At 44.9% G+C, this 121896-nt stretch overlaps 3 protein-coding genes and 1 long non-coding RNA gene across 5 annotated transcripts; 2 read left to right on the forward strand and 2 right to left on the reverse strand.

Annotated features, from left to right (window-relative positions):
• Positions 1 to 9576: 9576 nt before the first annotated feature.
• Positions 9577 to 17265, reverse strand: ENTHD1 (ENTH domain containing 1). The gene is made up of 3 exons (XM_073336664.1): positions 16917 to 17265; positions 11074 to 11283; positions 9577 to 9695 (listed from the first exon to the last, which is right to left on the reverse strand). The coding sequence occupies exons 1-3, from the start codon at positions 17263 to 17265 to the stop codon at positions 9577 to 9579; spliced, it is 678 nt and encodes a 225-aa protein (XP_073192765.1).
• A 1893-nt stretch (positions 17266 to 19158) lies between these two features.
• Positions 19159 to 63633, forward strand: GRAP2 (GRB2 related adaptor protein 2). Its single transcript, XM_073327016.1, has 9 exons — positions 19159 to 19227; positions 24200 to 24272; positions 46134 to 46236; positions 49203 to 49294; positions 56548 to 56667; positions 57905 to 58073; positions 60072 to 60203; positions 61755 to 61874; positions 62305 to 63633. Exons 3-9 carry the CDS (start codon positions 46159 to 46161, stop codon positions 62482 to 62484), a joined length of 891 nt encoding a protein of 296 aa, XP_073183117.1. The 5' UTR covers positions 19159 to 19227; positions 24200 to 24272; positions 46134 to 46158; the 3' UTR covers positions 62485 to 63633.
• Positions 63634 to 79799: 16166 nt separating this feature from the next.
• LOC140904508 (uncharacterized) lies at positions 79800 to 88086 on the reverse strand. Its single transcript, XR_012156542.1, has 3 exons — positions 87789 to 88086; positions 85661 to 85902; positions 79800 to 79947 (listed from the first exon to the last, which is right to left on the reverse strand). It is a non-coding gene; the product is annotated as an uncharacterized lncRNA (long non-coding RNA).
• Positions 87632 to 110414, forward strand: FAM83F (family with sequence similarity 83 member F). 2 transcript variants are annotated; one of them, XR_012156540.1, is made up of 6 exons: positions 87632 to 88094; positions 92892 to 93059; positions 97446 to 97567; positions 98211 to 98950; positions 103326 to 103879; positions 110245 to 110414. XR_012156540.1 is itself a non-coding variant. In XM_073326875.1 (5 exons), the coding sequence occupies exons 1-5, from the start codon at positions 87651 to 87653 to the stop codon at positions 103388 to 103390; spliced, it is 1539 nt and encodes a 512-aa protein (XP_073182976.1). In that variant the 5' UTR covers positions 87632 to 87650; the 3' UTR covers positions 103391 to 107416. The 2 variants fall into 2 exon arrangements, 1 of the variants encoding a protein (XP_073182976.1); XM_073326875.1 differs by lacking the exon at positions 110245 to 110414 and having other exon boundaries at positions 103326 to 107416.
• The last annotated feature ends 11482 nt before the right edge of the window (positions 110415 to 121896 follow it).

Consider the following 121896-nt stretch of genomic DNA (forward strand, 5'->3'; position numbering starts at 1 on the left):
CATCTTTTAGGAACTGCCAGTTCCCTTCGATTCAATAGTTTATGTCAAGCGCACACACACTGACAGAAAGAATAGGTACTAAAATAAATTAAGCCCTTTTAATTAGGGCTGTCAATTAATCACAGTTAACTCAAAAAATTAATCTTGATTAAAAAAATTAATCATGATTCATTACAGCTTTAATCGCACCGTTAAACAATAGAATACCAATTGAAATTTATTAAATATTTTTGGATGTTTTTCTACATTTTCAAATATATTGATTTCAATTACAACACAGACTACAAAGTATACAGTGCTCACTTTATATTATTTTTTATTATGAATGTTTGCACTGTAAAAACGATAAAAGAAATAGTATTTTTCAATTCACCTCATTCAAGTACAGTAGTATATTCTTTTTATTATGAAAGTGAAACTTACAAATGTAGATTTTTTTTGTTACATAACTGCACTCAAAAACAAAACAATGTAAAACTGTAGCACCTACAAGTTCACTAAGTCCTACTTCTTGTTCAGCCAATTGCTAAGACAAACAAGTTTGTTTACATTTACGGGAGATCACACTGCCCGCTTCTTATTTACAATGTCACCTGAAAGTGAGAACAAGTGTTCGCATGGCACTTTTGTAGCCAGCATTGCAAGATATTTATGTGCCAGATATGCTAAACATTTGTATGCCTCTTCATGCTTCGACCACCATTCCAGCAAGCATGAAGCATGCTTCCATGCTGACGATGCTCATTTAAAAAAAAATGTGTTAATTAAATTTGAGACTGAACTCCTTGGGGGAGAATTGTATGTCTCCTGCTCTGTTTTACCTGCATTTTGCCATATATTTCATGTTATTGCAGTCTTGGATGATGACCCAGCACATGTTTGTTTTAAGAATGCTTTCACTGCAGACTTGACAAAACACAAAGAAGGTATCAATGTGAGATTTCTAAAGATAGATACAGCACTCGACCCAAGGTTTAAGAATCTGAAGTGGTGTCCAAAATCTGAGAGGGACGAGGTGTGAAGCATGCTCTCAGAAGTCTAAAAAGACCAACACTCTGATGTAGAAACTGCAGAACCTGAACTACCAAAAAAGAAAATCCACCATCTTCTGGTGGCGTCTGACTCAGATGATGAAAATGAACATGCATTGGTCCGTATTGCTTTGGATCGTTATCAAGCAGAACCTGTATCATCAGCATGGATGCATGTCCTCTGGAATGGTGGTTGAAGCATGAAGGGACCTACGAATCTTTAGCACATCTGGCACGTAAATATCTTGTGACACCTGTTCTCATTTTCAGGTGACATTGTAAACAAGAAGCGGGCAGCATTATCTCCCGCAAATAGGAATACACTTGTTTGTCTGAGCGATTGGCTGAACAAGAAGTAGGACTGAGTGGACTTGTAGGCTCTAAAGTTTTACATTGTTTTGTTTTTGAATGCAGTTATTCTGTACATAATTCTACATTTGTAAGTTCAACTTTCATGATAAAGAGATTGCACTATGGTACTTGTAATGGGGGAATTGAAAAATACAATTTCTTTTGTTTTTTACAATGCACATATTTGTAATAAAAATAAATATAAAGTGAGTACTGTATACTTTGTATTCTGTGTTGTATTTGAAATAAATATATTTGAAGATGTAGAAAACATCCAAAAATGTTAAATAAAAGGTATTCTATTATTAACAGCGTGATTAGTCATGTGATTAAACGTGAATAATTTTTTTAATCTCTTGACAGCCCTACTTTTAATATATCTCTTTGACCTCTGCTCTCAATCATTCTCACAAGCTAATTAGGACCAGGAGCAGTCTGTTCTTAAACTGAAAACTTCCAAGTAAATTTTTACAGCTACAGAAGTGGTGGTGATGATGATTCAGAATGTAATGTGCTTCTCTTTGAGTCAGTACTGCACCAACACCCCTAGGAGGTGCTGACCTTGCAGTCTTTTGCATGAGACATAAAACCAAGGTCCTGAACACTTGAAGGGGTTAATTATCCCAAGGAATATTTGCAAAGCTTCTCTCTGCTATTATCATTGAATATATGGTATTTCTTCTTCACTTCCAGTACTAGGTGCTCAAATACTATGATGGAGGGACAATGGCCCGAGTCTGTAATGGGATTTAGGTCCCTAAACACCAGATTTAGAGGTCTGAGTCTCAAATTTAGGCACGATTGGGATCCACAAAACCCCCACTCAGCTGCCACCTAACACTGTAAGTCCCTAAATTCACTCAGTGCCTAAATTTTTGGTGTAAAAGTTCCCTCGGTGCCTACGTTTCTGCCTTTGGGAATATGTACATCTCATTCTAGAAAAAGAAAAGGAGTACTTGTGGCACCTTAGAGACTAACAAATTTATTTGAGCATAAGCTTTCGTGAGCTACAGCTCACTTCATCGGATGCATAAGTGAGCTGTAGCTCACGAAAGCTTATGCTCAAATAAATTTGTTAATCTCTAAGCTGCCACAAGTACTCCTTTTCTTTTTGCGGATACAGACTAACATGGCTGCTACTCTGAAACATCTCATTCTAGGTGACCAAATGCCAATCTCACTCCTACATCCCAGCAGGATCCTCAAACCAGGTGAAGATAGGTATTCCCCTGCCTATGTCACCTGCAAGGCCCAATCCAGCAGATGTGCTCAAATCACACCTTCCCAATCTAGGTCCATTCAAGAGGAGGAGATGATGGTGACAATGCCCTTATAAATTTTAGATCAGTGGTTAAAGCACTCCTCCAGGATGTGAGAGATCCAGGTTAAATTCCACCCTCTGTCTGATGAGGAGAAAGAAGTTGAACAGGAGTCTCCCACTTCCCAGAATAGCACCCTTATGTGTCTCCCTCAGTCTCTCCTGTTGAAGCTGTTGCAGTTCGGATACATAAACTCCCCAGTAGGGCTCCCCACTGCACAGAACATGTCACCTCGACATGGCACACCTACAGTATACATTGCAAGCCAGAGGCAGTCACAGGTAACTGAACTCATTAGGTCTAATTCTCATTTACACTAAGGCTGCTTTACCCCATTTTGACAGTTTAAAGAGGTCTTAAAGTGGATGTAAAAGCAGTTCACACCCACTGGAAGGTGCCTTTACTTTGCCAGAGTGATGTAAAAGGACGTCAGTGTAAATGAGAATCAGGCCCAAAATTAGCACTATGCCAGAAAACTATTAAGAAAGTTTGAAAGCCAGATATGGGATATGGTATCTTGGGGTATACATGAAATTAGATGCTTAGCTATCATTCTTCTTGTTCACATGCACAGAATTTAAATGACCATTAGATGTGGGAGTCAGGAAGGAATTCTTCACCTCCATCCCTGGGCATACTGGTAAGAATCTCCCGAAAGAAGTCATCTTCCCCTGGAGCACTGAGCTGGGATCATCCATTAGGGTTAGGTAGCTAAATCCTGAGCTATCAATTTCCTGTGATTGGAGGAAGGTGAGTGGCACTGTGAGTTATACACACTGTATACATCTATGCTGCAACTAATTTAATTTTAAGATTATTTTTTAAATCAATGTTGTTTCCCTCCAGCTAACTGGGGAGGGGGGAGAGACAGAGGGCTTGTCTACACTTGAAATGCCACAGTGGCACAGCTGCACCCACCATAGAGCTTCAGCTTAGACACTACTTATTGTGAAGGAAGGTGTTCTCCCATTGGCGTAGGTAATCCACCTCCCTGAGATTTGGTAGCTACATCGATGCAAGAATTCTTCTACTGCCTACACCCGGGCTAAATTGGCTTAACTATGTCACGCAGGGGTATGGACTTTTCACATCCTTGAGTGACATAACTGGGTCAACCTAACTTTTTTGTGTAGACCAAGCATTAATCATAACAAAGATTTTGGGACAATATCTACACATGTCTATTTGGAGACAATATTACAATGTTAGGAAGAGCAAACCAGTGTTGGTGTAATAACGGATGGCTTGTAAAGCCTGAATTTGTTAGACTGGATAATGATACTATTGTCTTTTATATCATCCTGACTGCCTTTTTAATTTATTTTGGCTATAATAAATTACCTGTTAAATCTGATTTAACCAGATTAAGAACACTCAGTTCTCAGGTGTCGTTCACTTGAGAACTGCTCAGTGTCCTAAGGATTTGAGAGGTGTATCAGCAGGACATGTGTGTCTGGAGCATTAGAAGTGTTTCTGAAAGGGGAATAGTTTGTATCTTCTGTCTGATGAGAGGAAAAAGGAGAGGTCAGCAGGTATGGGGTGGGAAACATGAGGATATACTCATCTTCAGTTCCCCAATACAATTTACTAAGAAACTAGTCTGAATGTTAAAACCCTATCAGCCAAGAAATAAATTGAACTGAAACTCCAGCCTCTACACACTTACGGTGTTTAGATATTACAGCACATATGGTCTATAAATATCAAGCCCTATCTGAAGATGTTACAGTGCCTCAGAGCAGTATGTCTGCCAACAGGTGACCATACATTAGAGCAGCGGTTTTCAACCTCTGGTCTGTGGACCCCTGGAGATCTTCAGACTATGTCTAGGGGTATGTCTACACTGGCAGAGTTACAGCACCGGCAGTTACAGCACTGCTTAGAGAGCACTGAAGGGAAACTGCTGTTGTTTGTTCACACTGTCAGCTGCCTGTGCAATAGCGTGTTCACACTTGCGGCACTTGCAGCGGTATTCGGAGCAGTGCACTCTGGGCAGCTATCCCACAGAGCATCTCTTCCTCTTCTGCCGCTAAGAGCTATGGGAAGGCGGAGGGGGTTGTGGGGCATCCGGGGTCCTGTCCCAATGACCCATGATGCACTGCTTCGCATCCCAGCAATCCCTGTGCTTCCGTCCACGTTTGGCACCATCTTTCAGCGGTAAGGGTACTGCGCGCCCTGCCTCTTCAGTCTGCAGGAATAGATCCTGAACTGTTGACCAGCCTGCTGCTCAGACTGACTAACACATCGCGAGTGGCAGTGGAGTTATTCCTTAAACTACAAAGGCAAGAGGAGTGTGACATTGATCTCGCCACGCATAATAGCTACAACACGAGATTGCTTGTGGCATTCATGGAGGTGCTGAACGCAGTGGAACGCCACTTTTGGGCTGGGAAAAGAAGCACTGAGTGGTGGGATCACATTGTCATGCGTGTCTGGGATGACAAGCAGTGATTGCAGAACCTTTGGATGAGGAAAGCCACATTCGTGGGACACTGTGATGAGTTTGCCCCAGCCCTGTGGCACAAGGACATGAGAATAAGAGCTGCCCTGCCATTGGAGAAGCACGTGGCAATTGCACTGTGGAAGCTGGCTTCTCCAGACTGCTACCGATCGTTCGCTAACCAGTTCGGAGTGGGAAAGTCAACCGTTGGACTCAGGTTGATGGAAGTGTGCAGGGCCTTTAATTGCATCCTGGTCTGAAAGACTGTGACTCTTGGCAACGTGCATGACATTGTGGATGGCTTTGAACAAATAAACTTCCCTATCTGCGGAGGGGCAATAGATGGCACGCATATTCCAATTCTGGCACCCGACCACCTAACCACCATGTTCATTAATCAGAAGGGATATTTCTCAATGGCTCTCCAGGCTCTTGTGGATCACCATGGACATTTCATTGACATTAATGCAGGCTGGTCCCGAGAGGTGCATGACGCATGCATCTTTCGGAACACTGGTCTGTTCAGGAAGCTACAAGCAGGGACTTTCCTTCTGGACCAGAAGATCACCATAAGGGAAGTCAAAATACCCATTTCAGAGTAACAGCCGTGTTAGTCTGTATTCGCAAAAAGAAAAGGAGGACTTGTGGCACCTTAGAGACTAACCAATTTATTAGAGCATAAGCTTTCGTGAGCTACAGCTCACTTCTTCAGATGCATATCTGAAGTTTCCACGATATGCATCTGAAGAAGTGAGCTGTAGCTCACGAAAGCTTATGCTCTAATAAATTGGTTAGTCTCTAAGGTGCCACAAGTCCTCCTTTTCTTTTTGAAAATACCCATTGTGATCCTGGGAGACCCGCCTACCCCTTAATGCCGTGGCTTATGAAGCCATACACGGGGCACCTTGACAGCAGCAAGAAGTGGTTCAACAACAGGCTGAACAAGTGCAGAATGGCTGTTGAGTGTGCTTTTGGCCGTTTAAAGGTCCGCTGGTGCTGTCTGTATGGGAAGCTGGACCTCGCTGATGGCAATATTCCTATGCTTAGAGCTGCATGCTGTATGCTCCATAATATTTGTAAAGGGAAGGGTGAAAACTTCACTCAGGGCTGAATCGCTGAGGCTCAGCGCCTAGAGGCTAAATTTGAACAGCCAGAGACCAGGGCTATTAGAGGGGCGTTGCACGGGGCCATGAGAATCAGGGATGCCTTGAGGCAGCAATTTGAAGCTGAAAGCCACTAATATTTGTTACTATGTTCAGGAGTGCAGTGCTTGTAATGCTAGGAGGTGATCGTGATTGGTGCAGACAATGCACTATGAAGGTGTAAGAAAATTGCCTGTTGCTTTACAGTGCTCTGTTTGCTTTCAATTAATGGAATAAAGATCGCTTTCAAACCAGAACAATTCTTTTATTAAAAAACAACAACTGGAGGACAGAGACAAACAAAAAAACACTTCAGCACTGAGAGGGATGAGGGAAGGGAAGGTCCCAGGAGGAGGTGGGGTCCCGGGATGGTTAAAGATTTGTGTATGTCCAGGTATCATATCCAACCTTCTCCTTTGGAGTACAGTGCAGCGGGTACTGTGCTTCGGCAGGGCCAAACTGCAGAGGGATGGGTGATGAGTACAGTGGGTACTGGGAGTCCACAGGACTGGACTGTGATGGGGCAGGAGTGGAATGCAGCGGGTACAGACTGAAGCCAGGAGGTTGATAAGCGTGTGTTGGCGGGGTCTGGGGGGCGCATGGGAAAGAGTTTTGCAAGAGCAGCTGCAGGGGAGGGCAGGCGCAGAGCTGCTCAGTTTGCAGTGCTAGTAGCGCCTGGAGCATGTCCGCTTGGCGCTCCAGAATGTTTAAGAGCTGCTCCGTGGCTTTGTTCTGGCGCACCGCATTCGCCTTTTGGTCCCTCTTCTCGCAGTCCCACCATTTCTTCAATTCTTGTTTTTCGGCCGCAGAGTGCATCATGACCGCACGCAGAAAGTCCTCTTTAGTTCTTCATGGCCACTGATAACTGATAAAGCGGGAGGCTGGGCTCCCAGGGTCATATCTGTGAAGCCAAAATGCAACATTTTACAGAAGCAGAATTGTTTGCAACACAGAGACCACTGATTTAAAATACAGCCACTATTCACATACCTGTCACTAACTGGCTGACCCCAATCAAGCACACATGAGCCACAAGACACCCAGAGTGGTGAGTAACTGCAGGGGCAGGGGAAATCAGTGTTCCAGGACCAGGGCCATCCTTACCCAAATGCAAAGTACGCAGCTGCATAAGCCACCAGGAAATTTGCAGCACCAAATTTCCTGGTACCCTGTACAGCTGCATGATGCTCCAGCCCCTGCTCCGGCTCGCTCCGCCCCAGGCCTTCCCAGCCCCGCCTCTTCCTGCCCCTGCTCTGCCCCAGCCCACCCCACACTCCCCTGAGGAGTGCAGCAGGGCTGGGCCTGCACTCACTGGTGGCGAGAAGTGCAGCGACCCGGCCCCAGCCACGCCGCTAGCTAGCCCCCCCCCCCTCATGGAGTCCTGGGGCCAACTCTCCCACCCGCCCCCTGTCCCCCGATGGAGGCCTTCCCCCTCCAGGGAGGTCTGGGGCCAGTCCCCTTGTTCCCACCCCCCACAGAGGCCTGGGGCCCCACACCCCCATGGCGGGGCTGCATAGGGCCCCAGAATTGCTAGGGATGGCCCTGTCCAGGACCATACTGTACACTGGGCACATGGCTCTTGGTGAGAGCCAGCACTGTAGGGGGGCCTTATAATCATTCCTGTCCCCACATTTTCCACAGGCTATGTTCATTATGGAACATATCTCGCTGCTGAGGGTGAGCAGGGAATCAAGGGAGGGTCTTCTCCAGGATTGCAGCTTTTGCCCTGGCCCTTATGTGGCTCACCTGTGTGCAGCAATGGTCCCTTCCCCATCCCCTCCCCCCATGATGGCAGACTGGCATGGGAAAGTTACCCTTAATGGGGCAAGAAACAAAGCAGCTCTGCCAAAGAACCTGCTGCAGCGGATTGTCCAGGATCTCCATAAGAGTTTCCTGGAGATCTCTGAGGCAGATTTCTGTGAAATGAGGAAGTCAAACAACATCCTGTTCTGACACTCAGACTAGGCATGTGGTGGTATGCACATCATACACACACAAGCCTGCTTTCTGCAACCCTCCTGCCCCCAACAATTCACTTCAGCAATTCCCAAAATCAGGGCCACTTACCAGGGGCCTCCTGTCCTGTTTGCGCTTTGTCAAGATCCGCCAGCTGTGACTGGCTAGTCTCCTCTGACCTCCAAGTCGTCCCCTGCCTCTGGGTCCCCGTCCCCCTCCACATCCTCGTCCAAGATTTCCTCCTCCTGGCTCAGTCCAATCTCAACTGGCACATGAGCCACCGAAGTATCGACAGTGGCCTTTGCAGTGGAGGTGGGGTCGCCACCGAGTATCGCAGCTAATTCTTTGTAGAACCAGCAGCTCATGGGTGCAGCACCGGAGTGGCAGTTTGCCTCCCACGCCTTGTGGTAGGCATTCCGCAGCTCCTTCACTTTGATCCTGCACTGAAGTGTGTCATGGTCCTGGCCCCTTTCTGTCATGCATCTTGAAATCTGTCCGTAAGTATCATCATTCCTATGGCCGGAGTGTAGCTGGGACTGGACAGCCGCCTCTCCCCAAATGCTGATGGGGTCCAGCAGCTCGGCATTGCTCCAAGCAGGGGATTGCCTGGTGCATAGAGCAGGCGTGGCCACCTGGAAAGATGTGCTGAGACCACTGCACACATCACTGAGCAAACAGGAAGGGAACTTTCAAAATTCCCAAGGAATTTAAGGGGTGGGGATAACGGTTGGTCACCTGAGGGCAGGGCAGTAGAGTTCAAACCAATGACCAGGGAGGCGAGAACAGGCATTGTGGGACACCTCCCAGAGGCCAATTGCAGCGCTGTGATCACCACAGTGTCTACACTGGCACCGCAGTGATGTAGCCCTGGCACAGAAAGCTGTACGCCTCTCGGCGTGGGGGTTTTTACAGTACTGCAGCTGTGCAGTTTCTGCACACTAAGTGGCTTGACAGTGTGTACACCTTGGGAGTTACAACACAGAAAGCTGCTTTACTGCACAGAAAGTTGCCAGTGTAGACAAGGCCTAAGATTTCCAAAGGGATTCGAACCTCCATGTAAAATTTTTAATGAAATGAAAAAAGGTTGAGAACCACTGCATTAGCCCAAATGTAAGAGTGGCATCTCCCCTTGATAATCAGCAGCTGGACTTGCTGTGCACGTAAGTCTTTAATGTTACAGCGGAGCAATGGTTCTCATTGGGACCCTTGTTAAGGTCCCCAGGCAATAGTTGCATCAGGTCCCCAGGCAATAGTTGCATCAGGTGGACCAATCTGAAACTCCCATGCCCAGTATAATCTGCTGTCTGTTGGAAGTCAATCTTTGCATAGACACCACATTACACTTTGTTCATTCCCACAGTGACCAAGAATTGCAGCACTTCTGGTCTTCTGTTGGTGTATCTGGACAGCATGAGATCTTGTATATTATATAGACTGCATGTAAAACGCTGGAAAACTTAGGATGACAAGAAGAGTGAAAGGTGAAGCAGCAGACTGAATACTGTATATCTCTTGGCTTTGGTTGGTTTGTATTGTGTCAGCTTGACCATTCATGTCTTGTAACTTTGCATTCAACAAGCAAAAATATCTTGGATTGTTTTTCCATGACATCAAACATTGTACTCTGTCTTTCAAGTGCCAGTTCTGTTCGAATGAAACTTGCAGCATTTAGGAGGATTGTCTGAGCAGGAGTAACTCCTGGCAATATTAATTAAACACAAGTCCTCCCTTACTTTCATTTTATAATTTAACAAAATTTTATGTGGACTTATTTACTCATGGATGGATAGCCTTGATGCTTTTTAGATTCTCACGTATAATATGGATAAAGGCAGGACTCAAACCTCTGAAAATAAATGTACCTGTAACAGGCCATCTTTCTCCGTTTGTTGACATAGAGCCACATTGGTTTAGTTCACACCAGGATACAGTCACTTTATTCACACGTTATTTCACTGTGGATACCATCTGACAATTCAGTCTGAAAGGAATGATCAGCCTGAACATTGGGGATTTTTTTTTAAAAACACAGCCCAATTTAAAGAATCAACTTCTTCCTTTTTCCTATATATGTTGTACAGTTTGGATGAATTTCAGTAGTCTCAAAACTGAAGACTGTCAGTACTGTCTGGAGTCAAGCATAATGCCACACTGGTGTGCTATTACTCCCTCTCCCTCACCTCTACCAGTGTGTTTCAATACTGATCTCTACAGGATTCCTGTTATTCCAGTTTTGCCATCTTGACCTTGGTTCTGCTAATGTACCTAATTCTTACTCACTGCACCCTTTCCTATTTAAGTCCCTATATCCTTGCACTGCTCTGCTTGTTCCATAACACTGACAGGCAGTATTTCTTGCTATTCCAGTACTAGTACCCTCCATACATCTCTGCCAATGCACCTCAGTGCTGACCTACAGCACCTCTTTGCTATTCCAAATCTGGGTCCCCTATGGACTTTTATCAAATTACCACCATTATCCCCTGATATTTCAGTCCTGAGTAAAGATTATTAATCATACCACGCCATGCAAAATGGGGTGGAGATTGTCTGAGAAGACGACATGTTCACTAGTAAATACGTTAGAATACCACAAAACCCCAAAGTCCATTTCATTTGAGATTGACAAATGAAAAGGTAGTGCAGAAAGACCCATCATTTTGCTCCTGCAAACTTCGCCTCCTCTCTTGACTCTTAAGCCCTTCATCGCTACATTCTGCAGTGTAATCTTTTTAGATTGTTTACTGAAATGCAAAGCCCACCCGCAAAGCCCACCCACCCGTGGCTAAAGTATTGGCACATGTAAATTTGCAGTTTAAGCCTGAGGTGCTTACCTTGAAGTTTGAGTGAATCAGGAAGCTCTGGTATGGGCTCAGAGGCAGACATTGTTGGTAAACAGTCCTTGGTAGTGGTCTTCTTAGGCAATAGCATTGCATAGGAGGTCCGCTGCCTAGTTCTACGTGCTATCTCACGTTCATTATGTAGCAGTTGGTCATCTGTTAACAAGGCACTGACTTGCTTAGACTTTTCTCTGATGTGATAACCTGTTGAAGTAATTAGGTTTAATTTAAAGAAAAGAAATACTTGGTAAATATGTTAGAAAACCACCATCCCATTCTGTAATGAGGACCAACTGGATATATCATGGGCCCCAGCAACTACAGACAAGTGCAAATTGCTAAGGATGCTGAGCTGTTTATAACCATAGAACAATGAGCCAAAAAAACAAGATCTCAGTAAGCAGTTGTCTTTAGTAGACTTACTTTGTAAGCGTCTGACAAGAGTTTAAGACACTGCATGTGTGGTTCATAAACTGAAGTATGTTTTTAGGTTAAGGTCTTTGAGGTTTTTCCTCCCTTTATTTCTTCCAAGGACCAGCTTTGTAGCAGCCCATTATTCTGGCTAAATGCTATTAGCAGGATGCTATTCCTTTGGTCAGAAAAGTGTTCAAACAGAATTCCTCCTTGCCTCTTTGGTGCATTAGTGTATTGTCTCTGTCGGGCCTTGCCAGTCCATAAGCTCTGAGCCTTCTGTATGGCAGTGCAAAACACTGCCACCAGTAGGCTGGCACAAGTATGTAGGGTTTTTCTAATAAATTTGGCTATGGTTGTGTGTAGTGACAAGGGAGTATTAGTGTCAATGTGAGTTATAGGGAACAAAGAAAGACGCTGAAGTGCTTTTCATCTTCAATCTCTGGAAAAGATTGTCAAGCCCAAAAATGCTAGGGTCCAAGGAAGATGTGAAGGATTAAAGATCTCTTTCAGAAGAGACGACATTATCCTATCAAAATGAATTTGTCTAGAGAGGGAAAAAGACACACTTTTTTTGTATTCTTCTAAAAAATCGACTGTGTTTAGCATGTGTTTAAACCATAGGTGCCGACTTCTTCTGGCGCCGATGGGTGCTCGACCCCCCTCTGCCCCCGGCCTCGCCCTGACTCCACCCCGCCCTTCTCCCTCCTGCCCCCATTCCAACCCCTTCCCCAAATCCCCGCTCCGCCTCCTCCCTGAGTGCGCCACGTTCCCGCTCCTCCCTCCTAGAGCTTGCTACAGCTGTTTGGTGGCGGCAAGCACTGGGAGGTAGGTGGAGGAGCGGGGACATGGTGCGCTCAGGGGAGGAGGCAGAGGTGAGATGAGGTGGGGCGGGGAGCTTGGCTGCTGGTGGGTGCAGAGCACCCACTAATTTTTCCCCGTGGGTGCTCCAGCCCTGGAGCATCCACGGAGTCGGCGCCTATCTGTGAAACAACATCCCCAAACTACCAGCTGTAATGGAGTCAGTTAAATAAAGCTGTTGATTCTGCTTAGGAGATTCACAGGTCTGAATTCATTGAGGGGCTGGTACAACAATGAAACAGAAAGGTGCATCAAATTCACTGGTTGCAATAGTTATCAGGGAAACAAACATAGAAACGACTGTATGTCATGATGATCCTTCTTATACTGGCAGAACCCTGGGAGGTGGAAGGGACGAGGGAATGTTGCTCCTCTTTCTGGTGTTTTGAGTGGGGAACCTTAACACGTGACTGAATCCCTCTGTTGGCAGGTATCAGGCATTGGTACTCCGTATCTTCTGTGTTTCTAGATCTATCTTACTGAGGTACACATAATTATAAGAATCCAGTATTAAGATGTTCTACTAATGTATATTACTCTCTCTCCCCCCATAACTGCTTCAAACATTGAATTTGATAGCTCCTCTAATCTCAAAGTCGGATGACCCACCAAGTGAATTCTGTCCTGGCATTCTCCTAAGTAGAGTGACCAGCTTTATTTAATTTATTGTATTTGAAGCTGATAGTTTCAGGATGTTGTTTCTGTTAACTGGGATGTCCAGGCACTGCAAACTGACATTACATAACTCAGTCAGTGGATTTCCACTGGGTTTGTTCTGCGATTTGACCTGCATACCACCACAGATTTAAACAGTGGTGAGATGGAGACACTTTCTCCTTTGTTGAGACAGCTGTGAGAGCACCACTGAAATGCTGATTGTCATGCGACAGTTCTAGTTTTCATAAATCTGAGTCCCATGACCCTCAGATTCTTGTAGTATGATTAAATGGTCTTGAATTTATTTAATCTCATTCTCATAGCAATATGAAATGAAGCAACATCATTATGCACTGCTGCAACATCATTACATGAAAACTGAGCTATAGCAGTGTCATGATTTAGCATCATGGTGTGATCATTTTGTCCTGCAGGACAGATACAAATAGTTGGCATTTCAAAGCTAGTAGGAGCAGTATTAAGCTTTTATCAGCTGGAATTCACTTTTACATACATCACATGGGAACATGAATTGCCCAGTGTGATAAGCCCATCACTGCCAATAATTCATCTAATTTACTATGGTAAGGTGGATGCATGGTTGGATCTCAGAGCCAACAGGCCAGTAGCTTCATCTACCAGCTCATGCTGCTCCCAGCAGTGCTGCATTCTTATTAATAATTTAATCTTGTCTTTGAAGTTCAGCTCCTAGCAGTTTGCCTCCTTTTTTCTCATTTTCTTTCACTTCTGTTTAAAATTATAATGGTCCATTTCAACAAAATTAACTGTAATTTCATGGATCAGCACATCAGGAATAAGTTTTATACATAATACTATAATCCATGTAGTTGTTTCCCCAAAAGCAAATTGACTTGATGAGCAATTCTGTCTCCTGTGTAAATAACCCTGGTTCTAATTAAGACCTATGTTATTTCAGGGGTTTTTTTGGTTTTAGTATTTTCTGGCAATTCATGGGTATGGCAGTTTTTTTAAAGGAAATGTTTACCAAATATAACATGAGGGTAATAATATAACCTAGTTTTTACATAGTACTTTTCATCAGTATATCTCAAAGTACTTTACAAAGGAGGGTAAATATCATTATCTCCTTTTCACAGATGGGGAAACTGAGGTTCAGGAGGTGAAGTGACTTGCCCAAGGTCACCCAGGAGGACAGTGGCTGAATCAGGTTTTCTGGGTTCCAGTCCAGTGTGTTATCTACTAGGTCATACTGCCTCCCATCGTTAATTTTATTTACTTTTAACTAACCCCTCCCCCAGGCTTTTATCCATGTTTCATTCTTCATTACAGTATACTTAAACTGGCTTTTTTTTTTTAAATTAATTTAGTCCTCATGGAAGTTTCCAGACTGATAAAACCTAACACAGGTAAGTCTTCTATTTATATGTACAACAGGTGCATCATGGGCAGTGACAGGACAAGATTCCTACACCACCCTATCAATATGTCATCAGTAATACCCTGGAAAAATCACTTCTAGGGCTAGATGATGGGAAGTTTGTTTATTGTGGCCTCTATTCAGTTTCACCGTCTCCCTGTTGAGATTGCCAGCCAGTGGATTAATTAGTATGAAACTGGGTGGTTCTTTTTGTAATATGTACACTTTTCTGCTATGAATTGGACTGCAGCTTCCAATTTATTTCACAAAGGTCACTAAACATATATTGGATGGTAAGAACTTTCAGTTGTTACCAACCTGTCCCAGACTGCATAGGCGCCAACTTCCCCTCTTTCCCGTGGGTGCTCGATCCCCGCCCCCACTCCACTCCTTCCATGAGGCCCCGTGGAGTCGGCGCCTACGCCAGACTGGAACCGGAGACCTAGAGATTATGGTGATAATAAAGATAAAAGGCCACATATCCCAGTTCCCTATGCCATCAAATTCTCAAACTGACTTTACTTTCATTATTCCTGAGGTGGGCCAGTGTACTCAAGTTCTGATGGCAAACATGCCCAAAGGCAAACATCAAGTGTTTACTTTTAAATATGATAAATTTCACTGGCATACTGACCTGAAATCTATTAGTCTAGCATGATCCAACCCTGCACTAATGACAAATTTAATTATATTATTGTAACCATTATTTAGTGGCTCAGTAACCCTTAAGAACATAAGAATAGCCATACTGGGTCAGACCAATGTTCCATCTAGCCCAGTATCCTGTCTTCTGACAATGGTCAATGCCAGGTGCTTCAGAGGGAATAAACAGAACAGGTAATCATCAAGTGATCCATCCCGTGTTGCCCTTCCCAGCTTCTGGCAAACCGAGGCTAGGGTCACTTCAGAGCATGATTTTGCATCCCTGCCCATCCTGGCTAATAGCCATTGATGGGTCTATCCTCCATGAACTTCTTAACCAAGGCCTTTGATATGCCATATCAGGGCTAAATACTACATGCTGTAGTTCCTTCAGCATTTGCCTCTGAGTCACGGTACACATGGCATACTACTGAGGGTATATCTATGCAGCAGCTGGAATTGTGCTTCCTAGAACAGGTAGACAGCCATGCGTTAGCTCTGGTCAAGCTTGTACGCTAAAAATAGCTGTGGGCTAGCTGCCCAAGTACAATCCTGAATGACCCCGTGGGTACATGCTCAGATGGCTAGCCTGAGTTCCCACAGCCACACTGCTGTTTTTAGCACAATAGTGTGACAAAGTCAGGCCCCACGGCTGCAAGAGGGTCCTGAAAGGCCGATATATTAGCCCAGAAGGTTACAGGCCCTTTTTCCTACAAGCTGAGAAGGGATTACCTCAGGTCAATTAGGGACACCTGAATCCAATTAAGGGCTGCCTGGGGCCTTTAAAAACCCCTCCTCTGGGGAGAGAGAGACAAGCTACTGCCAGGCTACTGTCAGCAGGGAAACAAGCTCTTCCAGGCTGAGAGGCTGTGCTCCTTCCCATAGGGGAACAGCCAAACCCAAGTGCCTGCTGGGGGAAGGACTGACACCCCAGGGCAAGCAACAGGATGATACCCTGCCCCAGGGAGGAGGCAGGGAAGGTATCCCATTTTGTTTTTGTGTTTACGAGACTGTTTCCTTTTTGTTTGGTGAAGGATCACCCCTTAGGCCAACCCTGGGGCCTACCCTGAAAACACAGCCAAAGGAGCACAGAAAGTGGAAGGCAAAGTGTGGCTGATTTACCCCAGGCCTGCCATCGCCAGAGGGAGAAGTGCTAAGTCTGACGAGACGAAGGAGGTGCCTTGCCACAATAGCTTGAGCAGAACTAGCATGTGTCTGTCCACCAACACTGGGAAGCCCCCTCTCAACTGCTATGTAGACATACCCTTCATCCCTTAAGAGGCACTGCACTGAGCAACCATATCAGTTACACCACTGTCTTATTAATGTTCTTATATTCTGAGGTTTGTAGCTAAATCGTTGCTACCTCACAGTCTTCTCCCCTTAGGTTTCCGTATACTGTCAAGAGAATTTCTATGTGAAGTACTACACCCTCATATCTACAGTCTAACATATTTCAATATATATTTTATAGTCAGGTATTATGGTATACTCTTGCGTATTCTCATCTCACCATTTTTCAGAAATGGCATGCTAATCTTCTCCCAGTTCCAAGCATTCCACCTCACCCATATTTGCATTTAAACGTCTTTCAACAGTGCATAGGCACACGGGTTGAAATTCTGGCCTCTTTGACCTCAATAGTGCTGGGATTTTACCCTTTCTTTTTATATGTGAGAGATGGGAGCATTTTTATGTATCCTTTTTTTCGCTACCATGGTAAATTGCTCCTCCATATCCCCTTCCTGTGCATTTTCCTTCAGTGCAGCCATAATTACTTGCTATATTTTCCCCAGCAATTAGTTTAAATAATCCCCCCAAAAACCTTCTTAATTTTAATTGACAGGCCTTGTCAAGCTACATTTACCTTGATCCTTTCCAGCCTCATCTATATAATGAAAGTCCTTTAATGTCTGAATGTTAAAGAGCCCCTCTTGACAATGCTGTATGACTTTCTTTGATCCATTCTTGATGAGATAATCCAAGAGCATGAGGGATTTATACACATGCCTCCAGTTCTTTCCCTGGTCGTTCATCCTGTGCCATATCATGTTCATAATCTCCAAAAGAGAAACTGTATTGTATGTCAGGTCACTGATCTCTAACATTAGTGAACTAGAGGGACCCCATGGGTCATTAGAGGTTGCTTCCCTGACTTTAACCTCAGAATCAGAATAATTTTTCACAAAGTTCTTCATGTGCCTCCTGAGTGCCATGGAGATGACAGGTTGCTCAGCTGATAAAGTAGGTAAGAGACGCCTGTGCTGCTGTCCCTGTCTCCACCTCAGCAAACCACAATGATTCTGCAAACAGAACAATACAAGGAACACGTGTAACTTGTTATCCACTCAACATTTTGGAGGAAGAGGGGAAGGCTGATATAATGATCAGTTTCTTAACAATAGGGGCCAGCGAACATTGGGAGCACTATGATTGCAATCATAGAGCATTACCTTCTGGTCCTACCTAGCCCAAAAAGGAGACCCATCCTACTTGTCCCTAACCAGAAGTATGGCAACTATGATTAATGGCCGCAAGGGTGAGAATACAGTGAAGGGGATACTTAGGTTCTCCTTAGGAAAGACTGCAGTAGGGCAACAAACTGGAAGGAAGATGACCTGTGTTCTACTTAACGGCCTTGTTATTAATTTGCTGACCTTGGGCAAGACACTTAATCTCTCTGTACTTCAGTTTACTCATCTGTATAAGTGTTAAATATAGTTATTAGTGATCATTATTTATTATTAGGTGTTTGTCAAGAATAGTAAAGTCACTGAAGGTGGAAGAAGGGATAGAACATTTAATTATCTAGCAAACTTAACTAAAACTAGACCATACCTTCCATTGTTAAACCAGAGCTCCAGGTCGCTTGTATGGTGCCCCTGTAGTTAGTACTTTGCTCACACATACAAGAGACCAGAGTTCAAATACCAGATTCAGACTTGGGCCTGCAGAAGTTAAATTATACTGCCAGGGCAGTTTATGCATGCAGGGAGGAAATGGTCTCATGTCACTCTGCAGTGACCCTTCTCTCTTCTGCTCCTCTAAATTGGAGAGGGAGGGTAGAGGAAGGAAAAACAGGGTTCCATTTAGCTGAGGACTGCTCTGCTAAACTGAATAGAGATTCTCTACTGATCATCTTGGATTTGTCAGCTTTCACAGCTGGCATACGCAACAGGGGGGTGTATTTTAGTTGAGGCAGTGATAGCATAAAAAGGGAACACAGCCTCCAAACAATTTAAACAAAGCCTGCGAATTGTCAATTCACAGCTTTATGAGATGAACCCATTCCCCTTCCTTCTTTTCATTAGTTATCATGAGGGTGGGTAGGTCTCTGTGCAGTTCCCAACTGAGTCACCAGCAAAGGCTGTCATGATCATGTATCAAATTGATTTCAAGCCCTGACAAGTGCCCAGCCACAATGAGGGAGACAATGTGTAATCAGATTTTATGCACACAAAAGGCAAAATATTAAAATTCATAACAAATGTGTTTGTTTTCCACCTTGCTTCCCCACATCCACCAACACCTTTGTCCACTCCGACTTCTATTATTTTGATTGATTCATTCAATGTTGGATTTTTAACACAATGGCAGGGATAGGCATGAATCTGAAGCAAAACACCAAATGTTACCTTTTCAATTTTTAAAATAAAGGAGATAATTAACCTTTTTATCAAAGTATACACAACTTCAAGTAAGTTGGATGGAAAATATATTGGTTTAATTAAGATATTGTAGAGGGCGATAACTGCAAGTGCTGGGAACCTGGAGAGCAAAAAGAATCTGTCTGAGGAGGGTACTGCATAGTTTACAACTCCCTGCTTCTCTCTCTTGTTTGCACTTCAAATGGAGTCAATTTTTATCTGTCTCACTCCTGCAGAGAAAAAAATGATGTTATAGTATGTTTCAATGAAGCTATTAAAAATTTCAATCACAGCAGGTGTCATAACCATACTGCTAAGGGTAGCCTAGAATTCCTCCTTACCTGTAAGGGGTTAAGAAGTTCAAATAACCTGGTTGGCACCTGACCAAAAGGACCAATGGGGAAAGAAGATACTTTCAAATCTTGTGGGGGAGGCTTTGTTTTGGTGTGTTCTCTTGGGAAGCAGAGAAGCATCAGGTCAGAAAACTCCTTCTCCTATAAACCATCCTAAAAGTCTCTCAGATTACAAATTGTAAGTAAAAGCCCGGCAAGGCATGTTACATTATCTTTTGTTCTGCTTGTAAATTTTTCCTTTGCTGGAGGGAGGTTTACTCCTGGTTTTTGTAACTTTAAAACTAAGCCTAGAGGAAATTCTGCTGTGTTTTTGAATCTTTTGTTACCCTGTAAAGTTATTTTCCATCCTGATTTTACAGAGGTGATTTTTACCTTTTTTTAAAATAAAATCCTTCTTTTAAAAACCTGACTGATTTCTCTATTGTCCTAAGACCCAGGGGTTTGGGTCTGCGATTACTTTGTAACCAATTGGTTAGGATATGATTCTCAAGCCTCCCCAGGAAAGGGGGTGTAGGGGCTTGGGGGAATAGGAACTCCAAGTGGTCCTTTCCCTAATTCTTTGTTAAATCACTTGGTGGTGGCAGCATACCGCCCAAGGGCAAAGAATTTGTGCCTTGGGGAAGTTTTAACCTAAGCTGGTAAAAATAAGCTTAGGGGTTCTTTCATGTGGGTCCCCACATCTGTACCCTAGAGTTCAGAGTGGCGAGGGAACCCTGACAGCAGGATTTCTCTCCTGCCTTTGTGTCTTTCTTTGTTTTGGTGCACTGATGCACTGTGACAGTGGTTATGTAGCAGCACATATTGATCTGTTTTTTACAAGTTGATTAGATAACTATTAGAATCATAACCTGCTGGAGTTGAACACTTAGCACCAGTGCCTTTGTCCTCCTGGTGTGGGTCTCCCCACTCATCTTGATTTCTGTGGGGCTGGACTTACTTTTGACATGGTGTTCTATGACTTCCAAGCTAGGCATGTAAGTTTGTTTGTTTGTTTGTTAAGGTGAATTTACTGATAGTGAAAGGTTCAAGAGTAACAGCTTGAAGTTTTCTATTTGCAGAACAGGAACAGCATGGGCAACATCAGTACAAACCTGCAGCTCACATTAGATGTCAAGAAATATATTGGGGATACAAAAATCAATGCAATGCTGGGTCACGGCATCACAGTACAACATTTGGGGGCAACATTACATAGGACTCCTAGGTCTACATAATAAATATTATGCTTTTTAAAAATACCTAGAATTACTTATTTACTCAACACCCTGGATCATATCTTAAAGAACAGTGTACCTGATTAAAACTATGTAACAATTATTTATTCATAATTAAACCCAGATCATTAAACTAAAATATATTCCTGCTAAAAATAGAAAACTTGATATGCACAATTTAATTTAAATAACATTAAAGCTAAACTGTACAGCCAGGAAATGAATAGTTAAGGACCACAAACTGGATGTAGCTGTGATTTTTTTTCTGTTTTTTGTTGTTGTTTGTCAGTTCATATCATAAACATAATGTCATGTAAATGAAACTGTGCCTCATAGTTAGTCTTTTGTGCTACTAATCAAAAAATCAATATTTGGTTCTCGCATCCTGTCGCTCATTACCTGAGCCAGCCATCTCTGGGATTAGTGTGTCTGTGCTACCACATGAAAGACACAGACTGATTTTGTCCAGATCTGCCGGATTGCTCCCAAACTCAGCAATGGCCGGGAGACCTAAGAGAACCTCACTTTAACCCTTGTTGGCATCTGGGAGGTTAGGCTGAGTGTAGCTCTGCAATAACTTATTTGGCCAAGCTATGAGCAGTGCTGATGAACCCTCAAAAGGGATTCCCATTTAGAAACTAGACCTAAAGCACAAGTGTAACAGTGAGTGCATGAAATCCAGAAATCTGGGGATCCCACTTCAGGAACTTTTATGATTTTATTTCAGTTTCACCAAATGATGATTTTTTGGCTCACGGTCTACAAAAAAATGTGTACGTTTTAAATCCTGTTTTCAAACCATCAAGCCAACATCTCACTAGCAGGGAGAAACTTCTCCTTATGTCAGGTTATTCCATTAGTGCCTGCTGCAGGGTTTCTTTCACCTCCTCTGGCACTGAAACAGCTGGTACTAGCTGCTGCCAGAGACAAGGTACTAGGCTAGGTGGACCATGGGTCTGATGATTCAATATGGCAGAAAGAGATCTTGGAATCGTTGTGGCTAGTTCTCTGAAAACCCACTCAATGTGCAGCAGCTGTCAAAAAAGCGAACAGAATGTTGGGAATCATTAAGAAAGGGATAGATAATAAGACCGAAAATATCATATTGCCCCTATATAAATCCATGGTACGCCCACATCTTGAATACTGTGTGCATATCTGGTCACCCCATCTCAAAAAGGATATATTGGAATTGGAAAAGGTTCAGAAAATGGCAACAAAAATTATTAGGGGCACAGAACAGCTTCTGTATGAGGAGCAATTAATAAGACTGGGACTTTTCAGCTTGGAAAGGAGCCAACTAAGGGGGAATATGATAGAGGTCTATAAAATCATGGCTGGTGTGGAGAAAGTAAACAACACGAGAACTAGGGGTCACCAAATGAAATTAATAGGAGGCAGGTTTAAAACAAAAGGAAGTATTTTTTCACACACAGTCAACCTGTGGAACTCCTTGCCAGAGGATGTTGTGAAGGCCAAGACTATAACAGGAATCAAAAAAGAACTAGATAAGTTCATGGAGAGTAGGTCCATCAATGGCTATTAGCCAGAATGGGCAGGTATGGTGTCCTTAGCCTCTGTTTGCCAGAAGCTGAGAATAGGAGACAGGGATGGATCACCTGATAATTACCTGTTCTGTTCATTCCCTCTGGAGCACCTGGCATTGACCATTGTGGGAAGACAGGATACTGGCCTAGATGGACCTTTGGTCTGACCCAGTATGGCCGTTTCTACATTCTTATCTAGGTTCCATACCTGCCTGTAATAATGATGGTTTCCAGACACATCAGCAGGTGTCTTGCATGGAAGTTCAGCGAGAGCTGGCTTTGGATCCATTAAACCTGCCATTTAAGGGAGCCCATGGTTGACAGAACAACCCCCACTTGCAGGCAGATGGGTGTTACTACAGATGACCACTCAGCTGGAGCTGTGCCAGGCCTTGTGCAGTAGGAGAGTTGTGGAACCAGAAGGGAGGGATTGAGGTGCGCTCCCCACTCCAGAAACAACCCCTGGGGTGGGGGGCAGCTCCTCACAATCCTAAATCCAGCCCCACTCCCAGGGGAGCGTAAGGCTAGACCTGCCAGTTCTCTGCCGTCAGTGGCTGCTCCCAGCAATGTGGCTCACTGAGAGGATGGCTGTGAAGGCAGGCGACATCTAGGAGAGGGCAGCCACGGGGGGCTCCTGAACAGGGGATGCCCCCGCCTCCCCCAGACACACACGACTGCAGGTAAAAACAGGACACAGCACATGACTCTCTCTAGCCCTGGAGATGCCCCAGCAGGGGCAAGACAAGCTTTAAACAGGGAGAGACCCCGCCCCGCTCTCATTAACGAGTGGGGTTAAGTGGCTGAGGGCACCGGGGTTCATGTGCACATACAGGCCCAGGCAAAGGCTTCACATTGCTGGGCTTGCACCCCACCCTCATTACCTGAGGAAAACTTAGCAGTAGCGACCGGTAGGCATCGTTTTCCCACTTAAAATTCAAACTGCCATCAATCAGCTGCAAAGGCCCGCCTCTCCCTGTCCTCTTCCAATCAGAATGCTCGTACCCACTGTTCTTCCCTCATCTTGCATTCAAAGCGGCTGTCAATCACCTTCCAAGCCCCACCCCTTCATCACATCCAATCAGAATTCTAGCTATTCCTCTGCCTTACCAGCCCTGGGAAACCTGCTGAAAGGAGCAAGGACTGCTCTGCCACATTTTGTAATGGTGGGGTGGGGAGGTGAGCATTTGACTGACACACCTTCAACTTCTGCTAGGCTCCGCGCCTTAATTTCAGCAATCAATAGATTTTCAGGCCTCCCTAATACAACAGGAAAGCTCTCCCCTGCCTTTTTTATGGTTTTATTTTTATACTTTTTTTTTAATCCATAAACATTTCACAGTCTAAACAAAGGTGAAATTCAAAGTTGCGGGGAGGCCGTAGCACCAACCTTGGATAGTCACTAGTGCTGCCTCCTCCAGATCTCAATCCCCTCATCCAGATCGTAGAATCATAGAATATCAGGGCTGGAAGGGACCTCAGGAGGTCATCTAGTTAATGCAATAACCTCTCCAAGTTAACGCAATAACCCCTCCCCCGAGTGTCTGAACTGATGTATTGATAAATGAATTAACACGTTTTCCCAACTAGACCGCCACTTACGGGAAATGAGAGCTTTGCACCCCCTTGCATGCAGCCAAAACACACATCCCAAGTCACACTCATTTCACAGGTTGCTAAAATCTCTTGGTCTATAGTGCTGCTTCTTTTCCACCCACCCACCCCTCTCACTGTGGTGTGCTCCCCCACCTCAGCGCTACCTATGAGTTCTCTCACTCTCTCTTAACGGAGACATATGCACATTCACACATACATGCACATGATGGACGATATCAACTTGAAGGGGGAGTTTTGGTGGTAGACATACCCACACATTAGAATGCTAGTGACACTGTGGCTATCCCATTTGCCATGTTGTTGACTTGAATGAGAGGCGATCAGGCTAAATTTTAATAGCCCCACCTGGTTCAAAAAGGAGACTTGGGACCTGTCAGTCCTAAATTCAAACCCAAAGCAATAAATAGATCTTGGGGTGCACAGGAGAATGCATCAAATGCAACCAAAGCACAGAACTGCAGTAGCATTCACTAAAACTCCTATGATATAGGTTTAACCCAGGCAGTGAAAAAACAAAACCCATACTAAACTAACTAAGCTCCACGCCCCGGGCTGTGAGCTGTCATGTCTGCAAGTTCCTGCGTGGTTTGTGGTTTGCAGATGACTGCCTGATTGGCTGAACTTCATGGTGAAGAGAGGAGGGTGCACAGGGTGAAAGGTTTGAATGGCTCCAGAAGCATCTACCTTTGGGTAAGCGCTTAATCTGAAGACAAGAACCAGCTGGCTGTGTTGTTATGAAATGCAGGCTGTTCAATATCATTTTATTTCATCTTAGATTCTGCAAGTGTGGAATTATAACAACCAGAAGCAAAGCAAAGACTCTTTCTCAGCCTTCCCTACTCTGAAAGGTATGTGACTATTGCAACATTTGCTTTCAGTTCTTTAACAACAGACGGTGCCAGTTCAGGTGAGTCTGGGGCCCTTTGCAACATTATACAACTGACACCCCAGCGGCAAGGCCCAAGATTGTTTGTTTGTGCGTCTGCCACGCTTGCATCAAACTTCTAACCCTGCCAGTTTGGGGAGGGATGTGAACGTGTCCAGAACTGGTGTGTGTATTTGTTGAGAGTGTTGGAAGAATAGGGGCAGGAGATTTCCTTTAAATCAGAAGGGGAAAAAAACCTGCACTGTCTTTCAGTCAGGGCTGTGATAAAAGGGAAAACATCCAGATTCCCCAGGGGCTTAAAGTTATCTTGATAGAGCTCTCAATCAGCACAAAGCAACTATTCTCTACAAAACACCACACTGGAGCATCCCGGCTGGGATAGGGCCCCCATGAGCTAGATGCCCCCTGCAGCCAGAGTTTTGGCACTATTGTCTGAACTGCCCCCACAAATAGAACATCCATGCTTTGTAGTATCCTATGTGACATGAGCTGGGAGACCCCAAACCGTACATCACAGAACCGCCATCATCATTGACAGTAAGGGCCACCTCAGCAAAGAAGCCAAGGCGTGAATGAGCCATTAAAATTCACCCCAAATTCTCACTCCTGATTCATTAGTTAATATTTGTAAAGCATTTTGGAGATTCAAAGTGCTGTAATTGCTACATACTGTATTTATTAAGAGACACTGTCCCTTCAGGACAGGGTTGAGGCACATGGTGATGGTAGTGTATGAGGAGAAAGTTCACGCTGCCTTGCCCATGTGGCTTGCCTATTCTGGGAACAGCTGGAGGACTTCAGCCTCCAAACTTTAATCCAGCATCTGTCATCAGAAGAAAAATTAATTTTAAAAAATTCCAACTGTCTTTTAGCACCAACAGTGGGAACAATTTTGTTATTTACATTTGTCTGGAAAAGAACGTTTCCCTATTGGCCAGGTTGCTGATAAATGAATGGTGTGGGGTACAGATGAAACGGATCAGGGTCTAGGTGTGGGGAAAGCACGTTCCTTATTATTAGAATGTAGGTCCAGGGAAGCAAAGCTCATCCCTGGCCCTCTAACACAGACCTGAGGTTTTCATTTACACTGACTTTAATTTGCGTTTCTAAAATCCAGCCTCAGCAATCACACCAGGTAAGGGAATTTAGGTAGGTTTGTGGGTACAGAACAGAGCTCTTGTGTCATAGTGCTAGCCACTGTGTGTTACTAGAGAGACAAGGTGGGTAAGGTAATACCTTTAATTGGACCAACTTCTCTTGTTCTTCTTCAGGTCTGTGTAAGCTTGAAAGTTTGTCTCTCACCAACAGAAGTTGGTCCAATAAAAGATATTACCTCACCCACCTTGTCTCCCTAATACCCTGGCACCAACACAGCTACAACAAGCCTCCTTACAACTATGTGTTACTATCATTTGTGTAAGTAGCAGAACAGGAAAGATTTGGACGGGAAGGCTAGGTGGACTATAACCCCTCTAAATCTAATAGTATTTTATCTAGATGCTCTCTACTCCTTAAAATGATTCCGTTTGAGGGAAGTTCCTATGCAAGATAAAAATTGTCCCTCACTCTGCCAATTCAAAGTTTTGAATATCTCCCAGTATCCAGTGCCTCAGCTGCTCATCTCAGTTGTATGTCTTGCTGTTTTATTGCTTCTCTCTAGTTTTGTTACACTTTTAGCTGGAGGCTGTATCTTCTGACTCAGTTGTTATTTCTGGGCAGAATGAAAATAATTCTCCATCCCTTCTTCCCATTTCTTTCCTGGATAATGCCCCTATCCTTGAATTTTTCTGCCGGTTTAGATGTGTGTGATTCACATCCAAACATTGATTTCCCCTATCTACCCTCACATTCCATCTCTGATGTACATAATCACTGGAAGTTAGCCACAGTAACCCAAACAGTGCCAAATGTGTTGCCATTCACATAGTCGTATTAGCTACTCTTGATCCTTCCAGATATTTGGGATTTTTTTTAACTGTGTTAAGACTACTGTCCTCCTCTCCCATTTTTCCTTCTCTCCAGGCCTTGGTTTAAAAGAAACCTAACTTGGCAGCCCACTTTCAGCTGATTAAAATGGTATGTAGCGTATAATCATCATCATTTGCCTGACAGGAGGACCGTGCATGGCCGCAGACACAGTCCAAGCAATTTATATGCAGTCCCACAAATCCCATGATTTATTTCAGAATCTTTAATTTTGCAGCACACTTGACAGCTACAGAAAGGAGACTTTGCTCATCCAACTTAATTTTTCATCAGTTCTAGTAAATGTGCGTTTCCATTACCGTTACCCCTGAGTCCCAATGGAGGCTATATTATAATAACACTTTGTACTCACTGTGTATGCTTTTTATCCTAAAATCTCCAAATGCTTTACAAAGGTGGGTAAATATTAATACCCCCCTTTGACAGATGAGGAAACTGAGGCACATAGCAGTGAAGTGGCTTGTCTAAGGACACACAGCAAATCAGTAGCCAGGCTGGGAACAGAATGCAGTGCCTGGACTCCTGATCTTGTTCTTTAACCACTAGACAATACTGCCTTATTTTACGTTTTATATTAGTACTTTCATTTCAAATATTTTTTTAAAAATGTATTAGACATACATACAAATACAGATAGAATCTGCAGTGACGGTAGCTAGGCTAAAAATCACAAGGGCTGTTCCCCTCATAATTCAGGGCATAAACTGATCCCCTATGATATAGCTAGAGGAACATTCCAGTGTTTGATGCCTTATTCAAATATTTCTGACTTTGGTCACTGTTGGAGATGGGTTACTGAGCTAGATGGACCGATATCTGTTCTGGTACAGCTATTGCTTGTGTTCTCATTACTGCAGATGGGTAGCTGGGAGGGGGATGCATGTTTTTGCCATGGCTCTAGCCCAGCTCCTTGTCTCTGAAGCAGAGTCACTGTAAACACTGTTTCTAGAAGGATGTTAAAAATAAATGAGAGAGATAGAGAGAATGATTTTGAAAGAGTCTGATTTTTTTGGGAGGGGGTAAACTTTTTTAAAATTATTCTGCAGAGTAGAGGCCCATGCTGTGCACCATTTAACTACTGTCTAACTAGAGGCAGTTAACTTCTGAGGAACAGGTTTGTTAAGAATGGCCAAATTATGAGGGCATTGACCTGTGAAGGTTAAGTCTAAGAAATGTTATCTGATGAGAGGAAATTATCATAATGCCTAAACTCCAAACTGAAAACCTGGTTTCATTCTCTTATGGCTGTATAGATGTGTCTCCCCCGCACCTTGTGCCACAGTGTCTTGGGCCTCTCGGCCGCACAATGAGCCCCTTGCAGCCCTGCTATCAGCACTGCCCTAACCCCAACCTCTACCTCGCACAACCATAAAAATAAAAATAGACAAAAATGGGGAGGGGGGATATTTAAATTGTCAAAATTACAATAAAAATCAAATTCTGCCAAGCCTAATAATAATGACTAGGGAAGCCATTTTGAACTGGAGGATTCCCTGTGTCTCCACACTCTGGTGAAGAGCTTTTATAGTTTTATGCACTTTCCGAAGACTTATGGGGACATTTGGCGAGGTACCATGGTGGTAACCAAAGTTTTAGCTCTTTTAGGCACATTGTGAATTCATTAGGTAGGATCTGGTCAGTCCTTGAATGAGGAAACATCCAAGGAAACCCTAGAACTTCAGGAAATGGTGTTAATGACTTTGTGTAACTGGCACATTTTCCTCCAAGTCACTACTGGACTGATTCCCCAAACATCTTTCTTTCAAATGAGGGATAGAACTGAAGGTCACCTATGATTATCAAATATCCCTTAGCCCTGTACATAAGAATTAAAGTGTTAATCGATTTTCATGGCCAGATTTCAATTTAAATAATTACATTCTGGGTATCTAACATTTTAGTTTGATAGAGGCATTTGTTACTTCTGCTCTTATACTGCTGTGTGCTGCCAAAGAGCTGCTGTGTTCCACCCCAGGTAGAACGATATGAGCACAGATGGGAAAAGAGGTTCCAATGCAGGGTGCAACTAATTCTCTGTCAGTCACTTGCAGCCTCAGAGAGGGTGTTTTGAGGTGGAGGTAGTGGTCAGGGGACATAGCCAACATGTTGTAGCATGTATGCTGTCTGTCTCAGCTGCCCTACATCTTGGTCAGATTACTTTTAGCAGGAATAATCTTGCATAAGAGGTATCAGGAGGGTACTAGTCCATGTAGGGCTATGACAGGAAAAATGTCCACACAAATGCTGCCTAAGTTTGCAGCCCATCGGTGCCACAAAAATATGTAGGGCCTGAATTTAATCCATCATTTGTAAAAATGCTTTGGGGTCTGTCAGGATGAAAGGTGATTTTTCTAATATTATTATTATTATTTTATTCATTATTGTTATAATCAACCCACTCAAATGCCTCTGCATTTTTATTTTAAATTGTTTCTTTAGCTTTGGGACACAAGGGGATTTTTACAAGGATGTTTTCTGACTCAGTATAAACAACAGCTGAGCCCACATTTTCAAAATTGACCACTAATTTGGGGTATCTCACATTTTGGTGACCAGCCTTAAACACCTTGGGCTGATTTTCAGAAGGGCTGAGTACCTGCAGCTCCCACTGACCATCTGGAAGGGTGGCGCTCAACACTTGAGCAAAGTCCAAGTTGTCTCAGGTGGAACAACTCAGAAATATGGTACCCAAAGTCAGTGACTGCTTTTGGAGCTTTTGGCTTTGATATATGCTGCACAGATTGTTACCTTTGTTTATAAAAACTAATTTGAAATAGCTTCAGATTTTAAAAAAATGCCTGCGAGATAATCACTTACAGCATGTAATACATGCTATTGAAATTGACCATTGCACCTTTCCATATCTTGTGGCAGATAGATTAGGAGAGTGTGGAAGAAATGGCATTAGAAAAGAGGAGAATTGAGACCAGTGTACAGTAAGAGTAGGTCTGGGTTTTTTTCCTTCTAGAATGCAGAAGTGCAATACTGTAGATGTTTTTAGATGTATTGCCTTTGGATGAAATTCAATCCGGTGTCAGGAACCAACATAAGTTCTATTTGCCACTGAGTACCACTAAACCCTATTTTGTCACTGAAATGTCACTTAAATGGCCCATGGCCCTTGTGCTCGTTCACTGTAGAAGAGTGAATTTCACCCAGGCAGCATTTCTAAGACTCACTGCTAGTCTGTTCAGAGAGCCACTTGTTTGCGGTGTTGCTGTAGCTGTGTTGGTCCCACGATATTAGCGAGACAAGGTAGGTGAGGTAATATCTTTTATTGGACCAACTTCTGTTGGTGAAAGAGACAAACTTTTGAGCTTACACAGAGCTCTTCTTCAGAGAGTCCCTGGCAGCTATCCTGCTGCAGAGACCTTACCATATTTGCGATGCATCTTGAAAGGTACAGGCTGCTCTGCTTCTAAAGTTTGCAGCTCCCGAGGCTCCTTCCTGCAGACTTTGTAAAGTAAATGAGACAGGGCCACCTGGTGGTGTCTAGTCAAATAGTTTCCCATGCTGGATTTTCCTTTTTCTTTCAAAAACCCGTAAGAAATTCATATATATGAAAAGAGTGTTAAGCATTCAAACGTCAGGAAATAGTAACCAAAACTTTAGCCTCTTGTTCATATGCTGTATAATAGCATGTAATTGTGTCACTGAAGGCTAGTTCTCAAATAATACAATATAACTTCATACAGTGTTTTACAGCCTTGTAAAGTGTATCTCATAAGGTGCACACTGAAAAGAACACTTGCCGCATTTATTGCACATCTTGTATATAAATGACTTTCAGGGAATTTTTTTGTTTTAAATTTATTATTTTTATTACAGCAGTGCCTATGGACTGATCAAGAATGGAGTCCCATTGTGCTCGGCACTGAGCAAGCACGGGGGCAAATCCTCAGTTGTTGTAAATTATCATAGCTCCGTTGAACTAGCCCCATAGAGTAGTGGACAATCCCTGTCCCAAAGAGCTTGCAGTCTAAATAGACAAGATAAAAACCGGAAGGGGATAGGGATAGACCACAAAAGTAGAATTAACAGTGTGGTGGACTGCAAATGTCCTGTTAGTTTCATGATTTGCTTTGTTTTAATGTTTTTGTTTGGGAGGGTTGTTCAGAGGGGACTCTGTCAAACACAGAGCACTACAGAGTAGCAGAAGATGCAATGCATAAGTGATAGAAAAAATGTATGATATTTTATTGTATTATTTGAGAACTAGTGTATGATCACCTAACTATATTGCAATTCATATGCACAAGGCACTAGAATTAAGGTCACACATACCCATTGGTGAACATGTGGACAAAGACTGAGTAAATGGGTTTTGCTCGTATAACTGAGGGAGCAGGGCGGGGGGCAGAAACCTTACCCCATAAAGGAAATAACGCTCAGGGCATGCATACAGCTGGGTCACATCAGGCTATTGCTGACTATGTGGTAAAGTAGCAGACGCGGTTCTTTGTCCTTGTGGATTTATTCTATGGGTGGCTCCATTGGTCATTTTCCCCCCAACATACCCATTTTTGCCCCCTAAGTGTTGCCTGTGCGTTCTCATGCAAGGTGCACGTGGCTGTGTGGTGTTCCCCTCTGGGGAGACTCCACTGGTTTAATCGCCAGCATGATAGAAATGCAGAGTTCCCACTGCTTTAAGGCCTTTATGTGCCTGTTGGACTTATTAATATGGCTGTGTGTTTCTCTAATTGTGATAACCTACTGGAATTGGATTTACATCTTATTCCACTTTATCTGTGGTACAAAGCCAATACAAGCATAGTCTTGTTTGCTGGTCTGCATTAACAATGAATTAATGTTTCTTGCTGCCACCCAAATAAATAAAAGAATATAGTTTTTAGACTTCCTGAACCTGAACTTCATGTGCCCTTTTACCAGTTTTATTTAATAGGATGCAGTCATCTTAAATTAAGCCCAATGTTTAGATGTGGGGAAAGTGGAGGTTATGAAACTTAATATCAGAAGGAATGGCATGAATGTATATTTTAATTTCAATTAAAACCATTTTATTTTTGGATTTAAATACCCCCCTGCAGCGCTGTGAACCCAAACAGCAGCATTGAGCAAAAATGATTATACCCAGAGTAGAAACGACCAGGCTGAGTTCACTGAGCTAGCTTAATGAAATGCAGATTAAATAAACTGCAGGATTGGTGAAAAAAACACTAAGACTTTTAACGATATTTAAGTCTTAACAACGTGAAATGATATTAGTTACCAGGAGATTTTTAAAATAACAATAATGTCTATCTTGACAGTGTCCTTTGCCCACAGAGCAAGTTTCAAGTCTATTGCGGTGTCCCTGCAACTGTTGCTGCAGGCACAAACACATTCTAAGCCCTGTGCAAAAATTGATGTGGCTGTTTCTAGCCTGAGGCAGGATGCCAGTGCTCTGCCCAATCCTCACCATCCCTGCCCTGCCCGATCTGTTTGTGATCTAATCTCTTGGAGAACGAGTCCATGGACTTCCACTGATGAGTTATTCTTCCCAATAATATTTTCCTTCTCTTCTTGTGACATATCCTTGATTAGACTCAAATAAGTATCTTTTCCACTCACCTCCTCCACCCTTTGAAATTATTTCCTATGCAGTATTTCAACAAAGTCTTCATCTCCACTTTATTGATTACTTTTTTAAATTGGTACTCATTCAATTTTTTGGCCAGAATTTCAAACCTGGGGGCCTAAAGTTAGGTTCCTAAACCCATATTTAGGCACCTGATTAAAAGTGACTTGATTTTCAAAGGTGCTGAATGCCCACGGCTCCAGTGGACATCAGTGTGAGCTGCAGGGGATCAGCACCTCAGGAACTCAAGCCACTTTGTTTTAGGAATCTAAATATGAATTTAGGAGCCTAAATTTAGGTCAGATTTGAAAATATTGGCCTTTATCCTTTCCTCAGCTGTCTTTAAATAGATTCCCATTGAATGTTCAGTTGGCTCCAGATTTCAATGGGAGTTAGATGCCTAAACACCTTTGAGGATCAGGCCATAATGCCTGTATTCCTGTTCATGGTAATACATACACACACACATCCACTGTCCTCCATGTCACAGGCCAATTCATATGCAAACTCTCAGACCTGTGCTTACACGGGCAACACACAGCACACCTCACACTAATGCACACTCGGAGCACCCCTACTCTCCTATTCATGTACGCAGCACTTTGGCTCATAATTACGTGTGAAGTTCATTTATAAGCAAATTCACAGATGCACACTCATGCTCAGACATACATGCATAACAGAACAGTTGCTCACACACCCAGAGGCAACATCAAAGTCACGCACTGGTACTCTCACACAAACAGATGCCCTTGCAAGCTCCCATTCTCATACATGCATCAAGTCATGCCTTAGTTGGTATCTCCTATGTGTCTTGCATACATATTCTGTAACAGATAATGTCAATCTTTTTCTTCCCGTTCTGTTTAACGTGCAAATGTGGTAGCACATCAAGATTAGAAATAAATGTAGCGGAATGACTTCAGTCAACCTGAAATGTCAAATGACTCATTCACACCCTTTAAGCAGAGTTCCCTCTTTTGCCACATGCATTCTATTAAATAGGGCTGGAGACCTTGTGGTTCCCTGGTACAGAGCAGCAAATGATCATTTTCTCACAGATAGGGTAAATTAGCAATTATATCTGTATATTATGCAGGGGTTGCAGACAAGGCTTCAGCTAAACTGGCTGCTGTGATGGTTGCAACATCACTGCTCATGCTGTGGAAATGAGAATCATGGAATCTCCAAGGCCTGTCTCTATTCAGAAGTTGACCTGGCTTAAGGATTTATCCATACATGGAATGATTCCAGAATAGCTGTTCAAAACTAACTCCACATGTGAACACTCTTATTGATCTTTAAATTCACACCCTCCCTTAATCCAAATTAAATTTCAAGTGTAGACAAGCCCTAAATCATTGCCATGCTTTTAGTTAAATTGATGTAATTTCTGTGTGTGGACAAATCACAAGAATAGTAACAAGACAGTATCCACGTTTACCTTCTGGTCGAAAATAAACTTAATTCCTTCTTGGAGCTGCACCTTTAATTTTAAAAAATCCATTATTGTACTTAATTACTTTAAAAACCCTGCACAAGCATTCGCACATGCAAAAGCACTCTCACAGGGCTTGATTCTAATTTCAACGTACGGCCCTGTTACACCACTCTGGCATTCTAACGGAGCCTATTCTTAAATGAGAATCAAGCCGTCAGCGTATATTAAAGACAAAAAGCAGTGTAAATGTAACACTGAGGTTGAGAGTGTAAATACAAAAGTCAGAACGTTCAGAACGTTCAGAAGGTTCCGACAGAAACATTAATTCTTGGCACACATCTATAGTAGCAATTTTAGTTGCTGTTTTTGCAGTTCAATGTGCTTCTTTGTATACAGAGTGGATCAAATTCAGGTCTCAGAACAAATGTCACTGAGAGCAGAAATTGGCCTCGTATGTACAATGTTGCCAAGTTAACATTGCTATTATGAACCTTAATTATGGGATTTCCTATACTTGTGCTAAATTCTCATACTTAACTTTGTATTGACTTAGGTTGTGGTATTTAATCTTATTTTAACTGTTATGTTAAAGATTAAAGAAGAAAGGATGAACTATAAGGAAAAAAGGTGAAAGAAAAAGAGAGAGCTATGCAATAATAAACCACAGCTTGTACAGTCAGAGGCAATTTAGTGCAGAAATAGACCTACAGTTAAAAGGATAAAGAAATGCTACACTTCCTTATTGTGTTAACTGTGCTTCCACTTTTGTGCAAAATTATATCTGCTGCCACAGACTGTAATTTTAGTTGCAGAGTTACAGATTTTTCACAGTTGTCTGTGTTGCCAAACTGAATCTTATGCAAAAGTAAGGAAAATAGCAGTTACCTTACTGATATCATTCTGCTTCCCATTATACACAAAATTGTGTCTGCTGGCATGGCAAAGCACATGCAGTAACTGACTTGAAATGCAGTTACATGTGCCTGTCTATATTAGCAAACTTTCATGCCATATTGTTCAGACATGTCATAGTCATGCATTCCTATATATCATGCTGCAGTAGAAATACAGAATACAAAATTTGTCTTACCAGATCAGACAATTGGTTTATAATGCCCAGCATTGTATTTTGTACCCAGTCAGTTGTAGATGGTGACGAGAATTATTTCCTGACCCTCATGGAGATCAACTTATGCTCTGAAAACATAAAATATGATTATCCTTATTTTAGCATACCTAATTACAGATATTATTATTGGTTATAAAATAGAGACACAGACACAGTAAGGATACCATCCATGCACACATACAGTGCATATGCAGGTACAGACATATAGGCCAGAATTTTCAAAATTAGCAGTTCTCAGTTAGCACCAGAATAAGTGGCTATATTTTCAGAAGAGTATAGCATGCTGGGTGCTGAGCTCTTTATCTATCCACAGGTGTCACAATGGCAACTACTGGGTATTGAACACTTTTGAAAATTTGTTCCATATTTAAGTGCCTAAATAGGAGCTGAGCTCTTTTTAAAATCTGGACCCAATTATAGGTGCTTGAAATCTTTTGAAAATCTGGCCCATATGGTCAGATCCTGAGTCCTACTCTGGCTGCTTTGCACCATGCCAGCAGCACAAAGAAGCTCTAACGCTAGTGCTTCTGGCCCCTGAAGGATTTTCTCTGGGTTGGGGAATCCTTGTGAGGTGTAGCATCACCTTTGACACCCTCTATCCCAGCCTCTGATATAAGGAGCATAGGAAGAATGCTTCTATGTTCACCTGGTCACTGCTTGCCTGAATGGTCATTTGGAGCAGCTGTGTTTTAGAGCAGCCCTGGGGCTGGTCTAAATGTACATTGGGCTCACATGTACACTGGAGACTGGATTTGTGCTAATTAGCCCCAGGATCTACAGCAGTGGTGGGCAACCAGCTGCCAGCCGCACATGACCTGTCAGGGTAATCCACTGGCAGGCCTCCAGACAGTTTGTTTACATTTACACGGCTGCCCACAGCCCCTAGTGGCTCCCAGCTCTCGCCCACAGCTCCCCAGGGACGTACTGGCCGCTGCTTCCCACAGCTTCCACTGGCCAGGAACGGCAAACAATGGCCACTAGGAGCTGCAGGCGGCCGTGTAAATGTAATCAAACTGTCTGGCGGCCTGCCAGCGGATTGGCCTGACAGGCTGTGTGTGGCCCGTGGGCCGCAGGTTGCCCATCACTCATCTACAGAGTGCAAAGATGACACCTTTCATCCCCTGGATTTCAGTCTTGTGCCACTGATCAGTCAGAGCAGAGGCTGTGGCCCTTAGAGTATATACACATGTATGCAAATCCACATATGCATGACATGTATACATACAAAAGCAAACTCAGACATGCATTCATGCACTTACACAGTATTTCCTTACACATATCCATATGTACTCAGACATATATGCAGTTATTTCCACACTCGTGGCCTAACTGCAAACTGTATAAGTGCAAACACCATACATACAAAAGCAGATTTACATGTGTGCAGAGCACAAGTACAAATGCGTGCACATTCACGCACCAAAGCACGTGATTAATATTCAGCTAACACTGACTTGCATTAAAATACATACCAGTCCATACTAAAACTTACAAAGAGCCATGAGAAGAATTGAGAGGCAGTTAACTAGATAAGTTACGATGAGATCAAAAAACCTTTAGAGACAATGAAGTGGCTACATTTTTCATACTTTATGTATTTATGTGGGGGGTTAGTGGGGGAAGCTTGTCAATTTTCCAGAAAGAGATCAGTCAGAATATATTCATATCACACAGCATTCCTCAAGTGCCTGCTCTTCAGGAGCAGTCAGGGAAAATTCATTCTGTACGAAGTTGTTAATGGGGGCTGCATTAGCAGCCCCTTATTGCTCTGTCTGATAGAGAGACAGCATGTTCGCCGTTGCAATTCCAGAGCCCTGATCACGGCAGATTAGGGGTGCATTGTCTGGCTACTTAATCAAGCGAGTTAAAATATATTTATCATGATTAAAGGGGAGAAGCAGGGTGGGGGGAGCAGAAAAGGAGGGAGACCTCACCCTTCCCTTGCTTCAGCTGGAGGCTCAACAAAGTCTAATGAATCAGGGATCATCAGGGATCATTTCAACCCTGGAATGGAATGTGTGCTTGCGTGCGCTGGGCTTGGGTTCAGAGCACCAAAGAAGACTGTCTCTCACTCTGTCTCTCTCCAGCAACAGCTAGGGAGGAAAATCAGCCGCCCGTGCAGCACATTTTGATTTTGGCCTGGTGGCCAGGCCGCCCCCGCTTAGCTTATCTGCAGTTCAAATGGATATCTGGGAATACGGCAGTGACAGGATCAACTATCATCATCATTGCTTGGATATGTGAGTCTGTCATTGGTACGAGTGTCATGTTTATCTTTCATTGCAAGCACGGGGCACCTTTTGCACCAGGCTCTGGGACTTTAGAAGAGGCGGGGGGGGCTTCCTTCCTTGTCAGCAGCATCACCTCCCTCTCCCCTTCCACCCATCTGCTGCAGATATTTTTCACATTTTGAGCAGTAAATGAAAGAGTATTTTAAAACCACAGGGCCAGATCTTCAGCTGGTATAACTCAGCATAGCCCATAGACTTCAACAGAGCTATACCAGCTAAAGATGAGGGTTTGTTTTTTAATCAGTCTTGCTTGAATGTAGAGTATGAACCTGTGAAAAATCATCAGGATTTCTGAGCAGAACTCATACTCCAGAAGCCACAGATCCCAGTGCTGCGCCAAGCTGACCTGTCTGGCATTGATGTTGCATTGTAGTCAGCTAAATATTAGGACAGAGCTGGAAGATTTGGTGGCATGGTGGGTGTATTTCACTCATCATTTATGTAGAGAATTACCTGGCACAGCAGGCCTGGTTTGCCTGGGTGTGTTCAAAGCATTAGGCAGCTGGTGCAACACGCTGGCTTGTGTCTGGACTATTAGGCAGCACTGAAGCAGTTCAGTGAAGCTAAGAGAAATATAGAAGGATGGTTGGGACCTAAAGGATTAGGCAGAAAAGGGCCCAAACATCCCATTCTCCATTGTAGTCAGTTGCTGCCTCCTCCTCAGCTGATCCCCACTCAGTTTTGCCACAGTTCAGTTTTTGTGATCTCACAATTGCTTCCAAGGTGCTAAGCTGTGATGTCACGAGCATGGTTCAGTGTAATCACCTTACGGATGCAGGAGGAGGACATAACTGATGAGCATGGATAACGCTGCTAGTGAAACACTCATAACTCAGTCATCTGCTGTGAGGGGAAGGGAAACGTAGAAGAGGAACTTGGCAGGATCAGCGGGATGGAGAGAAAATATTTCATCTTGTGATGTTTGTCAATGGTTTGAAATATGTTCCTCTACTTGCATTTAAAAATGAAAGTAGAGGAACATAGCAACATTTTATTGTAAAACAAAAATCCCTCCAACATACCAACATGCTCTTCAATTGGAATGGCAGATGATATATTTTGAGGTGGATTAACAGAGGAGTGGGGAGGGGCCACACAACTGGGATAGCAAATTGCTCTGCAGTTCAGGATTAAGGCCTTGTCTACATACAAAAGTTGTACCATAGTTATACTGGTATAGTTACCGTTCTAGAACCCCCACCCCAGCACCCTCCCCCCACTGTGGATGCAGTTATACTGATATAAAGGTGCTTATACAGTTATAGCTTGTTCCTGTATGGGGAGGGATGCCACGCCCCTAAATAGCATAGTTTATACCAGCAACAAAGTTTTGCATAGACAAGGCCTTTGTCATATCAGCCAAACTGAATGTGGGTTATGAGTGTGATGGTGACAGGTCAGGACTAGAATAGCAGGGGATGTTTGTACTTAAGGATCATGGTGCATTGACTGAGCTGTTTGAGAATCCTAGGACTTGACCAGGCAGGAGTGCTTGCAGGTGAAGAATGAGGGGCAGGGTTTTCAGGGCAGAAAGAACCTAAATAGCAGGAGGTGCCACAGATCTGGGCTGAAGTGTATTGGTGGAGCTCTTCAGAGAAGTTTGAATAACATCACCTGCTCTGTGCACTTGCTCCCCGACTGCAAAAATAACTGTCCGTTAATGACTTGTCACTGCAGACAGCCTAGCCAGCCATCCTTGGAAAGGGAATTTGCGAGAGAGGATGAACTGCCATGTATGGAACACATCTGATCATGGGACAGGAATAGATGGGAGATCAGGAGAAGCTGGACAGCTCCCATTCATATCTTTCAGCTGTATGTGGATTTGCAACTTGATGTTCCAGCATCCACTGCTGATGAATTATTATTCACTACAGTACATGACAGCTGAGAATTCTCCTCATTTCCAAGCTTCCATCCACTTACCCTCCTCCTCTATTTCTTGACAATGTTGCTTCCTTGAGGCTAGCTAATTAAGGATGGGGGTGACCCAGTTTATTTTAAAAGCACACAAAACCGGAACCGAACCAAATCAATTAACCTTTCCCAGAACATCAGATAAAACCATTTGGCATTTGGAAAAGGTCTTAATTTCTTTGACAGTAAAAAAAAAAATCTTTCATTTTTGTGATTGCTCCTGTGCTTCCTGGCTAGAAAGTGCAACTGCTGAAATGCCATGAAAAAGCTTCTTCACCTGACATTGCAGTCCCATCCAGAAGCAAGAGATGATGAAAATGTAGTGATAAAGCCTGTTTTTATGAGATTGCCAACCCCCTTTTGCATACTCAGTTAGTTTGGATCATTCAGATAAGCACCCAAATAGATGCAAGTGTATCAGAATCATAGTTTTTCAACATAGGATTTTCCAGAATGGCTCACACCCATAATCCATCTATCTTGTCTGTGACAGTGGCCAGCACCAGACGTTTCAGAGGAAGATGTAAGAACCCCACAGTAGGCAGATGTGGGATAATCTGTCCCGCACAATAGGTCTCATCCTGGTGTTCATTATTATTATTTATTTATTATTTATTTGCATTGTGGTAGTGCCTGGGATCCCTAGTCATGGACCTCTATTGTGCAAGGCACTGTACAAATTAGCTAAGCCCCGGAAGAATGCAGCTTAATATCCCTTCCAAAAAAGGTTGTTACCCTTAATTATAACTCTGGAGAGTTTCATGACCTTTAAATGTTCATCTCTCTCTAGAATTAAGACCAGGGAGTGTAATCCACAGGGGGAAAGGTTTAACATCTAAGGACAAGGGTGGCAAACCCTAGAAGGGAGCCCTACAGTGAAGGAATCTCTAGGCAATCAGGGAGGAGAGCCGCTTCCTGTTTCTCTCCTTGTTGGGAGTTTGCCACCACCAGCTCATTTTCATTTTTATTTATGGCGTAGAAAGCCATTTTGTTTTATGGCTAGACAGTAAAGACATTTGAAAGCAGGACATTTCCATGGAGTGTTTTGGCTGGCTAACAGAAAGCCAGACAATTTTTTTTACATTGCCAGACAGCCGGGGTGAGTGACTGCTCACAGCGGGTCTCTCAATGGGGCACCGATTAGGTCCCACAGCAGTAAACAAACAGCTCACTCAATTTTGTAACATATTCTCTCAATCTCTCAGGCCATTCACAGGGCAGGAAAATTAATGTAGCGTAGAACAGAGAATATGGTGAGAGCAGATATGGAACCAGCCCAAAAGGGGGCTTGAGCAATTGGTGATGCATAGAAATGGCCATTGGTGAAATCTTCCACAGTATGAGATGGACAGACTGGTGTGTACAGTGTGAATTCGTGCACTCACCACTGCCCCCTACTTACCACATATTTCTCATACATACCACATTTCTCAGCGACCTGACCTAGAGGAGCTGCTCCTTTAGGTATGGAAGGCACTTGTATTGCCTCCACCCCCACTGGACGGAAAACACTGGGCTTTCCGATACATATCAGATTCCTCTGCCAGATGATCTAGGGAAGCCATTCCTTAAATTATGAGGGGAAACGGCTGGTGAACATATATATGACCACTGTCCGCTGCTGTATTTAATACGTTTGTGTGTTTATCCATTTGTAATGAACATGCCTTGTAGTGGCTGGAGGTACTAGTACTTCTGACAGTTAATGGAGCTGTTCTATTAAAGCACTGGTGAGAGGCTTGCATTTTTGGAACAGAATATTTCCCAATGCCTCTTGGATGTGGTTTATCTGGTGACAACAATGACTGTGTATATCATCGCTCATTCTGGATAATTGCCCCCTACTCAAGTGCTTTAGATACAATGTCATCTCTCATTCCTGTACAGATGTTGAATGTTGGACTCCATCCCTACTCACTATCAAACCTACATGTAAGCAGGGTGGGGCAGGGTTCTGAGGTGTCACCACGCATCCTCCCTCTCAGTTGCTTGGCTGGCTGGTTCTTGCTCACATGCTCAAGGTTTAACTGATTGCCATCTGTGGGACCGGGAAGGAATTTCCCCCCAGGTCAGATTGGCAGTGAATTTAGGGGATTTTCACCTTCCACTGCAGCATATGGGTGCAGGTCATTTGCCAGGATTATCAAGGTATATCTCACTTAATCATTTCCCTGCTTTGAATGTTGGTGCACCTCAGACTTTTTGTCTTTGCCTGTCGTATATAATAGACTAGTGTCCCATGGGTTGTAATATTTTGCTCTCTTTTTAGCTATTGGGTTTAGTGTGTGGGTGGTGTTGGTGGCCTGTGATATACAGGACTAGATCAGTGATACTCAGACCTTAGTGGTTCAGCAGCCAAATTAGCAATCAACATTACCCAAAAGAGCCACAATAGTGTGAATTCATTGATTCATTTACTATATAAAATTTATATTTAAATGGTATGGTGGGAAATATTTAGTGTATATGTATATACGGAAATTTTCATGGAAATGTCCTGCTTTGAGATGTCTTTATTGTCAAGCCATAAAACAAAATGGCTTTCTACGCCAGAAATAAAAATGAAAATGAGCCGGTGGTGGCAAACCCCCAACCTGGAAAGAGGCAGGAAGCAGCTCGCCTCTCTGATAGCCTAGAAATTCCTTCACTGTAGGGCTTCCTTCTAGGGTTTGCCACCCTTGTCCTGAGATGTTAACCCTTTCCCCCTGTGGATTACACTCCCATCACAGCTGTCTTAGTCTTAATTCTAGAGAAAGATGAACATTATATATAATTATTCTCACAGCCAATAAGTTAATAACTTAGTGCAAGTTGATAACTTAATTGGTTAATAACATAGTAAAGCACCTTGACTGGTTAGTAATTGTAACATCGTGTGCTGCAAAGAGCCACGGGAGACACATTAAAGAGCCACTTGCGGCTCATGAGCCTCAGTCTGAGTATCACTGGACTAGATGATCTAATGGCCCCTCTGACTTTAAACTCTGACACCTGCAGTACCCAAAAAGGCATAGCAGAACGTGCCACTTCACATCTATTGAGGAAAGCTCACTGGTTGAAGCTGTGGGTCTGATTTATGTAAGATACAGGCTTGAAAATCAAGCTCTTGTTAAGGTCGTTGAATATGCACCCTGCTTGCAGCCATGCTCCCTTGCTGTGATCTTATTACACTAAGCAAAACAAAGTTGAGCTTGGACAATAAATGAATGAAAGGCTGCCATAGAAAACCCCAGTGATGCAGACAGTGGTGTTGGTGACTTAGTAGGTGGTGTTCTTCCTCTTGAGTCATTACTACAAAGCCAACGCCCCAGCAAGGGGTTAGGAGGGATGTTCTGTTATTGGAGTGCTGTATTTCAGATGAGATGAGATTTATCACCTGATCACTTGTGGTCATTAAATAGCCCTTGTCACTTTTCATAAATGTGGAGGTGTTAACCTCAGTGTCCTGGCTGAATTCCAACTCACGGAATTAAGTATTCTACTGACCTAAAATATGTCCTGTGTAGTTTCAAATGGTGAAGTTACTTTTCATTTCCCCTCCTTTGACTCTGGTGTAGCATTGATAGCACAGACTGGCACTTGCATTCTAGCCTAGATGCGTCAGCAGTTCAGTGACAAAAGGTGTGATCGCTAAAAGTAAAATTCATTTCTGTGCAGCAAGACAGCACTAGTTAATTCACATTCATGCCTGAAATAGGGGTTAACCAAACATAAGAATGGCCACACTGGGTCAGACCAATGGTTCATCTAGACCAGTATCCTGTCTTCTGACAGCAGCCAATGTCAGATGCTTCAAAGGGAATGAACAGAACAGGGCAATCATCAAGTGATCCATCCCCTGTCATCCTGTCCCAGCTTCTAGCAGTCAGAGGCCTTAGTGGGACTAAAGTGATGCATAGACCTTGAGCTTGCCCTCTGTACTGGGGTGATTTTCACCCAATACAGTATATACAGGACTAAATTCTACCTTCAGTTACACTGTAGCTAATGGAGTTGTGCTGTGTAACTGAAGGCAGAATTTGGCTCACAGTCCATAAAGTGCTCTGATATCCTTAGGAGAAACGATGCCTGAGAAATGTAAGTGATGACAAAAAATCAAACATCTCTCTGTCACACAAGTGCTGATGGAAGTCATACACATGTAGAGAGAGGAAGAATGAGCACCTAGTGGGAAAGCTTTCATAAAAAGCCCAGCACTGACCTGAACAGTATAAGGAAATTGGAGATACAAGAGAAGGGAGGAATAGGATCAGAGATGCAGGGCTGGTTTGAAGTTCAGGTGCTGAAAAATGCTAGGCTGGGGTTCAAAGACAGGATTATTGACCAGTGGTGCTTTAGTAGTTGGTGGGGAAGGTGTTTAAGGCGTATTACTGCAGTACTGATTTATCAACCTAGCCGACACTGTGTATGGTATTTGACAGGTTTCAGAGTAGCAGCCGTGTTCGTCTGTATTCACAAAAAGAAAAGGAGGACTTGTGGCACCTTAAATTTGTTAAAGGAAAAGGAGTACTTGTGGCACCTTAGAGACTAACCAATTTATTTGAGCATAAGCTTTCGTGAGCTACAGCTCACTTCATCGGTTGCATACTGTGGAAAATTGGTTAGTCTCTAAGGTGCCACAAGTACTCCTTTTCTTTTTATGGTATTTGAGTCACTCCTAAATCCAGCCTCTGGCAAGGAAAAATACATTTAATCCATTTGTTAGATTGTTTGAAGAGGTGTCTGTGTCTCGGTCACTGCCCAAGGTTGGAATTGAAAATAAGTGAGAGATGAGCCTTTAACTGTTTCCCCAACACTGCTCCTTTTGAGGGGGAGGGTGTCAAATATCACATGTAACTGCCTGGATGTTGAAAAATTAAATGAACGCACTCCCTCCCAAAGAAAGAATCACTGAGCTCTCTAATTCCACCAAAGGGCAAAAATCAAAGCAAGACTTCGTATTCAAAGAGGTTGTTGTTTTTAACTGGTTGTCTCAAACTGAGATTATTGCTCTGCACTTGGGAGTTTGAGGATGTATTCAACCAGCCCTCTGTGATCTTTATAGAGCAGCCCAGTGCCTCAAGGTAAAACACTGAGAAACATGCCATACTTTAAAGTAACTCTGCTTTGGTTGCTGGCATTTTCTTTAGTTCTCTCCCCATCATTCTAAATAATCATTATTAATAAGGGATGTTTACATGAAAACAAAATCTTTGTTTTTATAGTTCACACAATGGTAACCTGCTCCCCCATTTGAAATCCTAATCCTCCCCTTGTGACATAACAATCATCGTCACTACATGCAGCTGTGTGACATTACAGGCTGAAGATAAGGAACTCCAGTGGCTAAAATAGCAAGGGATGCTGCAGGTCAAGGCTGAGTTGCATCAGCAGAGCTATACTGGGGACCCAAGAATAGCATGGGACAATTGTAGCTCAGCACTGAGGTGCTCAGCATTGAGGTGCAATGGCAGATCCGTGTGAGGACCTGGGACTGGGATACCAGAAGGTGTCAGAATTAAGGTGCATCAACAAATCAGGGGGAGGGCAGGAAGGAGAGAGAAGGAGGTGAACAGGATTGAAATGGTGGGAGAATTTGCAGGCCAAAATTGAGGCACACTGGCAGACCATTAAAATGGTGCAGTTCACTACTGAAGTCCATTGGCAACACTCTGAGGGGCAAGGGAAATACTGCAGGTCAGGACTGAACTACATTTGTGTATCTGTGTGGGAGTTCCCAGGACTTAAATAACACAGATGTCTGTAAGACAGGATCCCATTGAACTTGCAGAGTTGCGTGTGGACAGTCACTCCTCTATTCTGCCTGCCTCATGTTCGGTCACATGAATTCAATTTCACCTCAAATAAGCAGCAAAAAAGAAAATGCTGAAAGAAACCTTGGAGAAAAGCATGTGAAGATCCTTTTATATTTGGGAATGAGAGAAGATAATTCTCAGAATCAATCTCTAGTGGCCCATCAATTTTAAACATGACATTTTTCTCGCATAATTCTGGGTCTTGTTCGGAGCTAACACTTTTTGGTCTTTCTCAATTCTGCTATGAAAGGCAGCTCAATAAACCAAAGTTTCTCTAGAGAGGCTGTTGGTGAAGTTTCTTTCTGTGGTCCTCTGGATAAAAGCTTTTCAGGTAAGGCAAGTTGGAGAGTCTTCCCTGCTTGTACAGACTGGATGCCTTGGGGGAGTGAAGAGGGGCTATGGAGCCTTTAACTTCCAGGTCACTGATTGCAGTCCAATCTGGGTTAGAAGTGCTGAAAGTTATTCCCATATGAGAGCTGTTTAGTGGCCTTTGTGAATGTACTTCCAGGAGCATCTCCCACTGGTTCCTGGAACGACATGTACCTACATCACAAAAAACACCAATGCAATTGACACTAATTGAGCCACTTCCGACTCTGCCATTGGCAGCCTCAGCAGAAAAGTCAGAGATTCAGTGAGCCATGGGAACTGAGCACTCCTTTTGATCCTAAAAATGGTCCTTCCAGCACACATCTCAGTTATGTTAGCAAGAAGTGTTGATTGAGTGAAGCTTGCACCGCTACTTCCCATGCTACAAAAAGGAAGACTTTGGTTTGCAGGGCTGTTGGTGATGGTTTGGTACCTTTCACTGCCACTAAACACATGTAAGATGTGAATTCAGGCTCCAGAAATCTGGACTCTTTGGACACGTATGTCATACTCATGTGGCTTAAGCAGTAAGTACTACAATTTGGTTTTCTGCCACCTCCCATACAGGGAGTACAACCTTTATGCACACAAGTTTTTCCCCTCACTGGAAATCAAGGCTATCCATGCCAAAAAGCCTTTGTAGAGGAAGGTCTTTCTTTCATTCTTCAACATGGTGCTCACAGTCTAAACAATAATTTTTTTATTGTAAGATCCTCCTTTTGCCCATAGTGTGTATCTCTCATAAGGATAATAAGTAGGCCATTGTGGAGGACGAGTGCCTTCTGCTGGATGAGGGGGTCACTTACATCACAGGGAATAGCTAATAGAACAATGCTGTTATCACGTACACTGAGGTCATCCCTATTATCAGCCTGCTTGGGCATGGGGGGCACATTTTCATCATAAGATTATTGGGTGGAGACAATGGCCTGTGGGAAACAGCTTCTGCATTGGTATGTTTTGAGCCCTCTTGATGAAAAGTGAACCACTAATTTGAGTCTCCTTCCGATGCTCATCAGCCACGCCGGTTAATGGGATCGTTCCTAGCTGGTAACTTCATTCAATCCAATAATGGTTTGTGGGCCTGAACAAAAGATCACAACACTGGATACAGGCCAACTGCCCCTAGCAAGGGACTATTACAGATTAACCCAACAGGCTGGTCTTAATGCCCCTGGTACCCTGAGTAAGAAGAGATCACAGCACCAATGTACAGTTCACAGTGTTCTGAGGAAGAGGAGATAACAAGCCCTTCTATGAGCTAGACTCAGAGGTCCCAGCTCCTCCCAGACATTGACATATTTGTATCTCTTCCAGCTTTGCCCTGTCACCAAGGCACAGTATGGAAGCCATTGCCAAATTTGATTTCAATGCTTCTGGAGAGGATGAACTCAGTTTCCGGGCCGGGGACGTTCTGAAGGTAAGTGCAGCCCGAGGCGCCACCAAAGGAGGACTGTTTAACCATGTGACTCCTGCCAGACCCCACTGCACCAGTGCCTCCCGCCATAACATAGGCCAGCCCAGATGTTCACAGATTGTGGTCCAGATGCCACTAGTGTTCCATGGAGGGCGTGCTGGAGGTTCATGGAGAACTGGGTGCTTGCCATCCTCCTTATTTCCAGCTGTTAGATTGCCATAAAAGATGGCTAAAGCAATTCTACTCAAAGTGGTGGTCCGCGGACCAGTGCCAGTCCGTGAGCCATTGGCTGCCAGTCTGCGTGCACATTGGGGAAAAAAATTGCCAGTCCCCCACATCAGATAGCTTGAGAAGCACTGGGCTAAAGTACACTCAGTGAATTTCCTGATATTACTTTTCCCTGTAAGGAATTACTGTAGTTGCCACAGGGATATTATATAATTGCTAATGGGAGGGGAAGTATCCACAAGACTTTTTCGTACAGAAATTATATGAAAAATGTTGAGAACCCCTGAGCTAGTATCGTCACAACACCCCCTTCAGAAATGAAGAAGCAGAGGAATGCTAGAGCGGGAGTGGGAAGAAATGTCAGACATATAGTATGTAAAACGCATTCTATTTAATCTTTGTTCTGGTAGAATTGTTCTTGTTATTAGCAATGAGGATGAATCCACCCAACCCCACATAATATTTTTTACCCAGTCCTCAATCTACAACACCGTGCATCCTAGTCACTCTGCTACAGCTGAAGCTGCCTGAACATGACTCACATTGGCTCTCACTGACTATACCCCTTAATTGGCCAAAAGGAGCATTTTTGAGTAGTGTGGGCCAGGGCACCTCTGTCTTGGCCTGCAGCACCCCCTGCTATTCCAATTAATTATAATCTATGAATTCTCCCCTCTTAGCTTTCCTTAGGTCCAGACCCCCATTTCTCACTTTACCCTCCCTCCCATCTGTTCTTGGGACTTAGGGCAAATGTGGCTCCATCCAAAACCCACCAAGGTCAAAGAGGGGGATCTTTCCAGAGTGACATGAGAGGTGCTATGGACAAATTCCCCCTTCTCCCCTTTAGGATGGTTAAGCACTTGCCCTACACAGCTCTCCTGATGCTTCCTCAGCTCAAACTCCATCCCCATGCCCCTACCTCTGCACTGTGTTGATTGTATCTCTCTATTCGTTTATTTCCACTGGGCATTCACAACTAGAAAGCCAGAGATTGTCCTCTCATTATCTCTCTTTCTCTTTGTGGCGGCGCAACTCCCTAGCAGCCAAGAGTCAAAGATATGACAAATCGAAGTGTGTAACATCACACAAACGCATGCATGCAGGCAGATACCCCCAGCTGTCCTCCCAACCCTGCCTGTGCAACCTGCTGGGGTTTATCTTAACTGATTGGCAAAGGAGATAAGGTAAACAGTATTGATGTGGAGATTAGATGAACAGGAAGTGTGAGGCCCTGAACCAGCAGCGACAGGAGGAAATCCACCTCCCCACCACCTCTGCTGTGAGAGACTGACACAGAGGGGCCTGCCCTCTGTGCACCAAGAGCTTGCAGGTGGATTGCGCCGGAAATCTAGCTGCTAGCAGAGAGTCTCCAGGCAGGAGGGGAGAAGGGGTTGCTGATATGCAGTTATACCCTGTGTAGGTGTTGAGCCATAGAGGAGAAAAGAGTTTTATCCCATTTGGTTTGCTTGGAGCAGCACAAAGAGACCTTAAATCAGGCTCACTGTATGGGGGAATCAACTGGCAATAAGCCAGGGAATCCTCAGCTACCCATTCAGAAATCCTCAGCTGCCCATTCCCTCCGTGTGCACGGGTGTAAGGACTACACAAGGGAGTGGAGAATGAGTCCCAGAGGGCTCAGTATTGTCAACCCCGAATGTTTAAAAACATGGCTTAATCATTTTTTTAATTACATATTTTGGGAACTTTTTTTTTTTTTTTGCTTTCTGTTTCCTGAGCCCCTGGGGGTCATACTTCAAGCTTTTTTCTACAACCATAAGGGCTAGAAACTTCTTTTAAAAAAAAAATGAAAGCTGAGATTCTCATGTATTCACTTGCCTCCAGGAGCTGGAATTTTAAGAAAAACACCATATACCACAAAGCTTGCAATAAAATCATAGCCGCTGGCAACACAGGTAGCTATATGCCACCTGTTCCCTCACCTCCGTCTTCGGGCCATGTCGGGGCACAATGGGGTGGAGGTAGAGAATAATGCAGTCCAGCAATCCTTGATCAGTGGAATGACCTTACTAGCGATATTAGGCATAACCCTGAGGCTGCTCCAATTTGCATTACACAGACTGGCCCCCTGCAACACCCAAAATCTAAAACGGCAGAAAACTGTCTTTGAACCACCTTTGCCTCCTCCCTTCAACTGCTCTGGTGTGAGCTCTGCACAGCTGAAGCTTCAGCCCCCTAATTCTAACACGTGCAATGATACCCAATAACACACACTCAATCACAATCACACATATTCCGATGTAGCAGAATTTTTCAGAGCTTTTTCATCTCTTGTCAAATTGGGACACTCCAGGGCAAACCATTAAAAACAACACAAAGAACTCCTTAAACCCCCACTAAGTCCTTCAGAGCAAACTCCTCCATCATGAAGGCATTAGAGCTGTGCAGTGTACATCTCCCATCCTCCTGGACATTTATCCAGAAATACAGATAAAACTAACAAGCAGTCCCTCTAATTTCTCCATATCTTCCTCATTACTTTATTTGCACTGAACTGGCCTTCATCTACCAGTCCTGCTGCAGTGTGTGTATGTGGGAGGGAAGAAAACGGGGGTGCCATGGGATTCCAGGGCTCTCAGTGCCAGCAAACCCAATCTAGTCTACTTTTATCCTTCCAAATAATTCCAAACTCTTTCTTTCTTTTTCCAGTAACTTCTCCTTCTGGTTACCTTGCCTCTCCCAAAGAGGTTCGTTCATTCATTCATTCTGTCTCTCTGCTGCAGATTTTAAGCTCCCAGGAAGAGTGGTACAGGGCTGAGCTGAGAAGTCACGAAGGATTTGTCCCCAAGAACTTCATAGATATTCACATTCCCATGTAAGTACAACAGGGATCAGGTGCATTTCCCTTGAAAATTTCAGGGAGTTTTGTCGTGTGTGTACGTCTACACTTACGATAGCATGTACATGGGGAAGGTTTAGATTGGATATTAGGAAAAACTTTTTCACTAAGAGGGTGGTGAAACACTGGAATGCGTTACCTAGGGAGGTGGTAGAATCTCCTTCCTTAGAGGTTTTTAAGGTCAGGCTTGACAAAGCCCTGGCTGGGATGATTTAACTGGGAATTGGTCCTGCTTTGAGCAGGGGGTTGGACTAGATGACCTTCTGGGGTCCCTTCCAACCCTGATATTCTATGATTCTATGATTCTACAGACACTGCACACCCAGCTAGCACAGGGATAAAGAGCAGTGCAGAAGGTGAGGCATGACTTTGGTGAGGAGAGGAGAGTGCTCTACACGCCTGAACCTCCAGGGTGTATACCCTACATGGGCTCTCTACATAGGGTTGCCATATTTCAAGTCCCCAGATAGCAGATACTGCCAGGATCCAACGTGGGGTACAGCAGCCACTGCTCTCCAGCCACCCTGCTCTGAAGGCAGCATCATCACCAGCAGCAGCACAGAAGTAAGGGTGGCAATACCATGCCATGCCACCCTCATATCTGCACTGCTGCTGGCAGCGGCACTGCCTTCAGAGCTGGGCACCCATCCAGCAGCTGCTGCTCTCTGGCTGGCTAGCTCAAAATCATGGACATTTGTTCGGATTTCAAAAATCTGCCCGGGCAGAGATCGGAGGAGCAAAAAAGAGGGTCCTATCTGGGAAAACCTGGATGTATGGTAACCCCATCTCTACACGCCCAAGCAGTGCCTCCCATATCTACACTGCTGGTTTTTAGCAGTGTAGTGTCCTGTTGCCTCCCCCCTGCTGGAGCCTTTCCCATAGGACGTAAGAACAGTCATATTGGGTCAGACCAATGATCCATTTAGCCCACGGTCCTATCTTCCAACAGTGGCCAATGCCAGGTGCTTCAGAGGGAATGAACAGAACAGGCAATCATCGAGTGATTCATGCCCTGTTGTCCACTCCCAGCTTCTGGCAAACAGAAGCTAGGGACACTCAGAGAATGGTGTTGCATCCTTGCCCATCCTGCCTAAAGCCATTGATGGACCTATCCTCCATGAACTTATCCAGTTCTTTTTTGAACCCTGCTATAGTCTTGGCCTTCACAACATCCCATGACAAAGAGTTCCACAGACTGACTGTGCGTTCTGTGAAGAAGTACTTCCTTTTGGTTTTTTTAAACCTGGTGCCTATTAATTTCAATGGATAACCCCTAATTTTTGTATTATGTGAAGGAGTAAACAACATTTCCTCATTCACTTTCTCCTCACCAGTCAAGATTTCATAGATCTCTGTCATATCCCCCCTTAGCAGTCTCTTTTCCAAGCTGAAAAGTCATGTCTTTTTAATCTCTCCTTACATGGAAACTGTTCTATACCCTTAATTATTTGTGTTGCCCTTCTCTGTACCTTTTCCAATTCCAATATATCTTTTTTGAGATGGAGCAACCAGAAATGCATGCAGTAGTAAAGGTGAGGGTGTACCATGGATTTATATAGAGGCAATATGATATTTTCTGTCTTGTTACCTATCCTTTTCCTAATGGTTCCTAACATTCTGGTTGCCTTTTTGTCTGCCGCTGCACATTGAGCGGATGTTTTCAGAGAACTAGCCACAATGACTCCAAGATCTTTTTTTTTTTGAGTGGTAACAGCTAATTTACATCCATCATTTTGTATGGATAGTTGGAATTATGTTTTCCAACGTGCATTACTTTGCATTTATCAACATTGAATTTCATCTGCCGTTTTGTTGCCCAGTCACCCAGTCCCTGTTGCCTTCTCCCTTGCTGGAGCCTTTTACTGCAGCGTGCACCTACACACTGCAGTGACAAGCGTGGTGCAGATTGCTTTTCATGTGGCATGCAGCTACGCATGTAGTGCCTGTATGCTCCATGCTGCCATAAGTATTGAGATAGCCTGTGTGTGTGTTTGGTCACCACTTCCTCTCTCATGCTTTCTTAGAGCATGGTACAGTTTAAGGCAGACAAGGGCTGTGGCAAAACTCCACACGCCAGCCTGTCAATGCACCTTAGTCCTGCCCTGCAGCACCCCCTGCTATTTTAGTCCTGACAGCCCCAAAACTCTTGTCACTCTCAAGTGATTCCCTTGTTATTGTTGCTAGGATGTGGTAGGAGCTACATCTTGCTGTCCTTGGACAGAAGGAGAGGAGTTAATGTTAGAGGGTCTTGACAGTGAAAAGGCCAAGTAGGAGAGGAAGACATGGGGGGGGCTTTCTCTCTCTAAACAGGGTATAGAAAGGTAAAAGCCCTCCCTCTAAGCCCTATCATTAACACCCAGCCCCCCATCACCCTCCGTACATGTGAGTTTCATTCTATCCACTAGAGGCCAGTCTGATGCTACATGAGAAGCAATGTCTATTGTAAAAAGAAAAGGAGTACTTGTGGCACCTTAGAGACGAACCAATTTATTTGAGCATGAGCTTTCGTGAGCTACAGCTCACTTCATCGGATGCATACCGTGGAAACTGCAGCAGACTTTATATACACACAGAGAATATGAAACAATACCTCCTCCCACCCCACTGTCCTGCTGGTAATAGCTTATCTAAAGTGATCATCAGGTTGGGCCATTTCCAGCACAAATCCAGGTTTTCTCACCCTCCACCCCCCACACAAATTCACTCTCCTGCTGGTGATAGCCCATCCAAAGTGACAACTCTTTACACAATGTGCATGATAATCAAGTTGGGCCATTTCCTGCACAAATCCAGGTTCTCTCACCCCCTCACCCCCCTCCCAAAAACCACACACACAAACTCACTCTCCTGCTGGTAATAGCTCATCCAAACTGACCACTCTCCAAGTTTAAAACCAAGTTAAACCAGAACATCTGGGGGGGGGGGTAGGAAAAAACAAGGGGAAATAGGCTACCTTGCATAATGACTTAGCCACTCCCAGTCTCTATTTAAGCCTAAATTAATAGTATCCAATTTGCAAATGAATTCCAATTCAGCAGTTTCTCGCTGGAGTCTGGATTTGAAGTTTTTTTGTTTTAAGATAGCGACCTTCATGTCTGTGATTGCATGACCAGAGAGATTGAAGTGTTCTCCGACTGGTTTATGAATGTTATAATTCTTGACATCTGATTTGTGTCCATTTATTCTTTTACGTAGAGACTGTCCAGTTTGACCAATGTACATGGCAGAGGGGCATTGCTGGCACATGATGGCATATATCACATTGGTGGATGTGCAGGTGAACGAGCCTCTGATAGTGTGGCTGATGTTATTAGGCCCTGTGATGGTGTCCCCTGAATAGATATGTGGGCACAATTGGCAACGGGCTTTGTTGCAAGGATAAGTTCCTGGGTTAGTGGTTCTGTTGTGTGCTATGTGGTTGTTGGTGAGTATTTGCTTCAGGTTGCGGGGCTGTCTGTAGGCAAGGACTGGCCTGTCTCCCAAGATTTGTGAGAGTGTTGGGTCATCCTTTAGGATAGGTTGTAGATCCTTAATAATGCATTGGAGGGGTTTTAGTTGGGGGCTGAAGGTGACGGCTAGTGGCGTTCTGTTATTTTCTTTGTTAGGCCTATCCTGTAGTAGGTAACTTCTGGGAACTCTTCTGGCTCTATCAATCTGTTTCTTTACTTCTGCAGGTGGGTATTGTAGTTGTAAGAAAGCTTGACAGAGATCTTGTAGGTGTTTATCTCTGTCTGAGGGGTTGGAGCAAATGCGGTTGTATCGCAGAGCTTGGCTGTAGACGATGGATCGTGTGGTGTGGTCACGGTGAAAGCTGGAGGCATGCAGGTAGGAATAGATCTCTGTCAAGCTTTCTTACAACTACAGTACCCACCTGCGGAAGTAAAGAAACAGATTGATAGAGCCAGAAGAGTTCCCAGAAGTTACCTACTACAGGACAGGCCTAACAAAGAAAATAACAGAACGCCACTAGCCGTCACCTTCAGCCCCCAACTAAAACCCCTCCAACGCATTATTAAGGATCTACAACCTATCCTAAAGGATGACCCAACACTCTCACAAATCTTGGGAGACAGGCCAGTCCTTGCCTACAGACAGCCCCGCAACCTGAAGCAAATACTCACCAACAACCACATAGCACACAACAGAACCACTAACCCAGGAACTTATCCTTGCAACAAAGCCCGTTGCCAATTGTGCCCACATATCTATTCAGGGGACACCATCACAGGGCCTAATAACATCAGCCACACTATCAGAGGCTCGTTCACCTGCACATCCACCAATGTGATATATGCCATCATGTGCCAGCAATGCCCCTCTGCCATGTACATTGGTCAAACTGGACAGTCTCTACGTAAAAGAATAAATGGACACAAATCAGATGTCAAGAATTATAACATTCATAAACCAGTCGGAGAACACTTCAATCTCTCTGGTCACGCAATCACAGACATGAAGGTCGCTATCTTAAAACAAAAAAACTTCAAATCCAGACTCCAGCGAGAAACTGCTGAATTGGAATTCATTTGCAAATTGGATACTATTAATTTAGGCTTAAATAGAGACTGGGAGTGGCTAAGTCATTATGCAAGGTAGCCTATTTCCCCTTGTTTTTTCCTACCCCCCCCCCCAGATGTTCTGGTTTAACTTGGTTTTAAACTTGGAGAGTGGTCAGTTTGGATGAGCTATTACCAGCAGGAGAGTGAGTTTGTGTGTGTGGTTTTTGGGACGGGGGTGAGGGGGTGAGAGAACCTGGATTTGTGCAGGAAATGGCCCAACTTGATTATCATGCACATTGTGTAAAGAGTTGTCACTTTGGATGGGCTATCACCAGCAGGAGAGTGAATTTGTGTGGGGGGGGTGGAGGGTGAGAAAACCTGGATTTGTGCTGGAAATGGCCCAACCTGATGATCACTTTAGATAAGCTATTACCAGCAGGACAGTGGGGTGGGAGGAGGTATTGTTTCATATTCTCTGTGTGTATATAAAGTCTGCTGCAGTTTCCACGGTATGCATCCGATGAAGTGAGCTGTAGCTCACGAAAGCTCATGCTCAAATAAATTGGTTCGTCTCTAAGGTGCCACAAGTACTCCTTTTCTTTTTGCGAATACAGACTAACACGGCTGTTACTCTGAAATGTCTATTGTCTAACCTTGACTGTCAGTGATGATAGACCAGGCACATGTCATCCCCGCCTTGTCAATTCTTCCTGCTCCTTTGAAGTCCCCTGCTTGCACAGCAGACCCCAGGCTCTAAAGCACTAAGAGAGAGGTCTTTCCCACATTGCTCTCCACTGTAATGCTGCAGCAAGTTCAAGAGGAGCAGGATGGAGAGGACTGCAGTTTGAGGAAGGATTTCCGTGAATCTAATGCATAGCAAAATGCACATGCTAAATATTACTGTGCAACGGATTTACAATCCTTCTCTTTAGATTCACAGAAATCCTCCCTGAAGCTACAGGCCCCTCCTTCTTCCAAAGTGCTGCAGCAGCAGTGCAGGAGAGAGGATGGTGGGGGCTTTTCCCCACACTGCCAAGGATATTGCCAACTAAGATTTTTTATTAATTATTATTATTATTATTTTTATATTATTACCCTGGGGCAGATGTTGGAAGAGCTGCTCCTGTAGGCAGGGCCGGCTCCAGGCACCAGCTTTGCAAGCTGGTGCTTGGGGCGGCATTCAGAATGGGGCGGCAGTCCATGTCCCGCAGCGGCAATTCGGCAGCAGCTCCACCGCTCTTCCCGCCGCGGTGGCTTTTGGACGGCAGCTCCGCTGCTCTTCCAGGCACGGTGGCAGTTCGGCGGCAGCGATTCAGCGGCGACTGCTTGGGGCAGCAAAATTGGTTGAGCCGCCCCTGCCTGTAGGTACTGGAGGGATTGTTCTCCCTGGGAATGCCTGTCCGCCACTGCCCCCTGTTGGATGGAATTTAGAAGACCTGCAGTATTGCCAGTCTCAAGCGAAAAATCACAAGTCAGATCCCCCTGCCCATCCCCAAGGTGTGTGTGACAATTAATGTTGCCCATGCTCCCAAATGGATTAGATAAGGTGATTTTGGCCCCTGCTGCAGGCGCTCTCACTTCCATATCTGCCCATCCACTGCCCAGCAATTCTGCCCCCACCAGTTTATCTTCCATGCCCATCAATTCAGATCCCCTCTGTTCAGCCCCTCCAGACCCACACCCTGTCAGTTCAGCCCCCCAGCCTCACTTCTTCTCCTCCTGGTGTTCTTCACCCCCTTCTCCCAGGTCTGGGGTCTGCTGCGGGGTTGTTGCGCCCCTCTGCCCTTTCCCATTGTTACCAGGCTGGCTATAGCAGGGGAGATGGGGGAGGAGCAGAAGCGCTATCCTGTGCCAGTTGCTTATAGGAGGGCTGAGAAGAGGAAGGATCGGCACCATCTGGAACTGCTGGGGGCTTCTGCTCCCTCTTCTCCCCTCCTCTCCTGTGAGAATGGCTTCATATTGCTATGGGGGATGAGGTGGCTCTTCCTGTGGTAGCTTTGATTGCTTGCTCAGTACCTGGAGGCAGGCAAGTGGGGCAAGCAGCCAGTTGGAGGGCTTAAATTCACGCAAAGTCATTGCTAGACTAGCTCCTCCAGCCCCAGACAAAATTATGTCACTGGTGGAAAAAATCCCCAAAGTTGGTGATACTGCATATGTGTCATTCTATGTGAATTCCACCTACTGGCTGAGCTGGGGGACTTGCTCTGTTAGCTCAACAAGCGAACCCAGGCCTGTATTTTTGGCGCCAATGTTCTCTCCTTCCTACAGGGTTTACTGAGGTGCCTGTGCCACCGAGAGTTACACTAGCAGCTTTTCCCTGGCACACTTGGAGCAGTGGAATCAGCCTGTTCATTATGCCTCTCACAGAGGAATTACATCTTCACTAACCTTTCCCTCTCACCCACACAGAGTATACAATGGCTGGGCTGAAACATTTCCACTTTGGGCCTTTTCTGAGCAGCAGCAGCTCCACATTTTGAAAGCTGTTCAGGCTGGACACTGGAAAGGGGATGGGGGAAGGAAAGTGGTCTTCATAAAGGGCCATTTCCTCCATCTCTGTTTCTATACCCCATACTTTGAGAACATGGACTGTTAGCAGGAGACAATCCTACCGAACCCTCTAGTGCCTTTCCCACCTCTGCTGATTCCCAACCCTCCTCTCACCTCTTCCCTTCTTTTTCCCTAACCCATTTCCTTATTCACTTGTATGTGATTTATTCCCCATGACAGCTGGTTTAATGAAGGGATATCCCGCCATGAGGCAGAGAACTTACTCATGAGCAAGGAAGTTGGCTCTTTCATCATCCGAGCCAGCCAGAACTCCCCTGGTGACTTCTCCATCTCCGTCAGGTACCTGCTACTTACAGTATCTTCCTGCTGTTTCTGGTTAATGCTGCTGTCCCTAGCCTCCCCTTGACAGGATGACAGTGTCTTGGGAAGCTTGCGTGGTGCCAATCAATGGGAACAAGTGAGGCATCTGCTTCTCAAATGTTTCTTTTTCCATTAAAGTGACACAGCAAATACCCCATCCCAAAATCACAACCTCAGCTGTCCTGCTCCTTTGGAAGCAGAACAGAGCACATTCCGTGGGCCATCTCCCACCATGCGAAACGTGTGCCTTTCAGGTATGTTTTTTTGCATGATGGCTTTAGTTACTGGCCAAGAATTCTGTTTAAAATCCATTAGGGAGGTGACTTACACCATTAATTTATTTCACATAGGCCACTGAGCAGCCACCAGACGGGAATGACTTTCAATCACATGTGACCAAATTGCACAGGAACCAGCAGCTTAACAATTATGATAATAAACATCCTTAGCATTTATGTAGCACGTTGAATTCTGAAATGCTGTATGAACATTGACTAATAAATCAAAAAGACTCCATGTCCCAGCCCCCTGGGCCTCTTACTCCCTATGCTTGTTTCCCTTTTCAGCCACATATTCTTGTCCAGCCATTCTCAGCCTTTGTTTCAAACCCAACACTGCCCCCTCCTGCGTGAACCCAGCATGGCCCTGCATGGCACTGGGACTGCAGACAGTTCTTCAGCGGGAATCCATTGTTCCACTGGGTGCTGGTGGACGTTATGCAACAAGTATGAAGGAGTAAATCTCAGTCCTTCGCCCCATCTTGTCTAGGGATTAACCTGAGGAAAAATACCTCAGGTAAGGCTATAATCTGGTGGCGCTCTTTGCTTAGAGTCAATGCAGGTCCACTTGTTAATGGGCACCGGGCTGCTGCCTTACCCTCTTTTAAATAAGATGCAGAATGAAGCTTCTAACCATTTGTGGTCATAAAAGATCCCATGACCCTTATTTTGAAAGTAAAGGTCTGAGCCCCAGTGCCCTGTACTGAGTCTACCATTTGGCCATGCATCCTCAAGGCAGCTGCATTTTTCTGGTTGGTGAGTGATTCCTTTTCATACAGGGTTACTTTGAGATCCAGTGTATCCAGGTGCAATGCCATTGACTTCACTTTCCACAAGTCCGAATTTGATCCAGAGTCTGCAAAGGGCTTTTGGATTAAAGGTATTAGAGGAAAGTAAAATTGTTATCATCTGATGTTCATTTCTCCCCTTGATCACAGGCATGAGGATGATGTCCAGCACTTCAGGGTGATGAGGGATACAAAGGGCAACTACTACTTGTGGACAGAGAAATTCCAGTCACTAAACAAATTGGTGGAGTACTATAAGACCTCCTCTATCTCCAGGCAGAAGCTGATCTTCCTGAGAGATGGGAGCCAAGAAGAGAAGGTATACCCAGGGTTCTCAAACCATCCCTGAAAACCCCAAGAGGAGAAAGCCACCCCATGGCATCCCATTTAGTGCTAGAATGTTGCCTCTGGAGACCTTCAGTGGAATCCCAGTCAGGTCTCTAGACTGAAGGGCCTCCCAGCCTTTATTTTTGATTGATTGCATCATAAGTTCATTACGTAACTTAGTGTGATTCACTGTCTCCATTTACGACAAGCTGAAGACTGCAGCAGGGAATGCTGCAAATCAGGACTGAGAGGCTTTGCCAGAGCAGCGTAGGGGCCCAAGGACTGGAACTGCAGGACATGCTGCAGGTCAGGATTGAGGTGCATCGGCATGGAGAAGGGGAGCCAGGTCTAACTTTAGGAAGGGGTGGTACAGAATAGCTGCAGGAACACTGATGGGTTTAGGGGCTCTGGGATAGAACAGGAAGGGGATCACAGGGCAGACTGAGTTTATTGGCAGAATTGAGAGAAAACACTGAATTTGGTTTCTTTCCCTCCTTGAATGAACTCTGGGTGCTGCCACTGTTATAGCTGAAAGTTTGGCTGCATTGAGGAATTGCTTATCTCTTATTAGTTACAGAACATAGCAGGCTATTGTGGAGGAACTGGGGACAGGATGTAGAAGGGGTGGGAAAAAAGGGGCATAAAGTTGTCTCAGAACTCCAGAGATGTGAGCACAGTTTGTGAGTTCAAGGAAGAAGCAGCAAAAGATGTTTGTAGAAGTAGGGAAATCCCTGTCCATCAACTGCCCATTTGGTTCTATGCCAGGAAAATGGGGGAATGATGCAGCACAGGCTGCCAGCCATTGCACACACAATGCTGAGAGAGAGAGAGAGAAAGCACATGGTAACTACAGTAACTGAAGCACTGCTTAACCAGGAAACGGACTCTGGTATTAAATTACCAGGATGTGTGGTTAGAGACAAGCCAGAAAATACATGACGTGTTCATTGTGGCAATAAAGTTTTATCAGCTGCATGTGGGACATTCTTTTCAGCTCCAAAAGGGCGACAGGGTTCATTTTTCAATCTGATAAAGGGTTCTGTGTTGTTGACTTCTTTTAGACCACTTATCCGGCTTTTTTAAAACGCTTTACCTAGCTGTAAGGGAGGCCACATATAGGAGAGAGAGCTGACAGCAGAGGATAGTCTGCACAAGGCAGGAAATATTGTATTTGTACAACAACCTTTTGAAGGTGGCTCAGAGCAGGGAGAGGGAGGAAGCGGGACGATATTTCTGCCAAGATGTAGACAGGTAAACGAAAGAATAGGGGAGGGGAGGTTGCAGCCAATGCTCCACTCCTTTGCTGTGGTGATGAGGGTTTGGACAGCGCCTATCACCATGGGGTCTTGGGCCACAACTAGGGCTCATAGGCACTACAGCAATGATGATAATAATTAATAAGTAGAGCCAGGTGTAGAGATAAATTAAGTCTGAGGCCAGAGTTTTCAAAAGAGCTCAGCCCTTCAGGTGCATGTTGGATGCTGAGCTCTACCGAAAATCTGGCTTCATTGTGGGTGCTGAGCCCTCGAAAGTCTGGGTCTGGGCAGTTAACCAAACACAAGGCCTCATAACCACACTTATTTACAGTGGGTAAATAGGCCCCAGACATGCTCTTCTCTTTCTGTGGGGCCACAGCTACATATGATTGTTTACTGGAGGGAACATTGGGGCCCAACTCACCTTGTATATGTAGTGAGGGGACAAATGCAGGCTCCAAACCCATTCATGGATTTGGGCTCAGAGCCCCAAATCCCCACTTGCACTTCTGAGGGGGAGTGGCTGTGGTGAAGAGACAAAATCCAGGGTCCCAGATTTGTCAATTTGTACAGAGGAACAGGAGTCCTCCTTTGCATAGGCTCTATGGTTAGGGAGAGCAGTGGGAAGACAGAGATCTGGGGAGGGAAAGGGACGGGTTACTGATTGCCAGAATACCAGGAAGGGCATTGTGGGAAGCAGACCTGGCCCAACGTTTATCACTCTCCTCCCCCAGGAGAGGCGTGGTGGGAGCCTGGAAAGGGGGACGCAGGAAGGACTCCGCCTGAGTGGAGCAGCTGGAGAAATCCGAGCATTAATGTCCAAGAGATATGCAGATCCCTCACCACCCCTGCAGCAGCAGCAACAGGTATCACTGGGAAAGAGGGGTTAGCTGGGATGAGCCTGGGCTGCAGAACATGCTGGTCTCTGCTCACTAGGAGCTGGGCTGTTTACCTAATTGTTTAAGTGCATTGCCATGACTGCTTCATGACTGTTTCTTCACATTGCGATGTAGCATCAATGTACGGTGTCAGCATGGTGACATCTGGTGGACAGAAATAAATATGTGAACTTCTATTTTGTCCTCTAAATATCAGGGTTTATGGGATGGACCTGCAAAAATCCTAACTCAACAGGCAAGTGACACTCTAACTGGAGAGCTGGGAACAGCAAACCCAGTCGTGCAAGAATGGCCAAGTATGGCAAAATGTTCAGCTTGGGACAAAACTGAAAGTCATATTGGGAGCACAGACCAACACTTGCCCACACACCTATCTAGGAATGCCTCTGAAGTCTGTAGGACAAGCCCAGCTGTGCAGCCCATTTCTTTTGCTGTGTTGTGGTGTTAAGATTCGGCACTATGATGCACGTTGGGAACGGGAAATCAGTTGATTACCATTGGGAGAGTTTGGTTTCTTTGAGCATGTTCCAGACGTGAGTCCTGGGTTCTCTCTTTCTCTGCTGGGAACTCCTGGTGTGTGATCCTTCAGTCCTGGGGCTTGGCAGAGATGGTGATGGTGCATGCAAAAAATGCTCATATCGTGAGGATGGGAGGAAAGAACAGTGCATGGTGCTGCCTCTACAATTGTTCCATATTGATTTGGGTGGGAAATGGCTATTATGGGGAGAAGGGACTGGCTCCTGTCTGTAGCAGGAGATGCTGCAACAGTATTGGCCTCGTCTGAGGAGAAGACTGGTCCAGCTAAGGGAAGAGCTCCAAAACCAAGCCTTGTAGGGCAAGAGAGTCCTAATAGGGGAGGGCCAAGGACACTCTGGAAATGGCCAGTTCTATATCCCATCGTTCAGGAGCAACGTTATACAGGAAGGTGACTGTTGGTAGACTAATACAGCTTGTCACAAGATTGGAGCCTGGGCCCTTTGTGACAAATCTGTCATTGAGTCATATTTGATACAGAGCAGAAATACTTGTAAAAGAAAAGTATACCCCCCCTCCCAAAAAAAAAAAAAAGAGAGAGAGAGAGAGAGAGAGAGAGAATCCTGTGTCTCTAAAGCCAGATTGAGTTTGACTCACTCTGACACTTCCAGTCAGGGACAATTGACATGCAAAGTGGGATACAGTTACACTGACCTTTTAGGCTGACTAAGGTGCAGGCATGACCAAAGGGCCATTTGAAATGCTAGGTACTGAGAAAGGAAATTGGGAAGCTATACCCAACTACCCAGCTTGAGATTCTTGATCCAAAGGGCACAGACTAAGGAGTCCTTTCCTGTTAGGTGTGTTGCTTGCAGCCCAATGAACACCTGGGAAACAAAGACCTAATAAATGGAGACAAGAAATTACTTGGAGGCATTCGGTGACATATGCACTGCCTGGATCCTGAAACCCTGGTACCCTCCCCCCATTCCAGTTGCACATCTGAGTATAATAATGGCTCTTCTCTTGCACCTCACTTTCTAGGACAGAGGTGGTGGGAGCCTGGACAGGAAGGATGGGCTTCATCGCCTCAGAGACCATGGAGAAGGGAGTGCAGCATCCATGTACCGGAGACAAACAGAATCATCATTTCAACAATCACAGGTAGATGGTTTGCACTATATGCCCCTGTCCTCTACCTGATCCCTTCTCTCAAGGAAACAACCATAGAGACTAGGAGGTTTACTGTTCTCTGGGAGAGGTCAGGAGGAGGAACCATGTATTATACCTGATGTGATGTTGCACATCCCTGTCACTTTAGGAGGTGTTTCCGTGGCATGTGCTCCATTCCTTTATGCCCCAGCCACTTGAGTTCTACTTTGGGGAGTGAATATATTGAGAGGGATACTCGGGGTTCCTGATAACTTGAACCAACCCTCAGGTATCTCTCGGGGTCCTGATGGCTCTTCCATTGAATTCCATACTGGTATCATGGTTTCATATCCCAGTGTTGCATTTCTTGCTCTTTTTGGTTCGTGTTGTGGGGGAGAGTCATAAGAATTGTGTCTGACTACTCCTGTCTCCTCCTCCTCAGCAAACACTATGGGTCCAAGCCCTGTATGACTTTGAGGCATTGGAGTGTGATGAGCTAGGATTCCGCAGTGGAGACCTCGTAGAAGTCCTGGACAACTCTAACCCCTGTTGGTGGAAAGGGCGCCTGCGTGGCAAATTGGGTCTCTTCCCTTCCAACTATGTTACACCAGTGACCCGGTGATTCTGCAGCATTCCAAGATGGGTTGGGATGGAGCTGCTCTGGCGTGTCGGGGGCAGAGAGAGCATCTTCCATGCAGCCACAACATACAGTGTTTTTATTACAATAATAATTTATTGGCAGTTGATCCACTGATTAGTTAATATTAAAGGGACCACTGAAGTTTTTCTCTCCTTTTACACGCCAGTGTTAGAGGGAGCAAGAATCCTGGATTGTCCATGAGGTCTTGTTGGATCCTGCCGGTACGGCCATCATTTTGGCAAAATGTTGCTAACTCAGACTTCGCTAAATTAGATACGTCACATGGGAACCCACCTCAAGCAAAGCAAGTTTCAGCTTGTAGGCAGCTGCACCTCCTCCAACATCTGAGCACCACCTTTTGGACCTTGCAACATGCCATCTAGCAGAGGAAAGGATGTGGTCCTGTAAACTGTTGTATAGAGCAATCCAATGTGGAACCAATATGTGGAGAGGGAGAGAAACCAAGTTCTTTGCAGCTTCTGATAGACCTGCCCTCATGCACTCCTACCCATACCACATGTACTCGTGTCCACTGTCCAAGCTGCCTTCCAAGATATCCTGCAATTTCCATTAAACATTCCTGTAAGGGGGCCTGGCTTTTCAGCCAAACCAATAGTCACCAGCTGGAAATATGGTGGATGTCACCAACAGTTTTGTTAAATTGGAATTTTTTTTGTGGTATGTTGCTGCCTAAAAGTCCTCCTTCTATATTTTTGGGAATCTGGAATCCCTGTTTTTATAACCTTGAGTTGCTGGTAACATGTATCATCCACCTCTGTGTCTATGTGAACACACACACACTAATATACATACACACACTCTCCTGCAAAGGTATTTGATCATTGCGAGGTGGGCAGAAGACAACCATAGATGATTGTGTAGCACTGTGCTGCCTTTAGAAATTGTCCCAATTTTACATCCTTGATTTCTCACCCACCCCTCTCATGGCCTCCAGCTTCCCCATGCCAAGCTTCTTTTTCACCTCTCCTGAGTATCCATCTCTGGTCTCTTGTTATGAATATTACTATAGTGCCAGAAGCAATCTCTAGCTATCACTATTTTGATGCCAGATTCCAGGCAGGGCTACTACTCTACTTGTAGGAATACAGTAAATAAAGTTGCAACCAAGAACAGTCTCCTCTCTATACCTGTTTCCTTTGAACTAAATAAGGTAAATGCCCAACACATTGGAAACAAGTCTGAGATTTTAAAAAAGGAGAGAGGTGTACAAATCACCAATTGTGATATAAATTAATTGTAAATACACATTTAAAATGATCAAAATCTTGAGTGAGAGCACTGGGTAATTGCTACTCATGCAAGTTGAAATTTAGCAAGCTGCCTGACTAAAATAGTTCCCTACAATGTTTAAGACCTCAGGATTCAGCAAGGAAGTGCTGATTTCAGTTTATTTGGCAAGAAAGAAAACACAAATGAGACTCATCAGTAAAAATGGACTTGATAAAGGATAAAACCAATGGGGAAAAAAGAAAAGGGGAGCCAGGCTGAATGCCATCCAATGACAGGGCATAAATACCATTTTCACAAGATGTGTGACATTTGCTGATCTTGAGCAGTAAAAGGAGCTTTTCTGGAATTCTTGAGGGAACTGGAACAAGACCTGACTGGCAACAAATGAAGTACAGTTTAAAAAATCTAAATAGAAAGAAGAACCTTGCTTACAGAGGCAGGAATAAGTATTGAGAGCTTAACAGAAATTTGGCCAGGGGCATCATTAGGTTGGGTGGGGAGATGGAGGAGGGAGAGTTGAAATGTGTGAGCAGTTACCTTGTGAACAACTCAGACACCAGATCCAGAGACCGGCTGTGCTCTCTGAAACCTTTGGTGTTTGGAGCCCCGTGGGCAGCCTGCAGCCTTCACTCCCCAACCTACGCAGCCCAGCCGCAGGGACCCACCTGTCTGACTGCAGCTCTGCTCCAACCTCATCCACTGTCACACTCCATTGTCACTGACGGGCCCCAGAACTTGGGGCCAGAAGCTGTGACTGGCAAATTTGTGGCCAGAAGTATTAGTTGCTAGGGGATCAAAAAGCAGACATGAGACAGAAGATCCATGTCAGATCATGTGACAAGGGGAAAGTGCTCAGTTTAATGGATGTAGGCAGGACTCCTCTGTTGTGGGCGTGGTGAGAGGGCTGGCTCAGAGTACAGTGGCTGAGAGGAGCCCAGTCACCTCCAGAAACAAAGCCAACATTTCCCCCACACCTTGCAGATTATAGGGCACGACTGGTCCCAGCCCCCCTGTGTTGCACTGCAGTGCTCCAGCCCAGTAGTGGATTGGGGGCTGATGTCTTCTGCTTCTGTGTCAGCTTTTCCAGGAAAAGGACAATGAGGTCTCTCCCCTCTGTGAAGAGAACAGTCTAATTATGGATTTTTACATTTTATCAAGAGCTTCAAAGGAACTAAGCAGTCCCTTGACCCCTCACTTAAAGTTGCCCCCTCCCCTACTGAAATGATGCCCCTGAATTTGGTTACCCAGATTTAGAACCATGAGTTCTAGGAAACAGCGGGACAAGGTGGGTCAGGTAATATCTTTTATTGGACCAACTTTTGTTGATTAGAGAGACAAGCTTTAATCCAGTAAAAGATACTACGTCACCCACCTTGTGTCTCTAATATCCTGGGACAGATACGGCTACAACAACACTGCAGGAAACAGAAGGACATGCTAAATCCTGTTGAGTGAAATTCAGCTGTGGTACAAATGGTTGCATTTCCGTTTTCCTCAATGACCTTGTGCTATATCTGGGCTGGCTTTGGCCCCGGTGGTTCTATATGGGCTAGATTCTGACACCCCTATGCAGAGTACTCCTTTCTCTTTGAGCAGTCCCCTTGAAAATCAATGGGACTGCTCATGGAGCGAGGTATCCTGTTCAATGGAAGGGTGTCAGACGCTAACCCTAAGTGACTCCACAGCTTCCCAAGGTTCTTTTTAAGACAAGGAGGAGATTTGGAAGAGGGAAGGTTTAAGATCAAGAAAGAGAGAAGAACAAGGCAGAGGAAGATGAAAGAAAAAAAATGAAAGACCAACAAAAGTAGAGAAGCAATTTCAGATTTGGAACTGCCTGAAGAGGATGAAATGGTTCTTTCAGATTTATCCCCACCGTGTTGTATTATTTTTCAATTAATTGTTGTGTTTACATTTCTTTTTAAAATTTAAACTGAAGATTTTTTTTCCCCATTGCTCAGCCTCCTAAAGACTGTGTAGGTAATGAAGACGTGGTTGCAAACAAATTAGGTTGAGGCTCATGTGCTTAGCACTCAAATAGCGCTTTACATAGTTAAAGCCCCTTTACAAAGATTAACTAATTAATTAATACTCGGCGGTACATTGGAAGCACTCCAGTGCCAAATGATGATTTCTTGAGTTAGAGGTAGCTCTCCACATGTTTTTTAAAATTGATGTTTGAAGAAATAATATGCAAGGCAGTGAAATCAAAGGGATTATGCACATGCATGTCTTAGAATCTCATATTCCTGGTGTTTGTCAATATTTTATAAACCAATAATCCAGGAATACAGTCTGGATGATATCCTACTGTGAAACTGAAAGAGGGGGAAAAATCCAGTTAAGTATTTGGTTTAGTATTTTTCACAGGCAAAAATGACAGCATAGGAGAAAACAGATTATAAACAAGAACAGAAGCAGTGAGAGTGCGTGGAAAAGCAAGACCACTTTTTAAGCAAATGATATTGAAGAAACTGGACTGCATTTGGAGGGATAACAGAAGTGCAAGTTATTAAGCATAGCTCAGCTGGGTTCACTTTGATTGCTGAGCTAACTTTTTGTCCTCAGTATGGTGAAAATCCATATTTTATTTACAATGTCTCAGTGGTTAATAAGAAGGAGTAAACACAATACATGAAAAGCTTTAACACAAAAACCAGAATACAGTGTTCTGTGTTACAGAGACTGTGTGCGTGCGTGTGTCTGTACACACACATAGCAGATGCACTCACAATATCATGCATTAGAAACAACAGACTATAGAGGGTTACATTCTGGCAGCTGCTAGAGAAAGGGCAGACAGGGAGATTGTGCTTGCCATTGCCCCTAGGGACACCTGTGCAGAATGCCAGGACCAACTCTTCCTAAGACTAGCCTCTGACAGGTGTACCCTGGGCTTAAGTGACCAGATCTCCCGTTTTTCCCCCCAATATCCAGTGGTGGTGTAGCCGTGTTGGTCCCAAGGTATTAGAGAGACAAGGTGGGGTGAGGTAATATCTTTTATTGGACCAACTTCTGGTGGGGAGAGAGACAAGCTTTTGAGCTTGCACAGAGCTCTTCTTCAGGTCTGGGAAATGTACTCGGAGGGTATGGGGCTGTTTAATTGCAGCATAGAAGTTCAGGCTCAGACAGGGTCTGAGACGCTACTCCTGCGTGGATTGTGAAGGGGGTTAATTTGCATGAAGCATGAAAGAAGTCACTTGCAGAAGGAGAACTGGCAGGAGGAAAAGGTTGTGGACTTGGTTATCAGCTATGGGCCTGAAGAGAAACAGACAAATGGGTAAAAAATGTGCCCTGACCTCTGTGCAGAAGAGCGATTCAAAGCTTTCATTGTGCAAACAAAAGCCACTCAGCTGACGTAGCGTGTGCTCGTATGAAAATGGAAAATTTCACAAATGGCAGAAGGCTAAGGACATTGGCTGGAAATGCAAACGGAAGAACAGCCCAAGTAATAAAGGGGATGTCCCAGAAAAGGAGAAACCAAAAAAAAAAGTATGCAAAAAACAAATAAAGTAACTTAAAAGCAAAAATAAAAGATATCAAAATATCTAACAATTAGAGACTACAGTCAAACTCATCACTGGCATAAGCAGGTGCAACTCCACCACAGTCTATGAAGACGTGGCCACTGTGAATTTGACCCTGCAAATGAAAGTGAGGACAGCTCTGTGAAGAAAGTAGTTCAGAACACATGAGTTAGCTGTACATTTGAAACATGTCAAATAGTAAGAACATCCTGAACTCATAACTGAAGTACAAAGCCCTATTTAAGAAGCACTTCTAAGAAGATTTTCAGTGAACAAGCCAAAGACAAATACGACTACAAAAAAATAGACACATGCCTGATTGCTCTAAAGGTCGTCCAGCTGGTATATATCTTCCATGTCTATACTGTAGTGAATGTTGTCTGAGTCAGGCAAGCTCTTTGGAGTAGGGATCATGCCACCCTCTCTGCTTGTAAAGTGCCTACACTGTCATTGCTCCAATATTTACAAGTAATTATAAATGGTGAGAACTAGTCCATGGTAATGGAATGGGAAATGAACCTTAGCATGAGCTAATGTTTTTAGACATTGCAGTACTGATTAGGCTATGCAATGTTGAATTAGAAGCAGAACATAATTCAACAATTTTGTACGTGAAAACTACATAAAAACACAAATAAAATAACTTTGGCATAGGCTCCTGAGGCCAAATTCTCCATTGCTGTGTAAACCGTGTGCAGTCATTTTCATTAGTGTAAAGTGGCTATCAAGTGCTGCTGCTGGTTGCTTCTTACACCCACTTTGCACTTGTTTATATCAGTATACCATAGGGTGCCATTTTGGTGCCAGCTGTTTTCCTGTCATTGATGAACAAAGGCGACTAGTGCAACACGATGTCAATGACGTAACAATGACTAGGACAAATGAAGAACACGACCAGAATTTGAGGGATGGCTCAAAACATTTGGATGCTTAAGGAATAATTTGAGAAGTCCAAGGATTTTGCTTAATAAAAGTCTTCACTGACCATATTGAATTTGTTGTGAATGCTGAAACAAAGGATCCACCCAACATCTCGGCAGTGGAAGCTGTGGTGAGAACTTGTCCAGTAAAACACAAATATGAAAGAGCTACAGTCATTTCTTGTACTGTAATTTACTCCAGGGAAAAGAACTATTCCTAGCATGTTCACACTGGTAAATCTCCTGAAGAAGCTATTATCAAAGAATGTTACCTAGGAGGTAAATTCAACATGCCCAAAAGTTTTCAGAAGAATTAATTAATAGCCAGAGATTTCTTGATGTCCTGTGACCCAGCTAAATTAGTAACTCTTGCTGTTGATGTGGCTCCTTTTGAGCTGGGCGCAGCTATCATTTGTGTCAATGAGGTCTGGGAGCCCACCAGTGCTAACCCATTAAAATCTTTAACATCAGCTGACCAAAATTACAGCTAGAGCCTCTCATTTGAACATGCACAATTTTCAGAGGGTGAAGTCGTTTCAGAAATACTTATAAAGCAGAAGATGGACACTCGCGCGGACCACACCCCTCTCTCTGAGTTTCGGACAGAATAAAAAAAGATTCCAGTTACAGCACCATCAAGACCCAGCCATGGGCTGTCCAAGTTGAAGCTACACGAGCAATAAGGCACACTTTTTTTTTTTTTTTTATCAGCGAGGGAAAATAACCATTGGAACAACTTACCAAGAAATGTGGTGGATTCTGCACTGCTAGGATTATTAAAGCCAGGCTGGATGCCTTTCTGGAAGGTGTGCTCTAGTTCAACCACACCGGGTGAAGTTCAACTACAGCCTTTGTTCTGCGAGAGGGCAGCTGAGATGTGCATAATAGTCCCTGCTGACCTTAAAAACTTTTGAAACTATCTGCAAATTGCAGCCCTATTAGTGCGATATTAAATATCCCTCATCAACACAAAATACTCATGCTGGCGTTTGCCCTTAGAGGAATGCATTGAAAGGTAAGTGGCCTAGTTTTCTGAAGTGCTGAGCTCCCACAGCTCTAGATGAAGCTATCTCAAACCAGGCCCCCTTTTAAGTAGGTGCCTAACTGTGAATTTACCTGCCCAGCTATAGGCACAACCAGGTTTGAAACATGTGGGCATTGTTCCTGAAGGGACGTTGAGCCAGATCTTCAGCTGGTGTAAATGGGTGTCGCTCCAGTTAAGTCCGTGGCACTATGCTGATTTACACCATCTGAGAATCTGGCCTATTGTTCCATAAAGGCGTCATCTAGTTTGATCAGATCTTCAGGTAAAGAGGCCAAGGGGATGTGTAGTGCTTTACTCCTCTTATTTGAAATGACAATGACACACTTTATTTAAAGAGCCTTATGCATGTGTGTTGAAAAGGGCCATATCCTGAGTGTTTTACTCTGTCATTACTCAGGCAAAACTATCCAGGCCACCAAAACTCTCATCTAGGCCCTCATCATCTCGTGCCTGGACTATTGTTCCCGCCTCCTCAGTAGCCTTGACGTCTGCATCTTTGCTCCCTCAAGATCAATCTTTTTCCACCATGGCTGCACTAGAAAAATGCAGCATATTAGAAAACGTTAACTCACGTATTTTAAATAATACGATGGTCAACACACCTTAGCACCTAGTGTAGACAGGGATCAGCCATGTTTAAAAATGTTAACCATGATTAATTAACTATGGCACATTTTTAACATAACTGACTTTGTCCACAGTAAGGGCAAAACTGTATTGAACACCATGTTAGTTAAAACGTGTGTGTGAACATATTTTCCAGTATGATGCGTTTTCCTGGCGTAGACAAGGCCTCGCTGGATCATCACTGTGACCACATCAGCCCCCTCTCTGAGTCCCTCCCCTGGCTCCCCCTTCACCACTGTATGAAACAAAAGGGCTTTAAGGCCCTTCACAACATAGCCTGACCTACCTCATACCTCTAGTAACTTAGCACAATGTTGACTTTCATCTGCAACTACCTAGGCGTGACCACCAACCGGTTAGCTTCTCCCTCAAACACCTTTGTGCTTTCTTTTACAATTATCATTTATTATTTGTATTATCGTAGCGCCTAGGAGCCCTTGTCATAGAATCATAGAAATGTAGTCCTGGAAGGGACCTTGTGATGGGGTGTATTAAGCCCAGAGGCCCCCTGCTGGAGGCCTCCCAGTCCTACAACACCTGGTCCCAGAAAGGGCAGTAGAGGACAGTCCTGCCCCAAAAAACTTACAAGCAAAGTATAAGACAAGAAACGACAGCTGGGGGAGCACAAGGAAATGATGAGACAATATTGGTCAGCGTGACAAGCAGCAGTACCTGTGCACCAGCAGCCTAACTGTTGCCAAGTTTAAACTCCTTCCCCCTCCCCACTCAAAAAAATATATAAACCCACTACCCTGTCCTCCTTCACAACCAAAATACCCTTGCTGCGAAATCTGTAAAGCCCTTTCAGATGACCCTGGCTGGGCGTGACTATCCCTCTTTCTTTCCCTGCTCTCTTACTCTACCTCCTCTTGCCTCCCCTCTTTCTCCCTAATTAATCACAGATGAAACTAACAAATCTGTGCCAATCAGCTCCATGTTCACTGATGGTTCTGTTATATCCCTGGGCCCAACTCTTTATCTCAGGGGTGGACAAACTTTTTGGCCTGAGGGCCACATCTAGGAATACAAATTGTATGGCGGGTGATGAATGCTCAGAAAATTAGGATTGGGGTGAGGGCTCTGGTTGGGGGTGTGGGCTCTGGAGTGGTGCCAGAAATTAAGAGTTCAAGGTGTGAGAGGGGGATCAGGGCTGGGGTAGGGGGATGGGGTGCAGGAAGGGATGCAGGCTCTGGCTAGGGGGTGTGGGCTCTGGGGTGGGGCTGAGGGGTTTGGGGTGCAGGAGGGTGCTCCGGGCTGGGATCGAGGAGTTCGGAGGGCAGGAGGGGGATCAGAGCTGGGACAGGGGAGAGGCTCAGGGGTGCAGGCTCCAGACAGCGCTTACCTCAAGCAGCTTCTGGAAGCAGCAGCATGTCCCTTCTCCAGCTCCTACCTGGAGGCGCAGCCAAGCAGCTCTTCATGCTGCCCTGTCTGCAGGCACCACCCCTGCAGCTCCCATTGGTGCACCGGAGCGGGGCCATGCCGCAGCTGCCAGGAGCCGGGTGGAGCAGCCCCCGACCCTGCTCCCCAGCTGGAGCACCAGAGCGGGGCAAGCCCCAGACCCCACTCCCTAACAGGAGCTTGAGGGCCAGCTTAAAATGGCTGACAGGCTGGATCTGTCCCGTGGGCTGTAGTTTGCCCACCCCTGCTTTATCTGTTTTTGTGTTTGTTAGATTGTGGGGTAGAGATTGTCCTTTCATTTGCATTTGTACACCACCTTGACTGGAACCTTTGGGTACCACCAAAATAGAAATGATTAATAATAATTAATGTCTGTGGTGGGATGACCTGGAGACCCTAAGGCTGCAGGTTTGGCAGAATTCTCTAACATGGCCCTGACATCAATCTATACTTTGTATGAAAAAAATAAAGCATACTGAACTTGGAGAGCTGATACCGCGCAGCAGCATCCCCCACTCCCGGAAACCCCCAAGAACTCCAGACAGTAATAATACAATGCTGACCTAGTTAGCATTATGCTACCCACCCTGAGAGAAGAAGTGGTTTGTTCAGGGACAGTAGCTGGGGTGGGGTGGAGCCCATGAGAGGATGACTCATTTGAGAACTTTGTTGCCTCGGTGACTTAGGAAGGCCAGGAAGCTTTGTGGCTGCACAAAGCCTCTGTGGGTCTCCTGAAAAATCTGCACAGATCTCAGGAGATTCTCGGATTTAGGGGGCTGATTTACATATTCTGAGGTGGAAACTGTGGGGGAAGAATGGAGCTTACTGTCTCCTATGTGGGTGTTTTCTGCGTAAGGGATTATCTCACCCAAAGTATATAGGCACAAGTGCATAACTACCTAAGGATCCGGACCTTACATCCTAGACCAAGTTAATTATCCATGTCTTCATTTTACATTGTTTTCAACACAGGTTGGTATGTGTGTATGTGTTCATGTAGGTCGGGGGAGGTGTACTGGAGATAGAGTTCTTGTTTAGATTTGTAGGCGTGTATTTGTCAGGAGTGACATAACTTCTGTGTATGAGTTCCCCATCTGTAGACTGGGGATAATAATACTTAATTTCCTACCTTGCAAGGATATTGTGAGGACAAATTAATAAACATTTGCAAGGGGGTTTGAAGAAGAAATGCACTACGTTAGGGCTGTCATTATTTAATATCAGAGAGACAAGGTAACTATTTAATATTGTTGAGGGGGAGGTTGTATTTGTTTTGATTTTAGGGTTTGACGTGCAGTATGGGGGTGGCTGTGTTTCTGCAGTTGTGTGTGTGTGTATAGCATGGCGGGCAGGGAGAGGGATTGAGTTTGTAGTGGGAGAGGAAAGAAGGTGAACATTGAATTTTTAACCTTTCCATCTTCTGACTTTCAAATATTCCTAGCTGAAGAGAAAGGAAAGAGAGTGAAAACGAGAAAAGAATCCTAGGGTAATGGAATGAAAAGAATATAGGATAAGGATTACTAGTTTTAAAAGAACAAACATAAAAACTACAATGGAAAAGGACAAAGGGGGGGGGGGAGAAGAAAAGAAACAAAACTTGAGACTCCAGCTGGTAGGGATAGAAGCAGCCAAAGCCGGAGCCTCTAGACATTCAGGGAACTTTCTACAGTTTTGACTGGACTTTCTCTTCTTTGTGCTTAGCTATTTGCTCCAACCCTCCCACTCCAACACAGTCTCTTCACCTCAGTGTCACTCCTCTTATCTTCTCTCCTCAGAGCCCCTCTCCCTCCTTGCCCCTAGCAGGCCAATCTGGGGGGGCACTTCACTCAGCATGCCGTCCCTAGGCGTCCCCTGACTAGTCTGTGAAACATTCTAAGCATACTATTCTTTGTTCTGAATTGTTTTGTAAGGTGCTTGCTCATTCACATCGGGGTAGTTCTTTGGGGCAGAGAGCTGTTCTTTATCTGGCACAGCTATTGTATAGCTTTGCATGCGCCTAAAGTAATAAAGGAAGATTAAAATTCTAAAGGTCCTCTCAGGTGCACCATTTACTTACCTTTGAAGCAGAAGTAAATGGAGATGAATAGGGAAGGGCAGATCAGGTATCACCTGAGGTGAGGTGAGAGCGGCAGGGAATCAGCTGTGTCCAACTTATTCACCAGGGTAATGTCTACGAACATTTATCTGGAGCTGGGCAAATAAACAAACCCACACAAAGGAGCCCTATTCCAGTCAGTTGAATCAAACCCCAGCACTGCTACACTGGAGTAGCCTGGTGACATTGTCACCATCTTTTATTGGACCAACATCTGTTGGTGGGAGAGACAAGCTTTCAGTTCTCACCAACAGAAGTTGGTCCAATAAAAGCTATTACCTCACCCACCTTGTCTCTCTCTTATCCTGGAACCAACAGGGCTACGACTACATTATATCCACTGTGTCACCATATCAGTCCAGAAACGGTTCTGTGCTCTGAGAGCCCGTTGCTAGAGCCCATCCATTTCCTGTCCTGATTTGTTGTTTAGTGTTGATGTACAGTATTTAAAAAGCTGGTGCCTTCCATTCTAGAGGTACTTGCATTGCATTACTGGGTGAAAGGATCCCTGTGTATGCCTTAGCAGGGCTACTGTGCGATTAACATTCATGAAATGCTGTGAGTTCCTTTGAGGTAAGGTGCTACTGAAGTGTAAAGTGTTAGGTCACTAGTTCTGATCCTTCCCAGACCCCACTGATGGCTTGTTCAGTTGTTTGTGCTAAATGAGTTGTGAAGACTGAGTGCAATTGCTAAAGAGACAGGAGCCCACGTCATAAAAACCACCATATCATTCTGCACTAACTGGCCCTCTTGTTGGCAGCCTCAACAGAGTGGCCATCAAGCCATGAAGACTGAATTCTCTCCTCACCCCATAAATGACCCTGAATGGTCAGAGAAAAGGTATTACGGAGGAGTGGTGGGGCCTGTCATAGGGTAAGCTAGCCCTTTAAGAGTGTTGGGTGCTCAGCCTCACCAGGTGTAGCTACCTCCCCAGGAGAAGGAAATGAGGGGGAGTAACATGACAAGGAGTAGCATGCTGTCATAAATATAAGGGGAAGGGTAAACCCCTTTAAAATCCCTCCTGGCCAGAGGAAAAATCCTCTCACCTGTAAAGGGTTAAGAAGCTAAAGGTAACCTTGCTGGCACCTGACCAAAATGACCAATGAGGAGACAAGATACTTTCAAAAGCTGGGAGGAGGGAGAGAAACAAAGGGTCTGTATGTCTGTCTATATGCTGCTTTGCTGGGGATAGAACAGGAATGGAGTTTTAGAACTTTTAGTAAGTAATCTAGCTAGGTATGCGTTAGATTATGATTTCTTTAAATGGCTGAGAAAAGAATTGTGCTGAATAGAATGACTATTTCTGTTTGTGTGTCTTTTTTGTAACCTTAAGGTTTTGCCTAGAGGGATTCTCTATGTTTTGAATCTAATTACCCTGTAAGGTACCTACCATCCTGATTTTACAGGGGTGATTCCTTTACTTCTATTTCTATTAAAAGTCTTCTTGTAAGAAAACTGAATGCTTTTTCATTGTTCTCAGATCCAAGGGTTTGGGTCTGTGGTCACCTATGCAAATTGGTGAGGATTTTTACCAAACCTTTCCCAGGAAGTGGGGTGCAAGGGTTGGGAGGATTTTGGGGGGAAAGACATGTCCAATCCCAGTAAACCCAGTTAGAGTTTGGTAGTGGCAGTGGTTATTCCAAGGACAAAAGATAAAATTAATTTGTACCTTGGAGAAATTTTAACCTAAGCTGGTAAAAGTAAGCTTAGGAGGTTTCCATGCAGGTCCCCACATCTGTACCCTAGAGTTCAGAGGAGGGGAGGAACCTTGACACATGCGATTAAACCAGGCCTAGCGGGGAGATAAAAGGAAAGGTGGTGGACATTCTGGAGAAAGATATTAGGAAGGGTAGGAGAATTGATAGAAAGGAGTAAGTGAGGTGATCAAGCTGTATACATAAGAAGAGGCCCTGAGAAGGGAAGACCAGGCAAATTGGGTTATAGGGCAGATAGCCCAATTGTTGAGAATCCCAGGGTTAGGAACACACAGAAGGTGGTGGGTTCCCTCATGCTATTACCTTGTGAGGTGGTGCAGCCATCCCTGTCAATAGGGGAAAGATAATGCTGATTGGAGCCCAGGATGGTTGGAAGCTGAACCCAGGAGAAGGGCTACAGACTCTTGTGGGACAAGACAAGCCCTGAGAGGAAGGGGCTATACCTGCCAAGAGTCTAGGGTAGGACAGTTGTTTTTTGTGATTAAGACTTTGATTAACTCCTGGAGAAGTGGACTCTCGAGCCTTTGGTAGAGGGCTAAGTCACCTCTGCAACTCAGTAATACTACAAGTAGCTGATGGTTCCCCAGGTCAGAGGGGAAACTGAGGCAATGGATGGCCTGAAGTCTGACTGGGTAAGTTCCTGCTACAGATCCTGAGTATGTGTTTAATGGCTACTGTACCTGTTCTGTGTGGATGGGCAGTCTCCACAAGCTATCAGTTTGGTATCTGTCACCAGCCCCAAAAATGAAAATCATGAGAAATAAGCTGTCTGAAGGATTAAACCATGAACAAGAAACTCTCCCTGGGAAAAATTCTTCTTGTTGGACCAGTTTGTCAGTGTTAATGGTCACAGCTAAGATGCTCAGATACCATTGAGTTTGGCACAATTTGATTCAATCCCTTAATTTGATGCACATTTTAACTCCACCAGCTGAAAGGCTTGGTCACTTTTTAAGACATATCACTTTCTTTAAAAAGACAAGCACCAAATCGGTATTAGTTCACATGCAAAGAAAATTTCTGCACAAACAATCACTGGATGAACAGGATACTCCCAAAGTCTCTCGAGTCTATCAGCCCAAAAGTCCAAAGGGATTTTGGTTTTCAAAGAGTTCACAACCAGATCTTCCTACCAGTGCTAATCTGGGCATAAACTGTCATAAGCCATAACCCACCTTAGGGTTTTATGGTCTTATGAGATCTTGGATGCTAAGCAGGGTTGGGTTGGGTTAGGTCAGAGTTTTGCTTTGTGTGTATGAAACCATACCATGGGCATAAGATGTTCTGGCCACTGAGATCCCACTGTGCTAGCCATGATGTCTTCTCCAAATTCTAATGACGTTTTATTTACTTAACTTTCCCCAGTAGAAACTGCAAGGGAATTTTATCCTGTAACCTATCTACTGTTGCTGTGTACTGTTAAACAGCTGCTGTATTTCTATGCACATATGGCTGCCTTAAGTGATAGCCGAGTGAACTTGATCCTAGAGCATTGTATTCCTGTGATGCAGCTTGACTCTCATAAAAGGCACAACCATCTAAATTAATAAACAGTATTAGTGGTATCCCTTAAGGCCCTATCCCATGGTTGTGGAGTTTCTGAAATAGGCTTACAGAAAGACTTTAAAACTGTTGCTGCCTTTTCTGTCTGTTTATTACTCAGGCGTGACCTGCACCAACTCCATTCAGTCTTAGCACAGGAAAGCCATGCAAGTGTGAGCAGTGCTTTAGATATGGTGATTGTCCTCATACAAGTTGGCCAGCTGATTTCTGGTCTTTCAGAATTCCTCTTTGGCATTTTCACTTTCAAACTAAACAACATGTATATCATGGGCAAAGTCTCTTGACGCTGGCCCATTGAACCTGATATGCCTCACAAAGCTAAAATACAGCCTCCCTGCCTCATAAAGATAACAGATAAACAGGTTTTACGCTGATGACTCACAAATCTACCTCTCCATCCACTTGGTCTCTAGCCAAGCCTGTATTTCAGCCTCCCTCCAATATCGCCTCTTGAATGGGTCTTTTTTTCTTTCCTTAGAAAACATCCCTACATCTGTTCTTGATATCAACACCCTCCAGTCTGTTGTATAGGGTTGTAATCTAAAGCTCACTTTTGACTCCTTCTCCCCACACATCCAGGCCATGTCATATTCTTATTTCTTCCTCCAACATTTTGAGGCTCTGACATTTCCCCTCTATCCTGAAAACCAACTTCCACATGTGCCCTGATGATCTCCTGTCTTGATTTCTGAAGCCTTGTCCACTCTGGCATCCCTGTTGCTCCCCCTTCAGTCCATTCATTATACGTGGTTGCTAAAATGATCTCCCTCACTTATCAGTCTGATGTCTCTCTTAGAATACCTCCACTAGACTACCACCCCTTATCTATCACATAAACATTGGACTTCTGGTCCTTGCCTTGGGGGTCCTACATAACTCCACCCAGGCTTATACCTTCAACTTACTCTTAGTGAATCAGCGCAGCCCCTTCTATTCCATGATTGGTGCCCCATTCATCCCCTCTTCCCACTCCCATCTCCGCCTCATGCCACGTCCTAGGCATGGAATGCCTCCACAACTCCTATTGCCCAAGAGTCTATCCTCTCTACAATCAAATATCTCCTAAAGATTGAGTTTCTTCAACAGTCAATCACTCTATACATATCCCATCAAATAACATGTATACAAGTAATTACATAACAGTCCTCTCTTCCCCTACCCACCCACTGGTTTTGGCTTTCTCTTGTCTCCATTTAGACCCACCCACTTCAGGGAGGGATTGTCCTTAATTTGTAGAGAACCTAGTGCACTTTGTTACATTTAAAATATTTTTTACAATTAAGGCTCTCATTCAGAAGTTTGACTCCCTATTCTCTACTATTATTTTCAGGGGATATATAAAGCCCTGGAGAAAAGTATTAGCAATAGGACCCCACTTCTATATTCTCTTTCCCTGCATGGAAGCTAAGGGAAAGAGTGCAGACCTTGGTTTGCTCTGTCTTAGTTCCTGCAAAGGACTTGTGATCCACCTGCTTCTCTGTCTCAATATCCCAATCCCTGTAGTGTCTGAGCATCTTCCAAATGTTTTTACATTCATCCTCTCATCAGCGAGTGAAGCAGGAAAACATTCTGATTTTACAGGTGGGGAACTGAGGTACAAAGAGGTTGGGGCCCAGATTTTCAGTGCAGCAATGTCTAATGGATCTAGGAGCCTAAATATCCATTTAAAAATGATTATCCCATAAACTGTCAATGAGATTTTGGCTTCTAGAAAAGCTTTAGACTCATAAATTAGTTAGTTTCAACACTGAGCACAGCAATGCCTAAATATCTATCTTTTAAAAAATCTGGGCCTAAGTGGCTTGCCCAAGGTCACCCAGGATGTCAGTGGCAGAGCTGGGAATTGACGACAACTCCTAAATCCTTATCCAATGCCTCAGGACAGATCCATTCTTCTACTGCAGACATGGGAGCAGCCAAACAAATGAGCAGGAGACCCTGCTTCAGCCTTGTTCTCTCCTGGGGACTCTTGCAACTATTTGCTCTCTAATTGTGTTCCTGTTTAACCACAGGATGAGCAACAGCATTTCAGCCTCAATTCTAAATGATGCACTTACCTTCCCACTATCTCAGCTAAGGTTCTCCTCTCTATCCCTACTGAGAGCTCAGGAGGACGGAGAGAGAAACCTCATTTTTTAATTGGGCTAAAAAGACTGCAAATCCAAGCAGAGCTAAAGAACTGCCCCCTGAATTCTTCTTGGGAGAACTGAGTGGTTTGCTACTTAGCTACATGTGCATGAAGCAACTCATGGTAGGCAGGGCCTATTTACTATTGCCCTACATTTGGGAAGCTCCTCCCAGACAAGCAAGGGTTTAGCTCTAGTTTATATTCCTGGTCTGGTTCCAAAATGTTTTTTTCCCCAGGTCAATAAGCTAACCTTACAAGACACATTGCCTCTAAATGAAATCCTCCCCCAATTCCCATTATATTGCTTTAAATCTCCTTCAAACACCTCCCACATATAGTCTTGTTAGTCAGCCTTAATTGCTTCACTTTTCTGCAGTGTAATGCAGGTTATGTATTCAATAAAGATATGACACCTTATATTTAGTATTAATTGTAACTGTATTTGCCTATAGCACACATCTCCCTTGCCAGTCCCTCCTGTGTAATTTCAGTCCCTAAATAGCCTATGTCATGATATATTCTTAGATACATTTCCCAGTGGTTTTTCCTTGTAGCAATTTATGTCACAAGGTCTTGTTATAAAACTTTGGGTGGCTGGCTCTAGCTATATAATTCTCAGTTGCTGCCTTCTCTTTTTTTCTAAATATTTAGTTTCTTTCCTGCCAAAGCAACGATGATCTGTGTCCAAGCTGAAACTTTGGGGAGAGATTAAGTAAATTTTTAGAAGAAAACTGAATGACTCAAGGGATTAGGGATGCAGCATGGAAATTTTCTCTCTAGGTAGCCCAGCTCTTCAAGTTATTACCATCTGTCAGCAGCACCCTAGGCTGAGTTTGGGGAATGGAGAGATTGTCAGGTCAGTTCCCAGTAAGTGAGCAGGTGCCTACATCACCATAGTTATTAAAGGTTTCAGAGTAGCAGCCATGTTAGTCTGTATTCGCAAAAAGAAAAGGAGGACTTGTGGCACCTTAGAGACTAACAAATTTATTTCAGCATAAGCTTTCGTGAGCTACAGCTCACTTCATCGGATGCATTCCTTGTTGGTAGTCTGAGATCCCAGAGGCTGAATGGACAATAGAGGCGGCTCTTCCTTTTCACTGTGCTCTCCAGGGCAGGGCTGGGATCCAAAGATTAGATCAAGAGAAGCTTACATATGCGACTGACAACACCATACTTGTCCTAAGAATAAGGATTTCAATTGGCAAGGGCTTCTCTACAGTGCTACTTCAAAATGTTAAGTGATTTCATGCTAGCAAAAGGTACCAACTTCCAGCCTGGAATAATAAAATCCTCTATTTACGCACAGCACAGGCAGGAGCAGAGCAGGCAGCCCCTCCCCAACCTGGGATTCTCAAGCTATCTCAGCTCAGTCATAATGGACCATTTCTGGGGGATGGGAGAGGGAGTTCAGCTTCCCTGCCCCAGTCATGCAGATGCTGAACTTCATGCATATAAGCAATCCCATGGCCTTTAATGGGACTAATCAGATGTGTTAACTGTCTGCATAAGGAGCCCATGATTGTTTCACTGTTACCTTGTCCTCACCCTCATTTGTTTGTCCATCTCCACCTGTTTCCCATCTGGGTTGTCAGGTCGCTGGAGAAAGAGACTCTTTAGTGTATGTGTGTCCAGTGTATAGCACAATACACACAATCCAGTCCTTACTATCTCTTCTGCTACTGCTGGTAAAATGCACAATGCAGATGGTGGTTGTTCAAACTTTATTTAATGGGAGGCAGTGTAGCCTAGGGGACAGAGCACTGAGCAGGGTCTCAGGAGAGCTGGGAATAGAACCCAGGTTTCCTGCCACCAGCACACTGAGTGACCTCGAGCATGTCACTGTCCCTTGCTATGCCTCCATTTCGCCATCTTCAAACTGGGGGCAATAAGACCCACTTCCTTTAGAAAGCATTTTGAGATCTACTGATGAAAAGTGCTATTATAAGAGCTAGGTATTAATTTAAATAAAGCTAACAAGTGAATGCACAATTTAGCTAAAAATACACACATCCCACTTTAGTAGTAGTAGTAATAAGCATTTAATAAATGACAGAGCTATAGATAAATTGTATTTATTAGCAGCTTTGACTGCCTCAGCTGAACTCTGCCCCAATCCATGAGAACTTTAATATTCAACTTCTCTGAGCAGCTTTCAAAGAGCCATTATATTTTTGAAGAAAAAAATTAATGTAACCCTTCTGCCCGTCAGAGCCCTGACATCTGGTGGTGAGGTGTGGCAAGTTGTGGAAAAGAACTTCAGGGGCCGATCTCATTTGCATAGGCACACCCACCACGCCTAGAATGAGATCATAGCTGCCCAAATGGTCACTTTGGCTGCTGTGGGATCCCCAGTGTCTCTGTTATTGGGGCAGGAAGAATAAATTATTACCCTGATTATGGGAACTGTGCTTGGAACTGTACGTGGCCTTGTAGTGAGTGCTTCTATTTTATCAGGATCAGTACTCACACCCTCTTGGGACACAATGTGACCCACATACTTCACTGAGGTTCTGCAGAACTGGCATTTGTCAATTGAAAGCTTCAGACCATAATCCTCCAACCTATCAAGCACTTTAAGAAGTCTTTCTTCATGCTCCTCTAAGGTTCTTCCAAACACAATCAGGTCATCCAAATAAACTAACGCAGTAAATTCATGTCTCCCACAACTTTCTCCATGAGACGTTGAAAGGTGGCAGGTGCTCCAGAAATCCCTTGGGGCATGCGTTCGAACTGATAAAACCCTAATGGGCAGATGAAGGCTGTCTTCTCCTTATCTTCTTCTCCCAGAGGGATCTGGTAGTATCCACTTCGAAGATCCAACACAGAGAACCACTGGCTTCCCAGCAAACAGTCTAAGGCATCTCGCACTCGAGGCATAGTGTACTGGTCGACCACAGTACGGCTGTTTAGGGTGCAGTAGTCAATACACATCCGGATTTTCCCATTCTTTTTACGGACTACCACAATGGGTGAGGCGTATGGGCTGCGGGACTCTGTAATGATGCCATTTGCAGCCAGCTCCTGAAGATGATGTCGCACATCTTCCATCTCAGAGAGAGCAATCTTCCTAGATCTCTCCCTGAAAGGTCGAGAGTCATGTAGTCCGATATTGTGCTCTACTCCTTTTGCACATCCCACTCATGCAGTGAGAACACCTTGGATCTTTCACAAAGTTTCTTCCTCAGGCGATCTTTCCAGTCCTCGGACACTGGTGAATCTCCAAAGTCAAACTTTGCTGGGTCTATTGTCGAAACTTGAGTTTCACACTGGGGTTTTACAATCGACTCAGGCTCAAAGAGGTCTGCTATCTTTTGTCCTTGCTTCACAACATCATCACGACTCGTTTCATTAGCAATCAGTATAGTCACCCTTTCCTAGGCTTCAGCAGGTAGGGTTATGACTCCACTGGGGACCAGCACTCCTTCAGGGAGCTCTCCTCCCATCGGCTGCTCTATCATTGCTAATGTCCGTTTACTGCCTTTCAGACAGGTACTCATGACAAGCACTTCTTGCTCCATCCTTGCAGGCACTACTAAGGGGGTTGTGCCCGTGTACGTCAGTGCCCCAAGCGGTAGCTCAGATGTGTCCCTTTTAGCGCTCTCAATTTTCCTATAGGCTTCAGCACAAAGTGTATGGATCATCAGGGTATTCAGGTATTGGTCCCCAACCCGCCTTCTGCAGTAATCCGCGAGTACCTTGAAGAGACTGGAGTTGGTCCCTATCAGCACAGACACATCAGAAGTCCCTTTAGGGTCAGGGCATATTAAGGCAGCTGTGTCTACCTCTTCTCTTACCCCAGCAACCTCCTCTGGGAATTCCAGGTGCACTATGACATACCCTTGGTAGGGGTATTCATCCATGCTGAGGCCACACAGGCCAAGGCCAGTCAGTGGCTGTATAGGCAGGTGCCTAAGCATCTGTTGGTAGAATGACTGAAATATAATAGTCACTTGAGATCCAGTGTCAAGCACTGCTTTACACTCCACCCCTTCGATCCTCACCATGACCTCTGCTCGAGGCCCTATCAGTCCTGCAGGGATCCCAGCTGGACAGTCTTTTCTGGGGGAATCTTCAAATCCTGCAGACCTGGGGGGTCCCCGTCCCCAGACTCTCTGGCAGCTACCGGATCTCTCCCAACTGATCCTCAGCTTTCCATACACTAAGGAGGGGTTTTCTTCATTACGGCACTTGGCAGCACTGTGTCCATCCTGACCACATCGGTAGCAGAAGAATTGACCTTTCCCCCTTCGCCTGGGGGGGATGGTGGCTCTAAGTGCGGGCTTCTCAATCGCCACAGTTTGAGGCTTCTTATTCCTGGAAGTCTTAACTCGGTCAACGGTACTTTGCAGCTCAGCTATCCGTTCCATCAGGACCTGCATTTGTTGGGCAAGTTCCTCTCTGGTGCTCACCATCAGTACACTGGCCGTTTGCAGTGGTGTTGTGCTGGCTGGCTCCGATGTTTGGGCTTCCCAAAACTCACTGGCAGCCTGCCTTTCTTCCTCCTCTCTGACCTCTTTTATCAGCTGGGAGTAACTTGGGGGATGTTCCCGTCGTTCTCTTAGCTGGAGATGAAGTAGAATCGGGTTCTGATACTGAGTTCCTCTTACAATTTGAGCCAGTCTGGTCTGATCCATCTGCTCAGCAGTCACTGCTCCCCTCATGACAGCTCTCTGAAGCAGTCTCTCCAGCCTCTGTATGTAGGCTGAAGCCTTCTCGCCCTTTTGTTGTCGGGAATTAAGGAACTTACAGTAGCTGTCTTCAGGGCCCTCTACGCTCCCAAAGTTGTGTTCAAGGGCCTCTAGGCAGTCCTTCACACTGACCCCAGGGTCAATGAGCTTCAGGGTGCGAATCACATCTAATGCTGGGCCGCCAAGGCTCTCTATAAGGCATCTTCGCTTTTCTGCATCTGGTACGGCCCACTCTTGCAGCATTTCAGTGGTATGCTCTAACCAGGGTTCAAAGTCCTCCTCCCCAGCAAATAATCTTAACTTACAACAAGAGTCTGACTCAGCATGGGGCAGCACAACCTTTTCCAATGTTTGCCCCAGAGCTTTTGTCCAATCATCAGCCGAGGCTGCAGCCTCTGAGCTAGAAGCTGCTGAACCAGGGCCCAACAAACCTGACATATTAGCCATTATACAAACAGTAATTTCCTCAAAATATAAGCACAAACAAAAAAAATATAAATTGTTTCCCAATGTAGTGGATCACTCAACAGGTGCTTGCGAGGGGTACTGACCCATGCGATCCCGGACGAGCCCCCAAAAATGTAACCCTTCTGCCCATCAGAGTTGGCAGCAACAAGGGCCGGGTTCAATATCTAGGGGATCCATTCCAATAACACAATGCAAACTGGCTCAAGCCCCCACCCAGTGACCTGGGACAAATATATACCACCCCCACTGGGCGCCTCCAAGAGGCAATACTTCCCCTCTCGCAAGCACATAGTCTGAGTGTAGCAAAAGCCTTTTAATAACAGAGAGAAACAATGTGGCATTATGTTGGGGAAACACCACCAACAGGATTCATAACACAACCCATGAGCAAAAAAAAAACCCACCCCAAGCAAATTGGGGCATGCCCTTTTCCCTTTGGTTCTTGAGTCCAGCAACCCCAAATCACCCAAAGTCCCAAAAGTCCAATGACCCAAACGTCTCTGTCCCTGGTCAGGGCAGCCCCAGAGTTCGAAACTTTATCTGCGGAGCTTTACCTCCCAACCTGGGTGGAGATGGGACGGGGGTAAGAGGCACCTTACATGATCTGAAGCTGGCTGCCCCACAGCTCCATAGCTGCGCTCTGCTCCGCCAGCCGCCCCACGAACTCCTTCGCTCAGCTGCGCTCTGCTCCGCCAGCCGCCCCACGAACTCCTTCGCTCAGCTGCGCTCTGCTCCGCCAGCCGCCCCACGAACTCCTTCGCTCAGCTGCGCTCTGCTCCGCCAGCCGCCCCACGAACTCCTTCACTCAGCTCCGCAGCCCACAAGCAGCTCCTGCCATCCACAAACTGCTCCACGTCAAACTGCTTCACCAGCCTGTCCACAAGGCGCTCCAGCCGTCCCGCAAACTGCTCCACAATATATCTTCAGGCTCCCCCACTACTTAACACAACACTCAGTGATTTCAGCTCTTAGGTGAATTCAGCTTGTAGCAGGGGAGCCCCAGTGCTGGTGCACTGTTAGCCGAAAGTAAGCTCAGCAGCCTATAACCAGACTTCTAATGAAATCAAAATTAGCTCTGATATTCCCCAGTGGAGAGAGGAGGAAGTGCAATTAGCATATAAGGCCCTAACCAAGGGGCCCCTGCCACCAAGTATTAATACTTGTCCCCAGCCTCTCTCCATTCACAGAGTTTTGGAACCCATGACCCTTGCCTAGCGAGTGCTACTTAGTTGATGGTGAATCCCTCCATCATAACAAAAGGCCATGTACAGTTCCAAGCACAGTTCCCATAATCAGGGTAATAACAATTTATTCTTCCTGCCCCAATAACAGAGACACTGGGGATCCCACAGCAGCCAAAGTGACCATTTGGGCAGCTATGGTCTCATTCTAGGCGGGGTGGGTGTGCCTATGCAAATGAGATCGGCCCCTGAAGTTCTTTTCCACAACTTGCCACACCTCACCACCAGATGTCAGGGTGGAGCTCATCCTGACACTGCTTACACCAATAAAACCTGCCAGATAAATATTTACTGTCTTTCTCAAGGGTGGAATTTCTCTGCCAAAATTAAACTGGTCTATGGCCCAGGATGGGCAATATTCAGTCCAAGATTAACTTCAGTAGCAGGAAAATTGGTTGAAATTATAGTAAGGAACAGAGTTATTAGACACTTAGATGAACACAAAATGTTGGGGAAGAGTCAACACAGTTTTTGTAAAGGGAAATCATGCCTTACCAATTTATCAGAATTCTTTGAGGTGGTCAACCACTATGTTAAAAAGGGTGATCCAGTGGATATAGTGTCAAAGGCTTTCTGAAAGTCCAAGTCCAAGGTCCCACACTCAAGGCTCTTAAGCAAAGTAAGGAGCCCTGGGATAAGACAGAAGGTTCTCTCATGGATCAGAAACTGGTTGGTATAACGGGGTCTCCCAGGCATCTGTACTGGGACCAGTGTTGTTCAACATATTCATTTATGATCTGGAAAAAGGGGTAAATAGTGAGGTAGCAAAGTCTGCAGATGATACACAATTACTCAACCTAGATAAGTCCAAAGCAGCCTGCAAAGAGTTATAAAGGGATATCATAAAACTGAATGACTAGGCAACAAACTGGCAGGCGAAATTCAACATTGATAAATGCAAAGTAGGGCATGTTTGGAAAACACAATCCAACTATACGTACAAAATGATGGGGTCTACGTAGCTGTTACCACTCAAGAAAGAGATCGTGAAGTCATTGTGCATAGTTTTCTGAAAACATTTGCTCAGTGTGAAGCTGCAGTCAAAAAAGCCAACAATGTTAGCAACCATTAGGAAAAGAATAAATAAAAAGACAGAAAATATCATGCAACTATATAAATCCATGACATGCCCACACCTTGAATATTGTGTGCAGTTCCGGTCACCTCATCTCAAAAGATATATTGGAATTGGAAAAGGTAAAGAGAAGGGCAACAAAAATGATTAGAGCTATGGAACAGCTTTCATATGAGGAGAGATTAAAAAACAGACTAGTCATCTTGGAAAAGAGACTGCTATGGGGGGACATGATAGAGCTGGGAATGGGCGACAGGGGATGGATCACTTGATGATGATTACCTGTTCTGTTCATTCCCTTGGGCACCTGGTATTGGCCACTGTCAGAAGACCGGATGCTGGCTTAGATGGACCTTTGGTCTGACCCAGTATGACTGTTCTTATGTTAGGTCTATAAAGTCATGAATGGTGCAGAGAAAGTGAATACTTTACTCCTTCACATAATACAAGAACCAGGGGGTCACACAATGAAATTAATAGGCAACCGTTGGGTTTTTTTAAAAAAGGAAGTGCTACTTCACACAAGGTAGAGTCAGCCTCTGGAACTTGTTGCCATGGGATGTTGTGAAAGCCAAAAGTATAAATGAAATAAAAAAGTTTATGAAGGACAGGTCCATCAGTGGCTATTAGCCAAGACCGTCAGGGATGCAACTCCATGCGCTGGGTGGCCCTAGGCATCTGCCTGAGAGATGCTGGGACTGAACCACAGGGAATGGATTTCTTGATGATTGCCCTATTCATTCTCTTTGAAGCACCTGGCATTGGCCATTGTCGGAAGACAGGATACTAGGCTAGATGGACCTTTGGTATTGCTATTCTTATGTTCTTAGGCCCACTGCCAGGTATAAGGTCTGACATCTTGCTACCCATCAGAGCTCAATAGCAGAAAACCGGGAATGCTTCCAACCCAGCTGTAGAGGAGAATCACTTCCAGGCCTGCAGCCCTCGCCTTCCCAGCAGTGGCTGGAGGCAGAGGGAATGGCACATAGCCATGGAGCACAGAGTTGCTGGGGAGCCCCAGTGGCGGGTGCCCGACGGCTGAGGCGCCTCTGGACAGCCAGTGACTGGAGCCCAGGGGTGGCCAGTGAGTCCATGCCCCTAACTAAAGACGTGTGGCTTCCAGGGGGGCTGTGCGGGCCCGTCACAAAGCATTGCCCTGTCCCCATCTCCGCGGGCGCTGATCCCGCCCCCGGCGCCCCTGCCTGCAGGCTGGGTGGTGCCCCGGGCTTTGGCCCCGAAGGGCAGGGGCTGCAGCAGAGCTCGGTAGGCGCCGGGGGAGAGGCGCCGGACCAAGCCCGCCCCCAGCCGCGGCTCCACCAGCGGGGCGGGCGCCGGCCGCGGCCAGGTGAGGCGGCCCCGCCCCGCCCCGCCCCGTCTCCCGGCCCCGGCGGCAGCGGGTGAGCGGCGAGCATGGCGGACTCCCAGCTGATCTGCCTGGACGACACGCACGTGAACGAGAAGGTGACCGAGGCCCAGGCCAGGTTCTACTACAGCGAGGAGCAGCGCCGGGCGCTGGAGGTGCTGGTCGCCCAGGGCGAGCCGGCCTACCGGGAGCGGCTGCAGCAGGGGCAGCTGCGGGACTTCCTCTCCAGCCGCGAGCTGCGAGCCCTGCCGGCCGGCTGGCGCGGCTACGATGCGCACCTGGAGGGCGGCGGGGCCGGCGGCGAGGGCGTCTCGCTGGCCTACTGGCCGGAGTGCTCCGACACCGAGGTGCCGCCGCTGGACTTGGGCTGGACGGACAAGAACTTCTACCGGGGCATCAGCCGGGTGAGTCTCTTCACCCACCCCTGGAAGGAGGAGAGCGCGCCGCACCTCAAGCAGATCATTCGGGAGATGATCCAGCAGGCACAGAGGGTAGGTGTGTCCCCTCCCCGGTTCACTTCATCACCCCGGAGCACCGCGAGGGGGCCCTTCCCCCTGCGGGCTGCGGCACTCACACGCCCCCACCGCCCCCTGGTGCTCAGTCCGCTGGGGAAGCGGATCTGCTCGGTGGCTTGTTTCCACTGAGCTCCTCCTTTCAGAGGGCCGCAGCGCTTAACTTTGTCATCCGCTGAGCCACTTTTCTTGCACGTCCTGTGAAGAGCGTGATTGCTGCAGGGACAGGCGCTGTCCTATAGAGCTTCACTGTAAAGGATTCTGGGAGGCCTCTGGGAAGGAGCTGGCATACAGTGCTTGAACTTGAGGGTCATCATGGATGGAAAAAGTAGAGGAGAAAACACCCCAACAATAAATCGATTTTCTTTCCTTGCTGTGTCAAATAGGAGACAGTTAGTTATGGGCCCCCAAGATCTATAACCCACTAATGTCCTATCCAGCATCTCATTGTATTCAGTCACTTTACTGTTAATCAAAAAATAAGTTTTGCCAAAGTGACTCCATCAAGAATCTATATCCAGGACTGGATACCCCATTGTTAATGGGGTTTTATATCAGCTGCCCATTTTGTACTGTCAGTTTGAGTCAGTGGCTCAGACAATCACATATTTAGAGTCTCTTTCAATTCTCTCTCTCTCTCATATGTAGGTAAAACTATTTAAACTCTGTAAATTTAGATAGATTCGTTTCTTGATGGATTTCTAAATCTATAGTTTAGTGGTTGAATGCTCTCTTAATCCAGTCTTGATTGCTAAACAGTTGGATTTGAGACAACATATAGCTGTATTTATCTTTTGGGGGCAGAGAACTGTTGTTAATGTTCTCTGCCAAGAAGACAAACCAATAGGAAGATTCCAAAAGTTTGCATGGAACATGGATGTATCAAGAGTATTTCTCTTGTCAGCTGAGCTGAGGCTTCCAGGAAAGAGATCCCACTTAAAATGGCTTCTCTTCTTGCACAGGTTTCCTTTGGTGTTGGCACTTTCAAACATGTCAAATCGGGAGGCTACTTGATCCCTCCCCTTCCCTGCTGCTTTTCTGTGGGTAATGGGTGCCGTTTGGGTCTCCCCATATACACATATCTCTCGCAAAGATTTTCACAATGAATCTGCTATGTGAGACAGGATATGAAGCAGTTTTCTGAAAAGATTCCCTCTTCAAACTACATATTCCCCTTCTTCCCCCACTCTGAATAATGAAGGCCTGATTAATTGTTCACCTGCACCTTGTGTAGTCACATATCAATGCAAAGTGGCTGTGAAATGTTTGTATTCTGAGTTAGTAGCATTTTACATCTATTTTGCACTTTGCACTGGTGTAAATGTCTAGACAAGGGGCAGGGTGGTGAGGAATTGGGCTGTTTCAGCCTCTGTACCTGAAGGCCAAAAGTGGCTAAAAGTTGTTGGGGGTTTTTTTTGTTTTGCTGACTTGGACAAACTGAAAACCCTGTGCTCCTCCCAATGCAAAGGTGATTGCATGGACATTTAATGGCCCTGTCTAGATAAACCTGCCTGTCATGCTCATGTGAACTGACCTAGAGAATATTGTTGTAGCCATGTTGGTCCAGGATCTTAGAGACAGAGTGGGTGAAGTAATATTTTTTTTATTGGACCACTTTCTGTTGGTTACAGAGAAAAGCTTTCGAGCTACACGGAGCTCTTCTTCAGGTCTGGGAAAGGTCAGGTCAGCTAAATACATGGTGGAACAGCTTGCTTAGATACCCCAAGAGAACCTGCTTCAATACGGGGGGGGGGGGGACATCTGTCACCCCTATTTGTCACCCTCCACCCCACCCTAGAACCCATATAGGGTATCACTAAACTATTACAATCCATACTCAATGGGGACCACATCCTGAAAGAAATGTTTCCTAACCCCTCCCCCATCGCCTCCCCCTTCTAGCCTTCTAACAACTCACCAAGCTTCTCAGACACAAGCTCATCACAGACCAGGAACCATGAGCTCAAAGCACCTTGCCAGAACATCTGCAGGTTTTGCATCTGTTATATCTACACCGCTACAATGACCATTACCCCCCCCCCATCACACCTTTCAAGATCCGTGGGTCCTACATGTGTCTATCGTAACATGTGGTGTACCTCAAGCAGTGCACTAAATGCCCCCCAAACAGCTATGTGGATAAAACCAGATAATCACTATGCTCTCAAATGAACTCGCACAGAAAAATGATAAAAGATTAACATATCAATTACCAATGGGCGAACACTTTTCACAAAACGAGCGCTCCATATCTGACCCCCTCAGTCCTTGTCCTCAAAGGAAACCTGCACAAGGCCTTCAAAAGAGGGGCCTGGGAGCTTAAATTTGTAACTTTGCTAGACACTAAAAATCATGGTCTTAGGGGCAGCTTCTTTCTCCCCTTGCAGAGGGGGGCTGAGCAGGTGTTGATAACACATGGCACATTTCTAAGGCTTATCAGTGTTTTACAAAGATTAATAAATGAAGCCTCCTCGCCACTGTGAGGTAGCCTAGTATTGTCTTGCCAACCCTCTACATGTCCGCGAAGAGTCAGGCACACCTGTGGAACTACAGAAATAACTAGCCCCATGTTATAGATAAAGATGGTGGGAAACTGTGGTGGGGGGTAGCCCCGCATACTCTGAATTGCTCTTTGTCACTTTTCCAGGTAATCTAGGGAGATCATCACCAGGTAACCCTGTCTGCATCTTCCCTATGGCACAGTCATTGCCAATTTGTAAACCGTGATACGCTATTTGTGCCAGCATTACAAACATCCTGGAGCAAGTGCCACATGGTGAGCATTTGTCACCTATTTTCAGAAAATTTCAGGGCCGTCATTTGTTTTCATGAGTATATCCCATTCCTACAGTTTGCAGGGGAACCAGGGCCCAGCATTTATTTGAGAAACCAAGGCATCATTTTTGTGACATTATTTTGTTTACCAAGGCAAATGTAAACAGGTGACAGTCCCCACCTAGGCTTGATGTAGCCCAGCCAGAAAAGGGACTGCTCATCACAAGAAGAGGGGTGGAATGTAATAAAGACTTCTGCCCAGAGTGCTGGAGGAAGAGATGATCTGCAGGAGGTGCAGAATGTTTCTCTCTCGCTGTTTGTTCTTGGTCTTGGGGCAATTACTGTGGAGCTGGGAGTATTTTGCCCTCCCCCTGCCACTGTTTTAGTCTAGCTTCACCTTTGCACCAGGAACTCAAGCCCAGATCCTATCTGATGACAGGGCAGTGTTCTGCCACTTGCTGGCCATATTTGGCCCTATGTCACAGAGGTGGTTGTGTGTGTGTGTAGCTTATTCACTCTCTGATCACCTGTGGCAAATACGTGAAGCTAAGTATGCTGGAAGCTGTCTGTCGTTTAAGAACAGAACGGGTCTGGTGGAGCAATGGTCTTTGGCAGTGGTAAGTCCCTGTCTGTATGGTGAGAGTCTGCTGTGGCATGGTTTGGAGCATACAAGGGCAATCTCTTTCCCAGATTCAATTTGCCTCTCTAGTGAGGATTATTCACCCCGCTGTAGTTACTACCCCTTGAAGCCTGAGTTGGACCTCTTCCAACCTTCAGCTGAAGGAAAGGAGCTCTTCTCTGCACTGAGCTGGGAACCATACTGCCTGATTGGGTTGAAAAAGAGTTTAAAATAGTTTCATGCTACCTCTGTTTAACACAATACTGCTGGCCATTGTGAACGGCGCCCATGGAATTTAAACTTTATTCAGACAACTCTGTTCCCAGCCTGTAGTGCAGAGCGCCTCTCACTGCCCAAGTTTACATGCCTGCCATAAATGAATGAGACCAGCCTCCTGTGGTGATTCATTCACAGCCTTCCAAAGGCTGGGGAAAGTCTTTCAGGAGAAAGAGGCAAGTTGGGACTTGATATTTCTAGTGTTTTAAAACGGGAGAATAGGGTAGGGTGTAGACCACAGAGAAAAGCCCTTTGAGATCACCTTCCCATATTGTAAAGGGTGCCAACAATCTTCTTGCTTTGTAATTTCCTGTAACCACTGACTGTTCAGGCTTTTGTGAGTTTAACAGCATGTTAACGTAGTCTTTTGCTTTTTTTTAAATAAATTTTGTGTTTGGAAAAATGTATCCTGTTGGGCATTCAAAGTGAAAGGGGGTGGGGAGGATTTTTGTAGCACCAACAAACGCAGAACTGAATGCCAGACCATCTCTGTTGTTATAAATATGAGCAGGTGTGTTTGAACCCCCTAGGTCAGATATAGAAATGCATTTCTTGTGAACCCAGCCCAGGTAGGAGAATTCTTAAGGGAATCTGTGGAACAGAAAAACAAAATCCCACTTCTCCCCACACCCTTAGTATTCTGTCTCCTCTGCCCACAATTTCTCTGGCCCCTTGTGCTGAGCAGGTGAACCTTGGTTTTCCAGGGTCTCTTCACATGTAGGTAAATCACTGTGAGACAAACATGGTGGAGAGGCCTCACAGTGGAGGTGAAAACCGGGCAGCTGGCTGTGTTGTTCTTCATGCCTCTGATTAATATGCAGCATTCCCTGGAAATGACAAGAGAGCTCCCAACAAGAACTAACAAACTCTTTCCTTGTACATGTGCAGGCTCTGGGAGCCATGCCAGGAAATAATGAGATTACTGAATTGTGTTCAGACATGTGTTTCTCTCGCGCTTTAGTTTGCCTTGAGTATACTCTCTACCCAGCTGGCCTGGCACCCAGACCCTTTTGTTTTATATTAGGAGTGAGATGGGGACATGCAAACACACTATCTCTAATACTGTATTTTACTTGCCTCTCTTTCTGCCCGATCCTTGCTTCCAGATCATTGCGGTGGTAATGGATCTGTTTACAGACCGGGACATCTTCCAAGATATTGTGGACGCAGCATACAAGTGCCGGATCCCAGTCTATATAATCCTGGATGAGGAGGGTGTGAAGTTCTTCCTGGAGATGTGCAAGTGTATGAATCTCAGTAGCTTCCAGATCCAGGTAATATACTGTGGTACAATGGAGGCCATGTCAACGGTACAGATGTTCCGGTGTAATGCCCAGGTGTAGACACTTGCTACGTCAACAGAAGGGGATTTATTTGTCAATATAGCTCATTTTTTTTCAAGAAGCAGTAGCTAGGTTGACTGAAGAATTTGTCCTTCGACTTAGCCATGTTTACACCGGAGGTTAGGCCAACCTAACTATGGTGTTATGGGTGTAAAATTTTTCACAGCTCTGAATGATGGAGCCTGGTCGATTTAACTTTTCATTATAGATCAGGCCAGAGCTTAAAGGGCCTTTGTGTCTCCAACAAGGGGCTGAGCTGCTGCAGTTCTGGGGTGGATCAGAGACTGTTTGGATGGATAGCTGAGTCCCTTCTAGTTGCAATGTGCTCTGGTTGGCAGAGGGGAGTTGGGGACAGGAGCCATATTGGAAAGCAGGAGAGTAAGAAAATGGTTCTCTGGTGCTGAGTGGAGAAGGAGAAGACAGAGGAATGACCTTGGGGGGGGGGGGGAGCCCAGAGTAGGAAGGGGCCTGAGGAGGGTTTGTGGCTGACTGACTTAAGCATCCCTGATTGGAGAGAACTTTGTCATGGAGAATCATGTGCCTCTGGAGCAGGGATTCCAACTAATCTAGAACCGAAAGGTCTGTCATTCTCTGACTATTATTTGGGCCTGTCGATTTTGTTTGTCTGAATGTTATCTAATTCTGTCTCGTTACTTTACTGAACTCACTTCTATTATCTCTGCCAGACTGGGACTAAAGTTCCCTGCTAATTTTGTGACCCCAATGTGTGAGTGAGTGTTTTTCCTGGGTGCAGGCATTGCATGGGAGGTACCCCGGAGGCTCTCCCAATGGGAGTGCCTGCAGAGCTTGCCTCCAGGGTTTGTGGGTAGAGGTCACTAATTTTTGTGCACCACTGCTCAGGCCTATATGCACCAAGACGGTGTCAGTTACAGTATGTTCATGTACCAGTGTCACAGAACTGGAATAAAGGTCTAGGTCTAGTCTACCTGATGAGGAATAGTGTGTGGGCAGTAGGAAAATTTTCACATTAAAGAGAGAGAGAGACAGACAGGTCCCCTTCATGTATATACCATAACCTGCTGTGAGGCCATGACCAGCCTGCTTTGATTCCTAGCAGGAAATCGCTGGTCATTGCTCAGGGTGAAAACCAGGTCTCCTGTGGTTGAAGTAACTGCAAAGCAAATTCAAATACAAAGAATATGGTTTCCTGAAGCCTGAGAGTGGTAGATAAAAACAAGGCTTCTGCAACCAGAGGTTTCTAAATGGATACAAACTGGAGGGTTGAGTCTAGCTGAGGTCTAGGCTTGTCCTCTGCTTTCTTTTTTCAAAAAATGTGTAATGGCTACACTCCCCTTTTATACTTAGCTTCCTGCTGCCATTGGGGGAGACTTCAGTTCTTGAGTTCACCCTTATTCCCCCATGAATGGGCTTCACTGCCAGTCTTGCAATGAAGTCAGACTTCTGATCTCCTTCTCAGGGATAGTAGTTTTTACTTTCACCCAGCTAAATAGCAGGTAGCCATATCAGCTTTTGCTGGGTTTTCCTCAGATCTTACAGGTTAAGCAGAATCAAGCTAGATCAGCACTGGAATGCGAGACCTCCAAGGAACACACAGGTTCTGCAAGAAGTGGTGGTGCCGATGACTGAATATATGGTACTTTCCCCTGTGTTCACATTGAACTAAGGTCCTAACACGGTAATAAGGGGGTGGTCTGCTGCTGGAAGTGCCATCTTCCAAGTGAGCTGTAACACCGAGATACTGATTAGTTGCAATCGTTAAATGATCCCATAGCACTCTGATTTTTCTTTTTTTTTTAACTCTTAAGAAATGTTCTGGCCGTATTTTAATTTAGGAAATTACACTCTGCTTCAACTGGATATCGTATTCTTTCTCTTAGGGTACATCTACATTTGAGCTGGGAGGTGTGATTCCTAGCTTAGCACCTAAAAATAGCAGTGTGTCCACAGCAGCTAAGGCGAGTCGCCTAAGTACATACCCAGGGAGTTTGACAAGATTGTACTTGGGGCAGCTAACTTGAGAGGCCATCTAGGGTGATGCAGACACACTGCTATTTTTAGGTGATAGCTTGAGCAGAGCTAGCATGGATACGTCTGTGCAAGCTGGGAATCACACCTCCCAGCTCAAATGTAGACATGCCCTTAAGCTATTTAATAGCATAGTAGTGCTCCGTCCTAGAGGTGAGTACATTTCAGTGGAGGGATACTGTTCCCTCTGTATAGTTTATTTATCAATCTTTAAATACCCTGAGATCTTTCAGGGTAAGAGACGTTATAGAAATATATGTTTTTGGAGATAATTGATGTGGTATACTCACAACATCGCATGTTATTTGTGTTTTCTGCACATGAAGCCATATCGATATAGCTTTGTCTCCACACTGTTACAGGGTATTTGGGTGATTTTTGTTGTTGTTGTAATTTTCTACTCCCTCTGTGCACATGTAAAGAGTCATTTTTAGATCACAGTAATTAAAAGAAAATCAAATTTGAATTCTTTTTACCAAAAGCAGGAAATGCAATGTGCAAATCCAGTGAAAACTCCACTTGCTAAATACTGTTGTAACATGGCTGGCTGTGTGCTCACACAGACTGCTCTAGTCAGATTGCTTCCTGGTAAAAAAAAAAAAAAAGTCACATAACCTCTTGTACCTTTTTCTGACTGATGTGAAAAAATGAGGTCATTCTGTTTGCAGATCATGGGCTATTGACTAGCATACAGCAAAATCCAGGTTGGTTAAATAGGAAAAGATCTTCAGTGGAAAACCAGATGGATAAAAATGTTATAATAAACACCGGAGAGGACACCCTTCTTCTGGTGTGTTCTCCCTGACCTGCATTCAGCATTCCACGCACATGACTCACTATGAGGCCTTGAGCAAGTCACTTTGACTTTCTCAGGTCCCCCATCCATGACATAGAGTAGTAATACTTATGGGGTATTGTGGTGGTTAATTAGCTAATGTCTGCACAGCACTTCAAACATACAAGTAGTAGATGATTGCAAGTATTCTAATTTATTATTAGTCAGAATTTGTACTGACACTGCAGCATTTCTATTGAACAAATACAACCGATATGATGAAGAGATTAAAAATTACATATTATATTCAGAAAACTAGGATTTTAAAAGAATTCTGGATTTCTTTGGTCACAGTAAGTTCACCTATGGCTGGAAATCCAGACTGGTACAGCCAGGGCCACGTGGTTCTTTAACCATATGACATAGGTCAAAACAGCATAGCACTTGTTTGTTGTTGTACTGTTCTTGTATGTTATGTGCAGATAGATATCTGACACTTAAAGGCATATAGCCTTAAGTCAGCATTTTTCTAGTCTACTTAGGACATTAGTACAACTGACCCTTATACCACCAAATCTCTCAAAGAGGATTCTGTGGTCTGTCATGCCCTCTGATCTCTTTGCACTGGCCAGAATCCTTCCCAATCCACTGGTAAGGAGACGAGTTCTCCTCTTACTGTAGCAGGAGGAGACTAGGAAACCTCCATTATGGAAGGCCAGCGGAATCTCTCCTACTGGAATGTTCCAGAAAATTGGGATGTTCTCTCCTCTTGTTGTCTCTGATAGTAAAATTGTCCAGACTTTTAATTTGCCTCCGTTTACCAAGCCCTACTTTATCACTATGACAACACAAATGAGACCAGTGCCTGAGGCCCTGACTCAGGTCTCCATTTCAGCCCCTTTAAATTGACACCAGGTGGATCTTCCCGTAGGAGAGTCTCCCTTCCACCATCCTCCCAGCATAGGAATATGCAGGGGTTAGGAGTTTATGCGGCCACAATGCACTGTTCTCTAGCTAGTCTAGACTGGCAGAGTGGCTTATGGGTGATTGGGGGTGTACCCAGAATTTAAAGAGTGCAAAAATGCGACTGTTGATTCACTCCCCCTCCTGGGTGGGTCTCCTGAGGCTGCAGCTCGGAATTGGGGACTGAGGATCATTTTCTTCCCTTAGATTTTGAAAGTTTTGTCCCACCTGCATTTTAGACTTCTCAGTGCTGGGATGAAAAGGAGAATGGGGCAGGCAGAGTTGCAAGCACATTTAACGTATTGGACAGGCCTACAGATTGATGGAGGAGAGTGACTTGTATAGAAAATAAGTGACCAGCTGGGACAGACAGCGGAAGTACATTCTGCCTTGGATTATCCCTTCTGCAACTTTCCTGAGTTCTGTTGGCCAATGTGAAATAAACTCTAGCATTGAGTGAGGTGAGGTGAGATGAGATGAGATGACTGGGTTGGTGGCCCCTGGAGCTGCAGGATTATCTGATTCTCTATATGCATGATTTGTTGTGACTTGTTTTTTCACCTTCCTGTTAGAACATCCGTGTACGTTTTGTGACGGGAGTTGGGTTCTATATGCCATCAGGGAAGATCAAAGGCACCTTGGCCTCCCGGTTCCTGATGGTGGATGGTGAAAAAGTGGCCACTGGGTCCTACAGGTGGGTCACTCACCCAGGATATGCCCATGTTCTTTGTATAAGGTCTACCCCATGCTTTACCTAGGGGAGGTGGGGAGCAGCCTCCTTCTTTTTTTATTCCCTAACAGTTGGTCCAGTCCATTTCCTAGCAAGGCTGCTGTGTCCAGTTGAGCTCTTTGTAGATGTCTGATGTGGGATAGAGAACACAGAACTAACTTTTGAAGGATAAAGTATCCCTGTGTCAACAGAACGTTCCACTGAATGAGAGAATTCCTCCTCCTCACCAGCCAGTGGCCAAATGGGATTCCCCAGCATCCCCTGTGGCCAGTTTGCTATCTAGAAGAGGTTAGCAGGGCAGTATAGAGAGCCCTTCTGCCAATTCAGCAACAGCAGGTTAAGTGTGGTTACCAGTGTCCTTGTCCAGATGGGGGAACTGTACTTTAAGGTGTCACAGCTTTCTCTACGAGATTTGTCCACCTGTACCATAAAGAACAGACTTAAAAATGTATACAGTGCCACTCAAGTGGGTAAGATACTCGTCACATGGTTGCAATGTTGTGTGTTTCTGAATGCTGAGAGTTCAGGGGTGGTCATTTGGGGGTTGGAGAGGTGTCAGGTCTCCCTATCTCCATGCAAAAATCTAACAGTGGCTTCTCTCTGCCAGCTTCACTTGGAGCTCATCCCACATCGACAGAAACATCCTCCTGTTGTTGACGGGGCAGAATGTGGAGATGTTTGATGTCGAGTTTCGTGAGCTCTACGCCATCTCTGAGGAGGTCAATCTCTACAAGGAGCTGAACATTGCTAGCCCTTTTAATTCAGGAGTTGGGATATCGGCGCTTCGCTCCTCCACTGTGTCTCGTAAGATGATCAACCCCAAGTATGGTCTAGTGACAGGGGCTGCCCCTGGTGAAATGTTCTGGGCTTCACGCCAGAGGCAGGAGGCACAGGAGAAACTGGAAAGGAATGAGGAGGAAAGTGAGTCAAAGAAGCGGCTGAATCAGTTTCTGAATGACTTGATCACGGTGGAGCAGGTGCTACCAGAAATTCTGCCACCTCTTGAGAGCTTGGGGAGAGAGAACCGGAGTCCCCAGAGATTGCTCTCCTGGTTCCATCGGGGTCTGAAACATAAGTCCAAATCCAGGGAGTCCATTCGCGACACCAAAAAGGACGAGGAAGCTAGCAGCTCTGTTACCAATGGGGAAACCAATTCCAAGCAGGGTAAGAGGTTTGGCAGCGGCTTTTTCAGCAGGAAAGCTAAACGGTCCCCCGTCATGAAAACTGAGGCCAATTCTTTTGCCAGTGAGGGACCCTCAGGAGAAGAGTTTGTGATCGTGAAGACAGCATGCGAGGACCTGATCAGCTTCAGCCCTGTCAGCATTCGGAGTAGTGTGGGCACCTCAGGTAAACCACCTCCACCACAGTTCCCCTAGGCTCCCCCAGTGCAGGCACATGAGGGTAGTTCCAACCATTTCTTTTCCTCTCTGCCTTAAAATGACACAGAGAGCAACTGAGGCCAATGAAACAAAATCATCTTGCAGGCATTTTTAAGGGGAAATTTTGTGAGACTTGCACTTCTCGTGTGACTTCCTTTGGTGGTCTGGAGGTGAGGAGGGTGAATCTCTCTCTTATTTCCCCATGTAAAAAGGTTCCAGGCACAGGTACTTTGCTCCCCAGCTGGAAGCAGTGTTAGTGGTTCACAGCCATCTTAGGTGCTAGCAGAGAACCTTGTGTTGTACTTCAGGGACCCTTTTGGCAGTGCACAGTTGCACGGACAGGTTTTAGACGTCTCCTACCACCTAACCTACTCATCTTTACTTGACTGGATATAGAGTTACTATGACAAGGTTATGGTGGGAGGGAAAACAGAGTGGGGGAATCCTCCATAATCTACTCCTTTTCCATTCCCCCCCCATCAAACATGGGGGAGATCATCATGGAATTAGAAGCTAGGGAGTTATCGCAACATGGCCATGATCAGTGCTTGCGACATGTCCTTCAGTGGCTTTGTCCAGGTTAGTTTTCAGTGACTCAAGTGAATTCAGAACTGGCAAATCCCCTTCACACTCTAGTTCCTAAAAGGTTTAGATGTTGACAGACTGGAACAAACCTATAGACTATCCAGGCTAGTCCCCCTCTCTGACAGTGACCCATTGTGGATGCTGTGGAGAGAGTTGCAAAACTAGAACATGTCATATAGCAGGGGAATAAATTATGTTAGGACAATGGTCCCCAAACTTTTTCGGTCACCCACACCCCCTGTTACCCAGTCTGCTCACCCACCTTCCCCCGGAGCCATGGTCGGGGCTGGAACTGCGGGTCAGGGGCTGCAGCTGTGGGCAGGGCTGGAGTCGAGCTGGGGGGCGCTCCCTCCCCACCTGCTTGGGGGGGGTGCCCCAGACCCCACTGCAGCCCCTGAATGTTCCTCTGTGCCCCCTTAGGGGTTGTGCCCTACACTTCGGGGACCTTAGGGGAGTAATTTCTTCCTGACCCATCTTAACCAGGGATCATTCTATGCCCAAAAGAATGTGAAATGTGACGTTTAGCGTGGGGGAGGAACGGAGATTTGTTAAGCCTGAAACTGCCATTTTTAAAAAATGGAACGAGACTCCAGAGACCAAGAAAGTGAGGAGGGTATTGGGGAGAAAGATGAGATTAAAAAACTGCCATTGGTTGGATTCTTAGAAATATTTCTGCTGAGAGAGAGAGAAAGAGAGAGAGAGATTTAAATCCCAAAGCTACTTAACACAGATTGAAACAAGATGAGAATAGCCTAGTCTGGGCCACAATAGATCCATTTTGGAGGGCACCCTTAGAATATGGGAAGTTGGGAGTGAGCCCTCCCCTCCCCCATCTCAGGTGACTGCATATTCTCTGCACAGATAGTATATGTTAGATACTCTGCTGGTTCCCTTCCACGGAGGTTGGAAATCTGTAGACTTATTGGAATCAGATGGGTTGATCTAAGGGCTTTCAGTACCCTCTAGTGACAAAACTAGAGAACTGTTGAGTCTGTTTCCCACCTGTCTCTCTAAAGAGGCAATTTAAAGTGATAGAGATCCTATATTTCTAACCCCTGACTCTAGCTGTTGTAAAATAGTTCTCCCACCACCCTGTCACTCCCATATGTTATTTCAAAATGAGGTTGTTACCTTTCTAGGGCATGAGCTGTGTCTTCCTATCAGTACTGTAAGTCAGTGGTTCTCAACCAGGGGCAAATGTATCCCTGGGGGTATTCAGAGGATCCCAGGGGGGTACATCAACTTATCTAGATATTTGCCTAGTTTTACAACAGGCTACATAAAAAGCACTAGCAAAGTCTGCAAACTAAAATTTCATGCAGACAATGACTTATTTATACTGCTCTAAAGACTATACACTGAAATGTAAATACAAGATTTATATTCCAATTCATTTATTTTATAATTATATAGTAAAAATTAGAGCATAAGCAATTTTTCAGTAATAGTGTGGCTGTGACACTTTTTTGTATTTTTATGTCTGATTTTGTAAGCAAATAATTTTTAAGTGAGTTGAAACTTAGGGGTATGCAAGACGACTCAGACTCCTGAAAGGGGTACAGTAGTCTGGAAAGTTTGAGAACCACTGCTGTAAGTCACCTACCACAATTTGGGGTAGTATACGAATAATGAGATGGTAAAAAGAAAACTCACTCAAAGTTTATACTTAGTATTAATTTATAAAGTAAATGCAGCAAAAATCTTAGAAATCTAAAGTCAACAGCGAACTTGGTGGCCATGTGGGCGGCCTACATTTTGAGGGTTTGTTTTTGTTTTGTTTTGTTTTTTTTGGGGGGGGGGGGCGGCGTAAGTAGGGCAGTCACCTTGTGTACAAACTTCCAGGTAGCATTCTGCCGCTGGGCTTTTTTACATCTGCTCTGATTGGCTGGCCTTTTTTTTTTTTTTTTTTGGCGTGGCAGCTGGGAGTGGCTGGCAAAATAGCTAGGGTCACTTCTGCATGTGGGTCTCTTATTTAGGTTTATACAAATAATAAAAAGGTGCTGGTTCAAAAGTGTAGGTGACCTGACACCACAACAGTGGGTGCAAGTGGATCTAAGGGAGTGTGAATATAAGGGTGGAGGAGAGATATAACTTAAGCATTGCCTTAGAATTTGGATCACAGTCTCTGCCCCAAGATGCTTATAGTCAAAGAGCTTGATCTTGCAACCTTCTCTAATCAATGTGGCTACTCCAAGAGTAAGGTTCAGGCCCCAAGGTAACACTTGAGAAGTGGGGACTGGGGGGAAAGAGGAGAACAAGGGGTACGTTAATAAGATCATGTGGTTTCTTTGTTAGTAACAGGCTGCTTGAGAGTTTAATAAAACTTCTTAGGCCTGGATGTGGAGTGGCATTCATGCTTCAAGAAAATGTGAGGCACTTCTTACTACTAAGATAACTTCAGGGCTGGCTTCATTTTAAAACTCCAAGGGTGGCTCGATGTTGGCCTAAGTGAGGAATACTGCAGTGCTGTGTTTGAGGCTGGAGGGGAAGGTTGGAACACAACCGAGGTGCTTTGAATGCAGTTGGGTGCAATTATCCAAAGCTTCACACTTTGAATTAGATACATTTGTTTTTTAAAGATTCACGCAAGCATGTATTAACCCTTTGGGCTTACCTGTGCACACATCCTCTAAAGTTACTATTAATTATATTTAACTGTAGAGACACATGCCATGGTACAAATACATAGAGAGACCAGATTCCCATTGCTTGTATTGATCACTATCTGAGAGAAACTGTCCTGGCCTCTGGCTCATGCTCAGTCAATAGTAAGAAGGGACAGAAGTAAGCTTTGTGGCAGGACTTGAAAAATCTTACTGGCTGTTTACATTCCAGAAGACTATACCAGAATTAGATACAGCCAGAGATAGATACAAACTGTGTGGGTTGTAGAGACCTCACCTGTGAAGACTGGGGGTAATGCCATGATCAGAAGCCTAGCCTCCACTTACTGGGATTTCTGCTAGGGTGATGTCCCAGTGTATACTGCTTGAGGACTTCATTTTTAATAAGTGTTACCCCCTGGATCTTGAGCAGCCTCCCGCACCAGCATCTTCTGTGTTGAATGAAATACATCTAGTTTAGCTATCAGCTGCCTAAGGGGATAGGATAACTTTACAAGTATTAAAGGGTTCAGACATCAGGGAGGACAGGGAAAGAAGGAAACTGTTGAGAGTGGTGGCCAGGGGATGATTAGGAGTAATGGAATGAAACTCAGAACATGACTATTTAGGCTAGATATGACACTTAACTGTGGGTTTATTACACCCCAGATTTGTGTCTTTGGGAGCCCCATCACTCTGGACATTTGAAAGTAGAGTGAGTAAAGCACTGCAGAACATATTGTAGGGACTAAGGCTGCACTGCTTAGGTGGTCAAGCTGACCCTGTAGCCTTTTTTCATCTCTAACTCTTTGGAAGTGTCCCAAGCAAGCAGTGACCAGGTCTGGCCTTTCTTGCCTTCTGTGAGCTGAGGAGACCATAGTTCAGGCTGTCATGCTTACAGACCAGGAAATAGAGTTCATTTCTCTAGTCGTTGTAAAGCTTTGTCATCTTTTGTTTCTGGAGTCTGCCTTTTTTTGGGTGTCTCCTGATTTCACAGTTAGAAAGTGAGATGGTTCCCCCCTTTTCGCTCCCCCCCAAAAAAGAGGGGTGAATGTGGGTCTAAAACAAGCAATATAATGAGAGAGAGTTGAAAGTTGTGTGCTGAAAGTTTTTTATAAAAATCTTTATTTTATTTTTTTAACCTTTTTATTACAGGTAAAATTAACCCAAACTCTCCCACAGGGGATAAAAACAAACAGTCAGCCTGTGTGATGTCTTGATCTGGAAGGAATGTCAGAAGAATTGAAGACCCCAAAAGAGCATTTGATGGAACGTATGACTTCTTTCCTATTTGAAACTTGCAGAACTTGTTCTCACACAAATGGTCTTTCAAACCACTATAAATGTCCAGGATGCAGCTTGCACCTCCAGTGAAAGCACACGTGTTGCATAAAGCATAAAAATGTGGATGGTTCCTATGTAAGGATTAGCGGTGAAAGTGTTAATGTCAATATTTAACTGTGATAATTGGAACTTGGAGCTAAGCCTGCATTGAGATGAATGCAGGGGAGCTTCCCACTTCTTAATGCAGCTATTTCAATCTATCTAGCTACAGACTCAAAAGGACATCATTTGGGAGAAAACTGTGAAATCTGCAGACCATGTGGATTTTCCTTGTCCATGGATTTCTATAGATTTCTGTTATTAGCAGGGACAGCTAGAAGATTCAGCGGATGAAGAAGGTGTATTTGGCTGGAAGAGACCAGGGGGTCAGTATACTAGCTCTTCACTTTGTCATAAAACTAACAACTGAGCTGAATGATTTGGTAATAATTTCCCCTCAGGAGAAGACGAGGTTTGGAATATAAGGGAATGCTTCAGACCAAGATCAAGGTGTGTGTGGAGTCCCAGGCCTGGGATAGCAAGGAGTGCTGCAAGATTTTACAGGGCCACAGGAGATTAATCATAAAATCAGTGTAATCATTAATTCCGTGCCATGTTGGTCTTCATGGAAAGTGAGTAAGTAAAGGGATACATCTTGAAGGCTGAAGGAGAGATGGGTGAAAGTTTCAAACATCTGGCTTACTTTACATTTTTAGTTAACCTCCCCCTTCCAAATACATAAAAATAGAGGTCCCCATCCCATAAATATATGGAGACACCAGTTATTGTGCACACCCTCATTGGATTCATTCAATATTTGGACTAGCATTTTGTCCTGACGTATTTGAGTGAATTTTTGCCATGCAGATCACCACAATATGCTGCCTTCAATAAACCCTCCGTGATTTGTAAGAAAAATACATCATAATGGTAAATAACCACCTAAGTACAAATAATATATTTGTCCTAACACGTTATTGAACACAGCAAAGGAAATATGGTTTCTTTAAAGAAAATGAACAAAGTTCAGCACACATTCCAAGAACGGCCATATTGGGTCAGACCAGTTGTCCATCTAGCCCAGTATCCTGTCTTCCGAGAGTGGCCAATGCCAGGTGCCCTAGAGGGAAAGAACAGAGCAGGTAATAATCAAGCAATCCACTCTCTGTCGCTCATTCCCAGCTTCTGGTAAACCATCCCTGCCTATCCTGGCTAATAGCCATTGAGGGACCTATGAATTTATCTAGTTCTTTTTGAACGCTGTTATACTCTTGGACTTCACAACATCCTCTGGCAAGGAGTTCCACAAGTTGACTGTGTGTTGTGTGAAGAAATACTTCCTTTTGTTTGTTTTAAACCTGCTGCCTATTAATTTCATTTGGTGACCCCTAGTTCTTGTGTTATGAGAAGGAGTAAACAACACATCCTTATTTACTTTCTCCACACCAGTCATGATTTTATAGACCTCATTCATATCCCCCCTCAGTCATCTCTTTTCCAAGCTGAAAAGTCCTGGTCTTATCAGGGGCGGCTCTACCAATTTTGCCACCCCAAGCAGTCGCCGCCAAATTGCCGCTGCACCCGGAAGAGCAGCGGAGCTGCTGCCAAAGTGCCACTGCGGGACACGGATTGCCGCCCCATTCTGAATGCCGCCCCAAGCACCTGCTTGGAAAGCTGGTGCCTGGAGCCGTCCCTGGGTCTTATTAATCTCTCCTCATACGGAAGCCGTTTCATACCCCTAATTGCGTCCTGTCCACAGCCTATGCTCTGCCTGGAAGTTGCTCATTGTAGCAAATTTTTTCCTCTCAGCAGGTCTGGTTCTCAAATACCATGATGGTGGGTTTGGTATAAGAACATGAATGGAATTCTCTGTCTCTACCTACTTTTCTTTATAGGGACAGCAAACAGGCAGGAGCTACTGCACTAGGCATGTGCAGTATATTTAATATCAATGACAAGTGAACTGCTTCTACTGCTGAACATGCTCACAAGAACCTCACTTGACCTTAAGCTGGCCATGGTACCTTTCCCTCATTCTACTGGGTATGCTCACTCCAATGTAAGTTGACAAAGTGATTGCCAGTCAGCCTAGCCAGCCTGGGAACAGACGGTACCCCCGCAACTGGTTCAACCAACTCTAACCCTAACAGCAGCTCTTTACAAAGCTTCCCCTTCCCAGTGACACAGCACAGTTAGCGGTTTACACCATCACTTAAACACGTGAATAACTTCATACATGAGTAGTGCCACTGAATTAAGCAGGGCTACTCACATACGTGAGTATTTCCAGGGTTGTCTGACCTGGCTTGCTCCTTATAAACTGAGTGGCTTAGTTTGCCTTGGTTCTATTCTCCTCCTCTTTGTTTGGAGATTTTTCTCTTTTTACTTGTATTTGTTTAACTTCAATCTCTGATGAAGTAATTGTTAACTATGGCCAGGATTGCTTCTCATACACTTTCTAATTGGTCAGACGGTTGTCTGACTTCAAGTCCATGGTGCTTCCCTATTCTCCGTGACCAAGTATTGTTTTTTAAAACGTGGCTTAATAAATACACTAGCTAATTCACCTAACAACATGACGATTTAAATAGTCTTGTATCTGGTTTTGATCAATATATTTTAAAGATCTTCATTGCTATCCACATATCTTTTTCTTATTTTTCTGATTAAGACAGACTTAAAAAGAAATCAATACCTCAGCCATTCTTTTGCTGTTAATGTCATTCCTGCCTCGCTTATTAGTGGACTGAATTTCTCTTTGGTATTACTTTCCCCCTGGATATAAAAACGCTTATTTCCTTTATCCTCACTGGCTAACATAAACGTGATCTTGTTTTACTGTACTTATTTTTCCCTGCAGATCTTGTCTGACTGTCCATTTTTGTTTTATTGTCACACTCAGCTTCCACATACAATTTTTGTTCTGTTTTTCTTCCAATTTTTAGTAGCCTCAGGAATTAGTTTTATGCCTTATCTCTGGAGTCTGATAGGACTCTTCAGCCTTATTACACACAACTAGATAGTAATAATATTTATTATATTTCTTAAGTTCCACTAAACTTGCTGTCTTGCATTCTAATCCTGCATCTTCTGAACTGATTCCTCAACGTCAGTGGAACGTTTCTGGGATGCAGACAGCCCAGCAGATCCAGGCTATCTTCTCTCAAATGCAGAGTTGAATGTTTCAGCACACCGGGTTGCTTATTTCTACATTGCAAATAAGTCTGGTTGTTCCCATGGCAATAGGTCTGTGCATGGGTGAGATAATCATGATGTATTCTGACCAACCGTATTCACTGTGGTTTCTCAAGGTGCTTGAGGAATTCAGGGCCTGCAACTTGTGAAATGGATCCTTGCCCCTCTAATGGATGAAATGTAGTTGGGAGGTGGAGCAGGAACATGTGCAAAGATAGTCAGCACCTCGTTAAGGGAGGGCAAGGTGGCAGCAGTTCTCAATGAGCCTAGATTGGGCTCTTGCTCAACAAGCCATCTTTTGATGCTGATATTGCCAATTAGAACCATGTATCTAACCTTCCTTTTTGGGAAGATTATTTGAGAAGATTGTGGGGAAGCAACTCTAGCACTTTTTGGAGTCTATTTCCTTAACCCCAGTCAATCCTGTGAGAGTGCCTCAACTCTGGAACTTGCTTCCTCTTTGGTCCAGCCAGAGTTCACTGATCTTCCTGGAACATCATGAAGCTGATTCTTATGCACAGACTTTGCCATGGGATAACAAAGTTGGGGCTGTCTCTCTTTTCTGGGAGAGACTGAGTCCTTTGGTTGACACTGTGCCAATTTGTTGTACATACTTGAGTCTTTAATGTGTACATTTGCCAAGAAATCATGAAAGATGCATTTTATGAGTCAAATAAACAAATTCCTAACATGTTACATTCAGGTAGCTTGTGTTCCTTGGTGTTGCTTTATTCATTCTCACAATTTCAATAACTTCCTTTCTATGCATAAGTTGATCAAAGCTGGGGTATTTTTGGTTTGTTCGTTTTTGTCCCCCACCTCCTTCCTCCCGGTCACGGCTACTTTCTTGGATCACATTTTATATAAACCGTACAACATCCTCCAAACTATGCACTGCAGGAGAAAGAGCAGCTGTGTGAGTATCTGATAAAAACTATGCTGTAGTGTATTATTGCACATAAGTTGTACAGGCAGCCATTATAACTACATATATGAATTGTGCATTAGTGCCTCCAAGGTGTGCAGGTATCTGGAATAGCCACACAGCTTCCCATGTGGCGTTCTGCCTAAGGCAAGTGGGAATCCACTGTGAGCATGTACCCTGTCGTGTGTTACTGTCAGCACAGACCTGGTGTTGAAATCAGAAATTTGTTTCCAGGAATTTTTTTAGACTCTAACCTTATTCCCAGCAGATCCTCTCTTCCTTCCCTCACTGCCCCTTTGTCAGAGATTATACTTGGCTTCCGTGCAATAAAGGAAGATCTTTGACAGATGTTTGGCTGTATTTGTTAACGGATGTCTGAGCAGTTAAAATTCCCCATGAGTACAGTCCCTTGTGGTTTCAAGTACCTTGAGAGTTGCTCCATAATTTTTTCATTCTCGTTCTCTTCCAGTTGGGTAGGCTGTAGCAGATGCCCACTTCAGGTGTGTGTGTGTGTTTTTTTCCCCTTTTTCATGCTGCTCTCTTCGTGGCTGAATTGTATCTTGCTGCTGTTGTAAATACTCTTGACAAAGTGCTATCCTTTCTTCCCTCTTTATCTCTCCTATGTAATTTGTACCCATCAATAATGACATTTAATGTGAGAGTCAATCACCCCATTGCCTTTCAGCTATCCACACTAGATCATAATTGCTGATGTTTAAGTAACTCTTCAACTCTTCTTCCTCATGAAATACTCTTTTTATTCCTGATTACATTTTGCAATGATTCTGTTGCCTGTCTGACTTCTGAATGTTGAAGCACATGAAAAACTACTTGAGATAAGCAAAAGCTCCTCCCTTTCCTGTCTGTGTTTTCTTAGCAATCGTTGCCAGTTCACAACTTGGGAGGCGTGCACCCCTTGTGTCTAAATGGCAGTAGCCTCATCCAGTTTCCTTGTCATAGAAAGCATATCAATGCTCTATGAACCCCAAACTATCTATATCTACTAGCAGCGCAGCCATCAGTTGGTTTCCATTGTCCATTTCCAGTGAGTATCTCCAAGAAAACCAGTAATATTGACCTAGTCTTTCCTTTTCTTCCTCGCTCCCAAATACCATTGTTGGATTTTTTTCCCCAAATTTCCTTAAACTTTTGGTAGGTTTAATCAGACAGCATTCCAGGAGTTAATGACCTCTTCATGTCAGAAGACCCTATTTGTCCTCAGTCTGCAGAGGAATGCAGGACTACTCCATAGTGAGAGGTTTGGGAAAACTTGGATCACAGGTGGTAGGGAGGCATAGGATGGAGAAACCTACAGCTGTAGCCGCCAGGTCTTTGTGCCTGCAGCCAGGCTGGGAAACATTTTGCCTAACTCTTAGCACAGCTCTAACTTCTGATCTTTGTTTTAAATTACAAATGTTTCTCTCTTTCTTCTGTTTCCTTTCCCCTCTGCACCCTGCACATCTTTAGTAGTGGCTCCTCATGGCCCCTTTCCCTTGCATAGGGGAAAAAGGGCACTTTCTGCCAGAGGGCTGTCTACCATTACTGAGTGCAGATTTAGAGGAAGGATGGTAATTGCCTATTATGGCTGAATGGATATTGCTCTAGTTCCTTGCCTCATCCAAATTGAGTATCCGTTACCAAAGGGATAGACTCTCCTGCAGTCAGTTTAATACCATGACAGAGGGAGAACTAACATCATAGTTCTGTTACTCCCTGTTCTGCCAGGGGCCTAAGGATTGTAAACTGGTCAGACCAGCACGCCCCAATAGCAGAGCAGAATGAGAGACTCCGCCTGGAATAATTCAACTTACACTAGATCATAAGAGTGAATGTTCTTTTGGAACAATCCATATCAGAAAGTCCTCTTACACTGTAAGCCAGAATATAGATTCACTACAGTTGGGTAAAATGTCCTAGTTCACTCCTTCCCCCAAATAATACAAATAAATAATGCCTATTTCTCATATAGCACGTCTCAGCAATAGGTTTCACAGTGCTTCACAATCTCTTAATATAGTTCTCCTCCAACAGCCCTATGATGTAGGGAAGCATTATTATCCCCATTTGACAGATGGTGAACTGGGGCACAGAGGTTAAGAAGTGACTTGCCTAAAGTAACACAGGAAGTCCCCAGCAGGCAAGAAGCTAGATTTCCTGTGTCCTTTGGCCAGTGCCCTAACCCCTGAACTAGACTTCCTCCAGGGGTGGGAAAGCTTCAACATACGGGGCAGGAGGCAATTTGCCACATGTCAGAGCCAGCCCCAACACTAAACAAAAATAATTAAGTGTGTGTTTGTGTGCCAAAAAGGGGTGTGGGATAAGTACATCAGCTGCTTGGGTCAGCAGAATTAGTGGCAGCCTGAGTCACACACTTTGTTCATTTAGTAAACTTCAGAAAACAAACCCTATGCGTGGGTGTTTTGTGGCTAGATTAAGCTGCTGGTATCTCAGATTCCTACAGGATAAATTAAAAGGTCTAGGATAAATGTCTGAGCTAACTTCAGAGGGCGGAACCATGACTCCCCTTTCTGTATTAGGTCTGCAGTTTTTTAAACAAACAGAACCCAACCTAAGTGAACTGAAGGGCTATTTTCATTATTATACCTTCCTCTTTTTATGTCACTGGGAAAGAAAGGACTGAGGAGCTCCCATCAGAGCCACATGGAGGACACTTCCAGAGAGAAAGAATGAAAAGGAAAAGCCATCCCTTTTAAAGGACAAGACTTCTGGTGAAATGGCTTGAAGTGCATATGTTAGATATCCTTATGAAAGGGCATTTACTACTTCAAGTATTTGAGAAGAAAGACTACTTAAATTTTCAAAGAACTATTCATTTTACTGTTGCAATATTTATGATCATCTTTATAGAATTCAGACGCAAACATCGCTTTAGTTTCCCTAATCTTCCATGAGAAATTCTCTCTGGCAGTTCCCTTATGCTGACCACTTGCTGTTAGAGAAGCAGAAAATAAAAAGTCTAAACAAAGTGTGAACATTTTTAGCCAGCTTGCTAAGTGCAGAACACTGCTGTAGAACAGCAGTTCTCAAACTGTGGGTCGGGACCCCAAAGTGGGTGCGACACCATTTTAATGGGTTTGCCAAGGCTGGCATTAGACTTGCCGTGGCCAAAGCCAAAGCCTGAGCCCCACCACCCAGGGCTGAAGCCAAAGCCTGAGCACTTCAGCACTGGGTGGTGGGGCTCAGGTTACAGGCCCCCCCACCTGGGGTCGAAGCCCTTGGGCTTTAGTTCCCCCACAAGGGTTGGTGGGGCTTGGGCTTTGGCAGGGCTTGGGTGGGCTAAGGCTTTGGTCCTCCCTCCTGAAGTCATGTAGTAATTTTTGTTGTCAGAAGGGGGTCGTGGTGCAATGAAGTTTGAGAACCCCTGCTGTAGAAGGATCAGTTGCTCTGGTTTAGCATGGCCATTAGTCACAGTGTGCTGCTATTGAAAGAAAGGGAAATAGCTCCTTTTAGTGTACTGAGGGATAACTTGTTCCATTGATAGAAATTAGAGATGGAAGAGACCACTGGGTCATCTTGTCTACTGCCCTAGCCTGCTACAAGATTATTCCCTGCACTACATTTTCTAGTGCTTTGTAAATGATTCCACCACTTGTCTTTGAGAGTCTTCCCACAGGCTAATGCACCTTGTGGTCAGGAAGTTACAAAATAACACTTCAGTAGAAATTTAATAGATAAAGGCTCTGATGGGAACTTCAGTGAAATAATGACCTTTCCTCTGATATATTAAAGCATTTACTGTTCCCCTTTCAAGGTGGAGATACAGTAATAAATACAGAGTAAATAAAGTGAATATCTGATGAGCATTTTAATAAACCAAAAAAGTTTTCTGGGAGAATAATTCAGTTCAGATGCAGCTGGTTTCTCACTAACTTCTTCTGTTACATGCCTAAATTATGCTCATTTACACGAAGCTAGTGCGGCTAGTCTAGATTTACACTGGTGTTACTAAGAGTAGGATATGACCCATAGTCTCTGTCATAAATATAAAGGGAAGGGTAAACCCCTTTAAAATCCCTCCTGGACAGAGGAAAAATCCTCTCACCTGTAAAGGGTTAAGAAGCTAGGATAACCTCGCTGGCACCTGACCAAAATGACCAATGAGGAGACAAGATACTTTCAAAAGCTGCGAGGGGAGGGAAAAACAAAGAGTCTGTCTGTGTGATGCTTTTGCCGGGGATAGAACAGGAATGGAGTCTTAGAATTTAGTAAGTAATCTAGCTAGATATGCGTTAGATTATGATTTCTTTAAATGGCTGAGGAATTAAGCTGTGCTGAATAGAATGGATATTCCTGTCTGTGTGTCTTTTTGTAACTTAAGGTTTTGCCTAGAGGGATTCTCTATGTTTTGAATCTAATTACCCTGTAAGGTATTTACCATCCTGATTTTACAGATGTGATTTTTTTTACTTTTTACTTCTATTAAAATCCTTCTTTTCAGAAACTGAATGCTTTTTCATTGTTCTTAAGATCCAAGGGTTTGGGTCTGTGGTCACATATGCAAATTGGTAAGGATTTTTACCAAACCTTCCCCAGGAAGTGGGGTGCAAGGGTTGGGAGGATTTTGGGGGGAAAGAAGTTTCCAAACAATGCTTTCCTAATAAATGAACCCAGATAAACGTTTGGTGGTGGCAGTGGAAGTCCAAGGGCAAAGGGTAAAATAGTTTGTACCTTGGGGAAGTTTTAACCTAAGCTGGTAGGTTAGGTTAGGAGCTTAGGAGGTTTTCATGCAGGTCCCCACATCTGTACCCTACAGTTCAGAATGGGGAAGGAACCTTGACAGTCTCCCTATTTGCATCCAAGGAGACAGAGACACAAGTAAGAGCTGGTTGCTGTTGGTATATGCCCTGCAGCCAGTGGGAGGGTACTGGCATGCTGGATCTTGCTTTGGAATCTCCTGTGTTAGGGGTGTTTGGTGTAAAAATAAATAAATATAGGAGGGGAACTTACCCCTGCATTGCAGCCTCTCTGTAATGGCTAAATCCCTGCAAAAGGGCTGTTCCTGGGAATATCTCTGCTGCAGGAGGTGCTCTGCAGGAGTCACAGAGCTAGCTCTATGCTCCCTTACACTAGGCCCCCGTGTGCTGGTGTTTTAGTGTAGGCCTACAGCAGCCTGATGATTCTGTGCTCTACCAATGGCCCAGAGAGGCCACTGAACAGGGCCACAAGTTAGGGTAGTTCCCAGGGCTGCCCTAGTGTGGTCTGGGGGCCAAACAGTAGGCAATCTATCAGCAGCACGAGTCAGTGTGTGGGCCACTTGCTGAACAGAACAGAGCTGCTGAGGGCTGTTGGGAGTGGGCATGCTCTTTTCTGCAACACGCAATGAGAGCTACAGCTCTTTCAATACATTCCTACTGCAGCAGCCCCCAGAAGGAAAGGAGCATCTCCTCTGCTGCTCCACAAAAGGAAAAAAAAAAAATCTGGTGACATTCCCCTAGGACTCTGGAGCAGTTTAGCGTACAGTTGTGGGGCAAGCACCTTTCCCCCTCCCCCAAAGTAAGGGAGAGACAACTGTGTGTAGTTATTAGTGCTGCTTAGAGCTGGAATACACCAACCCACTAAGGTACCAGTAGTGGACTACGACTTGGAGGCAAGCACTGTAGCCACCTCAGCATAGGGTTGCCAGGTGTCTAGTTTTTGACTGGAATGCCTGGTCAAAAGGGGACCCTGGCGGCTCCAGTCATCATCACTGACCTGGTTGTTAAAAGTCTGGTAAGTGGTGCTGTGGGTCTAAGGCAGGCAAGTCCCTACCTTTCCTGGCTCTGCGCTGCACCCTGGAAGCGGCCAGCAGGTCCATCTCCTAGGCGGGGGTACCCACGGGGCTCCGCACGGCTGTCCCTGCCCCAAGCACTGGCTCTGCACTCCCACTGGCCAAGAACCACAGTCAATGGGAGCTGCGGTCCGGGGAGGGTGCCTGCGGGCCAGAGCAGCATGCAGAGCCTCCTGCTCCCCCTGCCTGTAGAACTGAGCAATGAAATTGTTTTTAATTGTTCATTTTATTAATATAACTTCATAAGTAATTTCTGTTCTCTGTTTGCCATTCCTTACACTTGTCCATATTGTAACCCAAACTCCATTTTAACTTGTAACCCAAACTCCATTTTGAAATGCTTACTCCATTTTGTAAAAGCTTGCTGCAACCTTCATTTTTGCAAAACCCTGCTGTAATTTTATTAGTTTAGTTTAAACGTGTGAATGAGGTATGTATGGATGATGGAATCAACCTCCAGCCCCGGCCTGTCCTGATGAAATAAAGTTCAAACACCAAAGGCTGAAGATGCATACTACACCCCTAACCAAGTAAGAAGAGTCCACCCTAAAAAGAAAAGAACAACAAAAGTACAATGGAAGGAAGATCAAAGTCATGTTCCAGGATGAAAGTCATGTCTGGAATTGACGGGTGAGCAATCACACCGAACCCAGAGGCAGCGTGACACAGCAAAACCTATAGACTTTGGATTCAAACTAAAAACCTTTAAAAAAGAGGGGTGAGAGTGAAGACTTTGGGTAACGTTCTGCTTCCAGCATCAAGGGGCATTGGTGCACACCCGACAGAGACACAGCCCTCCCTCGTGCCTAGCTTTCCTGGCCAGCCACCATGAGCTACGATCCCAAGCTGTGAAACCAAGCCACAAACTCAAGCTACATTCAGGACTGGTAACTATCGAGCAGCTGCAGAACATTTGGGGTGTGTGTGTGTGTATACATAGGTATTAGATATTAGTTATTGGTCTTAAAACAAATTGTGTTATTATAATAAATGCGACGTCTTGTCTTGTCCCCTGAAACAATCCTGTGAAATTTTATCTGTATAACACGCCCCTCCCCAGGAGCCAGACCTCCTGACCACTTTCGGGGAACAGCACAGAGCCAGGACAGGCAGGGAGCCTGCCTTAGCCCTGCTGACTGGGAGCCGCCCGAGGAAAGGCCGGCCCCTGAACCCCTCATCCCTGGCCCCACCCCAGAACCCATACCCCTTTCTGCAGTCCCCTCCTGCACTCCGAATCCCTCGTCCCCACCCCCCAACCTGGAGGCCCCACCCCAGAGCCTGCACCCCCAGTTAGAGCCCTCACCCCCCTCCCACACTGCAACCCCTTGCCCCAGCCCAGTGAAAGTGAGTGAGGGCGCAGGTGAGCGAACCACCAAGGGAGGGGGAAATGTACTGAGTGGGGGTTGGGGCCTCAGGGAACGGGCGGGGTTAGGGTGTTCAGCTTTGTGCAATTAGAAAGTTGGCAAACCTACCTCAGCAGCTAGCCCCAGTAACCACTCTGACACATGGCTTAGTGAAAGGGTATTTTACCTGGGTTGGCAGGGAAAGGCAAGGTTGCAGTCTAGATACCCTAGGTACAGAAAGCTTAAACAGTTACAGTTCACAGTAAGCAATAGTGGCTCTTGTTTGGGCTTGGGGGAGGGGAGGCAGTCCAATTAACAGGGCTCTTCAGGCCCAGTGACTGGGGTGCCCTCTCCAGTCCAGTCTCTATTCTATAGGGTGACCAGACGTCCCGATTTTTAGTTCTTTGTCCCGTGTCCCAATCGATGCACAGTTGGGACACCATTTGTCCCGATATTGAGGCGTTGGCCGCTCTGGCGGGTTTTTTTTTTTTTTTGCTTCCCCCATGTGTCCCGATATTTTGTCCGTTTCATCTGGTCACCCTACTATTCTAGCAAATAGAAACTTGCAGGCCAGGCTCATTTAGTGGTGTCTCTCTCATGGGGGCACCTCTGCACTGGCTATCTACTCTGCTGCTCCCCCAGAAGCCCCATACAGACCTCCACACAGCTGTAATGTCTGGCACACTCAGTCTGATCCACATGTAGCTCTGTATACAGTTCCTGGGGACTCCTCTCTACATTCAGCTTCTCTCCAGTTCTGGGGTCGTCATGTGCTGCTTCCCCAAGGTGCCTAGTCACTTCCTGGTTCAGGAGTCTTTCCCCTATCTGGCCAGGGGAAAGGGATGTACAGTGGGAAGGGGGCTGACAGGAGTTGTAGTCCCCAATGTTGCAAGGTTCATCACATGTGATGTGGGGAGGGGACATTTGTGCAAGTCTCCCATCACACAGAGGAAGCTGGGGCACTCCTGGAGTAGGAATAGAAAGCTCTCCCCTTCCTCCCTGCGTCCAAAGAACGGGCAGATGGGGGCCCTCTGTGTGGTTTATTGCATGGGTGAAGTCCAATGGGCCAGTTGCTGAGCCAGCACCTCAGCACTGACCTTCCTGCTCCAGCTGCTGCCTGACAGATCTGTCAACAGCCTCACTGTGCTTCCCAGCGGAAGGAAGTGGAGAGAAGATGGGGCCTGTAAATGGCACCATACTGTTGACCCAAGACCTCTGTCTGTGGGCTTCCCCTGCTCTCAGTGAGACTTGGTAGGTGGGGGTCCTACCATATTTTCTCCTTTCCTTCCTAGCTTTAGGTCAAATGGCAGCCAAGAGGGGAGATGCTGTCAGCTCCCAGTTAGGCAGGAGGTGCAGGGAGCTCAGCACCTAAGACTGGGGGATTGGTTTAGCTGCCGACAGTCCCAGGATGCTGGCCAAAATAGCACAAAGAGTGAGTCACAAGTTTGTGCAGGGTGTGATTCAGGTAGGAAAGAAAAAAAAAAAAAGTAAACTTCAAAAACTTTGCTTTTACTACTTCCAGTATCCACTTCAAATGTAGGGGTAAGTAATAGTAACAGCCTCCATCAGCTACCTCAGGGCTGACCAACCATCCAGCATCTCGGCTGATGCTGCACACATGGCAGCTTCATCTTGCTTGTCCACATTCCCAGCAACTACTTACACATCTGATGTGGGTGTGGTCTAGTAGCAGGGTTCATTCTGCGGTTCCCTCTCCTAATGCCTGTAGCTCAAATCTCTTCTTCCTCTGTCTCTGGCATGCCTTCTCCTGCGGTGTCCCAGCCAGGAAGTACTTGCAATTAGGAAGAGATGGCGGGAGAATGAGTGAGTGGAGGTTGGAGGCAGCAACACAAGGGCTGGTGCTGGCTAGGGCACAAGGGACATGTGTAACAGAAACAACTCTGGCCCCAGGATCCTGCAGATGTTCCCCCAGGCTGCCCCTTCCACCTAACACTTCTGGCCCCATGCTGCCCTTTCTCCCCCCATAACCTCCTCCCTAGGCTTCTCTCACCACCACCCTGGTCTCTACTGTTTTCAATCGCCCCTCACTCACCACAGGCATTCCCCAAACCCCAGTTCCTTTCTGTCTCCCAATCTATTTCCCACTCTCTTCCCTCCAGCTCCCTCTGTATACCACCCATGCCACACACACACACTCCCCAAAGCCGTTCTCCCCCGCATTCCCCTCTTTTTCCATCTCCCTGACTGGCTCTTGTCCCCTCACAATCCTCAGCTACCCTAATCCTTTTAGCTGCTACAGTTCCCCACTCCATACCCAACGTTCACACACACCTGCTCCCACTGTTCTGCTGGAGCTTGGGCCTGGGTAGCTGTTGGTGAGATAGGACCTTTGGAGGGGGCTTTGCTCCTAACTCAAAGCTGACCCCACTTGTTGTGGGATGGTACTAGTAGGACAGGTTCCTGATTCCCCCTCCCATCTGCAGCCCTGGGGGATCTTCCCTGGCCTTTCTTTTCCAGCCACACCTGCTCCTCCCTGTGCTGTGGTGGGTATAGGAGAAATATAGTAACTAGAAATAGCCTACATGGAACCGCATAAAATCTGACACCTTTGCAAACTCTAGAGCTCATCTGAATCTGCAGTTTTTCTTTCAACACTGGGGAAAAGGAAAGTATTGTACAGCCTGAGCCAGGGCAACTGCTACAGCCACTAACAGTGGACTCATGGGAAAGTGGAGAAACAGTAAAGAGATCCTTTTACTTTTATTTACCCATTCCTACTAGTCTTCATTTATATTTGGCTAGTCATAGTAGATGCAGCTGTTGGTGGTGAGCAGGATTTTATTCAAATTGGTGGGACTGGGAGGATTAAAGGGTAAATTAAAAACTTGTCCAAGATGTCATCTGACCTTTAACCCCAGCGAAACTGCAAAAGGACTATGGTTCCAGCTCCCCTGCCCCTTGCAAATAATCCATAGAAATTAACTGATATATTTTCAGAATTGAAAGTTCAATGCAAATGACACCCTGTTTTAAACATTCCATTGGAAAACAGCAAAGAAAGAGTGCAGAATGCAAAAGTGTTTGTAATATTTTCCTAGTTATCCTTTTTTTAAAAAAAAAAACATGCTTATGTTGTTTTGCTGAAAAATTAAATACCACAACTATGGTGTGGAATTAAACATGGCTTAAAAATAGCATCTGAATGAAGTATTGTCTTAATTTTGTCTCTGAAAAATTGTCCATTTGTATGCTTCTTAAAAGTGTCTGTTTATTTAAGAGTAATTGCTGTCTTAACAGGTTTTTTTTCTTTTGGTGGTTCTGGGCTGATAACCCTGTGCTTTTCACCCTCCCTCTCTCACTGCATTAAGTGTGTACAACAGCTTACTGCTAGTGAAACCACTACAAAGCTCTTCATACCAACCATGCTGTTTGTTTGCAGAGGAAGGTCAGGCACTGTTCTTGACTCATATGGCACACTAAAATTGGTGGAAATAAAAAAGAAAATGACTGTCTCATATTAGAAATAGCTATGCAGCCTAGGTTTTGAACAGTTGTGGTCATAAGACACTAAACTGTTTTTGTAAGAGTAGAAGTGTTAATATTAGTGACTTGGGAATTTCCAATTTGGAAAATTAAATTTGACATTAGCTCCTGATTTCCTCCTGTATTTCATTTGCATACAGTATTCTTCCCTTTTTGTCCTCAATTGTTCTTTTATGTTGCTCTGTGACCTGAAAAGGACAATAATTGGGTATAGGCTTCTTTTCTTTGTTTCTTTATCATGAATAAAGGCCTGAAACAGGTCCTTTTTTTTCTTTTTCTTTTCCCCCCAGCCCCATTCTTACAACTCTTAGGAATATCAAATCTTGTCTTCTCTTTTTTTGCTAGAAGTCTTCTTAAAGGCCCCAGGGAACTAGTATGAGAGCTTTCTCAGCCCTTAAACGAAGGCATGGGTGCACTGCTGAATCTTTAACAAAGATCTTTTCTTTCAACTAATTTTTGGTGTAATCAGGGTCTGAATGAATTCCCCTTACAGCTAGCTGGGATGGGGAGAGGCTCTAGGAACACACTGTATTTACATGTTTCAGAGTAGCAGCCGTGTTAGTCTGTATCCAAAAAAAAAGAGTACTTGTGGCACCTTAGAGACTAACAAATTTATTTGAGCATAAGCTTTCGTGAGCTACAGCTCACTTTGTTGCTCACGAAAGCTTATGCTCAAATAAATTTGTTAGTCTCTAAGGCGCCACAAGTATTCCTTTTCTTTTTGTATTTATATGAACACACCTAACTCTGCTTAGATATTTAGCAGATACAGTGGTGTTGCTCAAAGTGATCAACCTTGGCTGGTGTTGAGTTACAAATCACTTTAGTACTGAATGCAGGGGTAGTGAAATGCTGTTAACAATGTTGTTTTCATTATTGTAGGAATACAGGGGAAGCAAGACTATGCTTAACCTGTCTCAAATGAGGGGGTCACCCTCAGCTGAAAGGACCTAGTTACTCCAAGGGCTCGAATGCCAGAGCCCTGTGAAAGTAAGAGGCGTGAGGACAGGTGTTCTGGCTGGGAGTAAGGACCCTCCCCACAAGGGTTCTCTCTGGACTGGTTTAACCTGTTTCCCCCCATGCACGCACACACTCTGTTCAAAGAAAGAACTAAATATACTTTGTTAGGAGCCTCTTTGGGCTTCTCTACACTGCCAAGTTGTTGACAAAACAGATTGCTCCTCCTGACAAAACGAACACTGCTCGTGGGACTGGAAGTATTTTGTTGGTAAAAGTGCAGACAAAGAGCGTTTACACACACCGACATTTAGCAACAAGGCTGTGTCAACACAGCCTTGTCACTAAAACCTGCATGGTGTAGACAAGCCCCTTGTTATTTTAAATGCTCAATCAGACCTGAAATCAGTTGTGGTAGGACTGTGTTTCTGCCCTGCCTGCTAAGAGCTAAAAATCACTGAGAGCTGAGATCACTTGAGATGGGCAGTGTTTCTGCCCAGCCTGTAAAGAGCTGACAATGACTCAGCCCTGGTCTACACTACACTAGGAGTTTAGGTCAAATTTAGCAGTGTTAAATCAATGTAAACCTGCACCCGTCCACACTATGAAGCCCTTTTTTTCGACTTAAGGGGCTCTTAAAATCTATTTCCTTAATCCACCTCTGACAAGTGGATTAGCGCTTAAATAAGCTTTGCCGGGTCGAATTTGGGGTACTGTGGACGCAATTAGACGGTATTGGCCTCCGGGAGCTATCCCAGAGTGCTTTATTGTGACCGCTCTGGACAGCACTCTCAACTCAGATGCACTGGCCAGGTAGACAGGAAAAGGCCCGCAAACTTTTGAATTTCAATTTCCTGTTTGCATGGTCACCTGCAGCTTGCCACGCTGGCCAGAGCTCACCAGCAGAGGTGACCATGCAGAGCTCATCAGCAGAGGTGACCATGATGGAGTCCCAGAATCGCAAAAGAGCTCCAGCATGGACCGAATAGGAGGTACGGGATCTGATCGCTGTATGGGGAGAGGAATCCGTGCTATCAGAACTCCGTTCCAGTTTTCGAAATGCCAAAACATTTGTCAAAATCTCCCAGGGCATGAAGGACAGAGGCCATAACAGGGACCCGAAGCAATGCCACATGAAACTTAAGGAGCTGAGGCAAGCCTACTAGAAAACCAGAGAGGCAAACGGCAGCTCCATGGCAGAGCCCCAAACATGTCGCTTCTATGATGAGCTGCATGCCACTTTAGGGGGTTCAGCTACCACTACCCCAGCCGTGTTGTTTGACTCCTTCAATGGAGATGGAGGCAACACAGAAGCAGGTTTTGGGGACAAGGAAGATGATGATGATGAAGTTGTAGATAGGTCAAAGCAAGCAAGCAGAGAAACCAGTTTTCCCGACAGCCAGGAACTGTTTCTCACCCTGGACTTGGAGGTAGTCCCCCCCGAACCCACCCAAGGCTGCCTCCTGGACCTGCCAGGTGGAGAAGGGACCTCTGGTGAGTGTACCTTTTAAAATACTATACATGGTTTAAAAGCAAGCATGTTTAATGATTAATTTCTCCTGGCATTTGCAGCTCTCCTGGATGTACTCCCAAAGCCTTTGCAAAAGGTTTCTCGGGAGGGCAGCCTTATTCCACCCACCATGGTAGGACACTTTACCACACCAGGCCAGTAGCACATACTCAGGAATCATTGTAGAACAAAGCATTGCAGTGTATGTTTGCTGGCATTCAAACAACATCTGTTCTTTATCTCTCTGTGTTATCCTCAGGAGAGTGAGATATCATTCATGGTCACCTTGTTGAAATAGGGTGCTTTTCTTAAGGGAACATTCAGAGGTGCCCGTTCCTGCTGGGCTGTTTGCCTGTGGCTGAACAGAAATGTTCCCCGCTGTTAGCCATGGGGGGGAGGGGGAGGGGCTAGCCACGTGGTTGGGGGAGGCAAAACGCGACCTTGGAATGAAAGCACATGTGCTGTGTATGTAATGTTAACAGCAAGATTTACCGTGAAAGAGTGTAGCCATTGTTCTAGAAAATGTGTCTTTTTAAATACCACTGCCTCTTTTTTTTTTCTCCACTAGCTGCATGTGTTTCAATGATCACAGGATTTTCTCTTTCCCAGAGGCTAGTGAAGATCAGAAGGCGAAAAAACCGCACTCGTGATGAAATGTTCTCTGAGCTCATGCTGTCCTCCCACTCTGACATAGCACAGATGAATGCGTGGAGGCAGACAATGTCAGAGTTCAGGAAAGCACAATATGACCAGGAGGAGAGGTGGCGGGCTGAAGAAAGTAAGTGGAGGGCTGGAGAGAGGGGTGAAGCTGAAAGGTGGCAGCAGCGTGATGAGAGGAAGCACAATTCAATGCTGAGGCTGCTGGAGGATCAAATCAATATGCTCCAGCGTATGGCTGAGCTGCAGGAAAGGCAGCAGGAGCACAGACCGCCGCTACAGACCCTGTGTAACCAACCGCCCTCCTCCCCAAGTTCCATAGCCTCCTCACCCAGATGCTCAAGAATGCGGTGGGGCAGCCTCCAGCCACCCGGCCACTCCACCCCAGAGGATTGCCCAAGCAACAGAAGGCTGGTATTCAATAAGTTTTAAAGTGCCGTGTGGCCTTGTCCTTCCCTCCTCCACCACCCCTCCTGGGCTACCTTGGTAGTTATCCCCCTATTTGTGTGACAAATTAATAAAGA

Source organism: Lepidochelys kempii, chromosome 1 (genome assembly GCF_965140265.1).
Source record: "Lepidochelys kempii isolate rLepKem1 chromosome 1, rLepKem1.hap2, whole genome shotgun sequence".
Lineage (NCBI taxonomy): Eukaryota > Metazoa > Chordata > Testudines > Cheloniidae > Lepidochelys > Lepidochelys kempii.

Excerpts from the sequence above, each read along its gene's own strand:
- ENTHD1 (XM_073336664.1), bottom strand. The coding sequence starts at position 17,265 with ATGGCACTCAGGAGGCACATGAAGAACTTTGTGAAAAATTATTCTGAT. Across the intron at positions 11,284-16,916 it reads TGAGGCTGGAAAGGATCAAG|GTTATCACATCAGAGAAAAG; the intron begins GTAAATGTAGCT and ends TTACTTCAACAG. Across the intron at positions 9,696-11,073 it reads TGATTCACTCAAACTTCAAG|TTTTCCAGCGTTTTACATGC; the intron begins GTAAGCACCTCA and ends TGTCATCCTAAG.
- GRAP2 (XM_073327016.1), top strand. The coding sequence starts at position 46,159 with ATGGAAGCCATTGCCAAATTTGATTTCAATGCTTCTGGAGAGGATGAA. Across the intron at positions 49,295-56,547 it reads ATAGATATTCACATTCCCAT|CTGGTTTAATGAAGGGATAT; the intron begins GTAAGTACAACA and ends TCCCCATGACAG. Across the intron at positions 60,204-61,754 it reads CCCTGCAGCAGCAGCAACAG|GACAGAGGTGGTGGGAGCCT; the intron begins GTATCACTGGGA and ends CTCACTTTCTAG.
- FAM83F (XM_073326875.1), top strand. The coding sequence starts at position 87,651 with ATGGCGGACTCCCAGCTGATCTGCCTGGACGACACGCACGTGAACGAG. Across the intron at positions 97,568-98,210 it reads GTGGCCACTGGGTCCTACAG|CTTCACTTGGAGCTCATCCC; the intron begins GTGGGTCACTCA and ends TCTCTCTGCCAG. Across the intron at positions 98,951-103,325 it reads GAGTAGTGTGGGCACCTCAG|GTAAAATTAACCCAAACTCT; the intron begins GTAAACCACCTC and ends TTTTTATTACAG.